The following is a 144,179-nucleotide window of genomic DNA, read 5'->3' on the forward strand; positions in this document are numbered from 1 at the left end:
CTGAACTATTTTTAATTAAGATTTTTCTGACTCAAAGTATAAGTCAGTTTCATATCTTTGCACATGTTCAAACAGCTATTATAGATCAGGTATCATAAACAGAGCTTTTAAAGTACCTGGTATCATTTCTAACGCAGTGTTTAGCAGTTAAATATTTTGGGTGGAAGCATATGAATGAGGCAACAGATAAAAGAAGGAATGCCATAAGTGAACTTTCTTATGATGTTTGGCTGGAAATTTCGTGGAACGGCACAGACCCTTTGTGTGATCACGGATGACAGGTGGTAATGCCAATGAACCCTAGGTTGCAGATAATGTCCCTTAAAAAGCAAGAGCACTGCTTTTTTTGTTTTTGATTCATTATCAGTGAGTTCTCATGTCACAATAACCATATCCCATGGCCATTATGTTAATCGTGGTTTGTTTCTAAAGTAATGAACTGTACAGCAAATAGCTGAACAAATGGTGTCTTGTCTTTCTCAAGTATAGAGGTCAGTATTGGCTCGCATGGTAGGTGTTGGAGATGATTGACAGTTGTATGTAGGAGGTGTGCCAGAAACCACAGTCAAGAAGTGTGAAACAATATTTATGGAACTGCAAGACGATTGGTTTGTATGCCTCCTGACTGGAGAGATTCTGTATTGTGTAAAATGGTTTGTGTGGAAGAAAGTTAAGAAAGAGGTGCACGTTGGTTAATTCTGTCAGTTGAAGTTGTGATCTGGAGTTTGGAAGGAAGAACGAGAGAACAGGTTGTAAATAAAAGTGTGATCTTATTAGAACTTGTGACAAACCAAATATTTACCTATCACTATATATAAAGAACAGTAAGACGTTAAAAAAGAAAAAAATAAGGCTTTTGTTTACAGAGTGAGAGAACTGACTGGCTGAAATGTTGTTCTTTTATTTTACTTTTACTGATTGTCTGAATCTTTTTATTACTTTGGGGGATTTTTAAAAACTCCTTTTGTTTACAAACCCTACTTATTATTTTTACAAGTAACGGTCACAGTATATACACATGGCATGCTGCTGGTCAGTGCTAGGACACATGATTTATGTTGTGTCACCAAAGTAAACAAAGCTGTGTTTCTCCAAAAACATTAAAAGGGACAATGTGAGGTAGATCCTCATCTGTGGCATTGTTATAGCAGCTGCGCAAAAGGGAACACTGGTTGCCTGGACTGGATAATCCAAGAGGAATCCCTGTTCACAGGTTTAACTGACAATACCAAACTTGGTGAACTAGGTAGCCACTTTGGGTGCTTTTTAAGGCGAAAGGTGGGGTAAAAAGATATTTTAAATGAATAAATAAAAATATTTAGTGTAACTTGATCTCAAAGATAAGAGTAACCTCCAATGGTACATTATTTTTAAAGAGTAATTTATTACTTATCATTCATTCTGCGCCCCCCCCCCCGCAAAAGTTAACATTCACAAAATAATCTCTCATAATTGGAACTGTGCAACTGATTGTGTAATCAACTTGCACAATCCTGCTTGCCTCAGTGTAAGATCCCGCAAAGTTATGTTATCTCACATGATGTGGCAACATGCAGGATGCCAACCATTAACTCATCAATAGCACATTATTAATGCATGAATATGTTAATCATGTTGCACTTTTATTATTAAACAAATTGAAAAAATCAAGAGTGACCTCAAACCACCTTAAAGGCCCCTTTCAAAATAAATATTCCAGAAAGTATAAATATAGCTTGCTACACTGAAAAAAACAGCAGGGGTATTTCCAGTCAAATCATACTGTATAGTAGTCATTATGCCCTCTTCGCCTCCAAAATAATGTTACAGGTGATGTTGTTTTTACTTCCAAGTTCTGAGACTACTGTCCCCAAATAATCTCTAGAGTCGAGGGCTTTTCCTCCACAATAGCCGCCTAGAGTGGTCTAATATGATCAGATAGGCGGGATAGAAATTAATTAAATAAATAAATAAATAAATAAATAAATAAATAAATAAATAAATAAATAAATAAATAAATAAATAAATAAATAAATAAATACATATTGTGCTAGAGTCTTGAAAGATGCATGCCAATGTTTGTGAGGGATGCACCAGCTATCTCTAGCAGCTTGCCCCATACCCCTGGGGGTCCTGATGGAGGCCCCAGCAGAGCAGCAGGAGGGTACGGAGGTCCCAGATTGGAGGAAGGAGAGGGAAGCAGATGAACTGAGGGAGGAGGGGAGATTAGGCCAAACTGGTGGGACTCCAGTTTAAAGGAAGAAGAGGAGGAGGAGGAGGGCTTGCCACCTTTAACATAGACTAACAAGGGGAGTGAGTGGAGGTGGCAGAAAAGGCAAACCGTATGTTTTGTGTTCTGCAGAAAAATTGTGGAAGTGCCAGAAGAAGCACCTATGACAGAGCTGCCTGAAGCAAGAAGGACTTGATAGATATGGGACTCTGTAATCACCCAACACTACCGTCCCTCTTTAAATATTGTCATTGGACTGGGGTCAGTGTGGGGGGAAAAATAGAACCCAGCCATGGACTATGGACTGGATCTGCTCGGTGATAGGAGCTTAGGTTTGGACGATAAAATAAATACTTCTAAAATAAGTATCGGGAAGACTCCTTCATGCATCCAGAAATGGGAAAAAGAGGTTGCTGTTGTAATGGTAATACAATGTGTTACTCTGGCATAACTCTTCCTATAATGGGAATGGGGAGTTAGTTCTGGGTGTTTGTGTGTGTGTTGTGTTAATAAACAACAGAGCTACAATTACAAGGTAAAGTTCTATGCTATGATTTGTGTACCAATCATATTTATCTAAAACATGTAATGAAATAATTATACAACCAAGGAGAATTGCATTATATAATGGAGTTAAGCAGCAGGGCAGGAATTGACAGAACTTTCACAGGGACCACATTGTGGTACCCATTCCAGGTTCAAGGTCTGTGCTGTACTGATGCTAGGTACTTGGATGTGCTTCCACCCCACTCTGATTGAGCCCAGTGTGACTAATGAATGAGTCCATTTCTAGCCTTCAGGCTGGTTGCATCACTCCGCTCTAGTCACATGCGTACTATGGATTTGGTTGGTTTATCCTCTTCAGACATTCTTGTTCCAGGCAGGTCTGTAGAATACAGATTTCCTATCCAAAACAGGCATGCGTGTGGTTTCTGGGGATGCTTGGAGACTTGTTGCATCAGTCTTTTCTAATCTAATAAGGCCAATGGATTTCATTGAGTTGTTCTACTCAGAAGTTGCCATTCTGGGCTGCTGTGTACAAAATGGATTTTCTGCTCAGAGCAGGCACGGGAAACTGGGGATGTTTAGTGGTGTGCTGCATCCATCTTGTGTAGTTATATGTATGCCATGAATTTGATTGGTTTATCCTACTGGAAAGTTGCTATTACAGGAAATTCTGTTCTGTTCTTGCTAGTTGTGCAGCATGAAAGTGTTAATGTAAGAGTGATATTTGAGGGATTCATTTTAAAATACAGTGGTGCCTCGCTTAGCGATCGCACCGTAGAACAACAAATCCGCATAGCGAGGACGTTTTTGCGATCGCTAATGCGATCGCAAAGCGATGGCCTCTATGGCCGAAAATCGCATAGCGAAGGTTGGTAAGCGGTTCGCTTACCGACCTTCGCTTTGCGACCCGCGGATCAGCTGTTTGGCAGCTCCAAAATGGCCGCCGGAAGCCCCAAAATGGCCACGCGCAGCGTTTTCGCACCCTCAGTAAGTGAGGGGAGGGCGTGAAAATGGCTGCCGGCCATAGGGAAGCATCGCTCAACGGTGAGTTTCGGGGCCCATTGGAACGCATTAAACCAAGTTTAATGTGTTTCAATGGGTTTTTTCGTTTTGTTGAGCGATGTTTCCCATAGCGAGGGTTAATCCGGAATGGATTAACCTCGCTATGCGGGGCACCACTGTATTGTTCTGATGCTCATCCATCTCACACACACCCCAGCTCTGGCATCCATTTTTATTAAAAAGTGCCCATTCTGTCCCATTCCATCCTGACTTCTAACTAATCCCATTGGATAAGCTGTAGGTTGTCATGTTCAAAGCAATGGGACTTCCTGCATGCACAAGGGTGATATCAGGAGACAAGGACCTAATTGTCTTGTGTACTCCTGGAGGCATCTGGTGGGGCCACTGTGAGACACAGGATTCTGGACTAGATGGGCCCTTGGCCTGATCCAGCAGGGCTCTTCTTATGTTCTTATGTTAATACTTCCTTGTAGAAATTGCAGGGAAAGAAGAACTGCATGCAAAACATGTGCTTGAAACGAACAGGATTTGGGGCATTTTATTTTCATCATTTTATGTGTGTCTCACCTTGCTTCCAGATTTCAGAATGGGAGATGAGATATGATATGAGCTCTTTTCCAAAAATCTCGTGACAATTTTAAGACTGACAAATTTATTTCAGTGTGAGTTGTCATGGATTACTATTCATTTCTTCAGAGACCAGCATGGGTGGATATTTCTTCACAGCATTATGCACACAAACCCATCCCCACTAGTGACTTTTTGAACCAAAGAGCTGTCGTTCTTGCCAGCTGACTTGCTTGAAGGTTGAATCTAATAACCTGCTGCAAACTGTAAACCATCCAAGGACATAGAACAGTACATCCATGAAGTTTATGGATTTACTACCACAGTTAGGTACTTCATAGTATCTGCTAGAAAGCAGCTGATAAGAGGTACAGATAAAGTGACACTGTGGAGTAGTTAATATTTAACAGAAAAGCAATGAGATGGGTGTGCGCTGTGGCGGAAACAATGGCGCCAATACTTCTATCAGGGCTCGAAAGCCAGACATGGTAAAATGGTGAGCCCCGAGGGCCACTTCAGAAAGAAAAATGGTATACTTGCTCTCAGAATCAAGTATCTTGGTGCCTTCCCAGACGCAAGCATAGAACAATCATGTCCAGTACATCCAATCTCATGATCTGAATGTATAACCAGATATAGCTGAATGGTGTGGTCATGTACATGTGAACACAGGCATCTCAGCACATAGATGCATGTGTACAGTGGGCTCTTATTCATGTCCGCTTGGTGCCAATAGATCCTACCAACAGCACTGGCACCCCAAGGATATCCATGTGCCCTATATTAAACAGGGTGGTCTATTTAAAGGGCTGCCAGAAGAACATCTCCAACTACAAGCATCCCATAACTCAAGGGGTGTATATCCCACATCTAAATGAAAGTGGAAGACCCAAAAGAGGGATAGCAGTGGCCATGGAGTTGTCCATCATCAGTCTGTGCCTGGACAGCAGGATAAGCAGGCACATGGATCACTTGGGCACAGTGTTTCCTAATGTGGTAAAATATGTTGTTTTTCTATATAAATCATAACCAGTTTTTAAAATGTTCATTTGCACTTACAAATTCCAAGATGTAAGATCAAGTTCTGTGCCCTCTTTTTAAGATATGTAAGAGGTCATTGTAGCTCTGTGGACCTACCTTAGTTTCCTCCCACTCCTGATGATGGGGTTGCAATCTGAGTCCATGGTCATAGTGTCAATAAGAATTGCATTTAAGCATCATTTAAATCAATGTGGACTTTATCATTCACACAACACAAGGGTGAAATCAATTTATGCAGGCTGCAAAATGATTTTTTTTCAACTGGCCAGCAGGGGCTTTTTAAAGTAATTTGTTTCTAAAAATGGATTGAATGCAATTCAGGTTTGTGGAAATGAGTTGATTTCAGCAGAGTAGATGCCAAAACCAGTTTGAATCACCAGAAATAAATTGATTTCCATACAGTGCACATGAACACGGCTGCCAGTTTGAATATCATGTGACTTGAACCTGATTTTTAAAAAGTCTGAACAAAAACCAATTCAAATTGCCAGAGTCGCCACATCCTCATTTACAAGTCTCTGGGTGATGGTAAAGGATACTTTTTCTCCCACCAACCCCTGGATTGGACCCTGAATGCAGCCGAATGGTCATTTATATTCCATATCAATTACATAAATGTGGCAGATGTAACCCTCTTCTTGCAGACAAATCAAATGTATTCTGAGATTTTGTTGGTGGATCACCAAACAGAATAGGGAATTCCTAAACAGCATAATATACTTCTAGTTACCCAAGTGGAGCACAGCTGGGAAAAATACTGCTTTGAATGTACTGCTTTCCAGAATTCCCCTGCCTCTTAGCCACTGAATGCCCTCCTCCCCCCCCCATCTCTTTAAACTCCTCCTCCTCCTAACTTCCAGTTCTGATGATGGAATGTCTCTCTCATCCTACGTGCTTGGGGTGGGAGGGAGGTGAGATTCATAATAAATTAACAAACAAACTTGTAGGTGACATGGTTGATTGAAATCACCCTCTGAGACCTTTCACATTTTAAATCCATTAAGCATCTTTGATGCATGGTTTATCCTTGTCACATAAGACAGGAATGCGTGAATCTGATCATCCTCACCTGCAAGAGTGCTTTTTGTTAGCGGTCACGGAGGACGTAAATTTCAGATCGCATTTAGGAGCACTGGGATGAAGGCCCAAGGTGTCCTGGAAATCTTGTATGCTCTTTTATGCTCTTTTGTGAGCTTTGAATTGCCTATTAGGCCTCTGTATTAGGCCAATAACCCACGGGACGGCCCTAATGCCGATTTTGATTTTTATCATACAATTAACACAGCTCCCATTGTAACATACAGAGAAAGGCATTTGCATTACTCCTGTCATATGAAAGTTGCACACAGATCCTGTGTGAAGAAACAGAAACAAGGAAAATAAAACCTCTGAAGCACAGGTCATAGGATAAGGAGAATAACCTGGAGATAACTAGAGGTAACACTTTCTTGTCAGAGAGAGGAAACAAGAGATGGAGTTCTTTGAATGTCTTTCCTGTTATGGTGTTATGAAAGATAAGATCTTTGTTCTCTTTCTCAACTGCATGCAGTCTTCAAGCTTGCCTCTGGCAGAGGTTGATAGCTACTAGCGCTCCTTTCTTGCCAAAAGTGATAGGTAAGGTGAGGCAAATTACTGAAGGGCAGCACCAGAAAATGAACTCTTTGAACCCAAACACAGATTCTGCATGAGTGAGCTTTTCATTTCCGTAGCAGTCTAACATTTTCATAGAACAATGAAATTTGTTTTAGGAGTCCTCCATGTATGCTGTAGGAAATATGATAAATGTATATATTTTGAAAGTGTGTTTACACATCTGGGAAGATGTCTTGTTGATTGATGCATGCACACCAGAGTGGACACTGTTGACCCTCCAGATGTTGTTGGGCTATTCTCCACTGACCATGCTGACTCAGGCCAGTGGACATTGCAGCCCCAAAACAGCCAGAGGCCTTGTATTCCACCAATCCTGATGTACACAGATAGGGACACATGTCTGCAAAATTTGTCCTTCACAAATTTACTGCAGGAAGCAAATACTGCCCCATCCAAGTCAAACATGGCTAGTGCTGGGAGCTCCTCTGCTGCCTTGTGTTGCTTCAATTTGAGCGTTCCTTGACCAGGAAGTGTTACTTCCTCGGACAACTACAGCTCCCAGAATCTGACAGTCAGCATTCCTGTGGGATTCTGAGAGTAGTAGTCCAAAAGGAAGCAATTTAAACAAGTTGTGGACATTTTTTGTTCTTTTAGGAATCATTTCTGAAAGTGACCTAATCATAGAGGTGAAGTTAATGTACCTAGAAGTGTTTTCTGGGGTGGGGTGGGGGACAGGATTAAGTGTAGCCCTGTTAGTCTTTTGCTGTTGAAACTCGAAATAGCAGAGTTTTGTAGCAACTTAAAGGCTGATATAAGTTTTGTTTGGCTAAGCTTTCATGAACTGCAGTACACTTCGTCAGATGCCTCAGTCAGCAGATGATTATGTCCAGGCCTGCGTATGTGGGTGAAAGAGTGCAGCAGGAAGTGGTGTACGAGGGAATTTGGATGCAGAACGTAACGACCCAACTACTGCTTGTTAACGGCCACTGTTGAGATAAGCTTGCATTTTCTGTCTTTTAATTTTCTCAGACTCCATGATTACCACCTTCCACCTCAGATGGTTCAATTCTTTCTCCTGTTTCTTGAATATGGATAGAGGTTCTGTGTCACACCACTTGTATAATCAGCTCATCCGTGCAACAAGAACTGAGTCCCCTCCCAACTGATACTGTATTTAATATATTCGCGAAGGCTTTCACGGCCGGGATCTAATGGTTGTTCTGGGTTTTTCGGGCTCTTTGGCCCTGTTCTGAAGGTTGTTCTTCCTGACGTTTCGCCAGTCCCTGTGGCCGGCATCTTCAGAGGACAGCAACCTGTACTGTATTTGTTCATGGCTACTGTGAAGATAATGATACTGTACATTTTGCTTTACAAGCCCCTATGTCCTCACAAGTTACAGCTCCATACCCACATAAACATGCATATACTGTATATACTATATATGCATAAACAGTAATCTGCCAAATGGGGTGATGCTTCTGTGCATCTGAGAAGTGGGATACCATCCACAGAAGCTTATTAGATTAATAGAATAATCATAGAATAACAGAACAATGGAAGTAGAAGGGGGCTCCAAGGCCAATGAGTCTAACTTCCTGAAAGGCCTTATAAGCTCTTCCACTCCATTGTTCTTTAATCTTTGAGATGCCACAAGAGTCTTTTTCACTCAGTCTATTTACAGATATTTATTCAGCATGCCCTCACATACTCCTACTGATCTTATTACTAGATCTCTACCCTGCAACTGCTGAAGGAAGAGATGGTGCTTCTGAGAACACAGACAATACAGTTTCTGACTGAATAACCAGACACATAGAATCATAGAATAATGAAGATGGAAGGCACCTATAAGACTATAGAGTCCAACCCTCTGCTCGATGCAGGAATACAAATCAAAGGATATTTGCCAGGTGGTTCTCTAAATTTCTCTTGAATGCTTCCAGTGTTGGAGCACTCACCATCTCTCGAGGTCATTGATTCATTTGCTGTACTGCTCTCACAGGACATTTTTCCTGATACTCAACTGAAATCTGGCTTCCAGTAACTTGACTCCATTGTTGCGTATCCTGCACTCTGAGATGATCAAGAACAGAACCTCCCTCCTCTGAATGACGGCTTTTAAAATATTTGAAAAGTCTTATATCTCCTCTCAGTCTTCTTTTCTCAAGGCTATACATGCCAGTTTCTTTCAGTCTTTCCTCATAAGGCTTGGTTTCCAGCCCTCTGATCATTTTTGTTGCCCTGCTTTGAACTTGTTCCAATTTGCCAGCATCTTTATTGACGTCCACTGTCCACAACTGGACACAATACTCAAAATGAGGCTTAATCAGTGCCGAATAGAGGGGAACTAGTACCTCACAGGATTTGGAGACTATGGTTCTATTAATGCAGCCTAAAATAGCATTTGCCTTTTTCGTAACCACATCACACTGCTGGCTCACACTCAGCTTGTTATCTATGATGATTCCAAGATCCCTCTCACTCATAATATTACTTAGCCAGGTATCCCCCATCTTGTAACTGTGTGTTTGGTTTCTTTTTCCTAGATGCAGTACTTTGAACTCATCTCTGTGAAATTTCATTCTGTTATTTTTAAGCCTAGTGGTCAAGCCTATGCAGATCATTTCAAATTTTGTTGCTGTCCAGAGTATTAGCTACTCCAGCCAATTCTGTGTCATCTGCAAATCTGATTGTCATTCTGCATCCCCTGAACCAGGTCATTAATAAAAATGTTGGAGAACATAGGGCCCAGGACTGAGCTTCACTTTTTGTAGGAGAAAATTATCAGCCACACAAGCCAGGAATTTCTTGGAAAGTCCATATTTGGCAGCATTTTCCTCCCAACATATATCTGGATAGTTGAAATCTCCCATCAATACTACATCGTGTCTCTCCGAAAACCCACCACCTTCTTAGCCAGCCATTCACTCAGAATATCTTCCCTTCCCTTCCCTTTCTATTCCTCTTCCAAGTACTGGTAGGATGGATGAGAAAACTGTCTGGGACCCAAAGTCCTTAATTTTCCTTCCCAAAGCTTCGAAGTCTGATGTGATGTCTTTGTAGTTGCTCTTGGCTGTGTCATTTGTTCCCACGTGGATGAGAAGACATGGATATGTATCTGTGAGTTTTATGAGTGTCTGTACATAGGCAATTCTGGTATTCCCAGTGTAGATACCTGATGTCTGGTCTTGAACTCAGTTCTAACCTTGGCAATTCATATCAGTGAAATTAGTGCTACTGGCAGATAAATAGAAGAGAGGAAACAAATGAGAAGGGTATCAGTCCCCTTCCATCACAACTCATGATGCAGCATTTCCCAATAATGGCAAAGAAAACTGACATTTAGTTTCTCAGGATTTCCAAATTTTCACCTAAAATGTGGAAGTCCTGTCCTGTGTGGTAGGAATAATTCTGTCTGACACTCCCCAGATTCTCTCAGCTTGGTTGCTCCCCTTCCAGTAGTACATAGGGCTCTTATCCATGCATTTCCCCCTCTGCTATTCAGACAGTGACATCCTCCGCACCACTGTCTAAACACGTAGTGGTCCTGAGCCCCTTCTTCACTTTACCCTGTGAAAGGGCTTATGACTCTCACCCTTCAGTAGCACCTCTACCACCAATTACCAGACTAGAATCCTTTCAGTAATTATACTTTTCTTTCAATTCCCCTGTTGCTGAGCTATGGCCAAGCAGCCAGTATGAGGTGTGTTCATGATGAACATGAACTAGCAGCAGTTAATACAGAAACTGGACTACTTGGTATACAGTTTGTGAATGTTAAGATAGACAAGTAGAACCTAATTGTTGTAGTATTCACTGCTCCAGTTCAATACCTTAGTAAGCCAGCCACTTCTTCCAGAATGCTTTATTCCAACCATACTTTACATTTTTAAAGCCATGACCATAAAAACAATATGAAAGAAATACTAGCCAAATCAGGATTTTATAAGCTGTAAAACAAACTTGATAAGGTAATAGGTGAAGAATTATTTCCATTCAGTGCCCCCCTTCAAATGTGCCTGCCCTCATTGAGAATGGCTGCTCTACTTTACCCCCCACTCAGTTTGCTGTTTCTCCATCCATGGTAGTCTGTATTCCACAGAGAATGGAAAAGGTACTTGCCCTGGTCATAGTGGCTGAAAAAGTTCATGGGAGTTTTAGCCCTAAAAGTAACTTTTCCAACCTGTTACATGTCCAATGAATGTATCCCATCCTTTTTGGGCTGTTCCCTGTCATTCTTATCTTTCCTTCCTCCACACAGAGAGGTGAAAAGACCACCTGAAAGGGTTTGTCTTATTCCCCCAAATTAAAATTGCATATTTCTGCAACCTTGGTGATTTCCTCCCCCCTCCAGTTATTGCTGATATCTCCCTCTCATTCTGGAGCTGAAATTCTGTTGCACAGTCATGCGAAAGACATCTCTTTTAGAGCCACATTGCCATAAGTTAGGAAATCTCTGTAGACATCCTCTGTTGCATGTCAAGTCATATGTGGCCGGTAAAGTCTATGGAGATTTCTTAACTCACATCAAATTCACATTTCAAAGTTACATTGTTTTAGTAATTGCAGAACAGGATTTCAGCCTCTGTATGTGTTACGTCTGTGTTTGTGTTGTGCAGCTATATAACAACACATATTTGGAGAATGTGTATAGGATGGGCAATAGTCCGGAGCACAAGTACTACAAATTCCTCAAAGAGCAATAAATAACCACATTGGAGCGAAAACACAGTGAGGAATTTCCATTGTGGAATCTGAAGAATTTTTTAAAAGATCAGAAGAAATGACCAGAGACCAGCGGGGGGGTGGGGCTTTGAAAGATGGTTGTGTGATTTTGCTATTGTGGGATGGAAACTGTTGAGTTGGGAACAAAACAGCTCAGTTACATTTCTGAGACATTCCTAGAAATTAAGGAAGAAAAAGGTGAGATTTCTGCAAAGAAAGGCACACTTGATCTCTTATACGTGGCTTCACAGTGTCAGAAGCAGTGTAAGGGTGCCCTCAGGTGGATGCAGCCTACAGTATTTGGAAGCTTGATTTCTTTCCTCACAGTTGTCGCTCTGCTTCCATCTTCCCTTAATGTGAGTGTGTGGCCAGCAAGAGACAGAGAGGTGGCAACAGCCTTGACAGGCCTGCCACGAAAACTGGTCCCAGGCAAGGGGCCTCTTGGCAAGGTTTCTCTTTCCCTCAGTTCACCAGTATAGTCATATGTCCTGGCTGCTTTATTGTATAGGATCCACAGGGCTTCTCCAAGATATGTCGCTGCCTGAGGTGAAGAATAAGGCGGCACTATATCGTTCTCTGTACAAAATCATCAGAGGCAATCAGGGAGCATCCTGCACCACACCTCAAGGCTATAGGCTAACTCAGGGATTGAATGGCAAACCGCCTGGCCCACAGCTCTCTCTCCCCTCTGACATCTTGGATGCCGCCTCCCAGCATCAGATACCCCAGATGACCACCACATTTTGCCCAATGGTAGGGCTGCCCAATAAGATTGATCAGGGTCACATCCGAGTGGCAAAATTCTGGTGCCATCTTAAAAATGTATTGAGATAAAAGCCTCTGCTGTCCACTTGGCACTGTCCACTTCATCAAGTGCATGGTGTGCTCTTCCTTCAGCAGGTATGTCTACAGTATATGGTTGAGTGCGTGGGAGCTTGTTAATAGGGAGGTCACAGGGAACGGAAATGCAAAATGTGGTTACATTGATTATTAACTTTACGGGGTAATAGTAAACACTGCAGCTGGGTGGTAACACAGACATTCTTGCATTGATGAGCTGATTAGTATATATTATGAGCTTCAAAAGCCGTTTGTTTTTATCGCCTGTATTTGGTTTTATCGTAGGCATGTGAGCCCCGCCAGTCCCAGCTGGCTTAGCTAGGTTCCTTTCTTCCATCTCATGTTCCATGAACTCCGGACACAAGGGATTCCATAAAACTGGATTTATTCTAATAGGGGAGGGACTAACGCACAATAACTTACTTTCCTTCAGCCCAGTTCCCTTCATGGGGTTGAATCACTATATGCTGCCTTGATCCCTTGGTTCCCTCCCAACCTCAGTTTTAGTCACTGAAGTTAGGGTGGGTATTGGAGGCAAGGCCCTTAGTCATTCATTGGTAATTGGGTTTGGTAATTGTCCTGTCCTCAACCGTGAGTGCAGTGGGGTTGGGAGCCTTTTCTGGGTAGTCTTGAGTTGGTCATTACCTTTTCCTCCTTTTCCTCCGGGTGCTGGTGTTTTGGTTGCCTTTCTCTGCCAATATCAGAGCTGAGTGGCAGCCTTCAAACTAGAGTGCTGCTCCTTCCCATCCTTCCTCTTCCATTCTCCCTAGCAGGAAGGTTTGTAGGACAGCTGGCAGTTCTCATGCTTCATCCCATCTCCTTAGTGACCCTTAATTGGACTAGGAGCCCTGCGCCGGGGGTCTTCTTTATAAATGTAGTCCCACTTCCTGGGTATCTTTGAGATCTTCCTCTGCCCAGTAAGCCACTGTGAAACTCTCTGGGATGTCTTTCCAGGCCTTTTCCTCCAGGGCTCCTCGTGGCGCAGTGGTTAAATCACTGTACTGCAGCTAAAACTGTGCTCACGACCTGGGGTTCAAATCCCAGGTAGCCGGCTCAAGGTTGACTCAGCCTTCCATCCTTCCGAGGTTGGTAAAATGAGTACCCAGCTCGCTGGGGGGGGGGCAATGTGTAGCCTGCATAATTAATTTGTAAACCGCCCAGAGAGTGCTTGAAGTGCTATGGGGCAGTATATAAGCAGCACGCTTTGCTTTCTGCCCCTTCAGGGTTAGAAAGAGGCCCCTGGCTCTCCTCCATTTGGCTAGCCTGCTCCTTGCAGGTTCTCTCTGGTGGTGGGTCTTCTTTGGCTCATGGCAGATCTTTTTTATGTCTCCATCTGCCAGGGATACAGCCAGAGTTTCCTTTCCCCCAAGAAGTTGCCTCCCTGCCCCTGTGGGTTTCCAGGGCAGTTCAGTTTGAGCCCTTTCCTCTTTTTGGGACTCTCTGCCCCACTGCCCATGCTGGCAGTTCATGCTCCAGAGCCACCAAGCCCTCTACTATATCTGGTGATAGACTGGCCCACTTTTTGGGCCCTGGGCGAGAAGGCGGTGCCCCACCAACAGCGATACCCACACCACTGTCTTCTCAGGGCTGCCCAGCAGATTTAGACACGTCACAAATTCTGAACCACATCAGCCTGATTTGGATTGATTGTATGAGCTCTAAATTCGAAGGGAAATGCCAGCTTTGCTTCAAAGGCAAGGGGAAGCAAATTTACAAATCACTTTGTGTCCGGAGCACAAACTGAATCAGATGGAGTACAAATTACTTCAACCTTTTCCTCCCCTATGCCCTTTAAAAGAAAACGTCAAGTTGCATAATATGCAAACTCCTGAAGGGAGCTGTCTTACATTTTCAAGGCTTATTGTGTCCTCAAAATTCACACGCACCAGTGCAAACCCCCAATGCCTGTTTTAGTTTTCCAATGGAAGCCAACATCCACACCTCTGCTACAGGCCATAATGGAATCCAGTGACGCTGTCCAAAGGTTGGAAAAATCTAGAGCAGTGGTTCCTAACCTTGGATCCTTATATGTTCTTGGACTACAAATTCCAGAACTCCTGGCCAGTTGTCAATGCTTTGGGAAGTTTTAGTCTAAGCATATCAGGGAACCCAAAGTTGAAAACCACTAGTTTCTAGATCGCCACCTCTCCTGCAACCACTCCCCATGGATGACCAAGACGGCAATCTGGAAGTAAGTGTAGACTGTATCTGTTCATTCATTGGCTATCTCTCACTGTCCTATTGCCTCCTAAAGAGATAAAGATTTCACCACTTCTTATCTCCTCATCCCCAGTCTTTTTAAAATTTCAAATTGTTGACATCTAGTTCTTAAGGGAGGAAAAACATATCAACTTTAAATCTCCACCACCTCAGGCCCATGTGTTCAAACCCTGAAATATAATCTAGACTTTTCTATCAAATATTTTTTAATAAATAAACTTGGTAATGTTTTGTTTTACGCTCAACGTCTGCCAGGTTAATTGATCTATGAAAGAGACAATAAGATGGACTTAAATGTTCACCGGGAACATTGTTTCTTTGTTACTCTGCTAACAATGGAATCTCCTAACAGAGTTTCCCACAGACTTAGGAGTCTGAATCAAAATTTACATCACCAACTAACAGAAAAGCTTCCATCAGTGGAAAGCAGAAGGGAGTGGCTTCCCCTCCCCATAGGAACCCCACCCATACCCCTCATAATCTTCTTCAGTGGATTAAGGGATCTTGTAAAGCGGATTTAGGCAAGGGAGGTAGAGGAGACTGTCTGGAATCAGATGCATAATAGTGGCTCAGCCAGCTATATGCCTAACAGAATTAAGGATGAAGATGTTTGTAAGCACACAAGTCAGAGTTTATCAGTAGTATATATTAGTAAACCACAGGGTTTAATAAGATCAGTTTATGTCCTTTCAATTTGCTTTCTCATCTACAAGGCAATCTCACCTCTCACCTCTGGTACAGAAAGCATAAATAAATAAATAAATAAATAAATAAATAAATAAATAAATAAATAAATAAATAAATAAATAAATAAATAAATAAATAAATAAATAAATAAATAAATAAATAAATAAAAGACCTGAAGACGTTTGATCAAACATTGAATCATTGAATCTAAACACTTGGGTTTATTATTTAGCATTTATGCAATAAATTGTTTGCTTCCAGCTTCACTCTTACGGTGCTTTGTCCCCCTTGGTAGGAGAAGGAACCTAATTTACCTGTGCTTTTTAATGTTCAAGAGCATTGAAATACAGTCTGGAACATTTTAACATCAAGCAAGGTTCATAAACTGAATACAGAGCACTGTTTCAGAGCCACTGCCCCTCACCCCCAATCCTATGTCATTCAGCTTTAAAATCATACTGCATATTGATTTGCTCATGTTCCTTTGTGGTTTTGGAGGGGGGAAAATGGCTGAGTTCACTGTTTCATAAGCACAAATTATATCCTTACACGTTTTTTTTCCAGTTCTGTTAGTGGATCTTGTGAATGTATCTATTTTATGTCTTTTAGCAGCCCAGGTCTGAGGGAGAGCTAAGCAACATTTTCTGTTTGGACTGCAACTCCCAGAACCCTTTAGCTGGCATTGCTACATAACATTTATCATGAAAAAACATTGCAACTGTACCTCAAAGAATGGGCCACTTAACAGAATCCTCAGCAATTAAGTGTAAGGAAATGTTTTATGAGATTTCTGGGATGATGTATGTCTGGTCAAACTGGTTTAACATGGCAAACAGGTATTTAATTGTGCCCATGCTCTTATTAGTAGGGATATCACTTTTAGCAGTCAGCATGACTAACAGAGTGATCATCATATATGTGGTAAAGTGCCTGAAACGATACTTAGATCAAATTTATATAAGAGAGTGAGCAACTCTATGATTGCTTCAAAATAACCTTAGGTAAAGTGAGGACATGGTCATATCTGGAGAATAATGTGTGAATTTCCTCTTAATTGAAGATGTAACAGATAAAATCCAAGTAATGTGAAGAGGTGAAACAAATCACACGAACCTTTCTAGACCTTGGAAAATTTTCTTTCTTTAGACTATGGGATATACTGAGTGTAGGATTCTGTGAAGTATAATTTTTTAAATAAATTCTCCAAATTCTTGCCATTTCCATCTAATTTCTGAGAAGGCTTTTTTGGTATGGATGTGAGTGAATGGGGGTGTCATTTATAAAATGAACCACGGGATTGTTTCGTCTTACCTCAGAATGATGGATTTGCAAGCCCACATTTATCCAAACAATCTCCCTGACTGTTTGGCAAAATGGTGAAAACAACCAACAATCAGTTTCCATCTGAGGTTGACTCCACTATTTAAAATATGATTGTAGAAATGGTACTGATAAGTGACTCTAAAGTATTGTAAGGAGCAAGATACACGGGAGTTATGCATGGATATAAATGTCCCTATGAAATCATTTTTCCCTGCTTATGTTTAACATTTTGCCCAAAAGAGTAGTAGTTAGTACTCTCGAACATTTTTCACACTATTTTACACATTTTTGGTGGGTCTAATAAAGGTATCACCTTAATAAATATAATTAAAGGGTACAGAAATTATATGACATTTGTTCATGGCATGGTGGATAGAGTGTCAGCCTAGGACTCAGAAGACCTGGGATTAAATTTCTGCTTTGTCATAGAAATTCAGTGGGGATGGCAATGATTAAACCACCTCTTTTGTATCTCACATACCTTGCAAACCCTATTGGGGTCATCACAGATCAAAAGCAATTCAGCAGTACACAACAACAACAATTTATATATATGCCTGTATATTTTAAAATTACTGTAATTTAAACAGAAACACACCTCTCATCATAGTATGAGAGGTTGTAACCGGGTGACCTACATATCTGCTGGTCCAGGTGTTTACTATTTCTAGATGCTCACTATTAAAAAAAAACAGCTTAGTGACTCTCGCTTCTTATGATTCTTTACTTTGAACCAGACTGTTGAATGTTGGATACTCCTTCAAATAAGTGAATTCTGCACAGAGAAGACAGTCCTGGAACAGCACTTCAAACTAAGAGCAGCCCCATGTAAAATATGGCACGTGACAGGGTAGTTTTAGTCACAATGCAAAAATACAAACTCTACACTGTTTTATCTCAGGGCATGTAACTTTTAGTTTCATCTCAGGGCATGTAGCTTTAAGTGTCCATAACCATGCATATTGTGTCTGAGGGTAATAAATGAGTAGAAGCAATCAGTTCTGGAGGTTAATACCTCGCCTTCTCTCCATGGACATATTATACTGTCCAAATCCTACTTCAGAAACATAGGTAATTCACATTCAGCAAGCTTCTGAAGATACTTCATATTGGACAAGAGTCAGAGTGGAAAATCCAAAGCCTCCTGTCTCCCCATTGACTATAATGAATAGCATAAGCAACCTTTTTTGATAGAAAATTATTATTCCTTGTAAATTCTTCTCATTAGCAGTTGTGATCCAAATCAAGCTAACTGGGCTTTAATGTACTAGAGGTATTAATTTTCATTGCTATCTCACGATCTTTATCAATACTACTTAAGTAATTATCTTACATACATCTATTGTGTAATTTTATTATCACTAGAGCTGTTATTTCTTCTACCCCCTCAGGACCCAGACAATACAGACAATACAGTAGTAGATCAAGTAACTCAAAGTGTGAGCTCTAGTTTGTTGTTGTTTAGTTGTTAAATCATGTTCGTTCGACTCTTTGTGACCCCATGGACCAGAGCACACCAGCTCCTCCTGTCTTCCACTGCCTCCCGGAGTTGGGTCAAATTCATGTTGGTAGCTTCGATGACTCTGTCCAATCATCTCATCCTCTGTCATCCCCTTTTCCTCTTGTCTTCACACTTTACCAGCATCAGGGTCTTTTCCAGGGAGTCTTCTCTTCTCATGAGATGGCCAAAGTATTGGAGTCTCCGCTTCAGGATCTGTCCTTCCAGTGAGCACTCAGGGTTGATTTCCTTCAGAATGGATAGGTTTGTTCTCTTTGCAGTCCAGGGGATTCTCAAGAGTCTCCTCCAGCACCACAATTCAAAAGCATCAATTCTTCGGCGGTCAGCTTTCTTTATGGTCCAGCTCTCACTTTCATACATCACTACTGGAAAAACCATAGCTTTGACTATGAAGATATTTGTCGGCAAGGTGATGTCTCTGCTTTTTAAGATGCTGTCTAGGGTTTGTCATTTCTTTCCTCCCAAGAAGCAGGCGTCTTTTAATTTCGTAGCTGCTGTCCCCATCTGCAGTGATCATGGAGTCCAAGAAAGTAAAATCTGTCACTGCCTCAATATCTTCCCCTTCTATTTGCCAGGAGGTGATGGGATCAGTGGCCATGATCTTAGTTTTTCTGATGTTGAGCTTCAGACCATTCTTGGCGCTCTCCTCTTTCAGCCTCATTAAGAGGTTCTTTAATTCCTCTTCCCTTTCTGCCATCAGAGTGGTATCATCTGCATATCTGAGGTTTTTCATATTTCTTCCGTCAATCTTAATTCCAGTTTGGGATTCATCCAGTCCTGCCTTTCGCATAATGCATTCTGCATACAAATTAAATAAGCAGGGAGACGCTTATTTAATTTCCCAATTTTGAACCAATCAGTTGTTCCATATCCAGTTCTAACTGTTGCTTCCTGACCCACATATAGATTTCTCAGGAGATAGATAAGGTGGTCAGACACTCCTATTTCTTTAGGAACTTGCCATAGTTTGTTGTGGTCCACAAGGCTTTTGTGTAGTCAATGAAGCAGAAGTAGATGTTTTTCTGGAACTCTCTGGATTTCTCCATAATCCAGAGCATGGCCCACATACTGCTGAAGCCTGCCTTGTAGGATTTTGAGCATAACCTTGCTAGCGTGCAAAATGAGTGCAATTGTGTGGTAGTTGGAGCATTCCTTGGCACTGCCCTTCTTTAGGATTGGGATGTAGACTGATCTTTTCCAGTCCTCTGGCCACTGTTGAGTTTTCCAAACTTGCTGGCATATTGAGTGTAGCACCTTAACAACATCATCTTTTAAGATTTTTAATAGTTCAACTGGAATGCCATCACTTTCACTGACCTTGTTGTTAGCCATGCTTTCTAAGGCCCACTTGACTTCACTCTCCAGGATGTCTGGCTCAAGGTCAGCAACCACACTATCTGGGTTGTTCGGGACATCCAGATCTTTCTGGTGTAATTCCTCTGTGTATTCTTGTCACCTCTTTTGGATGTCCTCTGCTTCTGTTAGGTCCCTCCCATTTTTGTCCGTTATCATGTACATCATGTGCATCTCATGACCAGCTTGTTCTCTTGACAAAACTCTATTAGCCTTTGCCCTGCTTCGTTTTGAACTACAAGGCCAAACTTACCTGTTGTTCCTTTTATCTCTTGACTCCCTACTTTAGCATTCCAGTCCCCTATAATGACAAGAACATCTTTCTTTGGTGTCAGTTCTAGAAGGTGTTGTAAGTCTTCATAGAATTGGTCAATTTCAGCCTCTTCAGCATTGGTGATTGATACATAAACTTGGATTACTGTGATGTTGAAAGGTCTGCCTTGGATTCATATTGAAATCATCCTATCATTTTTGAGATTGTATCCCAGTACAGCTTTTCCCACTCTTTTGTTGACTATAAGGGCTACTCCATTTCTTCTATGGTATTCTTGCCCACAATAGTAGATATGATAACCATCTGATTTGCCCATTTCCATCCATTTTAGTTCAATGTTTATTCTTGCCATCTCCTGTTTGACCACATCCAGCTTACCAAGGTTCATAGATCCTACATCCCAAGTTCCTATCAGTATTTTTCTTTGCAGCATCAGACTTTTCTTTTACTTCCAGGCATGTCCACAGTTGAGTGTCCTTTCAGCTTTGGCTCAACCACTTCATTAGCTCTGGAGCTACTTGTACTTCTCCGCCGCTCTTCCTCAGTAGTATGTTGGACGCCTTCCGACCTGAGGGTTCCATCTTCCAGTGTCATATCTTTTAGCCTTCTGTTTCTGATCATGGGGTTTTCTTGGCAAAGATACTGGAGTGGCTTGCCAGTTCCTGCTCCAGGTGGATTGCGTTTAGTCAGAACTCTCCAGTATGACCTGTCCATCTTGGGTGGCCCTACACGGCATAGCCCATAACTTCTCTGAATTACTGTAGGCTCTTCACAACAAGGCAGCAATCCATGCACGGGGAGCTCTGATTTACAAATGCTCTATTGAATAGTACTGGTTTTACTGCAGTAAACAAACAAGCACAGCTCTGAAAATTGTGTCATACAAACTCGACAACTTTTCATCTCAAGGCATGTAACTTTTAGTGTCTATAACTAAAGTGCCATGCATATTGTGTGTGAGGGTAATGAATGAGTCTGAAGCTTCTGAAGGGCCCACTTGCAAGAGATCTGCTTTACTTCTGATATTTCACAGATCTCTCAACAGTGGCCTGCCTTGGTTTATCAATCAACCAAAATGAGGGGATATCCAAATTATGTATGAATGTGTACTAATATTATATTACTTGTGTTGCTGCTTCAGCATGAAGCAGTATCACATTCACAGCATAGGCATTTGAGCTTTTCCAGAGGAGGTTTTGGCAGCGCAGTCAACACAACTTGGATAGACTTCCTATTGGGTTCATACTGCCTGCTGAGTGTGTCTAGGACTCCATAGACTTCGTTGTTCATGTGACTGACAGCCATAGTCACCTCCCTTCCTTCACAAGAGCCACCCAGATTTTAGCAATCCATCTGATTAGAACTGGCGTCCCATGATTGCACCACTGTAAGTATTCTTCCAGCCAGTGTGAGAAATTGAGGTGAAGAGTTAGATTTTATCATCAATTTCAGCAAGTCCCAGGACAGCACATGGAGAAGAACGCCTACTAAAATTCCCTCCTCTTAATCAGTCTTTAGCATTTGGGCTGAGATTGCACCCTTGCTTGGAGCTTTTCCATTTCTAGAAGGTGAGGAGAACTCCCACTGCCCTTGCTCCCTTGGTGATACTCAACCAGTAGCAAGTTTCTTGTTCTATACAATCTGGGAGGGCATGTTATGTACCACCTACAACTAGCTTGCAAATAGATATACACATGACATATTCAGGCTGTGGTTAGCACCAGTCTTCCTTGTACGATCTCATTTTACTCCTTTCAGCATTGCAGGTATTATTTGTCCCCTTTCAAGCAGTGGTTGGGAATTTGTTGTTCTTCAGATCTTGTTAGATGGCGGCTCCCATTAACCTAGCCTCCATGGCCTGTGGGGACGGAGTCTGGGTGTTGTCAGCCAATGACATTGGGAGGACCACGATTTACATGCTGTCATGGGTACAGGTGGTTTTTCGGGTGGGAAGACATTGCGGCCTTTGTTAAAGTAAAACGATGGGGACGAATTTGTACAGCTGTTGGGTTACCAAAAAGGGAACATGCATATCTTTGTGGTATGCAACAAAGAAAACAGGGAGGACCTCCATTCTCACTGGAGAAGATATCTGACTCCCCCCTGCCCCATTTAACTATTCTTGAGTTGAGGGACTAATGCATCACACATACTTTGGCAGCAAGACTACGGTTACTGTGGCATTCGCCCATGTCACTCATGCCATTCATATTCATTAGCTGATTTGCATGAACCTATGAGAGGACTGGAAAGGCGGAGTCAGCAGCTACATGAGGCTTGGCGGGAGAAGGAGGAGTCAGATAGGGCTGGTTAGTCAGAGAGAGAGGGAACAGATACTGAGAGAGATAGAGCTGGTTAGGAAAATAGGTAGAGAAGGTGGTAATGATATAGCAAGAGAAAATAAGTATGTACTGAGGGAACTGTTGATGATTTGCTTATGTATAATGTGTATCTGAGAAACTTGTTATCATGTAATCTGCTTCACTACAATAAATAAGTTCTGTTTCTGTTCAAGTGTCATTTATATTGTGGATTGAGGTAATCCATTGGTGGCAGCGAGAAGAAAATGTGACGTGAGTCTTTGTGAGGGAAGGACAAACGGGGCCACAAGGGCAAACGCCACAGTTACTGATTAATCCTATGATATTTATTTGGAAAGAGATCCAGATAAATCTATTAATCTCAATGGTATTATATGTGCATAGGATTATAGCCATCAGTTTGGGTGTAAGTCATTTTGAAAACAGCAGAGCGTACATCTCTGCTGGAGATGAAGACTTCCTTCAGATTTTGAAGCCATGGGAGAAGAGGAAGAACACTTTTTTCTATTTTTGTTGGTGTGTGTGTGTGTGTGTGTGTGTGAGAGAGAGAGAGAGAGAGAGAGTGGGGGGGGTCGGTGAGTGTGAGGGGATTACATTTTGATGTGAAATTAAATGCATGCACTACTATTTGCCTATCAGACTTAAATTAATTTTAATGGTTTAGCAACACAGAATGCTCTATTCATAATGTAGGTGTATAAAATTGTACTATTTGGCATGTGTGTGAAATGTTAAAACATAAATGTTTTAGTTTGGTGGGAGTAAAATAGTAAATATGCCCTATTAAATCGAGAACTATTTTTGCCATCTAAGATTTAAAGGGAAAATGAAACTAAAAAGCACCATTTTTGTAATCAACAAGATCAAGACTGTTGGACAGGCCGTCTTCTTTCTCTTACGAGTTTCCACCAAACTGGAACAAAAGTCCCCACAAGAAGGCAGAATCTTGGCAGTGCAATAGAGTTGTCTTTCCATTGATCTGTCAGGATGGAGGTATGAGATGGTATGTTAACCACAGGTCTTGAAAAGATGAGGACTGCAGATGGGGAATATGAACAGGAGAGGGCAGACACAACGAAGCGAATGCCACTAGTTAAAGGGCAGTACTGAGGCAACAGAATGTAGAGGCTTGCTTAAGCCCACTTAGACAAGAGGTGCACAAGCACAGACTAGACTGATCTTGTCAAAGGCTAATCTACTTGCAGGTTAAGTTCTTATCCAGTTTCACAGCCCTTCCCTCACGGCTCCTCCTATACAGTGCCTCAAACCTTGAAGGCTTCTGCTTGCTCTTTTCTGCCCTCATCCCTCGGGAAGGGAGTGGGGCTCAGTCATCACGGAGGATTTCTGAGCTCATCCTATGCTTGGCAGGGCTGGGCTGTGAATCTGATTAAGAGCTGTGATTCTAAAGGAGGCCTGGTGTCATATTCAGGAGTTAAGAGGCAGAGCTTGGGAAAATTATTTTTGGGACTCCTGCTCCCAGAAAAATCACCTGCAGAGGCCATCCCGGTTGCACGTTTCCGGGCTCCTCAGTCCAAAAATAAGTATTCCAAAGCAGTAAGGTAAAGGTAAAGGTTCACCTTGACAATTTTTGTCCAGTCGTGTTTGACTCTAGGGGGCGGTGGTCATCACCGTTTCCAAGCCATAGAGCCAGCGTTTTGTCCGAAGACAATCTTCCGTGGTCACGTGGCCAGTGCAACTTAGACACGGAATGCTGTTTACCTTCCCACCAATGTGGTCCCTATTTATCTACTCGCATTTGCATGTTTTCGAACCGCTAGGTTGGCGGGAGCTGGGACAAGCGACGGGAGCTCACTCCGTTGCGTGGATTCGATCTTACAACTGCTGCTGGTCTTCTGACCCTGCAGCACAGGCTTCTGCGGTTTAGCCACCACGTTCCAAAGCAGTATAAGATCTTAAATCCAAGTTAGATTTGACACATGCCATTTGAAATTTCCGGTAATTTGGCTCCAGGCCATGTAAACAAGTTTAATGCAGATGGCAGGAAAGTGATTCGTGGCAGAAATACAGAAGAAGGCGGTTGGTTTGGAGGTTGGCGGAGGAACAGAAGAAAGAAAATGGCTTCAATAGTGGTGTGGGTGGAAACAATCTGGGCAAAAGAAAATTGCACCCGTGTGTGCGGAGGAAGAGAGAGGTTCGGGAGAGGTCTCGGGAATTGGGGCAGAGTATGGGGCGCCCTTGGGTTGCCATCTGGGTGTTCTGCCACAATAGTGAAATTATGATTGGTCACACAGTTGTGGTGACCATTTTCTGACTGGACACAGCCTGACTTTTAGTCACTTTCCTTAGAGCTTGGAAGCAATGCCATTGTATATCTTTGGGGGTAAGCAAGGTGGCAAGAATGTGAAACAATATACAATAACTAGTAAGGTTGTGCTGTTTTAGGGGCAATGAACAATGTTTTACTTCTCATTCCTATAACACTGCTGCGAGGATTATTAAGGAATATTTTGTATTTTTAAGTGCATTCTTTAAAATAATAACAAAAAATGTAATCAAAAAGCAAGATAGACGATGCATGAATAATTTTTATAAAGTAACTCCTAGTAAACAATGAAATCGTTTTATTAAGAACCAAGCTCGGATTGTGTCCAAAAACACTATCAACATTCCAGATGTGACAGTGGCCAAAAAAAAAAAAAAAAGGGTTGGGAACCCTGGTTTAGAGCCACTGTAATTAGTTTGTGCAATAATTGCTCTTCAACCCTGTTTGATCCAGCCAATGTGTCCCCATTAGAGATGCCTGAATTAATTCAGGCTACAGGTGCTGCCCATGCCCACTCCTCACCCCCCCCCCCAGGCTGGCTGTCCCACTCATATTTCATTGCATGTTGATGGGGTCCTTCTTCTCTGGCGGTACTCCAATCCGGGCAGGAGCTCGGGCTACCCATCCTTGCCTCCTCCGGCAGCTGACCACTCCAGCGAGGAGGCAGGACGGGGATTCTCCCCATGCAGCTGATAAGTGGTCGGCTGCCAGAGAAGGCAAGGATGGGCAGCCTGAGCTACTGCCCAGATTGGAGCATCACCAGAGGAGGACCCCAGCAGTGTGTGATGAAATGTGAGTGGGACAGCCAGTCCAGGGGGGTGGGTGGGGAGAGGGTATGGCACAGCATTTGTGGTGACATGTGCTCTACTTTGTACAAAGGGGTCTGAATTAATTCAGGCCCATCTCAAGCTCCCATTAGTAACAATCAGCATTGGAGCCTGCAAAACTGACAACTACTTGTGGAGAGGTGACCTTCTTGCATGTCAACATATGGCCTATAAAATTACCACAGCATGTGGGAGAAACCAATATCTGGCAGCAACCCCTTAGTGATTGCATCAAAAAGCTGCATAAAGAGGCAGATTAAAATCCTTATCACTAACTCCTCTCAGAACAAAAGCTCTTCCCTGTTCCCTGGTTCCCAGGACAGTGACTCAGACAAGGGCATGCAAAGAACTTCATGGCTTGAAGGTTCAAGCCACCTGTGCTTCGTATCTAACAGTCCATCCATGAAATCACTTGGAGACAGCCCACAGCTTTTTCTCAAAACTTTAATAGTATTTAACTGCTCAAGCATTCCTGTTGAACAGTGCAAACGTGTCCCACAAGTTTTTGATTTTTAAAAAAAGTTTGAAGCTTTGCACAAAAGCAGGGAACTCTGCTACCTGGAGGACTTTCAGACTTAATTACACTCAGGCCACAATTCACAATTTCAAAAGCTTCTGGGGTAGCCGCAGTATTGGCCAGTTGTAACAAAATCAACCAAGAATTTTGCATCATCTTAACAGTATTGTTTAGCTTAAACTATCGCAGACTGTAGCCCACTTCAGCAACTGCAATCTGATATAGCCCATGGAAGCTTATGTCCAATGTGACTTACTTGTCTTTAACATGCCAAGAGTTAGTATGTAGTATTTTCAAAATATAAATATATAAAAAACAAGAGCTCCACATTCCTTCCAGTTGCAGCACATGGCATTTTCAATGGTTTATGCATTTTCTGCTCTATAATTGGACAGAAAAGAAGGAAATAGAGCAAAACAGAACAGGGATCCTAGGGAAAAAATCTGAAATGTGCACAAATGTGGCTATACCTTTTGGGGGGTTCTTTCTGGGCCCTTCATTAAGATCTCAAGCCAGTCTAACAGAATTTAACCAAAAGTTGTTAAAGGTTTCATTTGCTCTGGTCCTAATGAAAGGTCCTTCCAACAATAGGCTTTAAAACTACATGGAAAGGAAAGGAGGGACTTTCTAGTTAGACACCAACACAGGGTCTTTTCTTTTTTAAATGACTCTTATTGCTAACTGTAGGAATCAGTGGTTGAAATCCTGTTGTTTAGTGTAGTAAAGTACACTACAGTAGACCCTGAAATGAGTGGTGGTTGGGTGAATCAACTGTTTTGCTCCATTGATTCAAAGGGGCCTAGTGCAACGTGCTATGTAAGTCACAATGAGAACAGGCTCATTTGAATTAACGTGAATCTAAAAGAGGGAAACACGTACAGCAGGCCGTTTGTCCACTGTAAAGAGAATGTGTCTGCCTCAACCTGTCCAGGAACAAAATATCTGCCTTGTGCAACTGTGGCTGGTGGCAAAAAATGTCTATGAGCAGTTTCGCTGAACGTTGCACTATTTCTTGAAATACTGCCTGGGATACATAACTCCCACTTGTGCAGCTGCTTTATGAGATGACACAGAGAATCGGCTTACTGGTTGTCCTCTCCTGAGACATCAATTGCTATTCAGTGGCGTAACATATACCCCATTCCCAGAAGTGGGTGGTGAGAAGCAGAAGAGAATGAATGCTGCCTTATTTGTTTATATGATACATTGCTGTTGTTGTTAATAGCTACTCAAACCATCAACTCCTTTTCAAAAGCACTGAATGCCTTGAAAATTGTTAACTATACCAAAAGTTGAATTTCCAGCCACTGTCTTCCTTTGTTGATAGTATTACTGGAAGTGAAAAATTACCTTTAGATCTACCCTTTCTTTAAACCAGGGGTCTCAAACTCAATTTACCTGGGGGCCGCTGGAGGCAAAGTCTGGCTGAGGCTGGGCTGCATCAGATTTTCCACCAAACGGAGCAAGAGCCCGAGGAAGCCGCCCAAGAGTTACCTTAGCCTGGCTGGGGCTCCGAGGAGGAGGGCTGCACAAGCCCTCGTCGCCAGCCTCGACCCCCTCCATCTCCTTCTTCACCACCACCACCACTAGCAGCAGGACGAAGCGGAGAAGGGAGCGCCGGCGACCGCCTAGCGGGGTGGGGTGGGCACAACATAATTTTTTTTTTAAAAAACCCTCACAGAATTGCCTTGCCAAAGGAGAAAAGCCCCCATCGGTAGCCGCGAAATTAAACAGAACGGGGTGGGCCCCCTACAAGTGCGCACCCACGCACAGGTCCAGCAATCTTCCTCTGAGGGACCCCTCAAAAAAAGGTGCACTCAGCAGCAGCAGCTACCTCCACCACGACAGAGGAGCAAACTTTGCGAGGCGAGCCCCTCAGAGGAAAGTTGCCGTACCCCCATATGTGCGCGCATCTGCGCGCACCTGTGGGGCCCCACCCCATTCTGTTTAATTTTGTGGGTACCGATGGGGGCTTTTCTCCTTTGACAAGGCGATTCTGTCGTGCCCTCCCCCCCCGCAAGACGGTCACTGGAGTTCCCTCCCTTCTCCGCTTCTTCATCCTGCTGCTGGTGGTGGTGGTAGTGAAGAAAGAGCCAGAGAGGGTCATGGCTGGCACCCCTCTTCCTCCTCGGAGCCCCAGCCGGGCTAAGGAAACTCCTGGGCAGCTTCCTCGGGCTCTTGCTCCGCTTGGTAGAAAATCTGATGTGGCTCAGCCTCACCCAGACTCTGCCTCCAGCGGCCCCCAGGTAAATTGAGTTTGAGACCCCTGCATTAGATGAATTCAGCAGGAAACCCTGATCTGACCAATGCTGAGAAAAATTGTAATCACTGAGAGATCACTCAGTACTTGCAGTTCTAAACTCTTGGTCATGTAATTGCAGCTTCTTCGGGCATCAGATCTAACCCAATCCTTACATCTCCTTCCATTCGGCACAGAATGCCAAGGGGGAAGTGCGGTGTTTTATTTGGGCACTAATCTTTCCCACATAACAATTGCATAGATGAACGGGACAGTACTCTTTCTTTCAAGAGAAAAAGGTAACAGCCTCCCTTCCAATGATCTCAGGAACCATCACACCACCTCAAACTCTCTGTTCTGTGTTCTCTGAGTATTTAAAAATGAATACATAGACGTCAAGGAATAAAGTTATCTGAGACAAGTGGAGAACATTGTTGGTGACACAAAAGCTCTGCTTTTTCGTTACCACCAACAACACAGGCTACAGCAGGTACAGAAACAGAAGCTGGGACCGAAGATAACAAAGCACAGGACAGTGGCCAGGGTCTCCAAGAATTGGGGGGGGGGGGGGAGAAAGAAAGCTAGCTGCAATGAAAACATAATATACCATAGAGTTTTCTCCCTGCCCAGTATAAGTTGTTAAAAGAAAACTTCCTCTAAAAACCTGACAGTAATGAAGAACCTGTTTACAGAATTTGAAAAAGTATAAGAGATGAGTAGGATAGATTGGACAGGTTTATTATTTCAATTATTATTAATATTTTCTGTTTATTAACAAACACACTTGGAGAGGATTAACACAATATAAATCATTTTTATTTGTATTTACAAGGTTCTTTTTTTTTGCATGTTCACCAAGATATCCAGTGTCATTTATAAACTGAAACATTATAAACTGAAACTACATGGTAGTATGTACAAAATAAAATAAGATGAAGTAAAAAAGAGCTGAACTGTAAAACTATCATATATAGTTTTCACACCAGAGATATCTGAAAATTATTATTTTAACTATATCTGATGGGAAAGAAATGATGAATTTACTTTTCAGGATAAATATGGATAAGTAGTAGAACAGTGATGAACGAAGTGGCCACCCAGATGTTGTGGGCCAGCTGACCACTGCCTACTGCTGATGGAAGCTGAAAGCCAAAACATCTGAGGGATTGTGTTTTGTCCAACACTGGCTTACAACAAAGTCAACATCTTTTGCTGTATTTTAGGAACCACAGCCAAATATAATCTTTTAAGAAGTCCCGAACATGTATTTTCTATCAAAATACAGTAGTATTGACCCAGTCCGTTACAATTATATAGCAGGACTATCCGTTCCATTAAGACTGATACACAAATATTGGATGAACAAATGGCGAAAAACCTTTAGCTGATCCCACAGACTTTTGAGAAGCCAGACAGATTTGTTTAAATAGGAACAACAGCCTTTGTCTAGAATAGTATCCTTTATTTTTGCTGATATTTGTAAAAACTAAATTCTACATATCACTTTGTGCTCCGGGATTTTTGATCATCAGAGTTTGCAAAAGCAGACACGTCTAAACCTTTGCCGTTGTTGCACTGCTCATATAAAGTCTGAAATTAAAAAAAAAGAAAATAAAGTGTCACAGGTCATCTTTCTTTTCAGAACTTTTTCAAGGGGAGGGAGCAGGCACAGGAGTTTTAACTAGATAATTTGCTTTCCTCCTTAAAGTATATACATTAATATTCCCCAATATTCACATTCATCCACCTTTCCCAAACTGTTACCCACCATTCGCAACTCTCAGATATTCACTCCTTTTCTTCTTTCACCACTATCTTCAACAGAGGAGGTTAAATATTATGAGATAAACCCAACTGTATATATCTCATAAGTGGCATATAAAATTAAAAATAGCCATTCCTGTGAATAAGTGATTAGATTGGGTTCCACCAACTAGCCACACATTATAGGCTAGAGTGCATTCATTGCGAGTCATTTCCCTCAGTGCCAAGGTTGAAACCATGAATCTACTTGTGACCCCTTTTTGTTAAAATCATTTGAACACAGTTAACATACTGTACTTGGCACTATTGATGAAAGCAACTAAGTATTTTAGGGGAACTGAAAACATAGGTTCCATCCAAATAACAACCAGCACCTCCACCAGAGGGGATAAATTTGCCAAAGGCATCTACCAGATGGCGGGGGAAGCATGTATTATTTAATTAACTGGGAATATTTTAATTGTGAATTCCTTATTTAAGGATTATAAAGCTGTTGGATTCCATTTGTTCTTGCTTTTTTTGAAAAAATTGTCACCTCAAACTTTACTCTTCTATGCCACTTCCTATGGCATCCACTATCGTAAGGACAGGTTGCTCACCTGTAACTGTAGTTATTCAGGTGATCATCTATGAATTCACACATTTGAGTTTCTCTGCACCTGTGCAGAACAGTCTTCAGAACATTCAGTCCACACTCTTTAAACTGCACATGTTCCCCACCCTGCTAGTTCTCCATTCCCCCCAGTTGGCCATTGATAAAACATGCACTTGTGTGGCAAGACTGAAGGAGGACAGGTGGGTTGTGTGAATTCAGAGATAACCACTCAAAAGAACGACAGTTACAGGTAAGCAACCTGTCCTTCTTCTTTGTGATCACTGTGACTCACACCTTAGGGTGAGTACCAAGTATACTGTACTTACTAACTGGTGGGATGTCACACCAAAACAGAAGAAATGACTGCTCTGCCAAAAGTAGCATCTAACTTTGCTCTAATATCCAATCTAGAATGCTTGATGAAAATCAAGTAGAGACCACGTTGCTGCTTTACAAATCTTTCTCAACTGACCACCTTTAAGGAATGGCATAGGAGCAATAATTGCTCCAGTCAAATGCTTTCAAAATTGAGGACATTTTTAAATTTTTAAAAACTATTTAGTAAGTTAAGGTTATCCATTGGATAAACATTGAGATTTGACATTTGCCCTTTCTAGATCCTTGGGAGCTCACAGAGAATAAAAGACTTCTGGAACTGTTTAGTTCTGAATGTGTAAAAGACCAAGGTTCCGTGAACCTCCAATATATATATTTCTAAATCCAAAATTGGAAATGGAAAGAAAGCAGGCAATATTATAGGTTGGCTGAGATGAAAATTTCAAAACCACCTTAAGTAGGAATCATAGGTCAGAGAACATCATCATTTGGTCCTTACAGAATTGCAGAAAAGGTAGATGACATTGAAAGGCACCTAGGTCACTATTCCTCTGAGCTGACATGACCATAACTAGAAACATTGTCATGCCAAATAGTAATTTATGGCTGGATGTATGTGTGTGTGTGTGCGCGCGCACTATGGTTTATTCCCTTGCACCCCCTGGTAGTTATAGAAGGATAATGGTGAAATATGTCATTCCTGGCTGGGATAAAAATGTGGCACTGTACCGTAAAAGTAAGGTGCAGAATGAATTCTCTCTTTAGTCAGCACTTTGGCATCGTGCTGGTTGTGATGTCTCTTACAACAGTGGTCTCCTACTTCTTTGACACCACAGACTGGTTTAGCATGCATGTGGGGGGGTACATCTGTGATTGCATGGGGGCGCACATGCATGTGGAGAGGCATGTGTGTGTGCATCCATCCATGGATGTGTGCATGGAGGGCGTGCATACATCATGTATGCATGGGGTGTTTGTGTGCGTATGTGCATGCAGGGGTGGTGGGAGATCTGTCTCCATGGCCCAATCCTGCCAAGGCCACAGACCCAGACCGGTCTGCAAACCGGGACCCCTGTCCTATGAGAAGGAGATCCCTTTTCCTTGAGATTGGCAACCAAATCAGAGGAAGAAGGATAAAATGTAGCATGGTATGGAGGTGATTTGTCTGTGTGTGTCCTTTGGGCTCTCACAATACAGTGGTGCCTCGCATAACGGGTGCCCTGTTTAACGACGAATCCACATAGCGATTAGGTTTTTGCGATCGCAAAAGCGATTCCATTGCGATGATTCAGATAGTAAAAAATCGCTTTGCGATGATCGGTAAGCTGTTTCGCTTACCGATTTTCGCACAGCAATGTTTTAGGAACAGCTGATCGGCGGTTCCAAAATGGCCACCGGGTAAAAAACATGGGCGCCCACTGTGTTTTCGCGCCAATTCCTCGCTTACCAGGCAGCGAAAATGGCGGCCGTATGGAGGATTTTTGCTGAACTGTGAGTTTTTTGCCCACAGGAACGCATTAAACGTGTTTTAATGCATTCCTATGGGCTTTTATGTTCCGTATAGCGACGATTCCACATAACGGCGATTTTTCCGGAACGGATTATCGTCGCTATGCGAGGCACCACTGTATATGAAAAGCTTACTTAGGGCTCTTTATGCAAGGTGGCTCCACTCTCATGAGTGCTTAAATGCTGGTGACTGAGCTTGTGATATCTCGTCCGCAGAGGCTGATTTGCAACATAGCAGATCTTCACCTTCCTTGTTCAAGTGTTTGATAATGAGGTGGAAACTGAAGGTGGTGTTTTAGAAGTTGGCTTTGCTGTGGGCTTCTCCGACTTCTGGATAGTCTTTGGCTTTTTTGATTGCATGTCTGTAAGAGCTGACTTCATTCTCTTTTCTTTACCAATGATGATGCCAACTTAGGTATACACTTCAATTTCCATGTTGAAGGTCTGTTCTTGGTTTCAAGAGTCCGGTTTGGTGTACAGGATCTGAGACTTGTGAAGGAATGTCAGAGAGTTTCCCAAAATTCAGACACTGTTTAAACTGCCTCCATAAGGCTCTGTTTGATGGAGTTTTGAAAATTGAAATTGGCAGAACAGAAGATGCCTGGCTGCCATGGTATCCATCACTTTTAGCAATTTCTCCCAAACATAGGACTTCGACTGTGATTGTCTGTTCTTTATGGCTACCTTAGTAAACTTTTCACAAAACTGGCAATTCTGAGTCTGATGCCCCTCACGAAGACAACTAAAACATTTAGTGTCCATCAGTGATGGAGATCTTGCTGGAGCAAATTATGCATCTTTTTAGAGCCTCGTGGCGCAATGGTTTAACCGCTGTACTGCAGCCAAAACTGTGCTCACAACCTGGGGTTCAAATCCCAGGTAGCCGGCTCAAGGTTGACTCAGCCTTCTATCCTTCCAAGGTCAGTAAAATGAGTACCCAGCTTGCTGGGGGGGGGGCAATGTGTAGCCTGCATAATTAACTTGTAAACCACCCAGAGAGTGCTTGAAGCACTATGGGGCGGTACATAAGCAGCACACTTTGCTTTGCTTTTTAATGGGCCCAATGAGGCCTTAAAAAGGCAGGAAGGCTGTGGAATGACAAACTACAACTCATGAACACCTTTTTTTTGGTAGACAAATTCAGAAGACTGGGAAGGAAGGACTAGCAAACACAGGTAAGAACTAAGAGAAATCACATTTTATGAAAGTGAGGTAAAATATAAAGGCTCTCAAAACACTCCCAAGGTGCTATCTCAGCAGTGGCTAAAATGGATCTGAGGAGTTGCATGTGGTTGGGGAATCATGCACAGTGTAGGGATCATGGACTAATAAACTCTTTCAGGTTCTAGAATATTCTGAAGGTCTCTGCGCAGGCACAGAAAAACCCAAATGTGTGATTCACAGACACCACAAAGAACATTGATCTTCCTTTTTAAGACCCATTACTTTATCAGCAATACATTTCTTGTTGCATCACATCTTATTTTCTTCAACTACCACCAATTCTCAATACCATTTCCCACTGTGCATTTCCCATACCCAGAGCCCATATATTTCTCTTGCCCAAAATGACCTGTAAACAGGAATTAGTTACTTCATTGCTAAAGGTTCTAAAGACTACATTACTAATTCTGCTATTGTTTAAACGTCACTTACTCTAGCAGCTCTAGAAATTGAGTTAGGTGAATTCAAGCCAATAAGATGACCAAGGATACGTTTCATTTCCTCTGTTGTACCTTTTGTATCAGAATGCCCTGAAAAATAAAAAAATTGGTTATTCTTGCTATGTACAGGCACTATTTTCTGTGAAACATTGGAGACTATCTAAGGCTAACAGGCATGTTATGGTCAATGAAACGTTAACCAATAGAATGAACACAGAAGTTCACTTTTGTAACAAATAATTGTATGAAATTAAGTGACATAGCAAAATAAAATTTGAATACAAAGCTAAAGTTACCTGTTAGTGAACTGGATTGGATATGCACATAAGGATGAACCAACAACTCAGAGACAGATATTCTTTGTTTAGGATCTCTTACTAAGCAACGCTGAAAAGAAAAAAAATGGACATATTTGCATGAGTCTGAAAATAAAACTTTCAAAAAGACAGACTCAGATTTCTGAAGACTGTTACAACTTTTTTACATTTTACATCAGATTATAGTAATGCCTTGCAGCAAAAGACTTAGGGTGCAACTAGACAAGTGTTTGTCCTGCAGTTTAATCTAGTTTAAGGATGAACTGGATTACTCATTTTCCTGGCAAGCACACCATGTGTGTGCCATTGTGAACCAGTCTGTCTTCGACCAAGGTCTACCTGTATCTTTCTGAGTCCTGGTAGGATCCCTCCATTTTGGTTTGATTCCAGCATGTATGATCACTGGAACTGAACCAAAGCAAATGGCTTAAGTTGTTTTGTTGCTTAAGCCACTTACAATCCTCCTTGCTGATCAGCTGTGGAGAGGAAGTTTGCATTTTCTTTCTAATTGTTGGTAACACATCAGCAATTTAAAAAAGCATGATGCACTTGGTCAGTTAACAACAATTAAAAAGAAAGAGAAAACTTCCTCCCCCCTCCATTCACAGGTAAGCAGGAAGGAAACTTTCCATTTCTCAAGATCGTTATACAGCTTAAGTGAGGCATGGAGGAAGAGACAAGAAAAGGGGTTTGTTGTTGTTTTCCTTTTCCTGATTGTCAGGGTTGCTTGAGGTGTAGTGTGGCTGATCCTTATATACGGATGCAAAAATCACTCCAAGTGCCACACCACATTACACCCAGGGTGGTGTCAGATCTATATTGGGATGGTAGGCAACATCTTGGTGTAAAACATGCCTGTTTCTCTCTGACGGAACACTGGTGGGAGATGGAGGCATCATGCATAGGGCATAGGGCAACACAAGGGCAGGATATACAGTAAGTGGGCCTTGTTGAACGTGGCTGTGATGAAGTGTAGCTACACAGCTCACAATGTTCAAGAAGCTCTGAAGGACACACTACGACTATTTATTTATTTATTTTATTTTAATTTATACCCCACCTATATGGTCATTGCGACCACTCTAGGCGGCTTCCAAACAAATAAAAATAACATACAAATATACCAAGATAGAGAAATATAAATCAATAAACAGATTCTTCAAGATGGAAAAAATAACATAAGTGAACAGGAAAAATTAAGTATTAACTGGAGGGAAGGCCTGCTTAAAAATCCAAGTTTTTAGTTGGGTCTTTGCAGGATATGGTAGATATATGCAAGCCTAATATAATGGAGTGGGCCAGAAAGGTGGTAGGGTACTTTCACCAGAGTCTAGACAGTGAGCTGTTGCAGCCAAGGAAAAGAAAAAATGGGGATTGCTACTCTACTACCTAATTCAAGATGTGGCAGCGTGATGAAATGCCACTTTCTACCTACTTGAAAGAATGCTAGAGCAGCAAACAGCACTCCATCATTTGGCACAGAAGACTGCCATTGGTATGGCTGCTTCTCTGGGCAGAGAAAAGTGGAACATTATGGGTCAAAGTGGTCTCTGTCTTCCAAAGTTTTGAGAGTGCAACACAAGTCCTTAGTGAGGTTACAGCCATCCTAGGTCAGAGCTTGGTTAGCATGATGGAGGGCATAATGAGGGGACAGTCTAGCTGGACGGGGGTTTCCAAAGAGGAAGAACAGCATTTTTTCTGGCCTGAAGTGGTGGCCCTGGCCAGCAAACTAAAGAATCTGCTCCACTATAAGTTTGCCTCCTTGTGGAAGAAGGAGTACATTCTAGCAACCATCTTGTACTCTTAAGTAGCAAGCAATGGCTATTAAGCAGCAGCAGCAGCAGGAGGGGACAATGCCACACCACGTTCCATCATGCACAGAGCAGCAGCTAGCAAAGGTCTGGCTAGCACTGAGGGTTTACACAGGGCAGGAAGAAGGACATGGCAGAGGCAGAAGTAGATACAGGAGACCTGCAAGTCAAAGGAGACTGATCCCTTGTCTTACTCGGCTTCTTCTAAAATAGGTGGAATAGGCCTCAGTAATGTAAGAGATGCAGATTACACCATCTTACTGGCAGAAAGCAGCAATGACTTGAAACAATTTTTAGTGAAAGAAGACTGGCCAAAATCATCCATACTCTTGTATTCCTAATCATTGTGTATGGGTGTAAACGCTGGACAGTGAAGAAGGCTAACAGAGAAAAAAAAAAGATTTGTTTGAAATGTGGTGCTGGAGGAGAGCTTTGCTGATACCCTAGACTGCCAGAAAGATAAACAAGACCTAGATCAAATCAAGCCATTCATTTGCTAAATGATAAATTGACTACTGAACTTAAGATGCAAAGAGGGGAAATAAGTTCAAATATTTTTATGCTATTTGGGGTAGATTTGTTGAATTTGTATTAGTGAAAGGAAAGGGGAAAGCCTCTAAACAACAATCAATACAATTTTGGAAAGGAGGTTCGTATTAAAAGTATTGTTCCCAAGGGTCCCATGGGTAAAGGGGAGCACTGTGGCTTAGATTGTATTTGTAAGTATTTTGTATTTTTATATTTGTTTTGGGGAAATAAATAAATAAATAAATAAATAAATAAATAAATAAATAAATAAATAAATAAATAAATAAATAAATCAATCAATCAATCAATCAATCAATCAAGCCTGAAGGAAAAATGTTTCTGAAGGAAAAAATGTTGAAATGGAGGCTATTTTATTTTGGGCTCATAGAGAAGGCAGGATTCTCTGGAAAAGACAATCATGCTGAGAAAGGTGGAAGGCAGCAGGAAAAAGAAAGGAAGCCCAAATATCAGATGGATTGACTCCCTAAAGGAAGCCACAGGCTTGAGGTTACAAGAGGTGAGCAGGGCTGTTGAGGACAGAACATTTTGGAGATCTCTCATTCATAAGGTCACCATATGTTGGAGGAGACTTAATGCTACCTAAGAACAACAAGCCACACCTCAATTTGTTTAGTAAGCTCCCCCTCCCCATTTGAAAGAATTTTTGATAAGTTATGGCAGACAGGAAAGGAGAAATGAGAAAACTCACTCTTATGAAGTTCCTTTTGCATATGGTTCTCATATGCAAACCAGTTAAAATTAAGAAATTGTTTCATATGTAAAATCCATTTAACACTTAGTGTGACAAAGCAAATGTATTACCAATAAAATAAAATAAAAATAAAAATAAAATGAGAGGTTACCTTTAAGACATCCCGGAGATCTTCTTCTTCAATCTCAGGAAGTGATATTTCATAACTAGCGTCAATTATGGCATGAAGCTTTGTGATCTGGTTTGTTATGTGCTGAAATGGAGTTCTTCCGTAAGTCATACAATATAGTATGCAGCCTAAAGACCAAACATCACTTTTGGGACTTATCTGAAAACAAAAGCCAGAAGGGGGAAAAAACCAAAATGTTTTCTTGCACATTTGTTGCTGTTGTGAAAAACATTCATTCAATGTAATCTACATTAAGAAATGTGTCTGTATTATGCTACCTGATCGATGAAACCCTCTGTGATGAATTGATGATGTATACTGTCAAAGGCATTAATTACTAAGGCAAGTAATTTGTTCACAGTTTGGTCATAGTGAGAAATATATAACTCTCTTAATATGTAATTGCTGTTTCGTAAGATTATTGCTTTGAAAGAAAATGTTTACAATGACTTAGTAACAATTTATTAAAACTAGGAAACTGATGCATCAATGAAGCATAACAAGAAATTGAGTAAATGTTAAGGATATTTACATAGCACCTTACACTGACTGAGCCACAAACCAGCTACACTGGAATATTTGCATTTAAGTTTGTGCAATTCTAGTGATCTAGCCCTTCGGTACTGTTACTCAAATCCAACTTCAGCAGGACTTGACAAGCTTTATTCTTGCTACTCTTTCTGAATCTGTACATAAGCTTTTAATATGAGCATATTGCAACAGAGTTTCAAAATTTGAGATACATGAATCTCAGGAGGTCAAATGGGCCTTTTGTAAGAACTACCAGAAGAATAAGCATCAATATCCTTGTGCAACTGCTTTAGGTAAGAGGCAATTAAATGAGAATATTTCAAGATTACTTGTAGTGGCTCACTACCATTTCAAGGAGGTAAGAAGAGCACCAGCTTTCAAGACAGGCAGAACACTCCCTCCCCACTCCCACCAAAGGTATCCTTCTACAGACAAAAACAAGAAGCTGATACAAAGATTCAGGTGTCTGAAAGATTTCAGTAGTACCTGCACTTGGCAAGAGTCATAAGCTACTAGAGGTTCTGCATGTCATGTTATAACTGCAGTACACAACTGTATTTGAATGTTGGATGACAGACTAGCTATTCAGAATAAACTGTACAGTGATGCCCCGCATAGCAACAATAATCCGGATTCGTCGCTATGCGAAAAGAAAAAGCCCATAGGAATGCATTAAACCCCATTTAATGCGTTCCTATGGGCTTAAAACTCACCGTTATGCGAAAATCCTCCATACGGCCGCCATTTTCGCTGCCCGGTATGCGAGGAATGGGCGCAAAAACACTGCGGGCGGCCATTTTTTCCAGCGGCTATTTTGGAACAGCCGATCAGCTGTTTTGAAAACATCGCTATGCGGAAATCGGTAAGTGAAACAGCTTACCGATCGTCGCAAAGCGATTTTTTGCCATTAAAAAGATCACAATGCGATCGCTTTTGCGATTGCAAAAAACAAATCACTATGCGGATTCTTCGTTAAACGGGGCGCTCGTTAAGTGAGGCACCACTGTATACTCAAAGGTAGTCCCTACTCTAGCATTCAACTGTGAATCTTTATCTAGTATTTCTGGGTTGAAGCCTGGGCAACAGAACCCAACAACTGAATGAGAAAGAAGAGGGGGGAAAGAAATATTTCATTTCTTCATAAAGCTGTGGTAAAGCTGGGCTGCTGAGAGAATCCTGACTTGGTGAGAAAACAGACAGAGCACTACTAGTTGTAATATTAGACTGAGTAAGAAAGTCTCCACAGGTGACAAATTTTGCACAAGAGAAAATATTTCATCATTTAATGATTTCCCCAAGTTTTTAAAAGCCAGAATAAGCAGCCAACAAGACTGACTCATATGATCACCAGGACAGCTATTTATTGTCGCAGGAAAGGTGAAGGACTAATGAGCAGCTACAGTTTCTACTTTCTGTTTTGCTATTAAACTCACAAATTAAAATCAACAAAGAAAGCTCGCTTGGAGATGGTAGTTCAAATATTTAATGACAGGAAAGAAGCAAAAGTAAAAGGTGACAGAAACAAAGTTACCATCTTAAATGCAACTTTTCAGAAATTGGAATATGCAGACAAAAAGAACTATGATGTTATTGCAAAGAAACAGAAAATAACAAAAGAGGAAAAAACAAATATTCCCTAGCATATCACTGAAGAATAAAATGGAAATTTATGCAAAATTAAGGATGTTTTAAGATCAACAAGTTAACATATCTGATTAGAACAAAGAGAATTTTAAAGCAATGTAATCAATGTATATAAAAGAGGGGCAAGAATTAGGGATTAATTCAGTTAACAATCCTTGAGTGAAGAATCTGACATTTTGGAAAGGGAAGTAAAAGCTGCTGACAAAGCAGTTGGAAGAAATTAATCACCAGGAATAGACAAGTCATCAATAGAACTATTTCAAGATACAGAGACTGTGTATCTATCAGAATTCTAAAGTTAAGGCAAAACAACAGCCCACAGACTGGAAACATTCAATATACATTCCAGTCCCAAGGCAACTATATTCCAAATACTGCAGTAAGTATAGGTAAAGGTAAGTTGTGTCCAACTCTAGGGCGCAGTGCTCATCCCCATTTCGAAGCCATAGAGCCAGTGTTTGTCCAAAGACAGTTTCCATGTTACATGGCCAGCGCAAGTAGACACAGAACGCCATTACCTTCCCAACTGAGGTGGTATCTATTTATCTACTTGCATGTTTACATGCTTTCAAACTGCTATGTTGGCAGGAGCTGGGACAAGTGACGGGAACTCACTCCATCACGTGGATTCGATCTTACGACTGCTGGTCTTCTGCGGTTTAACCCGCAGTACAGAGGCTTCTGCAGTTTAACCCGCAGTGCCACCACGTCCCTTCATATGTAAGCATAGAATACATTAAACATGAAAATTAAGTGATGCTCAACATTTTATTTTATAACAATGACTTTTCTCATGTCCGGAGTAAGAAATGCCAGATGTACAAGCTGAATTCAGTAAAGGAAAAGGCAGTAGAGACATATTTCAAATTCTGGCTACTTGAGCATACCAAATATTTATTTGTGATTTATACATTATAATGGAGGGATGTGGTGGCGCTGTGGGCTAAACCGCAGAAGCCTGTGCTGCAGGGTCAGAAGACCAGCAGCTGTAAGTTCGAATCCACACGACGGAATGAGCACCCGTCGCCTGTCCCAGCTCCCGCCAACCTAGCGGTTCGAAAGCATGCAAATGCGAGTAGATAAATAGGGACCACCTCAGTGGGAAGGAAAACAGCGTTCCGTGTCTAAATCACACTGGCCATGCGACCACGGAAAGATTGTCTTCGGACAAACGCTGGCTCTATGGCTTGAAGAGCGGGATGAGCGCCGCCCCCTAGAGTCGGACACGACTGGACAAAAGTTGTCAAGGGGAACCTTTACCTTTACATTATAATGAAGTTGTTGACAGATCATGAAAAACTGAATAATGAAAACTATGGGCTGTTCTAAAATAAAAGAATGTGGCATAACATTTTAATCTTGTAATTGTATTTTAAACCATATATTGTTTAATTTATCTTTTATGATTTAACTTATTGTGTTTTTAAATTGTATGAATTTTAATGTTGTGAGCCGCCTTGGGTCCCTTGTTGGGAGAAATGCAGCATATAAATAAAACTACTACTACTACTACTACTACTACTACTACTACTACTACTACCACCACCAACAACAAAAATAATAATAATAATAATTAGTTTGTTAAACTCATTTTTAAAAATTAGAATATTAGCTTAACAATGAGTTCAAAAAGTTAAACCATTGTGGCTAGCATTAATGGTGAAACCGTTTAATTTGTTATGTTCATAATTACCTCGGCCAGAATCCAATCACTTGTTTAAATCAGTGCAACTCCACTGCCATAATGTGCAACAGTAAAGTGCCACAATGTGGAAAGGGAGGGGATGAAGGCATGTGGTTGGTGTGTGATAAGAAATGCCTACACTAGATTCTTAAATTGTAGTGATTTGCTCTTAAAACCTGTAACTAGCAGAAGCCTGGCTGTTACTTGTAATTTTTGTAAGAAACCATAAGGCCTGAGCACCATAGGGCTATGCAGAGCTTTTAAGGACTGCAAATTACAACTTATTTCATTATAGAACATATCTAGGCTTTCAAATAACTCCTTGATTTCAACTACAAACGTAAGGGCAAAAGAAGGAACAAAATAATATCTTATTAGGATAAATAAAAATACATAAAAATTAAGATGTATGGGGCTCAATAGTTTTACCTCATTATTTAAAAATGCCCTCAACAAGCTGATATATTATTCTTAATGTGATATTTCCGAGTTCTGTTAAAAATAAAGTTGAAAAAGAAACCCCACATATTTTTGGTTTGACCAGTTTCCCAAAATAATAAAATTTGTTATTCACTCTGCCCCTGTCTCTCCCTCTCAGATGGAGATGATAACATACTGGCCTATTTTATAAAGTTCTTCTGAGAAATACTCAGAAAATGCACAGTGTACAAACAATGAACTTTATGTTTTGGATTTATTGTTGTTTAACAATGAAGGATTCCCCCCCTTCATTAGCTACAAGTTTAAATCAGGACAGATCAAGAGGCATTTCTTCTTTTTAAAAGCAGTGTAAGTGTATACAAGCCTAGTGTAAGTCCAAATGATGTTTAGCCTGCATTTGAAGTCTTTCTGCTTTGCTGATTGTATAGGTTAAATATATAACATACATATGATAGCCTCTATTCAAATGTCTAATAGAAACCACAGAATGTTCATTACACCTGAAAGAATCTTCCCCTTCCCTCACCATTCTTATTAGTTCACTGATGTCCATTATTGGATACGGGCCTCACCCCCCCCCTTTTTATTGCTTCCATAAATTTGTTTTGCACTGTTCTAAGCCATCAAATGGAGTCCTGCTGATCTTTTGATATCATCCATTTTTATAGTCTCACTCTACTCCATCTTGCAATCCCACGCAGATGCATTTCTTTATTCCACTCCCCATCTAATTGTCTAATGGTGTGTGGTCTGCCTATCTCCATTTTAATTATGCTATTTTCTCTTTTACATCTATTTTTTTGGTCAAACAACCTGATTTCTTTCTTCATCTGATATTTAACATGGTTAATACATTTGCATAATGTGCCAACTTCATCTACTAGTTTTGTTTTCTGCATATTTCCATTAAAATATATCCAAAGTTAAGGAATCCCTGCTCCCTTCTACAAGCTGCCCTTGATTCTCCCCAATTCCCCATCCCCAGTGTAGGTTTTTTTCCTACAACACCAGACCTTCCTGAGTCCACCCACACTCTTGAGAAGGCACAGAAAAATGGAAGGATGAGGAGGGGAAAGAAATTGCCCTTGGACAGATGTCTTTTCAGTGAGCTGACACATGAAGTTAGAACAAGAAGTTCTTATTCTGTGCAGCAGAAGAAACATTATCAATCTCAGCTTTAATACTTAGTATTTCCCCCCCACCATCTGCCTGCCCCAGATCATCATATTTTTGACTATTTTATTTCTGTTGCTACATCCAAGGGGAAAAAAACATCTCTGTATCAGTTTTCCACAACTTGAAAGCAAGATTCAAGCATTCTCCCTTTCCCAACATGGTGAGAATATTTTACCTTTGATCTTGACTTGCCATTTTCTCCAGTAGAAGACATGTCTTTGATTGCCTCTGGTGGCATATAATTAACTGTGCCAATCTAGCAGTATAAAAATAGGATTAAAAACATTTAATAACATTTAATGCATTTAATTGCTCCTGTTTTCTTTGAAAGCTCAATTTAAAAATTGCCTTGAAAAGCAATGCTTCTTTCCTGTTTCCCTGAAAATAAGACCTAACCTGAAAATAAGCCCTAGTGTGATTTTTCAGGATGCTTATAATATAAGCCCTACCCCCAAAATAAGCCACCGTTAAGTGAAACCCTGCCCTCCGCCATTGTGCAGCAACCAGAGATTATTATACATGGAAAAAATCCCCTGAAAATAAGCCCTAATGTGTTTTTGGAGCAAACATTAATATAAAACCCTGTCTTATGTTCGGGGAAACACAGTAAAAAAACAAACAAAAACCCCCCCACATAATTTAAATAAAATAAAAAGCCACATCTTTGTTAACAACAGTTAATAACTTCATCCAGATATATACTTATTAAATGCTGCTAAGACAGGAGGGAAGAACCCATTCTAGGGAATGAAGGTGCAGTGGCTCCTGATGTGTTAACCTCAGAGGTGGTTGTATACATAAGCTATGGAAAACTGTGGTTTCCCAGTTCATATTGAATCCAGCAACCAAAATCCTAAGAGCCTCTACTTTACCCAGGCCTTCCATTAAGGCGTGACAATTGCCACAAAGACATAAACTGCTTTGCTCTGGTCCTGATATCCACATAGTCTCCCTCTTCACATTTTACAAATATGGATACTGACTCACTCAGGACAACCATATTATGTTATAAATGTTAAAGTAATACAAAGATGCCACAAAAGACTCACCTGTGAATCTTTAACAATACTAGTCACATCTGGCTGCATTTGGTTTGCAATGCCAAAATCTATCAGTTTTAGCATTCCGTCCACTAATAGAAAGTTTGCGGGCTTCAGATCACTATGAACAATACCTTTAAATTAAGATATCTTCAGTTAGCCCAAATCAACATTCAAATTTCAGAGTTCAATTACTAGGACAAATATTTCTCTTCTCATCCTGCCTGCCTGCCCCCATGCTAGTACACAAGGGAAATCCATATTCTAAGTAGTACCAATCAGAATGCAGTGTTTTCACATTCCTGACACCACATCCAAGAGACTGCAATCTGGCTGCAGTATTCACCCTTCCACTGTAGAATTTTTTCCCTCTTAAAAATGCAGAACCAAACCAAATTCTGCAGCATTAGTTCTGGATCATACACATCACATCCATGGAAAGGAGAACATAAGGTATCCAACACATTATTTAAACACTGCATGGATTTTTGTACATGAATTCAAATTTGTAAATCAGAACGAAATTTGCACAAATTGCCCTGCCAGCCAAGATGAATGGCAGTATATAAATAAGAGGGAATGTATGTAAACCTCCAGCCAACTGGAATCACCCCAGGTGATACATTTTGGAGTTTAGTCATCAGCTTCCTTTGTCTGAATAATTAACTACAGATGTTTCTTAAAATGTTGTCTTGTTAACACAGAGTTAACACCATTTTTTTCATCATGGACTAAATTGAAGATTAAGGAGAAAGTAATGTTGTTTTCCTTATGTGCTCGCCCTACACAAAAATTAACAGCAAAAGTAATAAAAAAGAATGGTGGTGTCTGGAGAAATTGAAGGGATTGCCATTTTTCTTTTTCCTGTGCATCAACTCATGTCTCAATGAATACTGTAGTGGCGTCCAGGAGCAGCCTTGCTTAAGTGACAAGCATGGGGGTAAAAAGCCTTCTTTTATGCATACAATGTAATGTGTGAACTAGAGATGGGAGTATTCGTATTCGAATATCCCCCCACAGGTGGAAGTAACATTTGACTGTCCACTCACCATTCCACCACTGATGCAAGCTCAACGGAGCCTTCCTATCGCGCTGTTGTTCGCAATGGATTAGCCGCTCTGTGACCTGGCAGAGGCTTGTCATCCTGCCTCCTGCCAGGAGTGGCTAATCTATTGCAGGGCAACAACAGGAAGGCTCTGTCAAGCTCCTGTCAGTGGGGGAATGGTTATTTCCAATTATGGGGAGATATTTGTATACGAATATGAATATCCCCATCTCTAGTGTGAACCTTTGGATTACACGAATAAATGTTTAAAACTATTCGCATTAAAAGCTGACGATTTAGTGGTAATAATAATGGTTCTTTAAGTGGAGCAAAAGGAGAAAAAGAAAAGAAAAAGAAAAGAGTAGAAACAGAAGTAGAAGAGAAACAGAACTGACTGAGGACCGCAAATAGTTTGAAGGACTTTCAACTGCATATTTGGAAACACAAGACAATGTGTTTTGGTTTCCATTGACTATTGCAACATCAACGGAAGCAAAGGCTTATTGTTGTCTGTTTCTAAGAAAGAGAAAGAAGTGAAGTCAGGTGTGCAGTGTGGCAATGCCTGAAAATGTCACACCTGCCAAATTTCCAAAGGTTTTCTGGCTGCTTATGAGGAGACTAAGGCAGTGCATAGGAGGCAAAACTGAGGGAAAGTTTGTGGGTCATTCCATGTCAAATCAACCAATGAATGGAACCTTGTGTCATGGATTTGGTTCATTTTTGGTACATTTCTACCTTACCATGAGATGTTTTTTTTAAAAAAAAAATTCAGGTTTTTTGGTCCACCCATTTCTGAGATAAGCATTTCCAAAACTGCCAAAAAATGTCAAAATTCACTAGCCACCATAACTTCAAATGCAATTTAATAGATACCTATGGTAGCTACAGACTTGGGACAGGTGACATTTTAAAGCTTATGGATAGGAATTTCATGTGATATACAACATGATGCAATTCTACATTTTCAAATAATTTACACATATTTAAAAAATTAAAATTTGAATTTTCGGGAAACTGAAAATTTTTTAACCTTTTCAAAAAAAATCACACTTAAAGATACATGTCTTGTAGCCAGTCAATCCAAATTCCAGACTGGTATCTCGTTGTTATCATACAAAACTTAAATTTTCTTGTTGGCAGTGACAGGGATTTAAAACCCTTCAAGTCTATTTTTTTTTACAATTTATATTGATAAAATTCTGAGGTAAACTGAAATGAATCCAAAAAACATTATAAAAGGTTTGCTCCATGATCACTGCTGATAGTCACAGCAGCCATGAAATTAAGATGCCTGCTTCTTGGGAGGAAAGCATTGACAAACCTAGACAGCATCTTAAAAAGCAGAGACATCACCTTGCTCACAAAGGTCCGCATAGTCAAAGTTATGGTTTTTCCAGTAGCGATGTATAGAAGTGAGAGCTGGATCATAAAGAAGGCTGACCACCAAAGAATTGATGCTTTTGACTTGTGGTGCTGGAGGAGACTCTTGAGAGTCCCTTGGACTGCAAAGAGATCAATCATCCATTCTGAAGGAATGAGTGCTCACTGGAAGGACAGATCCTGAAGCTGAGGCTTCAATACTTTGGCCACCTCATGAAAAGAGAAATCTCCCTGGAAAAGACTCTGGTGTTGGGAAAGTGTGAAGGCAAGAGGAGAAGAGGACGACAGACGACAAGATGGTTGTACAGTGTCATCGAAGCTATCAGAATGAATTTGACCCAACTCTGGGAGGCAGTGGAAGACAGGAGGGCTCTGGTCCATGGGGTCACAAATAGTCTGACACTACTTAACGACTAAACAACAGCACATGGCAAAGGAGTCTGTGATGGTGTTGGAGGTATAGTGAAGAGACTTGCAGCAAATGCCAGCCTTCAAAACCCCCTCTCAAGTCAGATAATGACACCTGAACAGTTGTTTGGGTGGGGGAAGGCAAAAATCCGTGCAATAAGGTTTTTTTAAAATTACAAATTATGAACACCTGGATGTAAATTTTGATCATTTGAATGGTCTTGTGGCATGTGCCAATGACAATTCATGGTGGATGAGATGTGTTCTTTCAATGGATGATGCAGAATGTGAAGCCAAGCTATCATTTTTACATCCATCTGGGCCAGCAACATCATTCTCTTATCCTAGGAAACCAGATGTTCTTAGTGACAGGAAACTTCATTCTTTGCAAACTGGATCCAATTATGGCTACAGGGAGAACATATCTTGTATATCAAATGAAAGCCCTATTCATAAGGTTTAAAATGGCACCTGTTCCAGGTCTGTAGCTATCATAGGTATCTATTAAATAATATTTGACGTTATGGTGAATTTTGGCTTTTTTTTTCAAATTTGAAAATGAACAGGTTACTTACCTGTAAACATGGTTCTTTAAGTGGATTCTCTATGAATACACACTGATGGGTTAAACAGCGCCTGCGCTGGTTCCTCTCGGAATTTTCCAGAGCTATGAGGGAAAAGATACAATGTTTGAGTTGCCCTGCACTGCGCAAGTGCAGCCCGCCAAAAATCCCCAGTTCCATGTGCCCGCACATAGAGAGAGTTGGAACTCAGTCAACAGTGACGGACACGTGGGGAGGTTGGGCGGGTCGTGTGTATTCATAGAGAATCCACTTAAAGAACCATGTTTACAGGTAAGTAACCTGTTCTTCTTTAACGTGGTTCTCTATGAATCCACACTGATGGGTGACTACAAAGCTACTTACAGGATGGTGGGCCGTCACTGCAGCAGTGATGTAAGGATAGCCCTCCCGAATCTGGTCTCATTCTTGGCCCTGAGGTCCAGTCTGTAGTGCTTGATGAATGTGGATACACTGGACCAGGTAGCTGCTCGACATATATCGGGGATGTCAACCCCACGCAGCAGGGCCGTGGATGTAGCAACAGCTCGTGTGGAATGAGCACGCAGGTTTTCAGGGAGAGGTTTGTGCTGCAACTCATAGGCCAACGAAATGGTGGAAACCAACCATCTGGACAGGGTCGACGTCGAAGCAGCAGTCCCTTTACGTTGGCCATAGTAACACAAGAACAGTCTCGGGACCTTTCTGAAGTCCTTGGTCCTGGAGATATAAAAGGACAACGCACGACGAACGTCTAAACAGTGGAGTGTGCGTTCAACATCCAAAGAGGGTTCGGAAAAAAGAGTAGGCAGCAACAGAGGTTGGTTGACATGAAAGTCTGAGACCACCTTTGGGAGGAAAGAAATATCTGGGTGTAACACCACCTTGTCCTTGAAAAATTGGAGGTAAGGGGAATCAGCCCGGAGAGCCGCCAATTCACTAGCCCTACGGGCAGAAGTGATGGCCACAAGAAACAAAGTTTTGAGGGACAAAAACTTCAGGTCACAGGTAGCCATTGGCTCAAAGGGGGGACGAACCAGTGAGTGTAGTACTGTCTGTAAAGACCACTGAGGTAATGGTCTTCGCACAGGGGGTCTCATGTTGGTCAGACCTCTGAAGAAAGCTTTCACCGTTGGATGGGAAAACCATCTGGAGGATTGAGATCCCTTGGGTTGGAAAGTTACAATGGCTGAGGTGTATACCTTTAAGGTAGACTTAGATAAACCAAGATCGAATAGGTGTCTGAGATACAGTAGCAATGTAGATAAAGAGACGGGAGATGCTTGTAAACCCCGCTCCGTAGCGAATTTGAGAAAGCCTTGCCACTTGTGTTGATAGAGGCGGATGGTAGAAGGCTTTCTTGCCTTGTCAAGAACTTCCATTATTGACGGGATATCCTCCACGCTGTCAATTGGAGGGAGTCGAGGTCGGGATGGAAGATCGACCCCGAGTCCTGAGTTATTAGGTGAGGAATGAGAGGAAGCTTGACCTTGTCGATTGCTGCCTGCAGAAGTAGAGAGAACCAAGGTTGTCTGGGCCACCAAGGTGCAATCAAGATTGCTTCTGCTTGCAACTGGAGGGCTCTGACTACTGACCTCTGAACCAATGGAATGGGAGGAAACAGGTAGAGAAGGCCCTTGTGCCAAGGGATCATGAAAGCATCTCCCAATGATTCTGGGCCCCGTCCTGCCCTGGACGCGTAGCGGAGACACTTCTTGTTGGAGTGCTTGGCGAACATGTCGATTGTCGGAGTTCCCCACCTGTGGCAGAGTTCCTGAAAGATCTCTGAGTCCAGTTCCCATTCGTGATTTTGAGTGGGACGGCGACTGAGCTCGTCTGCAACGATGTTGTCTGTGGTGGCTATGTGGATGGCTACAGGGTAGATTTGCTCCTGGTAGCACCACTCCCAGAGATGTATTGACAGGAACAAAAGGGACTTTGATCTTGTTCCTCCCTGCTTGTTCACATAAAACATCGCTGTGGTGTTGTCTGTGACGAGCTGAATCGCCCTGCCTCTCACTAAAGGTAGGAAGGACCTCAAAGCCTTTATGATGGCTAGCAGCTCCAGGTGGTTGATGTGCAAGCCCTTCTCCTGAGGGGACCACAGGGCGTTGATCTGATGCCCCTGGCAATGGGCGCCCCATCCGAGTGGACTCGCGTCCGTAGTGACTTGAGTTGTCAAATGAAGAGGACGGAAAGGACGTCCCACCAAGAGGTGAGGTGGGAAAGTCCACCACTGAAGCTGTTGTGCCAGCTCCGGGGTGACAGTAAGAAGCTTGTTTGGACTGTCGAGGAGTGGATCGAAGAGGGACAGCAGCCAGATTTGAAGTGAACGCATCTTGAGGCGAGCATGGGACAAGGTCGCCGTTGTAGAAGCCATGAGGCCTAGCAGATGTTGCGCAAGGCTTGCTTTTACTCTTGTCCTTGGCCTGAATTTCCTGATGGCTTTGTGTAACTTTCGGATGCGTTCTGGAGGCATGAACATCCGAGCGTGTACTGAGTCTAGCCTCGCTCCGATGTAGTCCACCACTTGAGATGGGTTCAGCTTGGACTTTTCGTGATTCACGGTAAGACCTAGTGATTGTAACGTCTGGAGAACATACTGAGTGTCCTCTAAGGCCTGATGTTTTGAGGTCGAGACAATCAGCCAGTCGTCGATGTAGGGAAACACCTGGATCCCCTGGAGGCGCAGGTATGCTGCCACGGGAGCCATGCACTTGGTGAAAGTCCTGGGTGCTGTGGAAAGGCCGAAGGGTAAGGCCCGAAACTGAAAAATGGTGTTGTTGAAGAGTAGACGCAGATATTTCCTGTGGCTCTTGTGTATGGTGATATGGAAATATGCGTCTTTTAGATCCAGGACCACAAACCAGTCTCCTTGCCTCAGAAGATGGAGAATGGACTCTAAAGTCACCATCTTGAACTTGCGTGGTTTGAGAAACTTGTTGAGGCTTCTCAGATCGAGGATGGGACGGAGTCCCCCGTCCTTCTTTGGTACCAGAAAGTATCGGGAGTAAAAACCGTCGAGGACATCCTCTGATGACACCTTCTGGATGGCCCTTTTCTGAAGGAGAGTCAGGATTTCCTCCTCTAGGATTGGATCGAATGATGTAGGGTTGACCTGTCCTAGAGGAGGCAACCTTATAAACTCCAGGCGGTAACCGGAGGTGATAATGTTGAGGACCCAGATGTCGTTGGTGATGAGAGTCCAGTTGTGAAGGTAAGGAGAGAGGCGGGTGGTGTGGGAGGGTGACGGTGGAATGGTCAGGGAGTCAAAGGTACTGTTTCTGTTTTCTTCCAGGTGCTTTGAAGGACTGCCTCTTACGGGACGGTTGGGGTCTGAAAGCAGCAGATGAAGAGGAAGAAGCTTGAGGTGGACGTTGGGAAGAATTGCCTCCATAAGGACGGTAAGTACTGGTGGAAGGCTGTTGGTAAGACTGGGTGGTGTACTTTGGACGCCACTGAGGTTTGGATTGTCTAGGTGGAGGTTGGACAGAATAGGACTTGGCTGTTTTCTTACTTTTATGTAAGTTTTCCAGGTTCTCATCAGTACTCTGGCTGAAGAGGCCTGTGGCATCAAAAGGTAGATTTTCTACTCTAGTCTTAATGTCCTCAACAATGTTGGCTGAGCGCAGCCAAGCATGCCTTCTCAGAGTGATAAGGGAAGCAAAATTCTTGGACGTGGCCTCTGCTACATGGCGGGCGGCTAGTCGTTGGTATTTAGATACCGTGAGAGCTTCCGCATGAGTATCCAGACAGAGCTGTCTAATGTCGTCTGGAGCCATTTGAAGGGCTGGAAGAACCCTGGACCAAAGTTGTTTTTGGTAGGCACCCATAGCCACTAAATAATTCACTGCACGCAGGGTAAATGTGGTCATAGAGTACATTCGACGTGCCAGAATCTCTAACTTCCTGCCCTCCTTGTTGGTTGGGGTAGGATGACCTTTTGCAGGAGTCTTAGTGGAGCTAGACTCCACTATTAAAGAGTTGGGTGCAGGATGCATGACCAGGAAAGAGGTGTTGTCACCATGGATCCTATAGAGATTCTCGGTTCTTTTCGAAATCGAGGTAGCATTGGCCGGGTGGTCCCAGAATTCCTTAATAAGATCCATCAGTTCAGGTATGAAAGACAAACTGACTGGATGCGTTCGCTCGGCCTCGATATCCCCGAAGATGAGATTTTCTTCTCTTCTTGGGGACTGTTCAATTGCAAGCTTCAAAGCCTGCGCCATGCGGCCAACCATTTGGGTGTAGGAAGAAAAATCTTCCGAAGGAGAGGATGGCTTTAAGTTCGCTGCCTCTGGGAGCAAAGGTTCCCCCGGGATCGGAACTTCCAAGGACACCTCCGACTCGGTGTCGTCTTCCGCACCGGAAGATTCCTCTCCGGGATGCTCTTCCTCTGAGTGGTATGGAGAGGATGGAGGACGAGGTACTTTCGGCCCCGAAGGTGTCTTTTTCGGGACCGGAGGACACTCCTCTGCAGGTCGTCGAGGTGGCGCGACAGGCGGTGCAGTCGGGGCATCCGTCGGCGCCGTAGGCTTACCGGAGCCCGTTTCCGAAGGTCTATTCGGGGACGGGGTTCGACGCGGAGAACGTGACCGAGAGGATGAGGAATAGGAGTACTTAGATCTCTTTCTCCTATGTCTCCTATCTCTTGAGGTAGAAGAGGACTCGGTAGAAGAATCCCTTCTTCGCCGTCTCCGGTGGGACCTCTTCCGACCCCGACTGTATTCTGAGTCGGACGGTGAGGAGTCCCTTCGGCGTCGGTGGCCTCGACGGTGCCTGCGTCGACGACGGGGTTTTTTCGGCAATGGTTCGTCGTCGGCAGAGTGTGAAGCTGGACGCCGAGGGACTGGATCTTCGACTGGCTTGGTAGGTCGACCCCGTGGGGGGGGAGAAGATGCCGATCGACCCGACTCCGAAAGGAGTGAAGGAGATCGGGTGGTACGCCCGGTAAGTATTGGGCTGAGCGGCATGCTTTCGGCGCCGGCAACGAGCTTGTCGAGCTGGCTAACCGTAGGCGATTTTCCCAAATCCACCGGAGGCGGTTGGCGAGGTGGAATGGGGGCGCCTAAGTCGGAGACCGAGTCTCGGTCCCGAGAAGACTCCTCAAGAAATGGAGAAGGGACCGAAGCCGAGACAGGTGGGACGACCAGGGTAATCTCCTTGGTCTTCGCCTTAGCCTTCGACGCCGTCTTGGACGGACCCTTCTTCTTTGTCGGTGCCGAGGTTGAAGAAGAAGGAACATCAGAGGAAGACTTCTTTCCAGTAGGCAATTTCTTAGATTTCGCTTTGGAAACCTTCGTGGACACCTCCTTGGATGTCGAAGGAGGGGAAGAGGAGACCAAAGTGACCGATGAACGAACGGTGGAGACCGACTGAACGGATTCCATATCTGACGGTTGTGAAGCTGAGAGAGTACGGTTCCAGAGAAAATACTTGAGGCGTTGCTGACGAGATTTTAGGGTCGCCTTGGTGAATTCCTTGCAATGCTTGCAAGTGGTGGGCGAATGGGTCTCGCCCAGACAGAAAAGACAGAGGGAATGATGGTCCTGGAAGGGGAGCTTCCCGGAGCAAGCAGAACAGCGGCGGAAAGGTCCCTTTTTCGCTGACATAAGCCAAGCGGTGAACGAACGGTAGAGAAAGTCAGTAATTGAAGAAATCCTGCTGGCGCGTGGCGCCTCAGCAGGAGGTAATAGGCCTCAATCAGGATCAAGCGGGAAGTGAAAGTACTTGCAAGAAGCACGCCAGAGGCAAGGGAAGGTCAGCCGGTCCGAATTCAGGGCAACGGAGAAGCGGATAGACGATAGGCAAGCCAGGTCAAGTCCAAAAAATCCGAAAATAGCGAAAGGAGAGTAAAATCTCAAGAGCTCTAACTGAGAGGTTCCAACTCCGCGGGCGGATAAATGGAACTGGGGATTTTTGGCGGGCTGCACTTGCGCAGTGCAGGGCAACTCAAACATTGTATCTTTTCCCTCATAGCTCTGGAAAATTCCGAGAGGAACCAGCGCAGGCGCTGTTTAACCCATCAGTGTGGATTCATAGAGAACCACGTTAAAGAAGTAGTATTTCAGAAATGGGTGGATCAAAAAACCTGGAAAAAAATCTTTTTAAATATCTCATGGTAAGGTACAAATATACGAAAAATGAACCAAACCCATGACATAAAGTTCCAAAATGGATTTTTTATTGGTTGATTTGACATGGGATGACCCTTGTGGAAAGATTTAGGAGGACATTTGCATACAGTGGGCAAAACCCTATTAGTTACACGAGCCTGAGGAGATAATGCTAATGGTATAAACCTTTTGGGGAAATTACCACAAGTTAGGGAGTTAGCACCAGCATTTGCTGCTGCATGCCGAATTGTATGACTCTGCATGCAATAGCAAATGTTTACACAAATTTTGTCACTTGTGGCAATTTTTCAATGAGACTTAAAGCATCACACCACCATAAAACCACAAGAAGATGTTGGCCAATGTAAAGAAAAGCCAAAAAGTTTAAAATCCTAAATAATCACAAAGAAATTGAGGCATATCTGAAGAAAAAAAGGAAACCAAAACTCTAAATATAGACACAAGTTTAATCTGCTGCAATTATACTCCAGAATTGATCCCCATATGTTTGTTTGGGTAGTATAACCAGCCTCAGACTTATTAAGCACCAGCAAGGGTTCTAAAGCATAGGATTTCAAGAACCACACTAGAACCAATAAAATACTGGGGAGCTTTTTTTGTTTTTATAAAGGGCCGCATCCTGCTTTTGCAAAGCAGAATTTGCCAAAGGAGCTCATTTGGGGTCAACCCTCAAATCTGTTCGGCACCACACAAAGAACATTTATCTGTATGGGCTAAGCATTTTAAAAATTTGACTCCATTTCTACTTTTACTGTCCTACTGTTTTATTGTTACTTCTTACTCTTTATATTGTTTTAACTTTTTTACATGCTTTTTTAAGCTCTTCTCATGAACAACAAAGTTAAAGGGTTGGTTAGAAATGTTTCAAACAAAAAACAAAACCAGCTTTCACAGATACCATGTTGGTGGATCGTATGGACGGCTTCTAACATATTTTTCCAATAGCTCTTCCGCTCCCATGGATTGACTGTCTTTTTCTTTTTAAGCCAGCTATTCAGATCAATATTTCCACATTCCATCAACATGTAGATACTCTTCTCACCAATTTCACTACAACAAGATTGTTATAAAAGTTATGAAGTGAAATTTCAGAATGCATAGGATGGGGGTGTGTGAGAATCAGAGGATCTATGCAAATATTTACTCACTAGTCATACAGCCGGATGATCTTATCACTATGTTGCTGAAGTTTATTTAAATGAGCAATTTCATTTTTATAGCTTTCTATAGTCTGATGATCTGCCTCTTCTAGATTCACATATTTGATGGCATAAAGCTGCTTTTTTTCATCAAGTACTTGGAATACCTAGGAGGAAAGCAGTTTATAGGAAGGATAGGTTTTGACTTACATGACTAAATGCTTAAAACTAAAAGCATTCCCAACATTTACTCAAAATATTTCATAGGACTTGCATATTTGTAGTACTTCCACTCCAAGAATGTGCCCAATTCCCTCCACCTACAGGCAGATCATTCCTTCCTACCTCTAAGTTATTCCCATGCCATTTCTTTTTCTAACTAGTAAAGAATAATTCTAACAGATTCTTTTTTCTTTTATAGGTAGATCCCTGAATTTTGTTTAGCATTTGTTAAAGAAGAGCAATGTGAACACACCAAATAATAATTATATCCGCATGATGAGACTGAGCACATTTATTCCCATGGATAACCAAGGATGTCAACTTCCCAGGCCCACCTCAGTAAATACAGCACATGGATAATCCAGGTAGTGTGGCAGAGCCAAATCTTGAACAGGGAGAACCTGGATTCAGAGAGGTGCACTGAGTTATCCTTGGCTGGTCATTATTTCTCAGGCAAATCCTCCACAAAGGACTGACAGATGGCATGTAGTGTAAATCATACTCAATGACTTAGCACACAGGAAGACCACAAGATCCCCAGGGCTATTTCGGGCATATCTCAAAGCCTCCTGAGAGCTCCCCATTAAATCTTTATTTAAAAACAAAAAGCTCAGTAAGCCTTTTTTCTATTGATAAGAGACTTTCAAAAGCAGAGGATTTCACATTAGGGAACCTGGGGATGAGGACCTCCAATAAAGCCCACACTCACAAAGAAACCTGAAATGCTCAATGGGGTATTGACCATTACCACACACACACCCAAAATAAATGCCCTAAATATAGTTATTTCTGCAGTTGGTGCGACTAACAATCGAGCCTGGGGGCAAAATTTAGGTGCCCAAAGACAGTTGAGGTCACTCATCCTTTGTTTAGAGGACAGCAAGTATACTACAGTACTACAAAATATAACTGAATGACAATGGGGAAAATACATTAAGAGAATCATACATGGTTGAGAATTTCAAGTGATGAATATGTATTAATACTCACATTCCCAATTAACATTTAAGGAACACTCATGTCAATCAATCAATTTTGTACTACAGTCTACAGCCTGCTCTTATAATTGCTGCTTTTCACTTTTACATGTTGATCGTATTTTTGGGTCCATCGCTGCCACTGTGCATTCTCTGGGGAATTCCTTTTTACATTATTGTAGATTGGGTGGAGTGGTGTTTTGTTTTTATATTTTATGTTTATGTTCAATATTGGAAACTGCAGGGTAGTGGCTTGCCCCTAGATGGATGGTAGAGAAATTTAATAAAATAAATTTCAAAAGATGCAGTGATTCAAGCCATGGTTTGGGAGTTTTATTTATGAGATACTATGATATAAATGGCCAAAGGGTACAAGTGGCAAGACTGACACCAGGGAACTGAGCTTTCTCCATCCGGCTTGCCTCACCCCCACCACTTTGGGGCCTCATCACACAACACTGCATGCAGAAAGTGCTGGAAGGATGGAGACCACAACTTAAAAGATCTGAGCATTCTCTCTGACTTGCCTGACCCCAACCACTCTTTGTAAAAAGATTTTTAGGTTAACAGGGGACCTGAAGGGGAATGGGAACTTTTACCTAGTCAGTGAAAAATAGGGAAGAGACTAAGAGTAGACTGAGGCAAGAGTTGCCACAAGTTTTTAGTCTAACGGTGGAGAGCCCCATGTTGCATGTGTGTGGAATCATGATCTATCTGGACTTTTCTCTTACGTAAATTATCTTTATACCTGTGTTAGCGTTTAATCTCATTCCTCCTAAGTTTACACTTCTGGGTTATGCAACTTTCTTTGTATTTATTCAAAATAGTGTTTTTATTCTATTATATATTTATCTGTTGATGTAATAGCTTCTTGTAATAGTTTTTAATTGCTTATGAATTGTCATTATTTGCTATGTTACAAGTTGTGTCAGGTACTATTAGTGGAAAAGCAAAGCACATATATAAATGATGATGATAATATAAATAGGACCAGCTACTTAATATTGTGCAGCAATGACTAAAAACAACAAACAAAGACAAGAGTGTACAAACGCTGAACTACCCATTTCTACAAGTATTAAGGCTCATGACAGAGTATGATGATATATACACAGTTTGGTGGGGCAGATGCTTCTCAGTAAATAAGTTAACTGTATGTATGCTTACTCAGAAGCAGATCTGACTAAGATGAACAGCAGTGCAATCCTAGGGACATCTACACAAAAGTAACTTTTACCAAGTTTAATGGAGCACGCACAGGCAAAGGACTTCTTTATTTTTTTTTACTCTCATTATTAATTGTTATATTGGTAGGCTTGGATGCATCATCATTTCTGACTTACAGTGACTCTCACCAAGTTTTTAAAGTATGAGAGATGTTCAAGGAGTGATTTTAGAAGAGGTAGCCATGTTAGTCTATGCTAGCACATCAGGTAAAAACAAAAGAAAAATAAAACACAAAGAAGAAAAAAACATTGTGGCACCTTACGTTGTGGACTATCATCACCCACCACTGAGTTTCCATGACAAGGTAGGGATTTGAATTCAGGTCTCTTGAGTCCTGGGTTCAACACTCAGTCCACTAGATCACAATGACTGCCATGCTAAATTACAGCTGCATATGTTTTGCTGGTATTTCTTCAATAGCGACTACTTTTCCAACAAAAGCATTGTACTTATGCCACAAAACTTGCTACTATACCAACATAACTACCCTGTTTCCCCTAAAATAAGACTTAATCTGAAAATAAGCCCTAGTATGATTTTTCAGGATGCTCATAATATAAGACTTACTCCAAAAATAAGCCCTAGTTAAGTAGAACCCCGCTCTCCACCATTGTGCAGCAACCAGAAGATGACATGACTGTATTTGAATAAATGTAGATGGTTGCACATGACAGAAATAAATATCCCCTGAAAATAAGCCCTAATGCATTTTTGGAGCAAAAATTAATAGAAGACCCTGTCTTATTTTCAGGGAAACAGGGTAAGAGAACTTCTGCCAATTAATAGGCACAGGGAAAAGAATAGAGAAAGTATAGTACATAACATTTTACTATGAATGCAGGGGGGCAGGAGATCTATCTCCGCGGCCCAGTCCTGCAAAGCCCATGGACCGGCAGCGGGCTGCCGACCAGGGGTTGGGGACCCCTGCTATAAGGTACTACAGCATGTGCCATCTATTTCACACATGGTAGTGCCATAAAATGAACATTTCTATTAAGTGCTCCCTTTTTACAGTTCTCCAGTGGAGAAACATCAACTCTCAGTCCATTACCAAGTTAATCATACTGCATACATGTGTCAGAAAAACTCAGCAAATATGGAGAACTAGCTATATAATTCCTTGGCAGGCTCCAGTCTCATGTTTACAGGTTTTAGAGATCCTGCTACGAACATAGTGTTTAAAAAGTACTGCCATCTACAGTACAAAAATGGGGACTTGGACAAGACGAGGAATGTTCTATTATGCCTGTGATTACTGATATTATTTCAAAGCCTAAGCTGTTTCTGCACATTACTTTCATTTCAAAGCAGCTCACTGAATAAGAGTGACATAAATTTAAATCTTACCTTACTAGAGCCGCCACTGCCAATTTGTTTCAACACAGAATACCATTTACCTTTAATAGCAATACATTCATTTGATGGTGTAGATGCTGAGATCTGAATGAAAAATAATTTATGCATGTAAGAGAATAGATATTAGGTGCTTTGTTGATATTCCCAATCACTGCTTCATACAGTTATTTTTGAATGTGTACATATACATACAACCCTGCATTAAAACACTCGATTAAAATCAAGGTGTAAAAGCACTTTGCACTATGACATTTATACTGAATATGTGAAGATATTGTAAATTAAGAAATATCTTACGTCAAAACTGTATCTCAATTTATTGAACATTATAACCTGAGCTGAATTTTTTACTAGGAAAAGGTCAGCATTTCTAAATGCAAGGCATGGAGGAACATGAAGAGGAAGGGGAACAATGGGAATGGATCTAGTTCTGTAAGTTAAAACAAGCTCCTAGCACCTTGTAATATGGGGTGAGCAATTAATTTCTATAGGGGGCCACATGAAAAATCTGAACTGTATTCGCGGGCCAATCCAACTTTACTTAAAAATAAAATGAAACAGTGATGTTATGATTGTTTTTATTTTAAACTTGTTAATCTTCACAAATACTAAAGAGGTTTCTTGCGGTTAAAGATAAGCAACTGAGCAACTTTAGACAAAAGCTATAAATGGTTTTGATGTTCAACTTGTTCACTGAGAGAAATCCAGTCTGTCTTGGGTTTGAACAAGTACTTGAACACCGGACTGGAGCAACGACCAGCGGGCCAGACAGGAACAGCTCGCGGGCCGTATGTGACCCTCGGGCCACACTTTGCCCAGGTCTGTTGCAATATCAGGGTGAGATGGTACAGGATCTAACAGGGAAAGTGGAAATCAACCAGAATCTCTGATGGATTGAAGTTTCATGTGTTTCTAGAGGAACACCTGCAAATGAAAGGGCAGTACTGATGTCTGTTCAAATAATGTCATGCACAGAACCCTTGCTAGTTTACTTGTTCATATCGGAATACTTTATAATATATTTAATACACGGTAGTTGTTCATACTTGACAAGAACAAGATTTGACAAGAGTTTACATTTCATAGCAAGCAAAGTTGACCCAAGAATGCATATACTGATAATAAATTGACTAATATTTCACAGAAGATGTGGCACCTTATTCAATCATTAGCTAGAGGTTTGGAGCCCAAATATGATGGAAGACCACCACTTGCTCCATTCCACTGTAGCTGTTTTAAATACATGAAGGCAACAGCCTAAAAAGTCAATAGCTACTCTATTTAGTTACTTGTTTCATACAAACCAGAATCCATTTTTTTCAAGTTCTGCGTTAAGTGATACAGCATTCTCCCCCTCTTAAGCTCACCATTTTTATATGTTCAAAGCCATGACAGAAGGGAATGAGACCTTATTACTTATTAGCTTCATTTACTCAGCTAATGACTGAATATAACTTATGTGTTGGAGAAGTCTCATTACATCATCCATGCTTTTTTATGCTAACCTAGTTTCCTTCCTAACAGGTTCGCTTTAATATGGTATGCTAATAAAAGCAAGGTTTCATTCTGCTTTCAGAATGAAACCTTGCATTTTCCTTACTGTAAGCAGTAAGGATTTAATCATATCACTCTCATTCCTTTTGCTTCTGCTAGATAACTCCTAGATGAAAAGCTTATGTAGTTCTGATACCAGCTTAAGGTAGACATATTTCTTAATTGCTCACTTGTGCAAAACAAATTGTTCTGCCCAGTATTCCTGAACCAATTCTTTTACATTATCTCACCATTTAATTTCAGAATAATGTATTTTGGAAGTGCCGTTACCTGTATTCCAGTTTGCATTTGAAATTGTGTTGTTGGAGTACAAGGCTGCAAATAAGGAAACTGGTTGTACGGTATGGTTGTCTTTCCAGCAAGAAAATCATTTGTAACAACTGGAGTACGGAAACTGTCAGAAAAATTAATCATTAAAATCTTTTATTAATTGTTATAATCTTTGCATTGTGTTACAACACAGATCCTCAATCAACCATACCTTCAAACACAGGATTAAATTGGAATTTCCTTTAAATATAATATTAGAATGTATACTTTGAAGCTTCTGTAAAAGTTTATAATCTGCAGTTCACTAAAAAGATATCCTAACTTGCTCTTGCATTTTAAAAGACTGACCATACAACATCTTACAAATCTGTATTTATCAGGAATATAAACCCGTTTCCCTGCACACATGGATGAGGAACTGCTATCTTCTTCATATCATCAACAGTAGATTTTCTGGTGTTCCCAAGAGATTCCTCACTGGGCAAAAGTGAAATCTTGTACAAAAAAGCTTCAGGTACACAACTGGATTGGTTATGCAAATTCCCCGATACCTTAAGTAGGAAGAAAAGGGTGATTTGTCTTGCTCTTGGCTGAAGGCAAGGAATCTTGTGAGGTTTGATAATTCCACACTCAGGTGTCTCCTTATATCGAGACAAACTGAGGAGTATCAATAATTTAGCCATTATTCTTTCAACTCCCCAATTTGTACCCAAAGGTGGCTTTGCCTTAACAGAAACTGTTCCTGCACCGAATTTCTAGCACTTCAAATTTTCATAGATACCCTTTCTTAATGGAAGCTCTCTGTTCATATACCATAATGTTCCAGAAGGTCCTACAGACCTTAAAAGCAGCTTTTAATGAAAGCCTGGGTATAAGTAGCTGGAGAAGACTAGTCAAAAGCAAGTGCTCTGACTTATGTGAGCAGAGATGTTGGCAAGTAAGGCAGGAGTGGGCAAAGTCTGCCTTTCCAGATGATTATCAGATTGCAGTCCCTCTCACCCAACCCTAGTGGTACAGCCGTATCATTGCTTTAGAGACTTTCTTTATCTCGACATATAACTGCTGCAACTGAATGCACCGGCCTAGTGTTTATTAGATGACATTTCAATATTGTAAAGTATATTGAAGTTTAACACAGAACCCAAGATTTTTCTTCAACCACAAGCTTCAAATCAAATGTTGCATTTATTTTTCTCAGCTATTAAAATGCATAAACTCTTGTTTTGTATACAAATAGCTGAGCAAATTCCAAAAGAAATAAACTTAAAATTTAAAAAAATAAAGCACCACACACACAGAAGTTACCAGGCCATATAGTTATGCAGTGTGCTGTTGCTTGGGGTTGTGCCAACATATGGTGGACAATTTCTTCTGCCATTGGTCTCTGGTGGTGAGCATTTCTGTGGAGTTGGCTCTGGGGCTGAAAATCTTTTAACAACAGGAAATTCTGGGAGTTCAGAATTTGAGGATTTCCCCTACAAATGGAGGGAAATAACAAATACTTATATCCAACCATTCATATTTGGCATACAAAGTCAGAGTGTAAGCTGAGGACTTGGTCATTGTATAGCATCTTGCTTGCCTAAACTTTACTGCACACCTATGGAACAATATGTATTGCATTAGTAACTTCCTAAAGTCATTATGCAAACTAATGTCTAAACACAAGGACAGCTCAAAATATAATAAAACCACTCTATTTATTATATTTTATTCTATTTCAAGTATTCTCATTTAGTGCCCAGTTCCAGCATAAAAAACATATTCAGCCTTGACATAGAAAAACTACTCAACACTCCCTGATCTCTTCCTATATGGGAGATATAGGCCTCACACTGGACAGAGGCAGTCCTGGGCTACAAAGGGGTTCTTGTATTTTCAAAATGCAGATGCAGAGTTTATTACCTTTTTATGTCCTTTCTTTTTCCCAACAAAACATGAGATCAATAAGACTGAAAACACCTGATTGCTCTCTGTACACTCCTCCTCTTTACATTTTTAGACAACACACAGAGTGCTCTGTAGTAACATTGAGCCCCTCTCCCCTGCTTCCTATAACATAATTATGCCTGATAAGAAGTTCTTAAACTCAAAAGTTTGCAGAGTGAATTTTGTGCCTTTCTCACTAGGCCTAATAAATGTATCACAACACGGATTGTAGAAACACTATGCTTACATACATGCTAAGGTAACAAATACAACCTTGCTACCTAGTCATTTGTTGTCAATATCAGGCTCCATTAATCTACCTACGGTAGTATGCCTCCTGGCTATTAGATCTTCAGTAGCTATGTATGAACTTATTCTCTGGGTAACAATTCTGACTGGAGTGGTCAGAGACAAAAAAGCTAACAAGTACATAGTAGCTACTTCACCCTGAAAATTCAGATGGTTCAAGACAGGCTTTTACATTTGTCCACTAAACCACTATAAAGTATATTTTTAAAGTGCTAAGATGTCACTTGAGACTTAAAAAATCACACATTTCAAATCGATTACCTCTGAATTTCTTTTATGCATTGTTTCATGCTGAGACCATTTATTTCCAAATGCGAGGCAATTTAATCTGAGCTGTTCCTTCTCTTTTTGGACATTTCTTTTGGAAACAAAATGCTGCTTGCGCCATCTCCCCAGACAATCTGTTTCCAGGGCTCCTGGCTCCTCCTGCTGTTCTTCAACTTCTGAAACAATTTTTCAAAATAGACAAGATGGAAGCCCTAGCAGGATACCATGGAAAGACAGCCCCTAGAGACTGGATCTTATATGGTTTATGGAAGGTCTGGGTTGAATGACTGAATGAGGGGACACTGATCCTTGGTACTGAGGATATAGGTATATAGGCAAACTACAGAGTGAGGTGACAGAATGGCTGAAAGTAGGGCTTGTAACAAATCTTGGAGGAATGAGAATGGCTTTAGACAATTTTGCAGAGGCTCCATTTCAGGTCTAGAATAGCATGCTTAGGGGCTGTTAAGAAACTACATTAAAAACTGAGTCTTTGTTTGCCTAAATTAACAGCTTTCCAATCTTTCCCTTAGTTTACATCACTGTCATCTGTGTCAACCATGCCACAGATACCTGTACCTTCATACTCTATTTGAGTGCAATCTGGGAGCACCAGGTTAAAGGTCAACGAAGAACACATGTATTTATTATACCTGCCCCACACAGGTTAAGACAAACCTTTTATTTTATTACTGTAAGTGGAATCATGTTTATTCTTCAGTGTTAGAGTTGAATTCATAGCTACGTCTGAGCTCTCTTCATCTGACAGTTGCAATTCTGTAAGATGTCTGCTTGGTAAACACTAAACAAACAAACAAAAATGGAAAGACCTAAAATAAGGACACAAAAAATCCCCAATATAGACCTGATCTTAGTTTATACATAAACACCAATAAACTTCAGAGCTATGGATAAAGATTTTCAATCTGCCTTCTTTTGAAGGTCCCAGGTAGATAACAATACATCCTTGTAACAACTCTCCTAGTAAGATTCTAATCTTACTCAAGTTGGAATTATACATATAGACACTTACTCTATTGACTGAGGCTATGAATCTGAATCGTAATTGAAGTCTCCCAGTCAATCTAGGAGCCAATGCAAAATTTCCTACTGTTATCTTCATTGCAAATTACAAGCTGCTTGGAAAGTGATTTTTTTAAAAAACTTTTTCCAAGTTGCCCCCTCTTGAATAGAGTTGGGCAACGTCAATAGTCCTCTGGCAAATTCCAGTCCCAGGACCTGCTGCAGATTTTCACACACACAAAGCATCAAATTTCATGGGCAACCAGGAAGAAAACTATTTAAACCAACAATGTAAAAATACTGTTTAAAGGAAACAAATCCTACGGCATTTTGTCAGCAATGTGGGAAGACATATCAAGCAAGCACTTGCATTAAAAGGAATTCTTTTCTGTCTACTTCTGAATTTTGGCAGCACACAATTTGCCACTGAATTCTGGTGGCATCGTTTTGGGGCATGCGTTATAGTGCTGCAAAAATGGCCTTGAAGACTATAGTCTAGAAAGAACTACAGTTTGCAAAGATACTTAAATCCTGATAAAATCTATCTTTGTCTTTAGAATGTGATCTGTGTCACTAAATCTGTGCATAGAAATGTTTTGACATTTGTGGGTGCAGCACCATGGCCAATTCCCATGGCAATACAATCAGAAGGTTTCCACACCCTTCATCTCCTTTCTGTTAGAACCTCATGGCCTATTCCAAAACTGATTTAGGAGCTGGTGTAATACATGAGCAAATGGCCAAGTATAGTGAAAATCCCTCATTTCAACCTCAATTCATTTTGACATAAATATTAATCAAGCACATGTAGGAATACAAATTCAGTAACTTTTTAAGTTTAAGTCTTACTTGTATTTCTTAATCAGATACTCAAGTTATTTAAGTCTTCCTTCATGGTATTAATAAATTCTGTTTTGTCTATATGATTTGATTTAATTTCTCTTTCCTATCCATTATTTCCTCAACTACACTATTAACACAAAATACAGTAGTCAAATTACCTTCAGATCCTCTGGCAGATACGAATCAGTTCCATTAGGTTTTGATTCATGCAATGGCAAGTGGTTCAAATTGGTATCAGATATTTGCCTGTTTCATCAAAATAGTAACAATCACTTAAAACAACAGCTATATAATATAGAAGTAACTGCACTCAGACATTAGTATGGGGAACAAGCTAAACTGTGGAGCTTTAAAAAAATCCCAGATCTCATTTAAAAATATTATGCCAACTCTCTGCAGAAAATATTGATCAGAAGAATAACAATAAACCAGAACAGATGGCTTCAGTTAAAAATTAGACAACATTGATTGGAATGTATGAGAGGGAAACATACAGCCTTTGAGTCACATGAAGTCCCTGGCCTTTATTAAAACCCCTCTATAAGCTAGTACTTCAGATATACAGTGGTGCCCCGCATAGCGAGCACCCCGTTTAACGACAAATCTGCATAGTGATGCGGATTTTGCGATCGCAAAAGTGATCGCATTGCGATGCTCTAAATGGGCAAAAATTGCATTACGATGATCGGTAAGCGTTTTGCTTACCAATCTTCGCATTGCGATGTTTTACAAACAGCTGATCGGCAGTTCCAAAATGGCCACTGGGTAAACAAAATGGCCACCCGCAGCATTTTCACGCAGTTTCCTCGCTTACCGGGTGGCAAAAATGGCGGCCGGATGGAGGATTTCCGCATAGCGGTTTTCCCCCCACAGGAACGCATTAAACGTGTTTTAATGCGTTCCTATGGGGTTTTTTGCCCCATATAGAGAGGAATCTGCATAGCAACGTTTTTTCTGGAATGGATTAACGTCGCTATGCGGGGCACCACTGTATGAAGAAAGTAATTTGTCTCTGTCCTTGCAGTCCAGGAGAAAGGGAAAGGAAAGAAAAGGAGCACAACCTGCCTACTTTTTCCATAACATGCTTACCACTAGCATATGGCCCCAACAAAATATCCCCAAGAAATACAGTTTTATAACCAGTACAAGTATACCTTTCGGAAACATGTTGAATGTCCATCTCTGCAGAAACATCTGTATCATCACTCTCACTCTCACTGTCACTTATTAATTTGATAGGAACTCTCCCAAAGGTACACATCTAAATGTTGAAACATAATGACAGTCAACAGATGCAACACCTCAGTGTATCCAACGGTATGTTGTGCTAGCTCCAAATTTCTTCAGCTTCCAAAAGCCCACTTTCAACCTTGCACAAACTTCTGATTATTTATTTCAACTGTAATCATTCAAACAACAGTGGTGCCGCACAAGATGAATTAAATTTGTTCCAAAGTTAATGTTGTCTTGCGAAAAATTTGTCTTGCGAAATGCGTTTTCCCATAGGAATGCATTGAAATCTAATTAATGTGTTCCTATGGGCAAAAAAAGTCAGAACAAAGTCAAATTTGGTTTACAAATGGTTTATTAAGTGCTCTTTAAAGCCATATTGTGCAGCTGATTTAAAAATTTGCAATCACAAAACTTCTAACATTTTAAAAGTCATAGAAAAACATTTAAAATAAGCAAACATGAGGCAGGAAAAAAAAAAGGAAAACATTCTTCTTGCGAAGCACGGCCATAGGAACATTTGTCTTGCGAGTCATCAACCCAATTGTCAAAACCATTTGTCTTGCGAGTTTTTTGTCCTGCGAGGCATTTGTCTTGCGAAACACCACTGAATTGTGCAAGGTGTTATACAAGCCCTCCCTCAAAATTTTGCAAAACTCACAACTTGATTTGACTAATTGTTTATGCCAGTTGTATTCATTGTTCTGCTAGTGATTACACAACACAAGGAGAACACTATCACCCTTTACATTTTTCCATTAGTGTAGCTTGTATATTCTGTGTAACACCAAAATATATATTTACCTGGTTAGGTTTGTTTGATGGTTTCAAGGGTTTGCAGCCATCCAAAATCAATTCAGTCTCTTGAATGGAATCATTCTTTTCTCTGAAGAGAGAAAACATGATGTTCAGTTCATGTCAAGGCAGTGGAAATCATAACAAAAAAATTTTATGCAGTATTTTATATTACTTACTTGGGACAAAAGCTTGGAGCATTAGCAGTAACCTCCCCAGAATCAATCGTTTTATTCCTATTCATGAAGCTTCCAACAATCTTGTGATGATCTAGGGCTGTGACAACATAATTTACCAGGAGACAAATTAAAGTTTTAGCCTAATTATCATTCTCTCTCTCTCTCTCTCTCTCTCTCTCTCATATAGATATATAAACTCCCCATATATACATCACACTCATCTGGCTGCCAAGGCATGGTTAAACCACATATATTTGACAATTAAAACAAAAATAATATAAATCAAAATTAAGTATAAACATACCAAAACAATTTAACTAATAGTGATTGAATGATTTTAAAAAAGCAAGGTGGCAGGATCGATAAAGGCCCGCCTAAAAACCATGTTTTTAACAACTGATTAAAAGTTCTTAGTTAAAGGGCCACTGAGAATGCCAGGTTTTTAGTCCACACTTTCCGGGCCTCTCCCAGGGTCAATACTCTCAACTGCCCGGCCTGGGAGGATCACATAGGATGGGCAGATCGAATCAGGAGGCGTTCTGCCAGGTATCAAGGTCCCAAACTGTTTCGGGCCTTATAAGAACACCATCACCTTGAGGCTGGCATGGAAACACACAGGTAACCAGTGCAGGGCGGCCAGAGTAGAAGAAATGTGTTGATATTTCTTTACACCACTCAGTAGTCTGGCCGCCATGTTCTGGACCTGCTGAAGTTTCCATAGCAGCCCCATGTAGAGAGCATTGCAGTAGTCTAAGCTCGAGACTACCAATGCATGGACCAACATGGTGAGGGACCCGATGTCAAGTTAGGGACACAGCTGGGTGATCCGCCTTAGGTGGAAATAGGCAGAGCGGACCACAGACACTATCTGGGACTCCACTGATCGTGTTGGGTCCAGGAGTACACCCAAGCTGCGAACCTCATCCTTTGCAGAAAGAGTCATCCCCCCAAAAAAGAAAAGGAGGCACCCAAACCCCAAACACTGGGGGCACCCACTGTGGCGTCCACCCTCGTGCTCCTTTGCTTGACCTTCAAGCCCCAGAGCACGCGAAGGCAGACAAACTTCACCCTTTTCACTTGCTGCCACCAGATGATCTCTAAATCACCATTACTTCAGAAAGACTCAGGTCCACACTTCAAGTTCTTTTAAATAAAACTTTGATTTATTGATTACATAGATTCATAAATATCTTCAGTAGTTAATCACATCTAAAATCCCCAAACTACAGTGGGATCTTGACTTGAGAACTTAATCCGTATTGGAAGGCGGTTCTCAAGTCAAAAAGTTCTCAGGTCAAATCTGCATTTCCCATAGGAATGCATTGAAAACCATTTGATCCGTATCTGCTCTTTTCCGTCCATAGAAACTAATGGGAAGCTGCTATTCCGCCTTTGACCACTAGAGGGGGATATTTTGTTTCTTTTTTTCTTAGGTCAAGAAAGGTTCAGGGAAGGCAGGGAAAAGACAGTCCAGGCAGTACCAGGCAGTCTGAAGACTGTCTCCCAATCCACTCTCTAAACGCTGGGAGGAGTGAGGAAGCAGACAGGCACCCTTTTCACTGGCCAACAGTTAACGGAAAGTTCACTTTTTGCACTTTCCCTGCCTCCTACGTGGGTTTTTTCAGTTCGTAACTCAAATCTAAGTATGTAAGTCAAGTCAATATTTTCCTATGAGAGTGGTTCTTAAGTCAAAATGTTCTTGACTCGAGCCGTTCTTAAGTCAAGACCCCACTGTACACATTTTCTTGCACACCCTGACTCTACTCTCAGTGACTCAATCTGACTTAAACTCACTTCATCTCACACTCTGACTGAAATATTGACTCAGGTTCTGCCTCTTATAGCATCTGTCTCAGCTCCGCCTCTCTGCAACATTAATATTCATAAACCATTATATTACATAACATAGACCATAGATCAAATAAATAGGGAACGCTACAGACCTCCCCCCCTTAAATATGTTTGTTTGGGAGGGGAAACACCATTTTTCCTCCTAAACAGGTACAGTTGCATAACTTTTATAATATTTAACAGTTCAATAGGAAAAGTCATTCAATATAACAATTTTCATTCTTATTACTTTAAACAATTTAAACAACTATCATTCCTTATACTCTAAACATTTTACTAATTTCAACAATATACTTAACCTTATCATTTATACTTTATAATTTTCATTAACATTACCAACCCTACAGAACTTACAATCAGGAAATTTTTCATAAATAATTAAACAGTGAATCAGAGTCCAGTTCAATTAGTAATAAAAGTCCTGGTATCATTCTTTTTTTTTTTTCAATTTATATGCCGCCTACACTACCAAGAGGTCTCTGGGCCTTAGTGAAAGGGCCACTGAGAATACCAGGTTTTTATTTTCTTCACATTTTAGTCCATCAATTCAGTTTTTAATCACATTTACAAATGTCCATCCCCCTTCCATCAGTCATTTGGCTTCCGAGGCAAGATTAGAGTCTCTTTCGCAAAGTCCAGGTTAGCAAAGTCCAAAACAGGCTCACTCCCGTAGTCATCTGCAAGGCACCTCATCTCTCCAAGTCCAGATCTCACAGCATTCAAAAAGAAGGTGGACTCACGGTGGTAACTAGGTGCACTGAAGACTGGTCGGGATGTTACCGCCTCTATCAGCTGGACACACAACTGCTGGCACTCAGGAGTCCCTCTGTCGTCCACAGGCTCCTTCCTCCGCAACCTCTTCTGTTGTCTGGCGGTCATCGGCCACTCGATTGACCCCGGGATGTCCTCAGTTGGTTGTTTTATAGTGAAGCCTGCTCTCTTTCTGGCTCGAGGCTTCACCATCTCATTTGGGGAAAGGATAGGCAACTTCCTCTGCTCCTTCCAACCCTCTCTGGATGCGTCCTTCCTTAAGACATCAGAGCAGATGCCTTTCTCCACATCCACATATTGTCCCACAGATACTTTCACCGAAATATTTTCCTTATGTGGGGGACCACTAACATGGGTCACTTTAAGATTCTCAGGTCTGTCAGGTCAATCTCAACTGATTGATTGGTTTTAGACACACTGCACGTGTCATCTCTTGCTGGTTCTTTATTCAGGGACATGTCAGGTAGGGGTTTGCTTTGCAAAGTTTTATGATCTACTTGTTCTACCTCTGCCAAAAGCAATTTTCTCCCCTCTACAGTTCTCAGTTCTACTACTTCTCTTTTCTGGGCCTCATACAAGCTTTTTCCTTTTCCAGGAGCATCTCCCAAGCTCGGCTCTGCAATCTCTAAGGACTTTGGTAAAAGCTCCTTATCCATGCAAGACCTTACAGGGTATTCAGGAGACAACAACAAAGTGGGTGTAATGGTGTCTGTTTCAAAGTAATCTTCTCCTGCTGCTCCTGAGCCAAACTATTTTCATTTGAGGTTTTCAGAAGCATGAGATCAGCTACAGCAGTGGTCTGGGAACAGGGGTAAATTACCTCAAATGGGGTAAAAATGAAAATCCTGGGGGTAATGAGCAAAGCCTACCTTGTAGGATTTTGAGCATAACCTTGCTAGCGTGTGAAATGAGTGCAATTGTACAATAGTTGGAGTATTCTTTGGCACTGCCCTTCTTTGGGATTGGGATGTAGACTGATCTTTTCCAGTCCTCTGGCCACTGCTGAGTTTTCCATTGATGATGATAAAAAAAATAGTGCACTGGTCTTTGATGTTGGGCTGTGGCACCAGGGTGGGTGACATGATCTTTAGCCTGGTTTGTTCCTTTTTGCAAACCAGACACAGAATGATTAAAGTAGTAGGAAAAGCCCCCCCCCCAATTGCTAGCACCACTCTGGCAGCCATTGATGATGATTAAATCCTCTGCAAGCTAGCAAAAATTTAATGCAACTTGCTAGGCATGTTGGACACCTTACTACTCCCTATACCACCCCATGGCTGGAGTGGAATGCGTTCCAGCAAAAATAGTGCACATCTTTATTAAAATTGGTGCATCCTGCTAGTTTGGTACATAGCCTGGCAGCCATTGATATTTATGATATATCCTGCTAGTTTGGTACACAGCCTTTGTAGATTCAATAATATTTTGAATTCAAATAATGTATGATTTCCTTACTTTCAAATCAAGGGGGTAATGTCGGCGTATATAATTTTTGGGGGGAGGTAAAAGGTAAAAAAGTTCCTGACCCCTGAGCTACAGCAACACTCTTCAGCTGAGTAACCACGGAAACATCTCTCTTCAAGCTCCTATGTGATACTGTAACACTTTCAGCTGCAGAGGGTGATTCCTGGCCTCTTGGTGAGAGTGTAAGTGCAAAAGCACTCTTAACATGCTCTATTGACTGCAACCCATCTCCATTTTTCTGGTCGTTGTCAGTCACAGATTTCTCTGGGTGATCAGTGGTTAGTGTTGTACCATCTGTCAAAGTACTATCTTCCCTCTGTTCCTCATTACTAGAAGGAACAGTAAGGGTGTTCAAAATACTCTCATCAGCCATTTTGGTTATCTCATGGTCCTTTTCTGAACTGGAGCATCCCTGCATAGATTCAGAGGTTAGGGAATCAACTTTTCCCTCAGGGATTGCTAACTGCTCCCTCATGGAACATGGCACCTCAAAAGCACTCCTCACATTTTTAGGTTTATCTTTTCTACAATTGTACTGTAAATGACCAGGCTTGCTGCTTTTGAAATTCCTTCTCTCATCCTCGAGAGATTTGGTAAACTTTTCCTCAGAGTTCACTTGGTTCTGAGGACTAGGCCATACTAATTTAGCTGAGGCACCACTCTGGCCTTCATTCCATGTTGTTCTGCTGAGGTAATTTTCACCAAAGGGCTGCTTATTGTTGTCCCAACTCTGCCTGTCAAAATCTACCTCAGACTGTACACGCAACTGAAAGAGCATCTGTTTAACTTCCAACTCTATTTGTCTTTTTTCTATTTCTTTTCCTCTAATTTCTAGCTCCCTTCGTTTGGTCTATCACTCAGCTGCCATCTGTCTGGCCTCTCACTCAGCTCTGATTTCTAGTTCCCTTTGTCTGATCTCATTTTGGAGTTGTAATTCATTATGTTTCAACTCCCGTTCCAGTTTCCACTTTTCAAACTCCTGCGAGCTTAATTCATTTGGTTTCTCAGAGACACCCTCATCAAATTCCTCTTGCTGTATTTCAGAAACAGGGTCACTCAGAGGGTTTCCCTCCATTTCTTGAGGTAAAACCTCAGCCTCAGGATTCCCCCTTGTGGTGCGTTTGGGTGGCATATTCACTCTGGGGTGATTACTACAGAGTGTGTACTTATCTTTAAAGGACCTGTCTTTCTTCTCCCACTTCCAGTCACTAATATAATTCTATTTTAAGCGAAGCCTTTTCCCTTCCTTCCTTCAGATCTGCTCTGACCCTTGGCTTCTGCCTTTTCACAAGCACTCTCTACTCTTAGAGCCTTGAGCCTTCAGCAAGCCCTCTGGTCTTCAGATCCTGAGGTAAACACAAGAATTTCCTTTCAGAGTTGTTCCCTAACTTAACCAACCCCCCCCCCCCCCCCCAGAATCACATTGAAGAGAGAGCCTGAGCCCTACAGTGTCTCTGTAGAAGCCAGTTGGCTGCCTTCTCCTCATTGGATCTGTCGTTCACTCCCACCCACTCCCTCGCCTTGTATGGTGTCTAACGTGCCTCTTTCTCTCCTGGTGCTGCAGCTTGAGGCTCCTTTGCACTCTATACTGTGGGCAGAGGCAGGAGGGAGAAAAGCTTTATTCAGGCTGGGGCGGCGGCGTCCCAGCAACGGGAGGCTGAGCCTGGCTGGGGCGCTCTGACCACTCACCCCGGCCTTGCCCTCCGCCACCGCCTCGGCTGCAGCTGGGGAGTGAGTGCAATCGGAGGAGGCTTCGAACTGCCTGGTAAGGTAAGGTGCTGCTTTTTGCTTTTAAAAAACTGTTTTGGGTGGCTTTTGCAGGGTGGGTTTGGGCTGGGGGGGTTATGTTTCTGTGATGTGTTGTTTTGTTTTTTGGTGATTTTTTTGCAGTCCCAGTGTGGGGCTTGCTCAGATCATTTGTTTGTTTGTTTGTTTTTAGCCCCAGCACATTCTTATGGGGCTTGCAGTGTTTTATTTTTATTTTAGGGATTTTTTTTCTGGAACGGATTAATCGCGTTCCCATGCATTCCTATGGGAAATGGTGCTTCGACTTACGACCATTTTGAGTTACGTCCATCTTCTGGAATGGATTATGGTCGTAAATTGAGGCACCACTGTAACATGATATTGTCAGAAATAGTGGGCCTCTCACCTTATACCCATACCTGCAGGTCATTTATGAACATGTCAGAGAGGGAAAAAACAATCCCAAGAGCCCCGCGGGTTCCACTCTTTGCAAAAAAAAAAGAAAAAAAAAGACTTTGTCTTTAAATGTTTTATTTAATTCTTTTCAGCAGCTTACTCGGAATAGACATTATTTAAGAAAGTTGAGATGGAGGGTCTGTGGACCCAATTATTAATGTTTTAAAACATTTCCATTTGACAGCATGTTCTCCCACCATCATGAGCCTAAACCCTTCATACCTCCCTTCCTAAGCATATCAGTCCAGGCTCAGGAATCTATCCAAGATCTTCTGAAGTAAAAACAGATGCCAAGGAATCATTCAGATTCTCTCCAGTCTCCTTATCCTCTTTCAAATTATACTGCTTGTATAATTCCTTCATGTAACATTCTAAGAGCCTTCCTAATTTTTTTATGCTTCTAATTTTTATACTTCTGCAGATTTGTGTTCTTTTTTATTACAGTGGTGCCCCGCATGACGATAACCCATCCCGTGAAAATCACTGTTCAGTGAAATTGTCGTCATGCGAAAACCCTTTCCCCATTGGAATGAACTGAAACCCAGTTTAATGTGTTCCAATGGAGAAAATACCTCATCGTCCAGCGAAGATCACCCATAGGGAAGCCATTTTGCAAGTGCCGATCAGCTGTAAAAATGGCTGCCCTGCGAAGTATGGGTCAGGAAAACACAGGGCAGCCATTTTGCGGAGCCGAAAAAATCATTGTCTTGCGAACAAATGGTTCGCAAAGCATGGACCTAACCAACGTCCAGCGAAAACCCTCCATAGGAATGACTGTTTTGCGAATCGCTATAGCGATCACAAAAAGTCATCGTTATGCGGATTTGTCATTTAGCAGAGTTGTTGTTTAGCGAGGTGCCACTGTATTCTGTTTTAGGCAAGTTTTCTGAAGGAAGCCTTATTTTCTCTAACTGCCTTCTTGAATGATGCTTGTTAAGCATGATGATATCTTGGAATTTGTGTTATCTCTCCTAATCTGCAATACGGATTCTACCACAGCTTCTGTTATTTTGGCTTCCTTCACACTCTGCATTTGAATGTATGCTTAATTAAGTAACACATCTTTAGATATATCAAAGAAAAGTCTAACACTGTAAAGTTATTCTTCAACAAATAAAAAAAGTTGTGAATCTTTCTTTTTTAAACAGTTTGGCCAAGAAGCTTGCGAGAATATTTTCTAAACTTTAAAAAATTTCCATTGGCTTCAGCGTGATATATAACCTGCAGGCATAAACATATTTGCAAAGCACACTCACTCCTAGCCAAAAGAAAAAAGAAAAAAAGGGAACACATTGTATCTCCCTTATAAGACTCACCAATCAAATTCTCTTTTTCTTCAATAGGAAGCAGTAGTTTTTTCTGTAAGCTTAAGTTTCTTAGAGCAATTTCCAGCATTTCTAATGGAACTGCCCTGGACTCTGCAGCTTTTTCAAGCAGCTGTTTGGCCTTTTTTACATTTCCTAGTAGAAGGTAAGAGAAAAATTAGCCTTGTTTTCCCGGGGGGGGGGGGGGAGGAAATCTCTTTAAAAACAGCACCAATTTCAAAGTTGTTAGATTATATTTCCCAAAATAACTCAGCACTCTGGCAAATTACATACTCTTTGTACATACCTTTATTCTAAAGTGAAGCTGATTTAGAGCATTAAAATGCATGTGGAACTCTTTAGGTTGCTTAAGTGAAGTATGTAAACTAGAGGGCTCAGAATCACACAAACAAATTGCAGAATTTAGTTTAACAACAAATTTAGCAGTGTGCCTAAACATTTGCAAAGCCAGGTGTTCAGACACACATAAATCCTTCAGATATTAAAAAGATTGTGCATTTTTTTCAATTTACAACTTGTTAATTTAATGATCATGTAGGGAAAATCAATACTGAATACAAATCACAGACTTCAGCTTGCAACTTATTACAGGAATTTCAGTCAATTAAAAGCAAGACCTTAGACTGTTTTACATTCCCAATTTTAATACATATTTAAACAAAGTTCCCAGTTTCTAAAGCATCCACATTTCCAAGAATGGATAACCACCCATACCATGTAATAACTGGCTTGTCATCTTTCAACTGAAGCTTTAGTTGACCGTTCCCCCATGTCATTTACAGCTTAAGGCCTACTTTTGTACAATTATTTTGTAGAACAATTCCTTGGGTAGGAGGAAGATACGAGTTCTGAGAATGCAGGGTGAGGGATATATAATATTAGGCTGAATGCAAAGGAGAGTGATAAGATAGTTGTTTTAGTGCATTCAGTGTTTTTGTATCATAGTTGACTGATGCAGTTAGAACAGAACACATCCAGAAAATGTCAGTTTAAGATATTCTCATCCAAAATAGAATATAAAATGCATTTGGGATACATATGTATATGAATAACTATCTGGGAATCTCACGTATTTCTCTTAATAATAATAATAATAATAATAATAATAATAATAATAATAATAATAATAATAATAATAATAATAATAATAATAATAATAATAATAATAATAATAATAATAATAATAATATAATTGGGCACTGAAAGTTGCAAAAATTCTCTAAAGATCCTTAGGGTAATTACATACTACACAGATACTGTGTTTCCCCGAAAATAAGACAGGGTCTTATATTAATTTTTGCTCCAAAAACTCATTAGGGCTTATTTTCAGGGGATTTTTTTTCATGAACAACAATCAACGTTTAATACAGTGGTGCCCCGCATAGCGACAATAATCCGTGCAGCAAAAATCGTTGCTATACGGATTCGTCGCTATGCGGAAAAAAACCAATAGGAATGCATTAAAACCTGTTTAATGCATTCCTATGGGCAAAAAACTCACCATTATGCAAAAATCCTCCATACTGCCGCCATTTTCGCTGCCCGGTAAGTGAGAAAACCGCGCGAAAACACAGCGGGCGGCCATTTTTTTACCCGCCGGCCATTTTGGAACCGCCGATCAGCTGTTCTAAAAACATCGCTATGCGATAATTGGTAAGCAAAACAGCTTACCGATCATTGTAAAGCGATTTTTCCCTATCTAAATCATCGCAATGTGATCGCTTTTGCGATTGCAAAAACTTAATCACTAGGCGGATTCGTCGTTAAATGAAGCGCTCGTTATGCGGGGCACCACTGTACAGTCATGTCATCTTCTTCTGGTTGCTGCATAATGGTGGAGGGTGGGGTTTCACTTAACTGGGGCTTATTTTGGGGTTAGGGCTTACATTATGAGCCTCCTGAAAAATCATACTAGGGCTTATTTACAGGTTATGGCTTATTTTCAGGGAAACAGGATAGTTGTGGCGCAGTGGTTAAACCTAAAGAGCCTCATGGCGCAGTGGTTAAACCGCTGTACTGCAGCCAAAACTGTGCTCACGACCTGGGATTCAATCCCAGGTAGCCGGCTCAACGCTGACTCAGCCTTCTATCCTTCTGAGGTCGGTAAAATGAGCACCCGGCTCGCTGGGGGGGGCAATGTGTAGCCTGCATAATTAACTTCTAAACCGCCTAGAGTGTGCTTGAAGCACTATGGGGCGGTATATAAGCAGCACGCTTTGCTTTTGCTTTGCTTTATTCCTAACAAATTTCAGATGTATTTCTAAGCTCAATATCAGCATCGCATAGGGTCAGTATCCAATCATACACAGTGGTGCCCCGCATAGCGACGATAATCCATTCCAGGAAAATCATTGCTATCCGGAATCGTCGCTATACGGAACGAAAAACCCCATAGGAACGCACTAAACCCCGTTTAATGCGTTCCTATGGCGAAAAAACTCACTGCTATGCGGAAATCCTCCATCCGGCCGCCATTTTCGCTGCCCAGTAAGAGAGGAAAGGGCGCGAAAATGCTGCAGGTGGCCATTTTTTCTGGCGGCCATTTTGGAACCGCTGATCAGCTGTTTTCTAAACGCAATGCGAAAATTGGTAAGCAAAACGCTTACCGATCATCGCAATGCAATGTTTACTCATTAAAATCATTGCAATGCGATCGCTTTTGCGTTTGCAAAATCCGCATTGCTATGTGGATTCGTCGTTAAATGGGGCGCTCGCTATGTGGGGCACCACTGTACTTCTGTTAGATTCTACTACTTGTACCAGAGTCACCAACCCCTTTGCCTCATGGAATGGTTGATTCACCCTAAAATATATATCCTACAGAAGGCTGGGAAAGCTTCTGAGAGCACGTTTTTGTTACAAAGGCTTGCAACAAGAGGGAAAGGGGAAGAAGTTCCATTGATAATGGATATAGAATATTACCACTGGATCTTGGACCTGATCACAGAATATAATAACATTCATAAATCAATAGATATGTAAAAATATTTTTGGCATTCATGTCCTATACTACTTCCACAAGGCTGCGTGGATAATTACAATCCTTTCATACTAAAATTCCCATAATCCCTCACTACTGGCTACACTAAGCTAAAGGTCATGCAAGATGCAGGGCTAAAATTTTCAGATAATTACAGTGGTGCCTCGCTAGACAGTTACCCCGTGTGACAGTTTTTTCACTAGACATTGACTTTTTGCAATTGCTATAGCGATTCGCAAAACAGTAATTCCTATGGTGGAATTTCGCTGGACAATGTTTGGTCCCTGCTTTGCAAACCGATTTTCGCTAGACAACGATTTTGACAGCTCCCTCTGCGCTCGCAAAACGGGTGTTTTCGGGACCTAAGCTTTGCAAGACAGTTATTTAAACAAAGCGGCTTTCCTATGGCCGATCTTCGCTAGATTACAACGATTCTTCCCCATTGGAACGCATTAAACAGGTTTCAATGCATTCCAATAGGGAAATGCTTTTCGCTAGACAATGATTTCACTAAACAGCAATTTCAGTGGAACGGATTATCATCGTCTAGCGAGGCACCACTGTACAACAATCCAGCCCTGAGTCTATCATTCCAATAAAGGGCAGGAAACATGGTCAATCATGTAACACAATATTACATTAAAGACTGGCAAGTCACACTAAGCTTAATAGTAGGTATATTTCTACAAACCTTGTGAGAGTTCAAACTGGGCAAAAGCTATGTGGACAAAAGCAAATTTCTTGCAGTTCAACCTAGCAAGGTGGAATTGATCACGCGCTTCTTCTGGTTCTTCAATTCTGCAAAATATAGCATTGATACACACAGAGAAAAAAGATTTCCAACTTTTAAAAAAGGCAAAACAGAGGATATAAGATAAGCAAAACTTTGTATTCCACAAAGGATGGGTGGCCAATAAACATCACTACAAAAAATGCTTCCAATTCACTGCCTCTGTAACCTCTACCGCCACTCAAATTCAATTTATTAAACCTCATCAGCAAAGGCACACCTGTAAACTGCCTTCTAGATATTGCGCACAAACATATTTAAAACAACAACTAGACTGAAAGCCATAATTTCAAGATAACCCATTCCCCTCCATGCATGAATTAAAGTTTCAAAGAATAGCAATTTTGTGTCTTATCTAAAAAGAACTGGTCATTTAGCTTCAATCTGGGGACATAGCAAGAAATATGTGTTCTGGCATGTTATCCAGAAGAGTGTTATTAAAAAGCACAGACTACTAAAAGGAAGCTGGAGTAATATGGGAGCAGAAGCTTGATAATTATGTGGGCTACTTATAAAGAAAATCAGTAAACAATTGGCTTTAGTAGTTTCTGTCACATTCCAATACTCACGCTTTCAGTTCTGCAAATCTAACCAGAATGTGGGCATAACTTTCATTCTGGCTATATTTTTCAGCAGATAATGCTGCAACTGCTTGGCTGTAACGACCAATTAATCTATTCAATAAGCTGGTGTCAGTCTGAGGAGAACCCTTTTTCTCCAATTTAAGTAAAAAACTCAACCAATCTTCAGGATTATTTGCAGTCATCATGATTTGGTTAACAGTTCCAGAGTTATCTAAGAACAAAATAAAAGCATTTTTTGTAGGTTTTAAGCCCTTAAAAATGTATAGAGCAAGCCACAAATATCTCAGTGCAAGATTAATACCTAGCAAAGTTAATGGGTTAGGAGGCTTGAGTGTGCTGGGAAAGCTGAAAGCAATGCAGGTTAAATTCCATTATTAGTCTGGGCTGCTAGTCACTCAAGGTGGAAGAGTCAAAGCTCAGATACCAGACTAAGATGTATTTATCTCTTCGGTATTAAAAGTAACATCAACAGAAAAGTTACCGTATTTTTCGCTCCATAAGATGTGGGGGGGAAGTGTGTGCATCTTATGGATTGAATACTGTAAAAAAAGGGTGCAGACCGCCCAGAGCCCATGCTGCTGTACTCCTCCTCTTCTGTCGACCCCCCCGCTTCGGGTTTCTCTCATCTCTCCGCTTCTCCGTCACTAGGCCAGGACCTGAACATCAGAGGGGCGCCTGCCGCAGCCCTGGGCCACCAGCAGCAGCGGAATGCAATGTGAGGGGAAACTCGAAGTGGGGGAGCGCAACAAACTCCTTTTCTTTCTCCTCCTCCCCTCCGTAGCTTTCCTCTCTTCTACTTGTTCGTCTCTGCTTTCTTCTCGCCTTCGTCTTGCCTTTCACTTTGCCAGCCCTTCCTTCACTGACAGGGTGGTGGCAGCAACTCCTCTTCGCACTTCCCCCTTCCTTCCTCCCTCCTCTCTCTCTCTCTCTCTTCTGTTTTTCAGGATGTCCGTCAGGAACTGGCTTAGGTGGCTCTTCTGCACTCCCCAAAAATAAGGGTGTGGAGGGGAACCAGGTAATGATAAACAAGAGCAGGGAGCCCACGATTACTACTCAGGCTATGGCTCCCGTCGCCACCCAGGCCAAGGGGGAGACACTGCAGCCCAGCCCAGACAGCCAGGCGTGACTGAAGTTTTTTTTCTTGTTGTTTTCCTCCCTCTAAAATTAGGTGCATCTTATAGTCAGGTGCCTCTTATGGAGCGAAAAATACGGGTTAGTTCCAATGGTAATAAGGGAAGCTTCTGGACGGTAGCTAGTTACTAGGCGTCAGTGGCAATGGAAGGTGACTCCGACAGATGATCTTTCACAGATAATAACAGTGAAACTCAAAAGAGACACTTCTGCTAGTATTGCACAGAAGGAAATCATGGCAAAACATTTCTGAATATTTTGTACCTTGAAAAACCTATGATGAAATAATAAAAAATGAAACAAATTAAATATGAGATAATGCTAGAGGATAAGACTCCCAAATAAGAAGGGAATCAGTTAGTAAGGAACAGCAAAGTACAAGGACAAATAGCACTGTTGCTAAAGAAGCAACTAGATTAAAGCTGAAAGAGCATCTAGTGCTCAAGATACACAGAGACTATGTGTGCTACACAGTTGAAATATGGAATGTGAGAAGCATGAATTGATGTGAACTGGAGATCAAACAAGAAATGGAATGCTTAAATACTGCACTATTTGGTGTGAGAAAAGTAAAGTGGACAAGAATAAAATGGACATTCTCAGTCATATAATTATAGTATTTTACTCTGGAAATGATAAAAATCAGAAAAAGTATTGTCTATCTAATACTGAGGCAAGAGGTAGCACAAGCAATTAGGGGCTACATGCAAGGTCTGACCAAATAATACCAATCAGACTTCTTGGAAAACTTATCAACATAACCATCATTTAAGTCTGTAGCAACTACAGTATAGGTGCTAAAAAGGAAGACAATGAAAGCTTTTATGAAAGCGTCCAAAACGAAGATGATCACACACCAAAACAAGATGTGCTGATAAGTATTGTAGGTTGAAACCAGAGATATTATCAAGGAAGAATACATAAAAGCTATTCCCAGAGTAAGAGAATAAAATAAAATTCTAGGTTGACGGTTGAGGTTAATTATAACCTCAGCCGTCGATCTAGTAAAAAACTCAAGTACTTTTAATAATTGTTAATTATAGAAGGAATTAATGGTGATGTAAAGCAAGGTGTAAAAATGTCCCATGTCAAAAGGAGGGTTTCTGCATGCATAATCAAATATGCTCATAATCAACATACATTTTCCACTAAAATGTTAGCTAACATAAGACATTTTGCTACAAATGCACAATAAATTTATTTAAAGGACAAATGTGAATTACAATTATAATTTTTATTATGCAATTAACATTAACTTAGTTCAGAAGTTATCATTAACGACATACCTGTTGTATCAGCTGATACCTTATTAAGTTCATCTGTAATATTTTCCTCATTTTTATATTTGCTTTTTAGATTTCTAACTCTACTCATAATAGAAGCAACAAACAGTCCCTTTTCACTTAAATCTTCTTCCTGCATTTCTAGGAGGGAAAGTCAAAATTAGATACAAAAATATTTCCAGAGACATGAATGTATAGCTAGTGGGTTTGAGAAGGAAGGAGATTCTCTTAGTACCGAGATTTTCAATTACCAACCTGAAAACAGTGATGCTTAAAACCCTAGGTTATTTCAACATAGAGTTGTTTGCTTAGAAGAATTATTGTTGCTCACCATAAATATTTAGAAACATTCATCCAAAATTAATAGGATAGGCTCATTTATGTTAAAATGTTAATGTTCACATTAAATTGGAAAAATATTAAGCATCTGATAGGCAAGACCCAATAGCTGTCCTTTCTTTTACATCCGTACATTAAACAAAATCCTTTATAAATCCCAGAGACAGCTGAGCAACTTTTTGGAGCTGTGACACAACCACTAGCAAAACAGCAAATTAACAATCGACATAAATTGCAACAGTTGTAATCTGTTAGAACCATGTAAGGCCACCCTAGAGAACTGCTGCATTTATCTCTCCTTGACCTATTCTTTAACCCCACAATAATCTGTACCTCTAGGCTAATTTTTTAAAAGTATACAAACCAGTAATCCTCAGGCTGAAAAAGTGCAGTTTTATAAAAAAGTATTTATATTAATAAAGCAAAGCTATGCATTAGCTTGCTTAGAATCCTGTTGATAGCTGGGAACACTGAATTTTCCAATTAGTGCTGGTCCTATTTTACTCTCAAGAAAATTCACTTGTGATTTTCAGATACCAAGCTAGACCAAAGTTCCTTTTATCTAAGAGGTGTTCACTCTCCCAGATGGATAGCAGTCTATCTGTACCAGAAACAGAAAAAGGGGTTGCAAAAAGTATCCTCCCTACCACTGTACTTATTTTCAGTTGTTGTTTCTACAAGTAGTACTCACAGGATATAGAACTCCATGCAGAAGTTTACTTGACACATATAATTCCAGCATCAGCTGTAAATATCACACAACATCAGACTAAAGATTTGATAGAGCCGTGAAAATTTGGTGTTTGTCTTTTGGGTAACTTTTTAAGACCATAGCATTTTAGAGGAAAACATGAATTATACTGAATTAAGTTATATTTTATTGAAATTATCTACTGTTATAGGCTTGCAAATGTTATTTAATCTGAGATTTAAAAAAAAAAACTCTTAATGCTTTTACTATTCCTGTTAGCTGTCCCAAGCCTTTCTAACATACATGGTTGGGTATCAATTAAATAATACAAGGAAATAATTTTAAGTTCAAAAGTTAATTCAAAAGACTCTTTCATACTGTAGAATATCTGTTTCCTGCTCACCTTTGAAGCTTTCAAAACAAGAAAATACTGTATCTTTCTCTTTGAAAGGCTTTCACTATGAGAAAGTATATGCAGCATTTGAGTTTTGTATTACTGTTAACTATACTGTATATTCTTGCTCAATAAAAGGCAGTATTATAAATAATAGTTTTTTCCTCTTCAGATACAACTTTTTCAAAGGAATTAAATTTTCATTCAATTGTTCATTGAAGTAAATCTAGGTTATCAGAAAGATAATTTCCAAAGTGTGAGATTTTACTACAGGTTTGGATTCCAATTTAATGGCAGAGTAGTCCAAGATCTTTTCAACTTTATGAGTAAGCCAGCAAGTTTCTGCAGTAAATCCAGCAGGTAGTTCATTTGGGGCGTGCTTATACATTATGGGCAGGCATATCCCTAAGGATGGGTGTTCATCAGCTTTACAGTTTTATATAAAAAGGGAGTGTCTGAGGCTAGATATTGCTTCATTCACCATATCTCAACATATCCACTTTTCACCGTAACTTTAAACACCTAGGATTCATCCATTGCCTTATATATTGCAGAACTGTAACAAAATATTGAGTAACTGCTAAACCTGGCATATGAAGCTGCCTCTGTTGTAAACCAGCACCTGAGCCCATAATGCACTGGATGAAAGTGAACAGGTACACCTCTGCCTTCCTTGGCAGGCAGAGTTGCTCCTGGCCAATTAAAAGGCAGACTAGTAAATAGGGATTCAACCTGTGTGGGATGGAGTTACACTCCCCTTGAAAACTCAGGTGCACAGCTTCTGGATTCCTTTATGAGACTGTATACTCAGGTCTTCGCTGTTGTCAGCAGTGTATTTCTACAATAAAAACTAGTGCACCAGCTGCACCCATTCCTCGAGTGACCTCACTCTGCTATGGTCACACACTCTGGTTACCTCCCCATTTGGATTACTGCAATGTGCACTACATTTCTTGGTCCTATTCAAAGTGCTAGTCATGACCTTTACAGCACAGGTCCAGAATATCTCAAAGTATCTCTCAGCATGACCCCCCACAAATATTAAGAACCTCACAGAACTGCCTTCTTAGTCCCACCACTTTCACAAGCACATCTAATGAAAATCTGAGATGTCTGCCTATAGAACAACCTGCCCACTGAGATCCGCCTGGCACCCTCACTGGATGGGTTTAAACAAGCATTGAAGACTTGGCTCTTCCATCAGGCTTTCCAGGAACATAAAATCTCGGCCTCCCTTTTGCCATTCTTTTTGGTCACCCTCTCTATCACCTTTTTTACCACCTTTATTGCTGTCTGTTTTAATTTATTTTTATTGTGTTTTAATATTGTTGTTTATACTGTTGTTAGCTGCCCAGAGTGGCCTGGTTGCTAGATGGTGTGGGGCACAAATTCAATAAATAATATAAATTATACAGCCTTTTCTGTGGCTGCTCTAAGACTACCTTCCTTGTGAAGCACAGCTAGCTTCTTCCCCTCTTTCTTCCACTGGCAACTGAAAACATATCTCTTTAAAGGCTTTTGAGGAGTCAGCGGGTAACTAAGATGGGGAAACCTTTCAAAATTCAATTTAACACATTTTTAAAAATTGAAATTCAGGCAGTATTACTTCACCAAGATTCAAAATTGTTGATTAATTAGAATGGATGATCATGAATGCTGTAAGGCAGACTGCATTTAAATTGCTTTCTAAAATGTTCCTCTTTATCAGATTTTTTTGTAAATCAGTGCTGAATAAAAGTTTTTTAACCATTGTTTTAAAAATTCTACTTACCTTTTCCAGTCTTTATTTCTTCCTTTAGAAACCAAGAAGTGAAAGGAAACACAAGAAATTCAGGATGCAGTCTGAAGGCACATAATAGCGCAGTCTCCTTGAAGCTTTCAGTCTGGTCAGTGCCTTGATCAGATGGAGACTACGACTTCTGTGCTCACCACCTTGAATTCTTCTAGAATGCTAGGAAAGTATATAATATAAATGATCAAGTAAGATATTTTCGCTAACCATATATATATTAGGATTTAGCAAATACAGAAAGATAGCATATCTATAGCAAAGTCTAGTATATAATGTCCCTCAATGAACCATGGGAAGACAGCCATTGTCTGAGAAGTGTTGTGACACATCCCTTCCCTACCTTTAGCAAAGGTGTGATAAAACAATGAGATACTCAGGCTTCTTCCTGAAGGAATATCAAAGGATATTCCTGAAGGAAATCCTAAGAAAGGAAGTTCAAAGGAACATCTACCAAAGTTCAAAGGGAACCTACCAATTTAAATTACTCATTTAATGCTCTTTGTGTTTTTCCTATACACCTATGGTGTATCTTTGGTTCTACATCTTTGGTTCTGTAGACTGTCTTTACAGGCATCGCTCTTGTGTCTATGGTTGTCTACTGGCCAGTAGTACACTTCATTACAAATTCTTAAGAGGAAAAGTTCTCCACACTAGAACTTCACAATACAGAATTATCAATCAGAGTCACAAGTTATCAGGAGTTATGGAATGTACCAATTATTCTCTAGTTTGGTAGTTCTTAAACTAGAAACCAGTCTATGAACTGTGGAAACAGTGTCCAGACACTGTCAGCCTTCTGAGAGGGCAAGGCATAATTGGACTACTTGATTTCCTAGCAAGGAATTCACTCAAAATTTACACTTTTCCATCAACATAATCATCTGTGGATATTTAATTCTTTATGCTGTTTATGTTTTTACTGAATAAAGTTTCAGAGCCTGCTTTAAATGTCAGCGTTTGATTAGCTTGACTCCCCAACTGTATGTCCTTTATTCATCAACAACCTCCATATACTGAATTTTGTGGGAGGATCTCTACATGCTCCTCCATGAAATGAATGCCAGTCCACACAGACTGGACAGAGAAAGCCAAAGATGACACGGCAATTCAAAGAAATATCAGAAAATGATTTTGAGCTTAAGAATATGAATAAACCACTAGATAACACTGTGAATGGATTGTGCTTTCTGAAATGAAAACACATCCTCCGGTTGTAGTTAGAGGAGACAGAAGCCACAGCTTTAGAGAGCTTTGTAGAAACCTCTTGCATAAATAAAAGTTATATGTTTGTTGGGAAAGCAGAGTCTGATTATATAAGATTACAATGCCAGCCCTAAAATACTTTGAATAGTTATTAAGAGAACACCGACTGTCCAAAATATGACACTTGAAATTCAGCACAGATCAAACTATTTTAGCTATCTCATAAGCAGCAGGGAGGTTAAGGCACTGTTCCATTTTCTTCAGTGTTCACTATCAAAAAATTTCAAAGAATAAACTACCATGATACACTGCAACAAATCAATTGTAATAAAAATGTGTAGTAAAATTGTGATTAAAATATGTGGTAATTATTTTTAAAAGATACTTACATTAAGCCTATCAAAGAAAGTATTAAGCTAGATCTATACAACCTGCAGGGACGTGGTGGCACTGCAGGTTAAACCGCAGAAGCCTCTGTGCTGCAAGGTCAGAAGACATGCAGTTGTAAGATCGAATCCACGCAACGCAGTGAGCTCCCGTCGCTTGTCCCAGCTCCCACCAACCTAGCGGTTCAAAAGCATGCAAAATGCGAGTAGATAAATAGGTACCACTATGGTGGCAAGGTAAACGGCATTCCGTGTCTAGACATGCTGGCCACGTGACCATGGAAGATTGTCTTCGGACAAAACGCTAGCTCTATGGGTTGGAAACGGAGATGAGCACCGCCCCCTAGAGTCAGCCACGACTGGACCTTTTACCTATACAACCTGCAATCCTCTAACCTAAATGCAGCCCAATGGCTTTGTGAGGTTGCTTAGGAAGGGACTAACAATCACTACTGTTTTTTATAACAGCAGGTGAGATGCTACAAAGTTCCTCTTCATCCATACATCTGTATTAAATACAGAAGTCAAGAACTATATGCACACCTGCCGATAGATCAAAGATAAAAAATAATTCATTTTAAGCTCTGGGATTTGCCAAATGCTTTTGTTGACAGGTACTGTAGTTTTAAAAGTGTGGAAGAACTTAAAATGTTAGAAAGGTCTATGTTCTGCCTGGGGGGGGCACAATAACCTTACACAATACTATGAAGAGTATCTCATCTACTAAATGAAAATGAAACAACTGACAGTGGTAATTGGAAACTCCTGTATTCACTACCCAGCAGTGATGCAAATGTATCCATAGAGCACAAAATCCTCAGCGGTTTATCTTAAATAAACCTAAACATAAGAGCAAGATTACATAAACCGAGCTAGCTACAGGCTACCCTTAATAAACAGGGATTTCCCACACTCTCGCATAAGAATTAGGAAATACAATTATAGTAACACCTAGACTCAATGCCCCAGATCTCACTCAATGGGGGCAAAGGGAAGGTTCTATTCCTTGTTATTGCAATGCAATGCAAAAACAACTGTACAGCTTCTCCCACAGGCAATCAAGCATTTTGCTCAGTTTGTTCCACTGATTAAACTGGATAGCTTTTTCAACCTTAACCACTCCCTCATCTTTAAAGCAAATCAAGCAGCTTTGACAAATAGAGACTTGCAAGTGGTTTGGAAGGAAATGTGATGTGAATTGGCATGTTTCCCGATGATGCCATGTTAGGATGCAGCAACAAAAACATATATTGCAGCATAAACATGCATGGACTAAAGCCTAGTTTGACTGGTATTTCCCTCAGCTGACAGGTTTATCAGTTTACAGCGAAGGTGTTTATCAGTTTACAGCTTTAAAAAAAGTAAAGAGAAAAGCCACAAAATGTAAATAGTAAAGTCAGTGACATTTGCTCTGCACTGTCCTCAAGACTTCTTTTCAACCGCAATAATTAAAGACATACTTCCACCATATTAAAATTTGCAATCTCATCAATACTGCACAAAGCAGAATTCACTATCATTCCTTTTTTGATATTGCAACTATCAGACTTTTTTCTGCCATCACATCAAGAGCAAGATCATCATGATACATCTTGGTTTGCAATGATCCCAGCCATGCAGAATGTGAGGAGTTTTAAAAAAACTCTGCCATCACAGCCAATGTTACCAATAGATGACAAGTTTATCATTAACCAGCTGGACTGCATATAAGAGATGGAAATGTAAAGGTACAACATGGCATTTTACAGGCTACTACCTAGACATCCCAAAGAAGAATGACAAAAGCTGATAAGTCATTTCCTATTTATTTATTTATTTATTTATTTATTTATTTATTTATTTATTTATTTATTTATTTATTTATTAGATTTCTATCCTGCCCATCTAGACCAAAGTGTACTCTGGGTGGTTAGTACATATATGTACAGGAATAGATTTGACCAACACACTGCAGCAATCACTTGAAACACTCCACTGTTATGGCCACTGGCACCATCATGGTAGAGCAGAAGTGGGGAAATGTGTGGCCCTTCAGATATTGTTGGCTCAGCTGGAAGAAATTAAACTACACCTCACATCCTCCCTAACAACTGGCTATGCTAGGTAGGGCTGATACAAGTTGTAGCTCAACAATATCTGAAAGCTGTATAAACCTAGCTACCATAATAAGACAACTGGTCAAAAATTCCATCTTCAGTGCCTATAATAAACAAGCCAAAAATAAACAGTGCCAAAAATAAACAATCAGTTTATTTATAGAATACCAATGCTAAAGAAACCACAATCCATATTAAGTGTGTCCACCAGAAAAACACACAGATTCTATATAGAGGCATCACACTCAGTGATGGACTAAAAGTCATTACGCATGTCATTCCTCACGATGTTGTTGTTTAGTCGTTAAGTTGTGTCCGACTCTTTGTGACCCCATGGACCAGAGCACACCAGGCCCTCCTGTCTTCCACTGCCTCCCGGAGTTTGGTCAAATTCATTTTGGTAGCTTCAATGACACTGTCCAACCATCTTGTCCTCTGTCGTCCCCTTCTTCTCTTGCCTTCACTCTTTCCCAACATGAGGGTCTTTTCCAGGGAGATTTCTCTTCTCATGAGATGGCCAAAGTACTGAAGCTTCAGCTTCAGGATCTGTCCTTCCAGTGACCACACAGGGTTGATTTCCTTCAGAATGGATAGTTTTGATCTCCTTGCAGTCCAAAGAACTCTCAAGAGTCTGCTCCAGCACCACAATTTAAAAGCATTAAATCTTCAGTGGTCAGCCTTCTCAGCTCTCACTCAAGATATTATTGAATATCTAGTCAAACATTACCTTAACCCACATTATTTTAAAGATGGTGACATCTCAAATTAATTGTGAGGAAAGTCAATAATAGACATAAGCCTCTTTAGCAGGTGCAAACAACTGTTCCACAGCCTACAAGCTTCCTCCTTGTGTTATTTTATGAATGGGTAAGAATAAAGGATTTCCCTTCATTCTTCCCACATTGCAATGAGTCTTTCTGAAAGCCTCTGTAGATGGCAACTGAGTCTAACACAGATAATTTATTCAAAGCTGTCAGTGCTCAGTTGATTTCCAACCAAAATCACCACTTCTGCACAGAAATTTGGTTTTCAAGAAGTTTTAATTCATGTCAACAGAGTTTGGGTAATTTTTAAAGTAGCACTGGGAGCAAAAAAAAGCAGCTCACAACATTAAAATTCATACAATTTAAAAACACAATAAGTTAAATATTAAAAGATAGATAAAACAATATGATTTAAAATTCAAATACAGTAAAAGATTAAAACATGAAAACAAAAAAGATTCAAATTATCTGTTAAAATGGGGTTCAGGGATTCAGTTATAACTGTTAAAAGCATGCCTGAAGAGAAGGGTACAGTATTTAGCTTTTTTTTTTTTTTTGAAGGATAGCAGAGAAGGGGCCATCCTGAAGGCCCTCTCCTGTGTTCTCATCAGCTGTGCTTGTGCTGGCAATGGGACCGAGGAGGGCCTCCTCTGCTGATCTTAATTGCCAAGAAGGCACATATAGGGAGATACGGTCCTTCAGGTAGACTGGACCCAAACTATATAGGACTTTATAGGTAATGACCAGCACTTTGAATTGGGCTCGGAAACAGACTGGTAGCCAGTGCAGTTCTTGTAACAGGTGCGTTATATGTGCCCTGTAGCTGGCTCCAGTCAGTAGTCTGGCTGCAGAGTTTTGCACCAGATGAAGCTTGCAAACTGTCCTCAAAGGCAGCCCCACACAGAGCGTGCTACAGAAATCCAAACGGGATGTAACTAAGGCATGTGTTACTGTGGCCAGATCTGACATCTCAAGGAATGGGCGCAGCTGGCGCACCAGTTTTAACTGTGCAAATGCATTGCTGGCCACCATCGACACCTGGGCATCCAAGCTTAGGGATGAATCCACGCTGCAGACCTGAGTTTTCAGGGGGAGTGCAACCCCATCCAGCATCCCTAGATAGTACTATGCCTATTCCCTCATCTGCATTCCAACTTGCAAGGAGCACCTCTGTCTTGTCTGGATTAAGTTTCAGTTTGTTTGCCCTCATCCAGCCCATTACTGATGTCAAGCACTGGTTTAGAGTCAAGACAGCTTCCCTGGAATTAGGTGGAAAGGACAGATAAAGAGTTGAGTGTCATCTGCATACTGGTGACACCGAACCCCAAAACTCCCAGCGGTTTCATGTAGATGTTAACAAGCACAGGTGACAAATGAGAACCCTAAGGAATGCCACGGGCCAATGGGCAGGGCATTAATGTTGTAAGCCGCCCAGAGAACTTTGAGTAGTGTGGGCAGCATATATAAGTTAAACAAACAAACAAACAAACAGGAGTCGCCCAGCACCACCTTCTGAGTTCTCCCCTTCAGGAAGGACTAGAGCCACTGTAAAACAGTGCCTCTGAGTTCCATCCCAGAGAGGCGGCCCAGAAGGATACCATGGTCAGTGGTATCAAAAGCTGCTGAGAGGTCCAGCAGAACCAACAGGGGCACACTTCCCCTGTCCAGTTCCTGGTGTAGATCATCCACCAAGGTGACCAAAGCTGTCTCTGTCCCATAGCCAGGCCTGAAACCAGATTGAAATGGGGAGACATAGTTCAAAAAACATACAAATCTCCAAACAGAGGGTTGTCCACAACCTGCAGAACAACCATAAACAGAAAAGGGACTGCGCTCACAATGTCTGATTATATCAATGATGATTTCCCAATTTAAAATAACAAAAGGAGAGTTGGGATTACCTTTGGTGCCGATAGTCATTACTTCTGGGGAAAAGAGTGTTTTATTGATTTGGATCCCATGGCAAGAGGGGATTTAAGATTGACTGATGAAAAATTATTGAGAGGGAGAGTCAATATGCTTAGTCACTTAATGGATGAAGAAAATGAAAATGAGGACTATGGAGAAGAATGAACTTTTCCAGATGTAAAATATATGCTTTGTTTCAAATAAAATCTTATTTATGTTGAAAGTTGCATGCACAAAGGACCAATATTTATCACTGAAATAAATAATTGCCTTGCTTTTGGATGTGAAGCCAATTAGTTAATATATGCAAAGTTGTTGCCCAATTATATGTCAAAAGTAGTCCTTGCCAGTCAAGAGTATAAACAAAATGTGGTTTTGAACACAAATGAAACTTTTTGCTCAAGTATTTCATAGGAGACTTGGACATAAATCAAAGGACACTAATAAAAATTAAAAATAAAGATCATGCAAGAGGGATTAAAACAAAGCCTTGCAGAAATGAACAAGACACACTTATCATCGTAGGTAACTGGAATGCTCTATGCTTTACGACTACAGCAAAGGCTTTGATTGTGTGTAGATCATGAGAAACTATGTGTTGTTTTGAAGGAAATGGGTGTGCCTCAGCACTTAATTGTCCTTATGCATAACCTGTATTGTGGATAAAAAGCTACTGTCAGGACACAATATAGAGACAGAATGGTTTCCTATAGGCAAAGGTGTCAGACAGGGGCACAATTTATTCTTATCTGTTCGGTCTGTATGCAGAACATATCCTACAGAAAGCCAAACTAGACGCCAATGAAGGACGGGTGAAAATTGGAGGAAGAAACATCAATAATTTAAGATTTGCAAGTGACACCATCTTACTAGCAAAAAGCAGCAATTACCCGAAACAACTGTTAAGTAAAAGAAGAAAGTGCCTAAGCAGGACTGCATTTGAACATTAAGACAACAAAAATCAGGACTATAGAACTATACAACTTCATGTTGAAAATGAAAAAAAAAATCAAGTACTGTAGCTAAAGATTTGTATACCTTGGCTCAATCATCAATCCAAAGGGAGACTGTAGCCAAGACATCAGAAGAAAGTACAACGAAGACATTGGAAATGATCATCAACTGTAAGGATGTATTTCACTGGAGACCAAGACCATTTATACTCCTGTATTCCTAATCACCATGGACAGTTGTAAAAGATGGACAGTCAAGAAAGCTCACAGGAAAGAAATTGTTTTGTTTGAAATGTGGTGCTGGAGGAGTTTTGTCGATACCCTGGACTGTCAGAAAGACAAACAAGTGGGTGCTAGAGCAAATCAAGCCTGAACAATCTCCGGAGGCAAAAAAGTTGAAGCTGTCCTACTTTGGGTACATCATGAAAAAACAAGATTCTCTAGAAGAGAGACAGGTTGGAAGCAGCAGAGACAGAAAAAGAGCAAATAGAGACTGACACCCTAAAGGAAGACACAGGTCTGAGTTTACAAGAGCTGAGCAGGGCTGTTGAAGACAGGACATTCTGGAGATCTCTCATTTATAAGGTCACCATAAGTTGGGAGAAACTTGATGGCACATAAAAACACAACATGAACAGGACTGTGCAATTTCCATTGAATATAAAATAAGGGTCCCCTCATTCAAACTCACTGATAAGAAAAATAGCCATAAGGTGCTTGATCTAATTCACTCCAGTGTTTGTGGTTCAATGCAATTTCAAAGTGTAGGAAGATTTACATATTTTATTATATTCAGGGCTTGAAAAATGCACTCATCCACTCATCTGTGACGAGTGAAAAATGCTGCTCAACTAGTCACAGCTCCCTCCCTGCCGGCCTCCTTCCCCTCCACCTGTCTCTCTCTCTAATCCTGCAGTCCTCCCCGCCTCCCTCCCATTGCAAAAGGAAAACTTCCCTCTTCTGCGAGAAGAGTTTGAATGACACGTAGAGATATTGCTCTGCAGGAAAATGTAGAGTAGTCCCATGCTGGAGATTCCCTGTTCCCAATTTCAACTGAACAAAGACACATCCTGGGGTGGGAGGGAACTGTGGCTCCTTAAGAGGCTGGGCGCTTTTGCTTTGTTTTATTTTTTGCTGGATAAATTCAAAAGAAAGGCATTCAAAATACAAGCTTCATGACGCCACAGGCACGCAGGTAATAAAGCAACTGCTACAGATGGCATATTAACATCCACGTCAATGTTTGATACTGTACTTTCACATGGCCAGAAACATCCTTGGAAAGTTTTGGTTAAAAGGAAGTAACTGTACTTGTATCTCATCACAAAGACCTTTTGCAACACAAGGGCAAAGAAGACATAATTCAGAAAGCCCTGGATTAATTGTATGAATTCAAAATATGTGCAAAAGGTCTGTCATCGGTGGATTTACTGAGAAAGGCAATGAACCGCCATGCGGGGTAGGTTTCCTGTTCTTCTGAAGCTCCTTAAGATTGCCTCTGTTCTACCAGTTTTTACAGTTATCTGTGAAAGGGGTTTCAGCCAGATGAATCTGATCAAAAATACATTCAGATCGTGTTTAGAGACAGAAAGCTTTGATGACCTTATGGTGATGAATCTAAGTGGACCTCATCTATCAGTTTAACCCTACTAAAGCCATTGATAAATGGTACTTCTGTGCTAAAATTACCAGGCATATTTAAGGACACAAGTGCAACACCTGTGACAGCAGTGCATTTGGGTCTGTATGCATTGTTACATAGAAAAAGTGAACAAGTGCCTAGTTCAAATCTGTTAACATAAATTGAAAGGCTATACAGTGATGCCTCGCAAGACAAAATTAATTCATTCCACAAGTCGTGTTGTATTGCAAAAATTTCGTCTTGCAAAGCGCAGCACTAATGGTTGTGTGATTTAAAACAAACAAAAAAGGAGGGTAAAAATTCATCTTGTGAAGCATGGATATAGAAAAAATCATCTTGCGAGTCACCTTCCTAAAAAATGTAAAACACTTTCGTCTTGCGAGGTTTTTTATTGCATGAGGCATTCGTCTTGTGAGGCATCACTGTAGTCCGGTCATGCTGACAGGTGAAGTTTTTGACTGACTGGTGAGACATTCTAAAATTTTTCAAGCCCTGATTATATTTGTTGTTGATTATAGCTGAGACATGACCACATATTTGATAAAGGGAAAATCTGAAGTGTTTCAGAAATTTAAGCAACTTTCAGAATGGTATACAATCATATATTCATAGAATAACTGAGTTGGAAGGGGGCTATGAGGCCATTGATTCCAACCCCCGCTCAATGCAGGAATCCAAATCAAAGATCTGGCAGATGTTTGTTCAACTTTCTTTTGAATATCTCCAGCACTGGAATTCTCACCCCTTCCTGAGGCAATTGGTTCCACTGTCATAAGATGTTTTTCTTCATGTTCAGTCTAAATCTGGCTTCCTGTAGCTTGAGCTGCTTATCACATGTCCTGCACTCTGGGAAAATTGAGAACAGATCCTCTTCTATATAACCACCTTTCAAGTATTTGAAAAGTGCTATCCACAATCAATGTGGAAGATGTTCCCAGACTATTAGATGTGACAATGATGAGGAATTTTGCAATGAAAATACAGTGGTGCCTCGCAAGACAAATTTAATTCGAGTAATAAGACTCAAATTTACTTCTTACTCGTTGGTGACCCAGCTTTTCCTTGGTGACCTATCCATTCCTTTTACTCATGAGATAACATGTGGAAGAAACCAAATTTGGTGGCGGACAACACTGGAAATTATAGGCCCGTCGCCAATGTGTCCTTCCTCAGCAAAGTGGTCGAGAGGGTAGTGGCAGACCAGCTTCAGGCGCTTTTGGACGAAACTAATGCTCTGGACCTCTTTCAGTTGGGCTTCAGGCCACACTACAGCACAGAAATGGCACTGGTTGCACTACTGGATGGCCTGTTGAGGGAGGGTGATGGGGGCAACATGTCCTTGTTGGTCCTCCTTGATATCTCAGCCACCTCTGATACCGTTGACCATGGTATCCTCCTGGGGAGGCTCTCCGAGCTGGGAATCAGTGGCCTGGCGCTTGCCTGGCTCCGATCTTTCTTGGAGGACCATCCCCAGAGAGTATAGCTTGGGGAGAATGTCTCGGCCCTGTGGAGCCTCAATTGCGGGGTCCCGCAGGGGTAGATAATCTCTCCAATGCTGTTTAATACCTATATGAGACCGCTGTGTCAGCTCATCACGGGATGTGGGGTATCGTGCCATCAGTATGCTGATGACACGCAGCTCTACATCTCCTTTCCACCTACTTCAGTGGATGCCGTTCTGTCCCTTCAGCGCTGCCTGGAGACTGTACTGCAATGGATGCAGCTGAATGGGTTGAGGCTGAACCTGGACAAGACAGATGTCTTGAGGGTGGGTGGTCCCTCTATTAGCAGTTTAGGTGACTCCTTTTCTTTTGGGGGGAATGACCTTTACCACAAAGAGCGAGGTACGCAGCTTGGGGAAACATCTGGACCCGGCGCTTACCATGGAAACCCAGGTGGCATCCGTGGTCCGTTCCGCCTATTTTCATCTATGGCAGATTGCCCAGCTGCGACCATATCTTGATTGGGGGGGCTCACTACACTAGTCCATGCGCTCGCAATCTCGAGATTAGACCACTGTAATGCACTCTACGTGGGGCTGCCTTTGAGATTGATGCGGAAAATTCAAGTGGTCCAGAATGCGGCAGCCAGGCTTCTTAGTAGAGTGAGAAAATATCAGCGTATCTCCCCCACTCTGCACTGGTTGCCCATCCATTTCCGCATTGATTTCAAAGTGCTAACGATTACGTACAACGCCCTAAACGGTTTGGGACCTCGATATTTGGCAGATCGTCTTCTTCCACCTAGATCTACCCGAATCACCCGACATAGCCAGCAGGAACAGCTGAGGGGCCTAACGCCGAGAGAAGCCCGGAAGGAAAAAACAAGAAACCAGGCCTTCTCGGCAGTGGTCCCTCGGCTATGGAACACTCTCAACTGAAGTTTGTCTGGCACCCTCGCTGGGTGTTTTCAAAAGATATTTAAAAACTTGGCTCTTCAAGCAGGCCTTCCCTCCAGTCAATTAATTGATCCTTATTTTTTCTTTCTTGAGTTATGCCATCTTGGTAATATGCTGCATAGAAATAGTGTTAAAACTGTGTCTTAGATGATTTTATATTGTCATATTGTTGTTTTTATACATGTAAGCCGCCCCGAGTAGACACTGTCTAGAGGGGCGGGGTAAAAGTCTAATAATACATAAATAAATGTGAATATTCTGATTTTGTATCTGACAGGACAAATGGGAATGAAAAGAACCATGGCTTCCTAATCTCCATCCTCCCAGGATCTAACTGCCATGCCCATATAAGAACATGTGTTCCTCAGCCAGCCCCATTAGTATTTAAAAGTAGTAGTTCGTCCACTTTAGATGGCCAACCTAATTCCTATATCCTAATCATATACAGATACTATGTATATTTTCACTGTGTTATCAGTTGAGTACAATGCTGCATATACTGTTTACTCACAGGAAAAAAATGTTCCTCTCCCTTCTGCTGTGAAATTGTGAATACCAAATTCCTTTTGCCCAAGTATAAAAAGTAGTTATTTAATTCTGCAACAATTAACCACTACTGAAAATACACAAAGAAAACACAGTTTTGCATAGTTTCTTGAATATTCTCCTAACTTTTAGCTTAATTTGTAAATAATTATTTATCTGCCTCCCTCCACTAAATTTATTTCTGAAAATCTTTCTGTTCGATCTTACATCCATTGACCATAAAATAGACCACAGTTTTGAAACAGAGAAAAAGGGAATGGCAAACCTGTGTATGCTCTACCTGGAAAATCCTGAAAAGGGTTGCCATAAGTCAGAATTGATTTGACACACAGTAGTACACAGTAGACAGGTTTTTCCTGTCGTGATGTATGGAAGTGAGAGCTGGACCATAAAGAAAGCAGACCGCCGAAGAATTGATGCCTTTGAATTGTGGTGCTGGAGGAGACTCTTGAGAATCCCCTGGACTGCAAGGAGAACAAACCTATCAATTCTAAAGGAAATCAACCCTGAGTGCTCACTGGAAGGACAGATCCTGAAGCTGAGGCTCCAGTACTTTGGCCATCTAATGAGAAGAAAAGACTCCCTGGAAAAGACCCTGATGTTGGGAAAGTGTGAAGGCAAGAGGAGAAGGGGACGACCGAGGATGAGATGGCTGGACAGTGTCTGCGAAGCAACCAACATGAATTTGACACAACTCCGGAAGGCAGTAGAAGATAGGAGGGCCTGGCGTGCTCTGGTCCATGGGGTCACGAAGAGTCGGACACGACTAAACGACTAAACGAACAAAGTACAGTACAGCTTTATTGGCATAAAACAGTATGGACAAGGAAGTAAGACATAAGGGGAAAAGAATCACAAGGCAAATAAACATAGTCAACATTAAATGAGGAAGTACAACATAATGAGAAGACATAATACCCAGGGAATAAGGTAAAGTTCTACGTCATGAGGCAACATTGGGCTTCTTCATTACAGCTAAATAATTTGCCACCGCCTCAGTGAGGGGGGCACAGCGATCACTCAAAAAATAGGAAGAAGGTCAGGGAAAAAGTCCAAAAACGGAATCAACCAATGATCTAAAAGGAATTTCCAGAGAGGGTAATGTGCTGGACATCTGAATAGAATATGATCTAATGTATCAGGCAGCAAGTGACAAAAAAGGCAAGCTCTTTTGCCTTTAGCGGTTTTGGAGAAACAGCCACAATGCATGGCCAATGGAAAGATGTTAAACCGGGCTAGCATGAAAGCCCTCCGCAGCATAGGATTAATCAGTAGGTTGAAATAATTTGAAGGATATTCTAAAGAAGGGGATAAACCAAAAAAATTTGGAGAGCAAGAGGGATTAAGAAGATCTCTTAGGTGTTCAAACTCCCATTGATATAGCTTGGCTTTAATATGAGAGTGGGCAACAGATAATTCCAAATCAAATAGTGATTCTAATGGGATATCAATAGATAACAATTTAGAATGGATAATGTATCCATCTAGGGGAGTAGGGGTCTTTTAACAAAGCATATAGTAACAAATCCGGAGATCTAGTTAAAAACAAACGAAGCCAATATTTAAAAGTGAGAGTCCAAGCCAGAGTTGAGGGAAGATGAGTCCCTAATTCAAGTAGAATAGAGGCAAGTTGGATGGAGTTTGGGAGACCAAGTATCTTCGTAAAGAAGGAGGCAGCTAAACGGTCGAGGTCAGAGTGAGCCAATGCAATCCAAACAGGAACTCCATATAATAATTGTGAGAGAATTTTAGTCTGAAATATATGGAGAGCAGCTGGAATGAATTGACTGCCAGCAGAAAAGTAAACTTGGCGATTGCCTTCAGGTTCTGAGATGTGGATGAAATGATAGCTTTTTTCTGAGGAGATCAGTTTAATTCCTAGTGTAGGAGGATCCCTAAATATTTAAAGGTCTGTACTTGATGACAGAAGTGGGGGCCAACTGACCAGAGAGAAGGGGACCAACGTTTAGAGAAAACCATAGTTTTTGTCTTGTCTGAGTTGATGGTAAGGTGATGTAACAGACAGTATTGTTGTAAATAGATAAGGGAACAACGTAAACCTAATCTGGTAAGAGAAAATAAGGCCATATTACCAACATAAAGGAGGACAGGAAGAGGAGCCCTGTTAAGGGCTGGAGGAGAATTATCAGAGTTTAAAAGAAAAGAAGGGAAATCAGCTAGAAAAAGGTTGAATAGCAAGGGGGCAAGGATACATCCTTGGCATACACCATTTAAAACAGGAATCCTATCAGTTAAAATGCCATAGTTGGGGAGGAATTAGAGGGATATTGCTTGTAGCTATCTATGTAGCCAAAATGAGACCATCAAAGAATAAATGATTTGGTATATCAAGTGCAAAGTAATCTGAAATACATAACATTTTTAAAAGATCTACCAAAATCTCTCCAGAGATATCATTTCTATGCACCATATCTATGCACAAATGCCACTTTGGGATGATGAAAACATCCATCTGTTCTGAACTTCTGCTTGTGGTGGCAGCTAATTTCTACTATGATGTTGCCATCTTAGAACACAGTGTAAGAGACAGGGTTGCTTTCTAAACCTTTTGATTTCATTAGCCAACCCACTGGCCAAATGACAATTTGGCCTTCCACCCCAAACCATGAGCAAATCATTAGGAAAATGCTATTGGGTTTTCTTCAGAGGCCATTAAGGTTTGACTTTGGCTGTTTCAGCAACAACCTGGGTTTCAACACGAAATTGTGATTTGGCAAACCAAATGTTTATGAAAGACCCCCTCCTCTCTCTCTCTCACACACACACACACACACACACACACACAGAGAGAGAGAGAGAGAGAGAGAGAGAGAGAGAGAGAGAGAGAGAGAGGAATGTACCCTCCGGAACTTGTGGGCCTACAACTCCCATCAGCCCTACTTCACGTACAGAGCAGTGAGGAATGCTGGGAGCTACAGTCCCTCAAATATCTGAAAGATGACAATGGCCGCAGAGCAGCAATTGAAAAAAAATTGGTCGCGGAGGGAGGGGAGGCGAGAAGAGAAAGAGAAACGGCGGCCGAGTGATATAGGACAGGGCCAGCGACAGAGGAAAGAAAAAACTAAGGGAGAATTGGGGGGGGCGTGTGCGAGCGGGAGAAAGAGGACGGGGAGGAACGCAAGGCGGGAAAGAGACCGAGACGGGAGCAAAAACGAAGAAACCCTGAGAGCTGCAGGAGAGGAGACGGGCCGTTCAGCGATGGGAACCGAAGGAGGGCGAGGGAAGAAGAGCGGTCCTTCGCGAGGAAACGCGCGAGTCTCGAGAGCTCTGGGGCGAGCGGAGGGGGCGGGCGGGGGGGGGGGAAGAGACCCAAAGCATACGGGTTCGCGTTACCCACCGAGTCAGATACCCGTAGAGAGACGCTAATCCACTCCTTCTCCTTAAAACGGGGGAAAGCGCGGGAAACGAAGACTCACCGCCAACTATTCTTTTCTTTTTTTTTCTTTTCTTTTTTTCACATCTCCGGGAAGGCCCGGCAGAAAGGGGAGGAGGCAAGGAACCGCTCGTCTGTGTTTGAAATTCGTCGCCGCGGAAGAAGAGGGCTGGGGATTGGTCGGCCCGCGGAAAGGCAGGGACCGCTGATTGGACTGTGGCTTGATTGGCACGGGAACGGGCCGCTCTCTTCCCCTCGCCTCTCCAAAACTCCGGCGGCCGCTTCCGGTAACCTGAGGCGTCTTCTAAAAGGGGCGGGGGCAAGAGTCCTACAGTTGGCCGCCGCCGGCCCTTCGGCGGGACTGGGAAATCTCAAGCGAGGAGAGCGCGCGTTTTAGTGACGTCAGAGGCGGATCGGCCAATCGTACGGCTCGGGCTCTGCGTTCCGCTAGAATTCAGGGAGGGTTGGATTCAATTTGTTAAAATTAAATCCTAAAAGTCCGGGGAGGGGGAACGGGGCAATGTGTGAACTGTTCTTTTCTACTAATGTTCTTGAAAGAGATTCTATGATTATACACTGGTACATTATGGTGTAGCTGAATGCCATGTGAATGGTAACTGGTGTAGACGCCTTGAATGTTTTCAATATTGCAAGGAACTCTATAATGTATTTATATGATGCCAACGTTCAGAAGAATCCCATTGACCCTGCAATCTTGCGTTTTTGAAAGTATTAACATTCTTTTTTAAAAAAAATATATACCTTGGCTCTCAAGAGGAACATAGGGGGGTTATAACATTAAAAACAATATGAAAACTGGAAGGAGACCAGAAAGAAGTCAACAACAACAACAAAAAATCAATGCCTGAAGAGAAAAAACTTTTCCTGCCTACAAAAGGCCAGCAAGGTGGGGACCAGCCTGACCACCCATGGGAGGGAGTTCCAACAGAAGTTGCCCCAGCTTGGTTGAAACATCTGTAGTGGACTAAATGAGGAACTGAAGCCCATGGACACAAACCACGATGAACCATGGGAGGAATTGCACAGCTGTACCCATTTGAGATTAGAAGAATTGTAGAACACATTGAGAAATCAGAACTGAAGTGGTCTCCTGAAGTGATGTGGAGACTTAAGTACTGTATTCTGTGTAGATGTCATTAGTCCAAGAAGCCTGAGGATTTGAAACACAGAGATCAACTTAGAACAAAATTCCTTGAATGCCAAATCCATGATCGTAGTGACTATGTCCTCTGGTAATAGCACCACTGTCCACATGGACAGTTCAGGTGACAACAAGAATATAGTGTATCTTCCACCTGTGTATGTACACAGACCTAGATTGTTTAATAATAGCACAATCATGCATGGGTCATTCCATGTCAAATCAACCAATGCATGGAACCTTGATGTAATGGATTTGGTTCATTTTTGGTACATTTATAGCTTACCATGAGATGTTTTTTAAAAAATGTTTTTCAGATTTTTTGGTCCACCTGTTTCTGAGATAATCACATTTTCAAAACTGCAAAAAAAGCTACAATTCGGTAGCCACCATAACTTCAAATGTCATTTAATAGATACCTATGATTGCTACAGACCTGGGACAGGTGTCATTTTAAAGCTTATGAATAGGGCTTTCATTTGATATATAACGTGATGCAATTGTACATTTTCAAAAAAATTACACATTTTAAAAAAATTAAAATGAATTTTTGGGAAAATGGAACTTTTAAAAGTTTCAAAAAATTCACACTTAAAGATACAGTATATCACAGAAATTAGTGCACTCACTAACATTTCATAAATATTTTAGTACAGTGGTGCCTCGCTTGACAATGTTAATTTGTTCCAGCGAAATCACTGTAGAGCGAAAACATCGTAAAGCGAAATTAAAAAGCCCATTGATATGCATTGAAACCCGTTCAATGTGTTCCAATGGGCTGAAAACTCATCGTCCAGTGAAAATCTTCCATAGGGGCGGCCATTTTCGGGTGCCTGTATAGCAAAAAATGGCTCCTAAAAATAGCGGGGAGCCATTTTGAAACCGACGATCAGCTGTTTTTAGATTGTTGTAATGCGAAAATTGGTTCCCGAGGCAGGGAACTGATCATCGTGAAGCGGATTTTTCCCATTTAAACCATCGTTTTGTGATCACAAAAACCTAATTGTCAAGCGATTTCCTCATTAAGCGAGGCACCACTGTATACCTTTTCATGTGACGACACTGAAGAAATGACACTTTGTTACAATGAAAAGCAGTGAGTGTACAGCTTTTATAACAAATGTGCTGTTCCCTTCAAATAATGCAACACACAGCCATTAATGTCTAAACTGCTGGCAACAAAAGTGAGTACACCCCTAAGTTACAATGTCCAAGCTGAGAACAAGATGTAAATATTTTGTGTGGCCACCATTATTTTCCAGCACTGCCTTAACCCTCTTGGGCATAGAGTTCACCAGAGCTTCACAGGTTCCTACTGGAGTCCTCTTGCATTCCTCCATGACGACATCACAGAGCTAGTGGATGTTAGAGACCTTGCGCACCTCCACCTTCCATTTCAGGATGCCCCACAGATGCTCAACAGGGTTTAGGTCTGGAGACATGCTTGGACAGTCCATTACCTTTACCCTCAGCTTCTTTAGCAAGGCAGTGGTCATTTTGGAGGTGTGGTTGGGGCCGTCATCATGTTGGAATACTGCCCTGCGGCCCAGTCTCTGAAGGGAGGGGCTCATGCTCTGCTTCAGCACGTCACAGTACATGTTGGCATTCATGGTTCCCTCAATGAGCTGTAGCTCCCCAGCACTCATGCAGCCCCAGCCCATGACACTCCCACCACCATGCCTTACTGTAGGCACGATGCACTTGTCTTTGTACTCAGGGGTGGATTAGCCATTAAGTACAATAAGCACATGCTTAGGGGCATCAAAGGAAGAGGGGGACCACAGAAATTTTCCATAACCAAATTTAGCATGGGCCATATGGTGCAAGACTGCAAATGGTACAGCCATGAAATACTACATACAGATATATAGAATAAAAACAAAAGCATTCAAGAGAGCCAAGAATTATGAAATTAAAGGGGAGGGGGAAATCCCCCCATAAATGAAAGCAGGGGAAGCTTTGTATGCAGTCTGTGAAATTTGTATACAATCTGTACAAAGTCAGTAGGAAAACATGCACACACACATATTCTGACAAAAACATAACCTCCTCATCCTTTGCAAACTGGATCCAATTACAGCCAAAGGTGAACATACCTTATTGTATATCAAATGAAAGCACTATTCATAAGCTTTAAAATGACATGTGTCCCAGTCCTGTAGCTATCATAGTTATCTATTAAATGACATTTGAAGTTATGGTGGCTAGTGAATTTTGGCTTCTTCTTTTTTGCAATTTTGAAAATGCAATAACTCAGAAACAGGTGGGCCAAAAATCTGATTTTTTTTAAAAGAAAATCTCATGGTAAGGTACACATGTACCAAAAATGAACCAAATCCATGACATTAAGTTCCAAAATGGATTTTTCATTGGTTGATTTGACATGGAATGACCCACAGATGTGACTCTTAACCATCTGATAAGACTTCTTGGCAGGTACAGAGATTCCACTACATCCTTAGCCAGTAGCTTTGTAATTTTGTTGCAGAGTTGGAATGTCCCATCAAATGGTAAACTATTCAGTATTATGAGGTTTTCACACAGTAGTGAGAACCCAGCAATCTCCATTCATTAAGGATAGTTGGGGTGTTAGGCAGCTGCCAAACAGAAGATGTTGCTTACTTGTAACTGTGGCTCTTCTAGTGATCATGTCTAAGCTTATACAAATGGGTTGCTGTTCATCTCCATAGACTATACATAACCTTCTATCACTGAGAAATGATTTTGGCAGGAACCCACCCTTCTCCACTGGGTATGTTTTGCAGGGCGTTCTGACTTTTCCCTCAGCTCTGAGTTTACCATAAATTTATCACATAATGAAGATCGCTGAGGAGATGTGGGTGGAATGTGAGAGTTCACAGATGATCACTCAAAGAACTATACAGTGGAGCCTCTACTTACGGAATTAATCCGTATTGGAACGGTGGCTGCATGTCGAAAAGTCTGTAGGTCGAGTCTCCATTGACCTACAATGCATCGAAAACCAATTAATCCCATAACCGGCCATTTTTGTTCCATTTTGGTTTTTTTCTGGTCTGTAAGTCGATTCTCAGGTTGCAAGTTGAACCTAAATTTTGCAGCCAGAGAAGTCTGTAACTCGAAAAGTCTGTAAGTCGAGGGTCCACTGTAGTTACATATAATCTTGTTCATGGTGTCTGGAACTCACAGATGGGAAAACAGCAAGCTGCCTTACCAGTGGAGGATGAATGTAGTGAAGAAAGTCCTGTCCTCTCAATTAGTTGTACTGTATCTCTCTGTACACACAGATGCCCAATATACAGTATAATGCTGGATAAGAGAAGTTTGAAACCATGTTGCTGCCTTTCATACATCCGGGAGGGGCATACCATGCAGGGAGACAGCTGACATTGCTACAGCTCTAGCTAAATGACTTTGCACAACCTGGGAACTAGCTGTCTTGCTAGCTAATAGGAGAAGAGCCCCAAATTAGACATTTTTAGTAGCTGTCTGTGTTTGTATTGAAAATGGGAAAAAATGCTGGAGCTTTCCCATCCTTAGCCACCCAAACACTTTTATTCAAGCAGTTGCTTTTATGGGGCCTAGCACAATCCACTACTGTACAATTATTCTAAAACAGGATCTTTAGGTGCTTTGCATCTCTCTCTCTCTCAAAGAGTCTTATCATTCATTAAGTATTCTTGCATGTTTACCATGTCTTTTTGTAAGTTCACAAAAGGAAGTCTATCATTTTAAAAGTTAAGGATTTCATCTAATTAATTTCTACAATTAATGTTGTTCTCAACACTCTCCATAAATACTTGACTGTGCTTACACAATAATATTGTCTTAGGTTGCCATCATATATAATTTTGTCCTTCAGTCTGGTCCAGGCTGTGGACAAGTTAGTTAGTTCCTTTCTCCTGTAAACACATGATGTATGTGCCATTATGAACCAGCCTGGCTCTGATCAGTGCCTACCTACACCTTTTTTGGGCCCTACTATTTTTTTTACTCCAGGTAGGAGGATTGCTCTGTTTTGGTTCGGTTCCAGCATTTTTCCCAGAGTGGCCTCCCCGTAAGGAGGACAGCCCTATAACTGAAGGACCATCCTCTCTAAAGGAGGACATCTGGCCTTCCTAGTTTTCACACATGCACACAAACTCAACAAGCATAAAGGTACTGTCCATGCAGGAGAGCTCTGATAATTGAGGGTTAGGCCTTCAATAGATTTCTGATGAGGTTTTTGCTCTTAAAAATAATGTTTATAGCTCCAGGATGCTCAGAGATCCAGTTTTATTCTGATATAGTTATACAAAGGCAGTGCCCAGTGTAGTGTATCAGGCGAGTTCTGACAGCTGTAGGAGACAGGTGGACCTTGTAATGAGGTGATGGCTAGAGGGCTTGATTGGGAGGCAGTTCTGGATATTTATTGAATGTGTGTCTTGTGTATGTCATGTTGTCTTTGGAATAAAGAACCATATGCTAAAGCAGTTGTTGTGTCTGGACTGACAACATAACACTGGCGATGAGGATGGGATTTTGCTTGCCAGCAGAGGGTATGTCGGACTGAATTAATTACCTGTCTGTAGGGACGTGGTGGCACTGTGGGCTAAACCGCAGAAGCCTGTGCTGCAGGGTCAGAAGATCCGGCAGTCGTAAGATCGAATCCACGCGACGGAGTGAGCACCCGTCGCTTGTCCCAGCTCCCGCCAACCTAGCGGTTCAAAAGCATGCAAATGCGAGTAGATAAATAGGGACCACCTCGGTGGGAAGGTAAACAGCGTTCCGTGTCTAAATCACACTGGCCATGTGACCACGGAAAGATTGTCTTCGGACAAAACGCTGGCTCTATGGCTTGAAGAGCGGGATGAGCGCCGCCCCCTAGAGTCGGACACGACTGGACAAAAATTGTCAAGGGGAACCTTTACCTTTACCTTACCTGTAGGCTAACCATTGGAGAAGTGAAGGACGAGCTGTGGACATGGCTACCCGGGAATATTTGGCGCCTTTTGACCCAGCTGTTGCAGACTGGGACACTTACATTATCAAGGTTTGAGTTTGACCTTGCTGCCAACAAATAACTGAACCAGACACTGTTAGAGCAGCCTTTCTCAGCACTTGTGGACTGCCTGTTTTTGAGAGGGTGAGAGCTTTGTGCGCTCCTACCCTTTTAAAGAACATCACATTTTCAGTTATGAAAGACAAGCTGCAGGACCATTTCTCACCTCAACCGTCAGAGATTACTTGTTGGCATGGTTTTTACAAGTATGACCAGGGGTCTGGAGCTAATTATGTTACGGCCCTTTGACAAGTGGCGTGTGTGTGTTTAGTCGTTTAGTCGTGTCCGACTCTTCGTGACCCCATGGACCAGAGCACGCCAGGCCCTCCTGTCTTCTACTGCCTCCCGGAGTTGTGTCAGGTTCATGTTGGTTGCTTCACAGACACTGTCCAGCCATCTCATCCTCGGTCGTCCCCTTCTCCTCTTGCCATCACACCTTCCTAACATCAAGGTTTTTTCCAAGGACTCTTTTCTTCTCATGAGATGGCCAAAATACTGGAGCCTCAGCTTCAGGATCTGTCCTTCAAGTGAGCATTCAGGGTTGATTTCCTTTAGAACTGATAGGTTTGTTCTCCTTGCAGTCCAGGGGATTCTCAAGAGCCTCCTCCAGCACCACAATTCAAAGGCATCAATTCTTCGGCGGTCTGCTTTCTTTATGGTCCAGCTCTCACTTCCATACATCACGACAGGGAAAACCATAGCTTTGACTATTCGGACTTTTGTTGGCAAGGTGATGTCTCTGCTTTTCAAGATGCTGTCAAGATTTGTCATCGCTTTCCTCCCAAGAAGAAGGCGCCTTTTAATTTCAGGGCTGCTGTCTCCATCTGCAGTGATCATGGAGCCCAGAAAGATAAAATTTGACACTGCCTCCATATCTTCCCCTTCTATTTCCCAGGAGGTGATGGGGCCAGTGGCCATGATCTTAGTTTTTTTAATGTTGAGTTTCAGACCGTTTTTTGCACTCTCCTCTTTCACCCTCATTACAAGGTTCTTTAATTCCTCCTCACTTTCCGCCATCAGAGTGGTATCATCTGCATATCGGAGGTTGTTGATATTTCTTCCGGCAATCTTAATTCCGGCTTGGGTTTCTTCCAGTCCAGCCTTCCGCATGATGTATTCTGCATATAAGTTAAATAAGCTGGGGGACAATATACAGCCTTGTCGTGTGGCAAGGCATTGTAATTTTGCAGACCTTGAGCAGGCGTTGCGAGACAGGTTGGTTTGCGGCATAAGGAATGAAAAAAAGCAACATTGATTGTTTGCAAGGAAGAATCTGGATTTTAAAACAGCTTATGAGGAGATTTTAGCTGTAGAAGCTGCACAGAAATTTACAAAATAAATTCGACAGGAAAAGACTCATCCACCTCCTAGTAAGCCAGAAAGTGACCATCAAGGACAGTGGGAAAATCTGTGTGCCAGTTGTGGGGGGACCCACCTGTGGAAGGCATGTCAGTTCCGCAATGTACAATGCCAAAGGTGTGGCAATTGTGGGGCATATTGCTCGTGGCTGTCATGCTGCCCCTTACTCAAGAGCAGCTGAAAAGGGGAATCATCAAGCAGCTTTGGCATCCAGAAAGGGCTACAATCAGCAAGGCAAGGGTCAGAAGAAGTCGTAAGATCAAATCCACGCGACGAAGTGAGCTCCCGTCGCTTTGTCCCAGCTCCTCGCCGACCTAGCAGTTCGAAAGCATGCAAGTGCGAGTAGATAAATAGGTACCACCTCGGTGGGAAGGTAAAATGGTGTTCCCTAGTCACGCTGGCCATGGGGCAACGGTAACTGTCTTCGGACAAGCGCTGGCTTTATGGCTTGAAAACGGGATGAGCATTGCCCCCTGGAGTCAGACACAACTGGACTAAAAATGTCAAGGGGAACCTTTACCTTTATGCTTTTTACTAGTGTGACCAGGGGCCTGCCAAGTCAGCAACTAATTATGTTATGGCCCATCTACAAGTGGCAAGGCATTATAACTTCACAGACTTTGAGCAGGCATTGAGAGACGGGTTGGTTTGCAGCATAAGAGACGAAAAAATGCAACATTAATTGTTTGCAAGGAAGAGTCTGGATTTTAAAACAGCTTATGAGGAGATTTTAGTTGTAGAAGCGGCACAGAAATTTACAAGATAAATTCGACAGGAAAAGACTCCCTCGCCTTCTAGTAAGCCGGAAAGTGTCCATCAAGGGCAGTGGGAGGATTCCTCCTCTAGGGAGGAGGAGGAGGGAGAAGCTATAATGTGAGTCATCCATCAGAGGAGACAAGGAGTAAACGTACCACTAGAAAATCTGTGTGTTGGTTGTGGGGGGACCCACCTGTGGAAGGCATGTCAGTTCCGCAATGTACAACGCCAAAGGTGTGCCAATTGTGGAGCATATTGTTCGTGCCTGTCCTACTGCCCCTTACTCAAGAGCAGCTGAAAGGGGGAAATCATCAAGTGGCTTGGGCATCCAGAAAGGGCTACAATCAGCAAGGCGAGGATCACACCCTTTCCTCGTGTTCTGTTGAACTGCCAGAGATTAAAGGAGACATCTTTGTGATGACTTTACAGCCAGCAATTCGATCTAAGATCAGAGTGACTGTAAGAATTCAGGATGTTTCCTGTGAAATGGAGGTGGACACGGATTCTGCATTGTCTACCATTGCAGACCAGACACTCCAGCAGATTTGTCCTAAGGGGCGGAGGCACAAATTGGAGCCATGTGATGTACGTCTTAAGGATTTCCAGGGCAAGCGGGTTCCTGTGCTGAGGATGGGCACCTTTCAAATAGCCTATAAGAACTTCAGAGGGCCTTTATGGGTGGTAGTGGCCAAAGGGCAATTACCAAGTCTACTGGGATTAGAATGGGTTGAACCATTGGCCATTTATATTTCCGGTATTCAACAAATCAGGCAAGGGGATGTTACAGCTGTATGTAATGAGTTTGCAGCAGTGTTTTGATGGATCTTTGGGAAGTTACACTGGGCCGCCTATTTCGTTTAATTTGAATCTAACAGTGACCCCGATCCATTTAAGGGCACGTCGGGTTCCATTTGCCCTTAAGCCTAAAACTGATGAAGAATTGGATCAGTTGATAACTCAGGGGGTCCTAGAGGCAGTGCCCCATGCTTGATGGAAGACACCTATTGTTACTCCTCTTAAGGCAAATGGGGTTGTGCGGATTTGCGCTAATTATAAATGTACTGTTAATCAGGCATTACAATAGCACACATACCTGGTGCCAGTAGTAAGTCATCTTCTGGCATCACTAAATGGTGGAAAGATTTTTGCAAAGCTTGATCTGGCCCAGGCTTATCAACAATTGCAAGTAGATGATGCCACTGCAGAGGCACAAACAATCGTAACACATAGGGGGGCTTTTAAGGTAAAGCGATTACAGTTTGGTATCAGTGTAGCCCTCGGGATATTTCAAGGCTTTATGGAAGGCCTCTTGTGAGGGTTGCTGGGTGTCATCCTATATTTTGATGAAGTTTTGGTAGCTACAGGTTGTGAGGCTGAGCTAGCCAAGTGACTCTGTATGGTGTTGGGTAAACTTCAGGCAGCAGGTCTGAAGGTTAATCAGGAGAAGTGTCAGTTTGGAGTCCCACAGGTTCAATTCCTTGGATTCCTGATTGAGTGATATTCATCCTACCTCAAAAAAAGGTCTGGGCTATATGTAGTGCACCAGAGGCTATAACAAGGAAGGAATTGCAGTCCTTTTTGGGGCTGTTGAATTTTGATCACGCCTTCTTACCTCACAAGACATCAGCAGCAGAGCCATTACATGGCTTTTTAGAATCATCCACCCTTTGAGGCAGGAAGGAAGCTAGGACTTTTAGGGCAGTTAAAGAGTTGTTGTCCTCAGAAAGTGTTTTGATACACTTTGATGAGGAGAAGCCACTTCTTTGGGCTTCATATGCCTCCCCATATGGAATTGGGGTGGTCCTTAGTCACAAGGTCAGGAGGCACCTATTGCTTATTTTTCACAGACTTTGTCACCAGCAGAGCATAATTATGCTCAAGTTGACAAGGAAGCTTTGGCTATTGTGGCTGGGGTGAAGACATTTAATGATTACTTGTACAGGTGGCATTTTGCCCCCATGAATATTGCAGTGGACGGTGTTTTTGTCAGCTTATTTTTATGCTCTGAGGCACATCCCGGGTAAGGTGTTAGGTCATGCCGATGCCCTCAGTCGACTTTCGTTGCCAGATCCAGCTGTTGATCCGGCACTAGCTCACCATGTGTTATTACTGAAAGAGTTGTCTCAGCCCCCAGTGTGGATTACCGACATAGCAGTTCACACAGCTAAGGACCACACGCTAGCTCATATCCTTAATTGGGTGTGGGATGGCCAGAGGGCTGAATGATGGAAGAGTTCCAGCCATTTAGTTGTAGACAGAATGAACTCTCAGTGCACAAAGGTTGTTTGCTATGGGGGAGCCGAGTTGTTATCCCAAGCAGGTTGCAACAACAAGTGCTTGAGGCACTACATGTCAGCCACCCAGGCATAGTGCGGACAAAGGCACTAGCCTATAGTTATGTTTGGTGGCCTAAGAGGGATAAGACCATTGAAGAATGGGTTTGTTCTTGTTGGATGTGTCAGGAGTTGAGACCATTGCCAGCACAGGCTCCCATCCATCCACGGGAGGCAGCACAAGGCCCTTGGTCCTGACTTGACACAGATTTTACTTTCAGGGGCAAGTATTCTTTATTGTAGTAGTCCCTGTGTCCAGTGTGTCCACAACCGTTGTTGTTCGTACTTCAGAGGCTTTGTGCAACACATGGTTTGCCAGAAACTATTGTTTCAGATAACAGGGCTCAGTTCATGTCAGCAGAATTTCAGCAGTTTATGAGAGATAATACTATTTATCATGTAACATCAGCTCCCTTCCACCCGTCTGCTAATAGACAGGCAGAGAGAATGGCAAGGACAGTGAAAGACACTCTCTCGGCTGGCTAGAGGGAACTGGCAAGACTGGTTGGCAGCATTGTTGTTACAACAACATGTTACATCCCACTCTACAACAGGGCTGTGGCGATCAACCCTTTGTGGCCCCTATTTCCTTGGGTCTCACAAAGGTACACATGCCCTTTTCGCTGCCACCAGGTTTTCTCCTAATACCAATTCATGTCCCACACAAGAGCTGCCACCCCAAAGGGCCATATAACTTAAGAAGCAGGGGTTTTAAATTAAGTATTCTTTTCTTATTGAACAAATCAAAAGGAAAATCACAATATAACTGTTTCAGGTGTTAAAGTATATTAAATCATGTAGTCAATCACTTTTATTCTGATTTGTTGTATGCTTTAAATCAATATCCCTCAGGTAGTATTTATACATTCATTCCTGCTTGTTCAATGTGTTTTAAACTTTTCAATTTCCTCTCCTAACCCCCTTAGATCTATTCCTAAACCCTAACACTCCCTCTACATCTTCTGGTCCCTGACTCTTTCTAACTCTCTCTCCCTCCAACTGTCCAACTCTCCCTTCAACTCCCTAACTGTCACTCTAGCTCCGCCCCTCCTGCTCTATCCTCAGCTCATCCTCCTTAGCTGCTGCGATGGACAGGCAGGAATGATGTCACCTTTTTGCATTCCGCTACAAGGGCATAGTCCAGTGGAGCTTTTAATGAAGAGAAGGCTGACTACAATCCTTGATAGGTTGCACCCAGACTTGTCAGCAGAAGAATCACAACAAGTAGGGGGGAAAGTGCGGGTTTTTCACCCTAGGAATCAGGATTGTTTGTTTGTTTGTTTGTTTGTATTTTTGTTTGTTTGTTTGTTTGTTTGTTCATTCATTCATGCATGCATTTACTCACTCACTCACTCACTCACTCACTCACTTACTCACTCACTCAACTTATATGCTGCCCACACTACCCAAAGGTCTCTGGGCAGCTTACAACAATTAAAGTAGTACTTTGTCTAGAGGAGCAGGGTATAAATCCAAATAAAGTAAAAAGTAAAAAAGTTTTCAAAAATATAATAAAAAGATAAAACAATTAAAATACAATTAAAATATATACTCTAAAAATTGCCATCAGGACCCACAGTTGATATTATTTCAATTAAAAGCCTTCTGGAACAGGACGGTTTTGACCTGGTACCAAAATGTCATCAACATCAGCTCCAGATGAAACTCAATTGGGATGGCGTTCCATAGTCTGGGGACAGTTGCCGAAAAGGCCCTTTGTCTACAAGCCCTCCCTCTTACCTCCTTGAGGGACGGCTCTTTCAAAAGGGCCCCCTGGCTAGATCTTAACTGCCGGGTAGGTTCATATGGAAGGAGGCAGTCCTTCAGGTATCCAGGGCCCAAGCCGTTTAGGGCTTTATATGTCAAAACAAGCACTTTGAATTGCGCCCGGGCAGCAACTGGTAGCCAATGTAATTTAAACAGAATCAGCTTGATATGTCCCTGTGACGTACACCCCGTGTCCTTTGTTTATTTTCCCTTAAACACAAGTCCACCCTCTGGATGCTTGTCCTCACTTTACGCTGCCACCAGGTATTATTCCCTCAATACCAAATATAGAAATGTAAGACACGTGCTGCCAATTCAACAGATTTATTGATTTTATAGATGTTATGCAAATCCCAGGAGAAATCACAGATGTTTAGAATAATTCATTAAATATCATTTGCTTTCACTTAGGTTTATATGTGTTCTTATTTACTTTTACAATATTCTTTGACTATCTACTTATTCTCTATGCATTTGAACTCTTTCCTATTCTTTATAGCCTTCCAGCTTTCCAATCTCTGTCATAACTTTCTCAATTCAATCTCCTAACTCTCTCTTCAATTCCCTATCTGCAACCTCTTTTCTCCAACTCTCCTCTCTGTCTCCCTAACTGTCTAACTAATTCTTCAACTGTCCTCTTGGTTCTGCCCCTCCTGTCCTCTCATAGGCTCCTGCCCTTGAGTTTCCCATGATGGACAGGTGTGACGTGGGAGTTCCGCCACAGTCCTAGCGGCCCCACCAATCACCAGCCACACAGCTTGATTCTGGACCAGTTGCAGTTGCCGGACCATCTTCAAAGGCAGCCCCACGTAGAGCGCATTGCAGTAATCTATACGAGATGTTACCAGTGCATATGTAATGTCATGAAACTGTAATGTTTTTAAGAGCCAATTAAAAACTTGGCTCCTTAGGCAGGCCTTCCCTCCTGTCAATACTTGATTTTATTTTTATTATAATTTTCTGTTTTCTCATCTTGAGCATTACGAAGCATTACTAATCATTATTCTTTTGAATCGTTTTTAACTGTTTTAGTTTACAATGTTTAATGGAACCTGCCCGGAGTAGACCTTGTCTAAAAGGGCGGGATAGAAACCAACCAACCAACCAACCAACCAACCAACCAACTAGACACACAGACAGACAGACAGACAGACAGACAGACAGACAGACAGACAGACAGACAGACAGACAGACAAGGCTCCACTTGTTCAGGTAGGGCCATAGCTGGTATAATTTCCGTATCTGAAGGAAGGCATCCCTGGCCACTGAGTCCACCTGGGCTTCCAGAGTTAGACTGGGGTCTAGGAGCACCCCCAGGCTGCAGACCCTGTCCCTTAGGGGGAGTGTAACCCCATTCAGGACAGGAAAATGACCGTCCAGCCTGTCTGGCAAAGCACCCACTAACAGCACTTCCATCTTGTCTGGATTGACTTTCAATTTATTAACCCTCATCCAGTCCATTATCAGGTCCAGACACGAGTTCAACAGAGAAACCGCCTCACCTGGATTGGTGAAAAACGAGAGGTAGAGCTGAGTGTCATCAGCATATTGCTGACTCCTCAGCCCAAACCTCCTAATGACCTCTCCCAACGGTTTCATGTAGATGTTAAACAGCATGGGGGACAGTATCGAGCCCTGAGGAACCCCATGACATAAACGCCATGGGATAGAGCAACTGTCCCCCAGCACTACCATCTGGACATGGTCAGCTAGGAAGGAGCGGAACCACTGTAAAGCAGTGCCTCCAACTCCCAACCCAGCCAGCCTATCCAGAAGGACACCATGGTCGATAGTATTGAAAGTTGCTGAGAGGTCCAGGAGTATCAACAAATAAGGGAGGTTTGCCATTGGTCGGTAGTTAAGCACCAGCCTTGGGTCCAGGTTAGGCTTTTAAAGGAGTGGCTGAATTACCACCTCTTTCAAGGTGGTAGGGACCACTCCCTCTCTCAAAGAGGCATTCACAGCCTCCTGGACCCAGGTGCAACCCCCCCCGGCAGATCTTCCAATTAGCCAAGATGGGCAAGGATCAAGCGGAGTGGTGGTAGAATGGACAGATCCAAGCACCTGTCCACTTCCTCAGGTTTCAGCAATTGAAACTCATCCATTAATATTTGACCTAAGCACACATCCTCTGATTCTGCAGTAACGGTGGAGTCAAACCCACTGCGAATCTGAGTGATTTCCCCCTCAAAATGAATGGTAAACCCATCACAGTGAGCTGATGAGCAGTCCGAGACCTCCACCGGATTTCATGGTCGAAAATGATCCCAGACCACCCGAAACAGCTCTGCTGGATGACATTCTGAGGAAGCAATACAGCTGGAGAAATATTGCCGTTTCTCCAGCCGTATCGCCACGAAATAGGCCCAAAAATGGGCTCTAAGTCGTGTTTGATCGGACTCTCAATGGGATTTCCTCCATCTGCGCTCCAGCCATCTCCCCTCTCACTTCATCACCTGCAGTTCAGAAGTATACTAAGGAGATGTTTGGGCTCTGCATGCAGGGAGAGGGCCCTTCCTGAACCCTATTCCATAGGGTGACCTGAGCTTCGACAAGAGCACCGACCATATCAGATGGATAATCCCCCAGAGCGTTCAGGAAACCATCCAGATTCATTAGTCTCTGAGGGTGGATCATCTTAATAGATCCCCCACACTTGCAGAGGGGAGAAGAAGCTAATAGTCTAAACTTGACCAGGAAGTGGTCTGACCATGACAATGGGGTCACAACCAGCCCCTTTACATCCAAACCACTATCTTCCAGTCCCGTTGAGAAAACCAGGTCCATTGTATGGCCCTTCTCATGTGTCGAGCCAATGACATATTGAGACAGCCCCATGGTTGTCATGGCGGCCATGAAGTCCTGAGCCACTCCAGTCAAGGCAGCCTCGGCATGGATGTTGAGATCCCCCAGCACCAACAGCCTGTGAGTCCTCTACACCAGGTCCGAGACTACCTCCGTCAGGTCAGGCAGGGAGATTGTTGGTACGCAGCAGGGTGGGCAGTACACCAGCAGAATCCCTAATCTGTCTCGTAAGCCCAACACATAATACAGACCCTCAAGACCTCCTCTCAAAGGAATAGGAAGCCTGGTCAAAGACACATAGCTCCTGTAGACTATAGCAACTCCCCCTCCCCGACCCTCCGAGCAACACTGGTGCTGGACCGAGTACCCAGGCGGACACAGCTGGGAGAGGGGAACACCATCCTCCTCTCCCACCCAGGTCACAGTAATGTTCGCCAGGTCAGCATCCTCATCCAGAATTACATCATGGATGAGGACAGTCTTATTTTGTACTGACCTGGCATTCATCAACAGCACCGTATGGCTCGAGGGTTTGCTGATATGGTCATGTGATACCATCTGGTTGGGGGTAGGACTAGAAGAGGGGATAGATGTAAGGTATCTAACCTCTCTTCTTCTACGTGGGCATGTTCTACCCCTACCACCATTCCTTCCCCTACCCAGCACCACCTCAATGGCTGTCCCCTCCAATGCAGCCTGGTCAAAGAGATAGAAGTCTACTGGTATAGTAAGGGTCCTGATTGGGCTTTAAGTAGGGGCCCTGATTGGGTGCCAGCAACAATAGCTATGCCAACCAGGCTGGTGTCATATTGAGTGACAACTCATGAGAGCCTGGGATTGTGATGTCATCTGGATCAGCTGTGGCAGAGATGGCCAAGGAGGATGTTAGCAGCTGAGGATGACCCAGAAACAGAGACACCAGAAACTGGAGCATCTCAGGAAGCAGAGATTGTGCCACAGCCCGTTATAGATCCACTAACAGTGCTAAGACCAGAGGGTAGTTATGCTGGGGAACTTGTGGAGGCATCAACATTGTAGCAGCCCAATCTATTGGATCCCAATGGGCAGGCTGAAGATAATGGTTTAAGACGTTCTCTGCGAGTACGGGCATCTCCCCGTTACTTGCAAAACTGTGATTGTAACCGGGTACAATATTGTCTTAGGGGGGAGGGGTGTAGTGTATTGGGCACTTTCAAGGTGGTTGCTGACAGCTGTAGGAGACAGGTGGACCTTGTAACGAGGTGATGCCTAGAGGGTTTCATTGGGAGGCAGAGTTATGGGTATTTATTGAATGTATGTCTTGTGTATGTCATGTCATCTTTGGAATAATGAACCATATGCTGAAGCAGTTGGCATGTCTGGACCCACAACATAAAAGCCAGAAGTGCCAACATTGACTGATGCAATAACTAGACCCTTTCATAAAGAATTAGATCTGTCACAGCTATATTAGATAACACTAGTGCACTCTTATACAGGACTGCTCCTGAAAATCATTTGAAATCTTACATTTCTTCAAAGTGCTGTTGTCAAACATTTAACTGGACTTGCAGTTGTTACGACATGAGTTCTCCAATACTATGTCATATTCACTCACTTCCAATTTATTTTGAGCCTCAAATAAATTGGTTTTGACTCACTGTGTTCTTAAAGAGTCTACAACCAGAAATGCCCATTTCCATGCATTGTCATAGGTGACAGAGTCCTTCATCTGTGTCTCTTCACTCCCAGAGATATGGTTTTGTGGCCACTATGGATAGGGGCTTCTATCTGTTGTGCTGGAAAGATGCTTTCCCAGTGGAAGTCTACCTAGTTCCATCTCTACTTGCCTGGAGATTGACATCTTTCAGTAGGCTCTTCTGAAAACCACTTGCAAAATCATGTTTTTGCACTCTAACTTTTAATATATTGGTGGTGCCTGTGACAACCCCAGACCTACTGGGATATGCCACAGTTTCACTAAGCTGCCACCAACCATTCCCTGTAAGGAGTCACACAGACCAGGAATGGATTTTTAACAAATAAAGGAATAAGGTTTATTTAAATAACACACAGGGAAAATAAAATGATCAAGTGAATAGGATACAGTAACGTGGCTTAGTCTCAATCATACATACACCAGTTTGGTTCACACAGAACACCTTTAAATAAAGCACAGACCCTGAACCTATCAGTTCTGGCTACCCATACAGACACCTGAACCTATCAGGTTGGTACTGACTGACACACAGTAGTACCCTGTCTGACACACAGACTCCCACTCCAGCTTCTTCTTCCCCGCTTCTCCTTCAGCTCTCCACACTGGCTTCACATATATATACAGTACAGCCCCTCCTCCTGATGTCCCGCCTTCCACTCCCCATAGGATGGAACTTTCCCTCCAACCCATGACAGACAGGTAACATCAGTGCTGTATGTAACACCTCCCCTCTTTATAAGTTGTTTTGTAGGGGGAAAGCTAAAGTGCTTTTCTCCAAAAAACAACCTGGATCCAAAACATACAAAAACAGTTATACAATAACATACAATACCATACTTACTTATACTTACACTAGGATAACCATATCAATTAGGCATCTAAACATTTACCATTTACAATACATCAAGTTACCTTTATTCATACAAACCAAACATGTGTAATAAACAAGAGGTACATTTAACTTTTTGGTCACCAAAATATATACATAGTCCATGTTCCTTCCGCCGTCTTCATTCTTCGGGTCTTCTTGACAAGGCGTCAGCAACACAGTTCACTGACCCTCTGACCACCTTCACTTCAAAGTCATAGTCTTGCAGGTTTAAAGCCCACCTCATAAGTTTACTATTGTGGGTTTTCATTGTCTTTAACCATTGCAGTGGTGAATGGTCAGTGCACAGAATAAAATGTCTTCCCCAGATGTAAGGCTTGGCCTTCTGGATCGCGTAGACTATGGCCAGGCACTCCTTTTCCACGGTTGCCAAATGTCTCTCACCTTTCTGGAGTTTCCTACTCAGGTAGGACACTGGATGCTGGTCACCATTTTCATCCTCCTGGCAAAGAACTGCTCCTACCCCGCTGTTAGACGCATCGGTGTAGATGATGAACTCCCGGTCGAAGTCTGGAGCACGCAGCACTGGATAGTTGATGAGGGCCTCCTTCAACCTCTGGAACGCCTCCTCACAGTCGCTGGTCCACGGGATGCGGTCATCAGTCTTCTTCCACGTCAGATCGGTCAGCAGAGTCGCTATCTCGCTAAACCTCGGGATGAACTTTCTGTAGTAGCCCACCAACCCAAGAAATGATTTGACTTTTTTCTTGGTGTTGGGTCTGGGCCAATCACGAACGGCTTCTATCTTGGCCTCTAGGGGTTTGATCATTCCTCCCCCTACTATGTGACCCAAGTATTTTATTTCTGGGCTACCCAGCTGCAGTTCGTTCTCTTTGCAGAGCCTAGGCCAAAGCACTTCCTCCCCTGGGTTAAAGTACCTCTCCCTGCCTTCCTGGTCATCCCAAGCTTTCTTTCTGACCTTTTGAGCTTGCAGGGTCTCTGCTGCTAGCTCTAGGTTTCTCTTTAGGTCATTCATCAAGGTGTCTATATATGTCACAACGTCTTGTGGGTCATCCTGGGTGATCTGCTCCCAATTTTGTTTGATCAAATCAAGGGGCCCTTTCACCCTTCTCCCAAATAAAAGTTCAAACGGACTGAACCCGGTACTGGCTTGTGGCACTGATCGATAAGCAAACAAAAGGGATTGCAGCTTCTGGTCCCAATTGTTTGGATTCTCCGCCAAGTAAGCCCTAATCATGCGCATCAGAGTCCCATTGAACTTCTCCGTTAACCCATTACTTTCAGGGTGATAGGCAGTGGTTTCCTTGTGTTTAATTCCACAGATTTGCCATAACCGTTTCATGAGCTTCGATGTAAACGATGCGCCCAAATCTGTGATTATTTCTGAGGCAAATCCCATCCTGGACATATACCCCACCAAGGCATCTGCCACTGTGTTAGTTTCAATGTTAGACAAGGGAATGGCTTCAGGGTACCTCGTGGCATGGTCCACAATGGTGAGAATGAACCTGTTCCCCCTCTTTGTGGCCTTGGGCAAAGGTCCCACAATATCCACCCCTATACATTTGAACAGAGTGTCAATCACAGGCAAAGGGCACAACTTTGCTTTGGTCCTGTCACAGTTATTCCCCTGCCTCTGACACACATCACATTGTTTACAGAACTCCTTGATCTGCTTCCCTATTTCAGGCCAGTAAAAATTCTGTGTAATTCTCTGTTGTGTTTTGTTCACCCCTAAGTGCTCAGCAAACATGTCAGAGTGCCCCCTTTTTAAGATCATGGGGCGATACTTTTCAGGTACCACTAGCTGACTCCTCAACTCTCCCCCTTTTGAGATATTCCTTAGGGTCTCTCTATATAAAATTCCCTTTTCCTCTCGAAATCTCACTGGGGTTTCAGGTGTTAGCTGGGCGTCTGTCACCCGTTCAAAACACTTTTGGAGAGTGGCATCTGCCTTTTGCTCTTGGCCAAATCGGCTGTCTGTGGTTAAGGTTTCCACCACAGCTTCGGAACTCCCCTCTGCTTCCGTCTCGGGCTCTCCAATACCCCCTTGAACTGTCCCTGTGTTAGCTTGTGAACGTGTAATCACTAGCACCCGTTTCACATGTTCAGCCAGGTCATTTCCCACGAGCACGGCTGCTGGCAGAGTCGATGAAATCGCTAGCCGCCAAACTCCCCTCCAGCCTTGAAAGTTCACAGGTACCTCAGCGACTGGCAGCGAGATCACCTGTCCCTCAATCCCTGCCACCTTTATGCTCTCATTTGGGATTATATATTCCCTAGGAATAATATCTGGATGGCACAGGGTTACCTGGGAACAAGTATCCCTTAGCCCCCTATACTGATGGTCAAGTATTCCTACGTCCACCCCTGCGGTTTCAAACAACTGAGAATCTGTTCTCACTAGCAAGCAGCGCTTGACCTCCACAAGAGGACCATTTTCCTCAGCCTGATCAGCAGATGTATCTGTTCCAGATTGAGTAGCCATGGCAACAGGCTCCCTCAGTGACAAGGAGCTTTGCTCTTTCTGGACACAGAACACAGCTTTTGGCTTGGTTCCACTCAACTCATGAGGCACATTTCCTTTTAGCTGCTTTAATTTCTCACACTCTGAGATTAGATGGCCCTTTCCTTGACAGAAATAACATTTTCTGCTGTACTTGGAGTCTTTCTCATCTTGTTTTGGTTTTCCCTCCAAAATCTGAGGTCTTGGTTTCGTGTCTGAGGGCTTCCCTTCACCATGGGCCCCTCCCACTTGCTGGTTTTTTCCTGGTCCCTGAGAGTACTTGCTGTAGGTTTCTTTAGGTTTACCTATCGATTTCCCCTCACCTAAGGGCTTTCTTATTTGGGAAATAAAATCTGCGATCTCTGCCGCTTCGGCCACCGATTTCGGTTTCCTTTCCCTCACCTGGAACTTCAGTTCCCCATGCAGGACTGAATAAAACTGTTCCAGCGCTATCAGGTCTTTGAGCTGCTGGAAGGTCTCTGTCCCCTCCTGAGATAGCCATTTCTCTAGCAGCCTCACCAGTTGGGCCCCCACTTGGGTAAAAGTCTGCTCTGGTTTCTTGGTGAGTGACCTGAATCTCTGCCTCAGCTGTTCCGCATTTATCCCATGTCTGGCAAACACCAGTTTTTTAAACTCTGCAAAATCTTTTAACAGCTCCTCTGGCATCTCTGCATAGACTTCTGCCAGGCTGCCACTGATTAAAGATCGCATGATGGTCATCTTCTCAGTTTCCCTTACTGAGAAGTCCACAAACGCTCTTTCCACGAGGGAAAAGAACACCTCAGGGCAATCTCCCTTGTGGTATACAGGGAATTTCTTCAGGTCAGTTTTAGACAATTGGCCCACCTCAGAATCCCTATTGTTATTATTGTTCTGATTCATCAGTTCCAATTTTCTTAACTCAAACGCCATTTTCTCTCTCTGCAATTCCAATTCAAATTGTCTCTGTTTCTCCCTTTCCCTTTGCTCCATTTCAAATTGCCTTTCCCTTTCCTCCCTTCTTTCTCTCTCTAATCTTTCCTCCATTTCCCTCACCCTCAGTTCATGCTGTTGGACTATGAGCATTTTCCTGAGTTCTGGGTTCTGTTCTCCCGTGCTCTCATCCTGCACTGAGCCAAATTCATCCTCAGAACCTTGGTCTACCTGGGGTTCCCTCGCTTCACCCATTTCTGCCATTTGGCTTCGAGTCAAGGGCATAATCCCCCCCCAGAACAGGCTGCTTTCAAAAGTCCAGCCTCAAAATAAAGCGACCACTTTTTTTTTCTCTTTTACCTCAGAACCAGCCTTCTATAGATTGCTGCTGTTCTTTCAGCACTAACTTGCAACTGTTGCCAGCCAGAGTCTACCCCCCTCTGCTAGGCCTCTCAGCAGACAGGCTAGATCACTGCTACTTCACTCAGCTTTGCCTCAGCTTTTTCCCGCCAAAACAGGTTGCCTCAGAGCTCCCTAATCTAGTCCCACCAATCTGAGGTTACACGTTCTTCCACTAGCATACCTCCCCGTGAGGTAAGCCTAGAAGATTACCTACGCGCTCTCAGATTGTCCCTGACTAGACCCCCCTGGCTCTGGGCACACTTGCCAAGGTTTTGCTGGACCACTGGACAACTGGACCAGTCGTATCCCACACGCTGGACACCAATCAATGTGACAACCCCAGACCTACTGGGATATGCCACAGTTTCACTAAGCTGCCACCAACCATTCCCTGTAAGGAGTCACACAGACCAGGAATGGATTTTTAACAAATAAAGGAATAAGGTTTATTTAAATAACACACAGGGAAAATAAAATGATCAAGTGAATAGGATACAGTAACGTGGCTTAGTCTCAATCATACATACACCAGTTTGGTTCACACAGAACACCTTTAAATAAAGCACAGACCCTGAACCTATCAGTTCTGGCTACCCATACAGACACCTGAACCTATCAGGTTGGTACTGACTGACACACAGTAGTACCCTGTCTGACACACAGACTCCCACTCCAGCTTCTTCTTCCCCGCTTCTCCTTCAGCTCTCCACACTGGCTTCACATATATATACAGTACAGCCCCTCCTCCTGATGTCCCGCCTTCCACTCCCCATAGGATGGAACTTTCCCTCCAACCCATGACAGACAGGTAACATCAGTGCTGTATGTAACAGTGCCTTTAAATCTAAATTTGAATTAGAAGAAAGAGTAGATGAATAGTATTGAAAGAACAGTATGACTGGCAGTGAGCTAGAATAACACAAAACAAATGTGTGGAAGCCAAAAGGGAAGGCTTTTATCCAACTCTGGATATCAATGGACTGCTGAAGAAAGAATTAATTGAAATGTGTTATTGTCTGTTTATATTTTAGTTTCTTGAAGTATTTCCCTGAGACAGAAAAGTGAAATAAATATATATATTAATTAATTAATGAAATGTGAATCTGTGCCAATGGGATAATTTCAGTCTATTCAGCCATATAATTAAGACAGTTTAATTGTAAATGTTAATACTGCCTCAAGGATCTTAAGATTCATATCTGAATCTTATTCATATCTTTGTTTGAGAATTATAATCAAGTCCTCTCCTTTGGAATCATATCTTGACAGATTTTTTTTTAAAAAACTCAGTTTAAGATCATTTAGTTTCCTGTCCCCCTAACCCATTCATGACAAATGATTCCGGTACCACAACTTTGTCCTTATCATATAAATAATTAAACTGCCACCCTTATTCAAATAAATTTCAAAACATAAGACTAAGGTAATGCTATGCTCTTGCCCAATCAACATGCACTCCACTACCTCCTTGACTGCAGGACTATAAGCCACTCACCTGTATGAAGATGAGTTGAATGTTAAAGTCAGGATGCAAAAATATTGCTGTAAACAAGCGCACACCTTCAAGAAGATGACACGCCTATTTAAAGTGAGTGTTGAAACAATAGTACACACCTGCCATGTGTGAGGCAGCAATGTGTTGAACTTGTTATGTAGAAATGTGCTTTAGATTTTACCATACATGTTAGTGTAGTTTCAACATAATACCATCCAAACAGGCATATGCCCCAACATACAAATTTTGCAAGTGTGTTTTCACACCACACCTAGTATATGTTAGATGATGTGATACTGCTACTTAGCACACAGTGAAAACGAGTTTCCAAATTATGGAATTATATATAAATGCATGACACAAATGAAACCTTGCACAGGAAATCGCTCTCTTCCTCTGAGTTTATCCATATTTTTTAAAAAAAATCTGCAACATCCATCAGTGACTGAGGGCTGCACTTACGACCCACCTGTGGCTATAGTTGTGATATTGGGAACAAAGGTCTGAATTGCTCTCCGCTTCATCCATCATTCTAAACTGTAATGGTAAATATAATTTTACAAAGGAAAAGACTCCTGGTGTTCTGTGTGTTAGCTCCCAAACCTTCCCTCGCAACATTATCACAGATTACAAGGATTTGTGTAAAACTTCTAGGAGACCAAAACTTTCCTCCTCTAGCATACACTTCTCTCATTCTCAGTTGTTGCTGCTTATTTTCAGCAAGAAGAGTCTCCCTAGATATGAACAAAAACTTTTCTAGCCAAGTTATCATGTTTCCCAGAGTGGCCAACCAGAGGTCTCTGGGAAGGAGACAGAAGATAGTATAAAAAACTTGCTTCCCTTCATGCTCCTGAGCACTTTGTATTCTTAGGCTGCCCCAATTCTGGAATAGCATAAAGTTAAAAACTTTGTATACCTTGGTTCAGTCATCCATCCAAAGGGAGAATGCAGCAAAGAAATCAGAAGAAGGCTGAAATTTGGAAGGGCAGCAATGAAAGAATTAGAAACAATTGTCAAGTGTAAGGATGTATCATTGGAGGCCAAGAACATTTACACTCTTGTATTCCTGATCCGTAGGGGGAAGATTTCTATGACATGTCATATTTTTTCTGCAAACTGTGTTTGAGCTTATGGATAGGTTTCAATATGTTTATGAGTAATCTGGTGAGAAAAGCCAGATTACTCATAGACATGTTTGAAGTTACTTATGGGTTCAAGTGTAGGTTGCAGAAAAAATGTGGCATATCCCCCTATTTGATCAGATCAATGATCACCATGTACCCATGTGAAAGCTGGACAGCAAGGAAAGCTGACAAGAAAAAAAAACCCAATTCATTTGAAATATGGCACTAGAGGAAAGCTTTGTGGACATCCTGGACTGCCAGAAAGTTGAACAAGTGGGTCCTAGATCAAATGAAGCCTGAACTATCTCTGGAGGCAAATACGATGAAACTGAGACTGTCCTAGTTCGAACACATTGTGAAAAGACAGGATTCTCTCGAAAAGACAATAATACTGGGAAAGTTTGAAGGCAGAAGGAAAGGGGGAAGAACAAAGATGAAATGTATTGACTCATTAAAGGAAGCCACAGGCTTAAGATTGCAAAAGCTGAGCAGGGCTATTGAGTACAGAACATTTTGGAAATCGCTCATTCATAGGGTTGCCATAAGTTGCGGGTCACTTGACAGCACATAAGAACAACAGTAAGATTAGTGGCCATCACCACATTCAGTAGAAGCCATCTCCCTTGTTTAATAATGCTGTCTTATGAAAAACTACTTCATCTTGTTTGTCCTGAATTTTCCAACATTTAATGTCATTGGATATGCTATGGTTCTAGTATTTTGTCTATATCATTTATAATGCTGTAGACACAGTTCTGTTCCTTTACTATTTCCTTATTGGCTGTTAAATGAATCGCAGTGGTGGTATGAATGGGGGAGCAGTACAGTGAAGTGAAACCCTACAGGTATCTTGTGAGTTCAGATTTTAGAACTATGATTTTAAAAAGACTACCTGAACTCCTATGAGGAAGGTTAAGCTGCAGATGAGATAAATAAACATTCTTTTACTTGTCTATTTATTTCATCTCCAGCTGAAGAGCCAGTTTTCACTCATTGTTTACTTGCCAGGAGATACTACAATGGATATCAAAATTACTATAGACACTCTGTTAATGAACATACAATCAGAAGGAAATAATTGGAATGCACTGTTTCTCTGTCTGAGAAATTATGTAAATGTCCTAATTGAGTTATGCATTACAGTGGCTTCTTATCCACATTTCATAACATTAATGTATTTGCACAGATTGGATCACTTCAAATGTGTATGTGGGGACTAGGATTCAGGTCCTGTAATGCATAGAAAGACTGCAAATGCAAATGAAGCGATGAGTCTTTGACCAACCCCATTTACGACTTGCCATAAGCCACTGGTTGGTGACACAGGCAAGATATTAGAAACAGAGGACAACTGATAAAATACCAACCTGAATAGAGGTGGAAATAGAAGCTTTGCAACTCCTGAGAAGCTGGGTAGTGCTACATTCAGGTAACAACAAGGAGTCTTATGTCACCTTTAAAAATTAGCGAGTTTTATTTGGCACAAGGTTTTATGGACTGTCAGCCACTTCATCCGATGCATAGGTATAGATACATGAGCTGCAATGTAATTATCGTACAATATTGTGCGGTGGCAGCCTTCAGACATTCCGTAAGCCAACACAAAAAGTAGGGGGACTCCGGCCCATTTAAAACAGATGAAATTCAAATACCTGGGGTGGGGGGGAATTGTCCCTCCCAGATGCTTTTTAAATTTTTGCATTTAATTAATTAATTAATAATTAAATAATTAATTATTAATTAAATAATTAAATAATTATTAATTAATTATTGTTGTGGGTTTTTCGGGCTCTTTGGCCATGTTCTGAAGGTTGTTCTTCCTAACGTTTCACCAATCTCTGTGGCCGGCATCTTCAGAGGACAGCACTCTGTGCTCTGGTGTAGTTGGCTTGGGAGTGCAGTATTTATGGCTGTGAGATAGGCTTTTGTCTTTTTCTGTAGATGGGTAATTAGTGTGTCTTGTGGGTGTATTGTTGTGCTAATGAGAAGAGATTATCTGTCACTGTGGTTGATGGGTGTCATTAGCTAGTCTTTTGTTTGTAGTGATCCTCTGTCCTTGTGGCTGGGTAGAGTTCGTTGACCTTTTGCATGCTGTATTTTTGAGAGCTGGGAGCCAAGTTCTGTTGAACTTCAAACTTTCCTCTTTTTTGTTGAACTTCTGCTGGTGCTTGTGGATTTCAATGGCTTCCCTGTGCAGTCTGATGTAATGATTGCTGGTGTTGTCCAGAGGATCACTACACACAAAAGACCAGTTAATGACAACCATCAACCACAGTGACAGATAATCTCTTCTATCACCCATCTACAGAAAAAGACAAAAGCCTATCTCACAGCCATAAATACTCCACTCCCAAGCCAACTACACCAGAGCACAGAGTGCTGTCCTCTGAAGATGCCAGCCACAGAGACTGGCGAAACGTTAGGAAGAACAACCTTCAGAACACGGCCAAAGAGCCCAAAACACCCACAACAACCATTAGATCCCGACTATGAAAGCCTCCACGAATAAATACATTAATTAATTAATTTGTATACTACTCCTGAAATTAAAAGTCACTCATGAGGAGAATATTATCCTGTGCACTACATGTAGGCATAAGGGCTCGGAAAAAAATGACCATTCCGTATAAACAAAACCTACCATCTTTGTTGGCAAAGCAAATTTGCAAACCTGCAGACTGACCACTGCAAGGACGAGTAATGGAAGGTGGAGGGGGCGTCAATAATCAAAAAGAGTAGGCAAACACTCATCGTAGGAGCAAGGTGCTATGTGAATCCTTCTCTCAGGAAAAAAAGAATCTGCCGCCTGAATGTAAGGACTGTGCTAGTGCAGGACACAAAGATATGATCTTTTAAATGTAACCCAGACCATTCCACTTTCCCCTATCTTGTCTCAACCTTTCCATTCTAAGTGATAGGATTTCAGCCACTGAAACATAAGTGGATTAAGGACACATGATCAAAAATTCAGATGCCAGTACTAGGAGGGTGTGGTCTCAGTTAAGTACTTATCCCACTGCTCACAACCAATCTATTATACAGTACAATGTTTAAGCCATCATATACTTTTGTTAAGAGCACAATGGAAGCTGGAAAAGTCTATCAGATCATCAATAATTTTCAGAAGTCAGTCTTAATTTTTGACTTGGATTTTCTCTGCCACACCAAACCTGTCCTTCCTATAAAGCAGAGGTAAGGAATATGTTTTGGCCACGGGGCCATATCATAGCAATAGGTAGAGCTGCTGCTCAAAGAGGTAGAGCCAGTGTTACATTCTCACACACACCCCTCCCAGCTGTTGCTTGTCAAGCAGCTGATGGGGATATCTTCCCATCCCTTCTCCTCATTAAGAGATCAATTGTGCAGCAGTATGAAGCCTGGATGAATTTACCCATAGCTGGAAGAAACCAGCATTTAAGAACCAAACAGTATGTTCATTTCTAGTCAAAATGAATGCCCTGATTGAACAACATCCCAGCTCTCCTTATATGTCTGAGGAATCTTGGAAACCTGCTTTAATAGAGTGCAAGGCCTTAATAATAGCTCATTGGAGCATCTTTGCCGCTGAAATGGGTATATGTTTCTTTTGGTATCATTTGTGGATGTGGTTAAAGATATCTTAATGGTTTTCTGTTTAAAAAGAAAAGAAGCACATTGGTTTTTGCTACAGAAGCAGTGATCCCATGGTATCTTGCTTACGGCAGAGTGAACTATACTATGAACTTTCCAGTTTACTATGCCCAGATGACAATGCTTCTCACAGAACAACTTGATATGCCTCAGTTTATAAACAGATAAATTCCAGGTCAAATTTCTGGCAACATTCCTTTTGAATGCATTCATGTTGACCAAACCATTAGGTTTTATATTAAATAAATGCACACAAATTTCAGGTGGTACATCAGAGTTCAGCCTAACACTGGGTACAGGGAAGTGATAAGAGAGCATAACAGAGGAGTGACTGCTTGAGTCAGAGGAGAGAAATGCTACAGAACAATAAGTCATCATGCAACATTGCACAAATGAAGAATTGAAAAAGATACGGTTGTAATATCAGGGATGAATCTATTTCAAAGCTGGATCAATCCCTTTACTTGCATAGATAATATCACAGTTATCCACAAGGTAAAAACCATGTTCTTGGGAAACAATGTCTGAATTCATGAGGGCATATTCATTAGGAGAACAAAGTTATGCCCATTTCAGATTGGAGAGATCTGGGAGTAATCTGCCTATCAAGAATTTCTGGGATAGGTTATAAACAAATTGGGGAACAATAAGATAAGCAAGGTGAAAAAATATAGAAGAACCATCATTCTGAGGTCCAACAGGATACTCCTCTGTCATTATGATGGTACAGATATCAGACATACTTTCCAATTCTACATTCCTGGGGTCTTTTTAACACCAGAGGTTTGTAACCCAAAATCAAGTATGCTGCCATTATGATGATCACATCATTTACTAAAATTCTTCAAGACTTGGATGAAGGCCTGTTACACAAGAATACTCTAACACTAAGGTAATGTAACATTAAGGTACTGGAACTTACAAAGAGTGCAAGCTATAGGAGCTACGAACAGCATCTCCATATTTACACATTGCAACATAAACACATTTATTTATGTATTTGTTTGTTTGTTTATTTGTTTGTTTGTTTGATTGATTGATTTTTACCCTGCCCCTCTAGACCATGTCTACTCGGGGCGGCTTACAAAATAAAACAGAACAGTATAAAAATATATAAAATCATAAAATTACAATTACAATTTCAATTTAAAACAATTAATTTAAAGAGAGGATTACCAAGATGGAATAGTAAAGAAAAGAAAAAAGGAGAAAGACTTAATTGACTGGAGGGAAGGCCTGCTTGAATAACCAAGTTTTTAACTGGCTTTTAAAAACACCCAGCGAGGGTGCCAGCCGAATTTCTCTTGGAAGGGTGTTCCACAGCCGAGGAGCCACCACCGAGAAGGCCCGGTTTCTTGTTTGTTCCTTCCGGGCCTCTCTCGGCATCAGACCCCTCAGCCGCCCCTGCTGGCTATGGCGGGTGATTCGGGTAGATCTGGGTGGGAGAAGACGGTCTGCAAAATATTGAGGTCCCAAACCGTTTAGGGCTTTATAAGTGATCATTAGCACTTTGAAGTCAACGCGGAAACGGATGGGCAACAAGTGCAAAGCAGCCAGAGTGGGGGAGATATGCTGGTGTTTTCTCACCCCACTAAGAAGCCTGGCTGCCGCATTCTGGAGCATCTGAAATTTCCGCGTCAGCCTCAAAGGCAGCCCCACGTAGAGTGCGTTACAATGGTCTAATCTCGAGATTACGAGCGCGTGGACTAGAGTAGTGAGGGCCCCCCGATCAAGATATGGCCGCAGCTGGGCAATCCGCCATAGATGAAAATAGGCGGAGCGGACCACGGACGCCACCTGGGTTTCCATGGTAAGCGCCGGGTCCAGATGTATTCCCAAGCTGCGGACCTCACTCTTTGCGGCAAGGGTTGTCCCTCCAAAGGAGAGGGAGTCACCTATGCCGCTGACGGAAGGGCCACCCACCTTCAAGACCTCCGTCTTGTCCGGGTTCAGCCTCAATCCATTTGACTGCATCCATTCCAGTACAGTCTTCAGGCAGCGCTGAAGGGACCGGACGGCATCCACCGAAGTTGGTGTAAAGGAGATGTAGAGCTGTGTGTCATCAGCGTACTGATGACACGATGCCCCACACCCCCTGTGACCCCGCCCAGCGGCCTCATATAGATATTAAACAGCATTGGGGAGATGATCGACCCTGTGGAACCCCACAATTGAGATTCCATGGGGCTGAGATCCTCTCCCCAAGCTGTACTCTCTGGGGGCGGTCCTCCAAGAAGGAGCGGAGCCAGGCAAGTGCCAGGCCACCGACTCCCAACTCCGAGAGCCTCCCCAGGATACCGTGGTCGACAGTATCAAAGGCAGCTGAGATGTTGAGGAGGACCAACAAGGACATGTTGCCCCCATCGGCCTTCCTCAACAGGTCATCCAACAGTGCGACCAGTGCCGTCTCTGTACCATAGCGCGGACTAAAGCCCGACTGAAATGGGTCCAGAGCATTGGTTTCGTCCAAGATCGCCTGAAGCTGATCTGCCACCACCCTCTCAACCACTTTGCTGAGGAAGGAAACATTGGCGACGGGCCTATAATTGCCAATTTCGTCCGCCGCCAAATTTGGTTTCTTCCTAATGGGCCTAATGAGTGTCTCCTTGAGGGCGAGGGGGACCCTGCCCTCCTGGAGAGACCCATTAATTATTGCAGTGGCCCATTCAGTTGTTACTGGCCTGGCTGCTTTGATTAGCCAGGCCGGGCAAGGGTCGAGAGAAGAGGTGGTGGCCCGACAGCGATCAAGCGCCTTGCCTACCAAATCTGGTGTTACAGGCTGAAAGGAGTCGAGAATAACTGGGCAGGACAGAGCGCTGGGCATCTCTGCTCAATCCATTGTGTTTAAAAAAGGAGAAAGATCACGGCGGATGGCCTCCAATTTGGATTTTAAAAAGGCTGCAAATTGGTCAGGTGAGATGCTAGTGGGAGGCCCTTCACCCTGACCAATTCCGGATAGATCGCGAGCTATACGGAAAAGTTCCGCCTGCTGGTTGGAAGCTTCGCTTATCCGGTCAGCGACGTAAGATCTTCTAGCAGCCTTTACCTTGGCTAGGTAACGGTTAGTTGCGATCCTGACAGCTATCTTACTATAGTCCGTCAGTTTCTTTCTCCAAGCTCACTCTAGCCGTCTCCTTATTCGCTTCATCGCTCGTAGATCCTGACTATACCAGGGTCCTGGCCGAGCTCTGCTCCTGAGAGGGCGTTTGGGTGCGATCGTGTCAACAGCCCTAGTAGCGGCGGAGAACCAACCATCGACCAGAGCTTCGACAGGAGCACCAGACAGTTCTGCTGGAATCCCTCTCATGGTATCCTGAAAGCCAATTGGATCCAGTAACCTTCGACGGCGGACCATCAAAATAGATCCATGCTCCCTCTGAGGGGAGAGCACCATTGCAAGGTTGCATTTTATTAGGTAATGGTCTGACCATGACAAGAGGACTGACACGAGGTCAGTCACCATCAGACCACACTCATTACACTCGTTGGAAAAAACCAAGTCAAGCATATGGCCACCCATGTGCGTGGGGCCGTTGACATGTTGGGATAAGTTCAAGGAAGCCATGGTTTCCAAGAACTCAAGAGCTGGACCGGATACCTCCGCCTCCGCATGGATGTTGAAGTCACCCAGGACCAGAAGCCTCAGGGACTCCAACAGTGCCGCGGAGATGAAGTCCACCAGCTCTGGTAGGGAGGTGGCTGGGTCACGGGTAGCGCGGTAACCCAGCAAGATCCCAATACCATCCCTAGCCCCAATCCGCACATGAAGGGCCTCCAGGCCTGGCTTCACGACCGAGGAGCGCCTAGTAACCTCTAATGATTTTCTATAAACAATGGCAACTCCTCCCCCCCGCCCCTCCAGTCTGCCCTGGTGCTGTACTGCATAACCTGGAGGGCAGGAAAGGGTCAGAGGAACCCCTCCTTCCCCACCCATCCAGGTCTCAGTTATGCACGCCAGGTCTGCATCCTCCTCCAGAATAAGGTCTTGAATAAGCTGGGATATATTGGATACAGACCTGGCATTCAACAGGACCAGGCTCAGAGTAGAGGGCCAGCTAGACTGCCTACCTCGATACTGGCAGTTGGTCACAGTGTCAGAACAGTGAACAGCCTTCAAACATCTGTTCACTGTTCTTCTAACATGAGTAGGCACTGTGCCAGCGCCATATCTCCCTCTACCCGTAATCACACTGATATTGGAGCCCTCGCTGGGGGGGGCAGTCCCTCCTCTCCATGTCAAATAGAAATGAACTAAATACAGTAAGAAAATTAAACAAGTAATAGTTAAGTGAGCATTAACATAAAATCAAATAATTAACAATATTTAAAATTAATCAACCTGTCAGGAACATTACAGTACTGTACACTGATCTTGCTTGGCTGGAGATCTGGCTAATTGTTTACAATGATTATAATAAACTACTGTTCAAGCCTCAATTTTAAAAGCATTTTTATTTTTAGGGTGGATTTTTCTACACTCCCCCCCTTTAATAATTTTAACAGTCTATATACAACATTTCACAACTTGACACGATGGATAATTGAATTCACAACACATTATGGAGCTGACCCAACAGCTCTTTGGAATGCCACAACAGACAATTTCTAGAAGATTTAGTGTATTTTTACTATCCAGTTCACAGAACTCTTAATGTTTAGAATATTATTGCAGAGCACTCAGAAAGTTGTAAGTATTACTGTGTGCATTCTAATGTGAGTTAATTAGCTCTTAAGTAAAAAAAACAGTCTTAGGAATACTAAAGGTATGAAGAAGAAGGCTGAGTCAATTCAATATAAACCCCCGTATGGGGCTCCTATATGAGGCAATTAACTTTCAGAGTATGCCTGATAACTAAATAACTAAAGAGCCAGATGTGTGGGTCCGGTTATTTATTTAAGTCACTTTTCTGCCCATTAGGAATTCCAAAGTGATTTGCAGTAGATTTAAATATTTATAAATTTTCATTTTATTTTATTTTGTAAACAGAACCATTATTTAAAAGCAGATCCAAAACATTCTCTGAAAGCTCATTTTAAATGTCCTGGAAATCGAAGTCCAGTCAAAATAAGACAGTTTTAACTGCCCATCACAAGTTCAACAGAGATATAGCTAGTCTAACTTCCCTTGGAACAAAGTTGTACTGTTCAGATTGTGTTCCAGAAAAAGCTCTGTGTCATAGCTACCCTGTTTCCCTGAAAATAAGACCTAACCTGAAAATAAGCTCTAGTATGATTTTTCAGGATGCTTGTAATATATGGCCTACCCCAAAAATAAGCCCCAGTTAAGTGAAACCCTGCCCTCCATCCTTGTGCAGCAACCAGAAGAAGATATGACTGTATTTGAATAAATGTATAAATGTACATGAAGAAAATAAAACATTCCCTGAAAATAAGTCCTAGTACGTTTTTTGTAGCAAAAAGTAATATAAGACCCTATCTTATTTTCAGGGAAACACAGTAGCTTTGGATGCTGAAACCCACAAAAGGATGTCTGTTGAGAATCTCAGATTCTGGGATAAGCCATTTAGGGCTGTACTGTAAGGTGGAAAACCAGACCCTTTAATCTACACAGTTAAGACCAATATTGTATGGTCTCTGCACATTATACAACTGTATAGCTGTAGAACCACACAAGAGTGTGGAGTTGTTGATAGGGATTTGGGATAAGCCAATCCGTGTTCTCAAGCTTCTGGAGAAGCGAGAGAGAGTGTGGGAATGAAAATTTCAGGACTAAGAAAAGGAATCTGCATTGGTTTGACGCTAAATGCATAGCAAGCACAACGTGACCAAAATAGGAGCTAAAGCTATGAAATGGGCAGTTTCTTCCCACACAAACACACAGTTTGCCCTTTCATCTTCCAGATCCTAATAGGGAACCATTTCTAACCCCTTAAATTCCTCTAAGTTCAGCAGTTAGAAAGGAAATCTGTACTGAAAGGGGGTGGAGAAGAGCAGGCCTGAGGAGAGGGGGGTGCAGCCAGTACATTGTTCTGGGGCCCATGGAGCTCAAAGGGGGTCCATGAAGGGGAAATTTTTTAAAAATTTATAAAACCATATTTCTAAAAAGAAAGACAATATTGAATATTGTGATGAAACAGTTATGTTTCATGTACTGTTTGATTTGTATTTTCTGTTTTACTTCCAAGGGCCTGTGCTGGGGAGGGGAGGAGTGGCTGATGGCCAATTGGCAGTCTCCAGCTGGAGATAAGGGGATGGGCAGAGCCTCTCGCATTCTCTCTTACCTGTGGGCTGTGCTGCTGGATGGGAGAGCTGCTCTGAGGAGGCAGAGATAGGAACCCAGCAATAGGTAGATTGCATTAGGGGTTCTGATTTGTATGAATCTGTGTGTTCCCAGGCTGGGTGGTTTTAATTTCATTACTTATTTATTTAAGTTTGCAAGTTTAGTTCCATTTTGTTTATGAATATATTCTATACAATGGTGCCTCGCATTACGACGTTTATTCGTTCCAGCGAAATCGCTGTAGAATGAAAACATCGGAATGTGAAAATAAAAAACCCTTGAAATGCATTAAAACCCATTTAATGCGTTCCAATGGGCTAAAAACTCACTGTCCAGCGAAGATCCTCTATAGGGCTGCCATTTTCGGTGGCTGTCTTGCGAGGAATCCATCCCAGAAAACAGCGGGGAGCCATTTTATTTACCCGGCAGCCATTTTGAAACCGCCGATCAGCTGTAGGAAAATCGTCATTTTGCGAAGAATCGGTTCCCGAAGCAGGGAATCGATCATCACAAAGCGAAAAAAGCCTATTCAGACCATCATTTTGCGATCACAAAATGTCATCGTAATGCAGTTCATCGTAATGCGGGGCAATCGTAAAGCGGGGCACGACTGTATTTCATTTCAGTTTATGAATGGTTATGAAATGTCATCTCAAAAATCTGGAGCTCAAAAACGCAAGGACAAACAGAAACGTGATGACATTAATTTAAAAAAGGACAACAAATGCTTTTACAATTTGGCATTAAATGCAAAACCAGCAAAACTAACCAAAATAAAACTTTAAATTCAGAACAATGTGAGATGAGTGCAGAACTGAAACAAAGGTCAGAATCAAACAAGGCCAGTTTGGATGTTCAAGAAACATCAAATCAAGCAAATTCTCAATTTAAAGATTTAGAGAAACAATTGAATGTTAGTGATGAGAGTACTTCACTGTCTACAGATTCTGGCCATGGAAGACATAACGAAGATAAGTGGTCAAATCGTTTTGTTTCGTTTAGTCGTTTAGTCGTGTCTGACTCTTCGTGACCCCATGGACCAGAGCACGCCAGGCCCTCCTATCTTCTACTGCCTCCCGGAGTTGTGTCAAATTCATGTTGGTTGTTTCACATACACTGTCCAGCCATCTCATCCTCGGTCGTCCCCTTCTCCTCTTGCCATCACACTTTCCCAACATCAGGGTCTTTTCCATGGAGTCTTCTCTTCTCATGAGATGGCCAAAGTACTGGAGCCTCAGCTTCAGGATCTGTCCTTCCAATGAGCACTCAGGGTTGATTTCCTTTAGAATTGATAGGTTTGTTCTCCTTGCAGTCCAGGGGACTCTCAAGAGTCTCCTCCAGCACCACAATTCAAAGGCATCAATTCTTCGGCGGTCTGCTTTCTTTATGGTCCAGCTCTCGCTTCCATACATCACGACAGGAAAAACCATAGCTTTGACTATTCGGACTTTTGTTGGCAAGGTGATGTCTCTGCTTTTTAAGATGCTGTTAAGATTTGTCATCGTTTTCTTCCCAAGAAACAGGCGTCTTTTAATTTCGTGGCTGCTGTCTCCATCTGCAGTGATCATGGAGCCCAAGAAAATAAAATCTGTCACTGCCTCCATATCTTCCCCTTCTATTTCCCAGGAGGTGATGGGACCAGTGGCCATGATCTTAGTTTTTTTGATGTTGAGTTTCAGACTGTTTTTTGCACTCTCCTCTTTCACCCTCATTACAAGGTTCTTTAATTCCTCCTCACTTTCTGTCATCAGAGTGGTGTCATCTGCATATCGAAGGTTGTTGATATTTCTTCCGGCAATCTTAATTCCGGCTTGGGATTCCTCCAGTCCAGCCTTCCGCATGATGTATTCTGCATATAAATTGAATAAGCTGGGGGACAATATACAGCCTTGTCATACTCCTTTCCCAATTTTGAACCACTCACTTGTTCCATATCCAGTTCTAACTGTTGCTTCCTGTCCCACATATAGGTTTCTCAGTAGATAGATAAGATGGTCAGGCACTCCCAGTGGTCAAATACTGGAAATGATATTGGACGTCTTATAAAAGAGGTGCCTTCTCAACTGGATATAGAAAAATATGTTATTAAATGCCATACTGGCTTTCCTAAAACATCTCCCAAAGATATAGATAGCCAGATTTCCCCTGAAAGTATTCTAATATGTCAAAATTTAAATGGTGAAAAACATGACTGAGATTGGCTTGTCAGGAGTGAAGTTAAACAAGCATTATTTTACTTTCCTTGTCGGTTATTTTAAAGAAACATTTGTTGCAGCATTAGCTCAGCATCTAAATCTATGCTTGCATTGACAAAAGAATGGTCAGCAGCTAAAAAGTGGTGAAAATTATGTATTCAAATTATGTATGCATCCCAGAACATAGGAGAAGCAATAGTCATAGGCAGTGCTATCTGGCTTGGCGAGAACTAGAAAGACGCCTGTCATCTGGCAAATGCATTGACAGTCTATTGGAGGCTTCAATAGAAACAGAATCTGTAAAGTGGTACAACATTATGAAACGAATCATTGATCTTGTACTATTCCTTGGTGAACGGGGGCTTGCTTTGCGTGGCTGTTCCCAGTGCATTGGTGAAAAAGACAATGGAAATTTTCTAGGAGTCATAGAGTTGTTGTCTCATTGGGATCCAATTCTAAAAGAACATGTTGCAACTTAAAGAGTCACAAGAAAAGGGAGAACCACTTCAAGTACATTATTTCAGTGCCGATTCCCAAAATGAATTAATTGCTGAATGTTCCTCACTTGTAAAGCAACACATGTTGGAGGACAGGAAAAATGCAAAGTTATTGGGAAAACCGTGCTGTTATTGTTGATTCCAGATCCATCCCATGTTGAACAAACAACTTTTCTCCACTCCTCTGAAGATGCTGGACACAGTGACTGGTGAAACATCAGGGAGAACAACCTTCAGAACTCAGCCAAAGAGCCCGAAAAACCCACAACAACTTTTCTTTTGCATTATGTAATACCATATGAAAACCACTATGAAATTGTAGAAAGATTTTTACAGTTTGTTGACACAAGCCATAAAACAGGATATAACATAGCACAGATGATATTAGAAATACTGAAAGAACACGATATACCATTGTCAGATTGTCGTGCACAGGGATATGACAATGCAGCCAACATGGCAGGAAAATATACAGGTGCGCAAGCAAGAATACTTGAGCAATGTGAAACAGCTTTGTTTTCACCATGTGGATGCCACACACTTAATTTGTGTGGGAAAGAAACCACAGAATGCATTCCTGAAGCCACAACATACTTTGGAACTGTACAAAATGTTTACAACTTGTTCTAGTCCACAGTGATGGGAGATCTTGAAGAAGTGTATTGGCTGTTCTATTCATGGCATGTCTAATAGATGGAATAGCTGGAAAATATGTGGAGCAAAGCTAAGCATGTTGCTTCTAATTTGTGCATAGAAGTGAAACTCTCTGAAATTCGGAGTCGGGGTGAAGCAAAATCCAAAATGGATGAATCACCTGAAGAAGCATATTTGAGAAAGTCTGCCTTCTATGTAATATTAGATAATGCTATTGGTGGACTGACTGTTCGTTTCAATGCTGCAGTGAACATTTCTGAGAAATTCAGCATCCTCTGGAAGTACCTATCAATTCCTTGAGATGAACTGAAAGAAAAATCAAAATTACTGGCAGATCAATATCCTGCTGATATCAGTGAATATCTTGTAATGGAGATAAGTCATTTGCCATCTGTTCATCAAGCAAATTTTGGTGAGGGCCAACTGAGTCCATTGGAGCTACTGAATTGCTTGAAAAGATACAAGCTGGAAGGACTCCTTCCAAATATATGCGTCTGCCTCCATATTCTGTTAACAATTCCTGCCACTGCCACCTCTGCAGAGTGCTCATTCAGCAAACTAAAGCTGATAAAAATTATCTAAGATCGACTATGTCACGGGCAACCGGTAGATGTGGCAAGACTCAGTATTGAGTCTGATCTTGTAAAAACAATTGATTTTGATGACGTGATTCACAATTTTGCAAGGAAAAAGGCTGGGAAAGCACTTTTGTTTAGCAGAATATAAATAACATGACATCTCAACTAAAATATCTGTTATGAGCGTCTAATCTAGTATTAAATTCATTGCTTTTGTATATTGTTTCATTACTGTTTATATACGAATGTGTATTGTTGTTTTTATTATCTTTTACAGAAGTAAACTGTCGTCTTTTTAATATATTTGCAAGTATGTTTGAATATAATTAATAAATGTACAGTTATGACATTGCTTTATGTGTCCATGTGTAGGTGAGGGGGCCCAGCTATTAGTCTTGTTCCAGCACTTAATAATCCTCTTGGAGGCCCTGGAGAAGAGTGAGCTTGCCATGATTCTTTTCATTGGCACACTGGGAATGGCTGGAACTGAGTATTTCTGCCTCTGACTTCAACTGATCCTAAAGATAGACCGAGTATCCTTGTAAATGTGTTCACCTATTATGGTGCCCACCCCACCTTCCCAGTGTATGCCACCACCAAATGATGCCCACTGTGAAACCATTTCACTAAGTGTTGGGGACGTGATTTAACTTGTAATAGAACTCCTTCCGCTGGAATATTCCTTTTGCCAAAATCAGACAAACAGCCAGCGTTCCATTTCCACTGCTGCTTAAGCACTGCCACTGCTAAGGGCTGGATTTACACTGCCCTTTTCTAAAGAGTAAAACAAGCAAACCAACCAACCAACCATACTTTTGGGTTAAACACCCAATAGTTCTTCTATTTTGATTATATTTCTTCTTCTATTTTGACTATATTTAGTTTTGATCAGCAGTATGTGCAGTATAATATCATGTGACTGCTATTTCCAAAAACTAATAGCCAGTGTTTGAAAACCAAAAAGATTTTTTTAAAAGAAAAGAATGAGGAGGTTCAATATTATAAGTTGTTCTCATTGCCCATCTGAAATCTCTTTCTTTCACTACTTCCAGATTCTCTCAGATTCTGACATCATTGTAATAGCCTCAAAGCTGAATTCCTTCTTTAGCTCCTTCTTTCTCTAACTCAAACCCAAACTTAAGTAAACTCCTCTCTTTCACACACATTGTTGTTGTTACAGGCTGTTAGGCCATGCGCAATGTATGGCAACCGTACAAATGAGGGTTTTTTCAATATGTGCTGTCCTCAACAGCCTTGCTCATCTCTTGTAAACTCAAGCCTGTGGCTTCCTTTAGTTATTCACACACTCTCCTTATGTATATCTAAAACTACATCTCTACAGTCAGGCAGTATGACATTCAATCAGCACACCGTTCCATCCACACACATTCCACTCCCTCTTGGGACTGTTTTAATAGACTCTCTTGGCACACTTCCATCTTATCAGTGCTAATCAAAACCCAATCTCTTACTGTGCATGCCACACGGTAGTCATCAGCACATATAAACACAATGTGGAATTACCACACCTATTCAATGGGAATGTGGACAAGAGAGCTAGAGGTAGCAATTTCTGGGGGAAAGATCTCCAGAAGATAAGACAGAATTTTGAAGATATTTTTAGGGAACCTTATGGATTGGCTGGAAATTGAATTGGGGTGCAAGAAAGCCTCTGTACAGTGGTACCTCGTTAGACGATGATAATCCATTCCACTGAAATCGCTGTTTATCAAAATCATTGTCTAGTGAAAAGTATTTCCTCATTGGAATGCATTGAAACCTGTTTAATGCGTTCCAATAGGGAAAAATCGTCTTTGTCTAGCGAAGATTGGCCATAGGAAAGCCACTTTGGGAACCGCCGATCAGCTGTTTAAATCGCTGTCTTGCGAAGCTTAGGTCCCGAAAACACATGTTTGCGAGCGCGGAGGGAGCTGTCAAAATCGTTGTCTAGCGAAAATCGGTTTGCGAAGCAGGGACCAAACATTGTCCAGCGAAATTCGCCCATAGGAATCACTGTTTTGCGAATCACTATAGCGATTGCAAAAAGCCAATGTCTAGCGAAAAAACTGTCATGCGGGGTAACTGTCTAGCGAGGCTCCACTGTATACCTTTTGTGGGAAATAAATCTTACACTCATTCTTCTAGCTGCTGTATTCTAGGTTCTGCTTTAGCAGAAATGGGACTCAGATCACCAAATCAGAGCATTCCAGAGTAGGAAAAAGTTGACAAAGTTATTCATCAGGGCCATCAAGAATTCTGCAGCTTTTTCAAAAGTAATGTCAGCCAAAATAGCTTCAGTAAGAACCAATGCAGGCAACTGGAACAAGGAAATGTGTTTTTATATAGTGATTTAAAACTAGACAAGCGAAAGAAGGAAGCAACTTCAGTGAAAACAACTGGATTCCTCTCCCCAACTTGAATCAAGATAGGGTCTTCCTATAATACATGCCCCTGCATGATGGCCTCCACCAACCAGTCATGCATAACAGTGTTTGTGCAATGCCACATATACATATTACCCATGCAGCTAATTAGGTTATGTTTAGGGTTGCCAGATACATTGGTACCAAAAGGAGGACATAGAAAGACAAAAAGGAGGACAAACGAGGACATATTGAATGTTTCATTTGAATCGTTCCAGATTAAACCCGCAGTCAATACAATTTTATTACAATTGCTGCCAATAAACGTCTCTTAGTGAATTGACCAAAAAAACAGTCATGTTAAAAAATAAATTCAACTGAGGATTTTTTAAAAAAAAACAAAAAACATTATTTATACAGCTAATTGTACAATTATTACCTTATAATCTTTATTAATTACATGACATATTTCTCAAAGGAGCCAACTTTTTGCAGAAGATCTTCATTAGCAATCACATGTGCATAAAACTGTTCACAGGTAATATTCTTCAAATTGTACTTTGTGAGAATGATGCCTTTTACAGAGTCAGCTCTGTTCCTTTCCTTTGTTCATTGAGCATTAATTAAGGAGAACACTCTTTCCAGATTGCCATTGTGTCCAGCAATACATAAAAATAATTCACAAATTTAAGTAACTCTGAAAAGCAACTTGCATTTGGGCAACTTTGGAAAAATAAACTCCACTGTTGACGTAAGAGTCTTTCAAAAACTGTTCATTCTTGTCTTGTACAAATGATTTAAGACTGCAGTATTGGTCAAACAATTGCACATCATCCACAATAATACACAATAATGCAGTCACATCCTTTTTTCATAGTTTTATGAAAGTCAGTCTCTCTCTCACGCACACACATACACACACACACACACACACACACTCCCTCCTTCCCTAAATTTTCTACACTTACCTTTAAACAAGCTGATGAAGCCACCTGTCGCTCTCTCACACCTTCCTTCCCTCCTTAACTGGAGCTTTCCCTCCTCCTGGTTGCAGTCACCTCTGGCAGAAGCAGTCATTCACAAGCCAGATTGACTGCCCGGGACTGTTCTACAGTTGTAACCATTTAAGCAGCCTTATCTCCGATCTCTGAAAGAATGGAGGATTTACAAGTGCCCACAATTAAAGAAGGTAGCAGGGAGAGGTGGCTTACAATTTGAGGTTCGGCTGCAGGGGGTGGGGGTGGGAGTGAAGATACAGAAGTTGGGCATTTTAAAGTTTTTTAGCTTGGCCTGCCAGACAGAGGACATTAGCTTAAAAAAGAGGACATGTCCTCCTTTTGCCGGACGTCTAGCAGCCCTAGTTATGTTGCTGTATTCTGCTCTATATATATGATTAGGCTTTCTCAACAGTAACACAACCTATTGCCTTCCATATTTCAACTGGAATTGCAAAACCCCCATACTTCTTTCTTTGTATGAAGTACAAGCTGGATTTCGAAGGGGCAGAGGAACTAGGGACCAAATTGCTAATATGCGCTGGATTATGGAGAAAGCCAGAGAGTTCCAGAAAAACATCTACTTCTGCTTCATCGACTATGCAAAAGCCTTTGACTATGTGGACCACAGCAAACTATGGCAAGTCCTTAAAGAAATGGGAGTGCCTGATCACCTTATCTACCTCCTGAGAAACCTACATGTGGGACAGGAAGCAACAGTTAGAACTGGATATGGAACAACTGTATATTGTCCCCCTGCTTATTTAATGTATATGCAGAATACATCATGCAAAAGACTGGACTTAATTCCAAGCTGGAATTAAGACTGCCGGAAGAAATATCAACAACCTCTGATATACAGATGATACCACTCTGATGGCAGAAAGTGAGGAGGATTTAAGGAACCTTGTAATAAGGGTGAAAGAGGAGAGTGCAAAAAACGGTCTGAAACTCAACATCAAAAAACTAAGATCATGGCCACTGGTCCCATCACCTCCTGGGAAATAGAAGGGGAAGATATGGAGGCAGTGACAGATTTCACTTTCTTGGGCGCCAGGGTCACTGCAGATGGTGACAGCAGCCCCAAAATTAAAAGACGCCTGCTTCTTGGGATAAAAGCGATGACAAACCTCGATAGCATCTTTAAAAGCAGAGACATCACCTTTCCAACAAAAGTCTGAATAGTCAAAGCTATGTTTTTCCCTGTAGTGATGTACGGACGTGAGAGCTGGACCATAAAGAAAGCAGACCGCCGAAGAATTGATGCCTTTGAATTGTGGTGCTGGAGGAGACTCTTGAGAGTCCCCTGGACTGCAAGGAGAACAAACCTATCAATTCTAAAGGAAATCAACCCTGAGTGCTCACTGGAAGGACAGATCCTGAAGCTGAGGCTCCAGTACTTTGGCCATCTCATGAGAAGAGAAGACTCCCTGGAAAAGACCCTGATGTTGGGAAAATGTGAAGGCAGGAGAAGGGGACGACAGAGGATGAGATGGTTGGACAGTGTCATTGAAGCGACCAACATGAATTTAATCCAACTCCGGGAGGCAGTGGAAGACAGGAGAGCCTGGCGTGTTCTGGTCCATGGGGTCACGAAGAGTTGGACATGACTAAATGACTAAACAACAACAACAACATTGTGTTGCCTCTCAAGGCAACATCAGACAATGTGTTAGATTAGAATGTTTCCAGGGTCTTGTGCTTAGCCTGCGAAGAATATTCCTCTCAAATAACCAACAAACCTGGGTAATCTTGAGCACAAATATCTCTCTTCTTCACCTACCTATTGTTGAATGGCATATTTCATGCCCGCTGCTTCACTTCCAGCATCATGTAACTGTAAATGTATTATTTGCTGCTGCATACTTTGTAAAATGACACCACACTAAACTGAAGTGTGGAACAATTTGTTGCAGAGTTTTGAAAATCTCGTTAAAATTCTCCTTTTGATACACAGTATCAGAGTACATAGAAAGGAATAGCTTCAAGTTCCTGAGATGATCTACCCCTTTCTCATTAACTAGCACTTACAGTCTCAATAAGTCACTTTGAGACATTAGTAGTAGAAAGAAAGAAAAACATTTCATTTCTTACAGATGTGAACAGATAACAGCAAAACTAACAACAGACCTGCTAACTGACTTCAAGGAGACTAAAGAGAAGGAAACAGAATGGTCAGTAGAGAATCAGGCTGTAAAGCCCCTTCCCGCTTATATCTAGTGCATTCAAGATTGCTATTATTCCCCACACTCCTCCTCAAGCTTGTATGCAAGAACCTTTGTAGGTTCTCAAAATGATCGCTTGGAAGAGGCATTGTCAGGACATCCACTGTCATCTATGCAGTAGGACAGTAGATCACCTGGATGACCCTTTTCTTAGTCAGGTCACTCACCAGGTGGTATCTAATGCCCATGTGCTGAGTACATTCATCTTCTCACTCTGACAGTTTGATGCAGCTCTGCTTGCCTTTTACATCTCGTCATCTATTCCAAAGCCTTCTAGCGGCTTTCCTAGCAATAGCAATTGTTTGCATGCTTCCTCTGCAACAATGAATTCTGAACCTGTGGAAGACAAACACAAACCTGTTTATGACTAGCTCATGAGATAGGGCCATAACTATACATAAAGAGGAACCCATTGGTGGACTTATAGTCTGTGCTGTCCTCAGCCCAGTCTCCATCTATGTAACCTATAAGCTTTGGGTTTCTGCTGGGTGGCAGTCTTAGCTTTCAAACATCCAGTGACTCTGTTGACAGCTGCCTAGTCACCTTGTGTTGTAATCTAAATTTTTCTGCTCAGTATGCCCTTACAGCAGCAGCTATGTCAGGTCTAGTCATGTTTGCTAGGTACAAAAGCTTTGCTATACGGTGGTGCCTCGACTTATGAACTTAATCCATTCTGGAATGTTGTTCGTAGGTCAAAATGCTCGTAAGTCGAAGCACCATTTCCCATTGAAATGCATGGGAACGGGATTAATCCATTCCAGCATTTAAAATAAAATAAAATAAAATAAAGCACACAGAGAGCCCTGTTGGAGGGTGCTGGGGCTTAAATAAAACAACCAAAAATAAACAGAGCAAGCCCCTAAGGCTGCAAAATAACTCAATAC

At 41.9% G+C, this 144,179-nt stretch overlaps 1 protein-coding gene across 2 annotated transcripts; it reads right to left on the reverse strand.

Annotated features, from left to right (window-relative positions):
- Positions 1-28,863: 28,863 nt before the first annotated feature.
- Positions 28,864-100,000, reverse strand: TTK (TTK protein kinase). Of its 2 annotated transcripts, none has more exons than XM_072999284.2 (23): positions 99,771-100,000; positions 84,417-84,596; positions 81,225-81,362; positions 78,793-79,018; positions 78,125-78,231; positions 74,445-74,588; positions 66,841-66,937; positions 66,671-66,752; positions 65,791-65,897; positions 64,795-64,882; positions 63,449-63,572; positions 62,765-62,946; positions 61,571-61,740; positions 60,266-60,389; positions 58,433-58,525; positions 54,669-54,826; positions 54,419-54,570; positions 44,000-44,124; positions 43,126-43,206; positions 37,457-37,633; positions 34,234-34,324; positions 33,930-34,027; positions 28,864-29,659 (listed from the first exon to the last, which is right to left on the reverse strand). In XM_072999284.2, the coding sequence occupies exons 3-23, from the start codon at positions 81,358-81,360 to the stop codon at positions 29,570-29,572; spliced, it is 2,652 nt and encodes an 883-aa protein (XP_072855385.2). In that variant the 5' UTR covers positions 81,361-81,362; positions 84,417-84,596; positions 99,771-100,000; the 3' UTR covers positions 28,864-29,569. The 2 variants fall into 2 exon arrangements, with proteins under 2 accessions (XP_072855385.2, XP_072855391.2); XM_072999290.2 differs by having other exon boundaries at positions 99,692-99,890.
- Positions 100,001-144,179: the final 44,179 nt, after the last annotated feature.

The sequence above is a fragment of the Pogona vitticeps genome, chromosome 1 (assembly GCF_051106095.1).
Source record: "Pogona vitticeps strain Pit_001003342236 chromosome 1, PviZW2.1, whole genome shotgun sequence".
NCBI classification, from domain to species: domain Eukaryota; kingdom Metazoa; phylum Chordata; class Lepidosauria; order Squamata; family Agamidae; genus Pogona; species Pogona vitticeps.

What these genes read in the sequence shown, in the direction of transcription:
- TTK (XM_072999284.2), bottom strand. Translation starts at nt 81,360, where the DNA reads ATGCAGGAAGAAGATTTAAGTGAAAAGGGACTGTTTGTTGCTTCTATT. An exon ending in CTGCATAACTATATGGCCTG is followed by an intron (nt 60,390 to 61,570) that starts GTAACTTCTGTG and finishes TTTTTCTGACAG; the next exon opens with TTTCCGTACTCCAGTTGTTA. An exon ending in CAATTTCTAGAGCTGCTAGA is followed by an intron (nt 29,660 to 33,929) that starts GTAAGTGACGTT and finishes TTTTAATTTCAG; the next exon opens with ACTTTATATGAGCAGTGCAA.